The 141,626-nt window shown below is 52.2% G+C and overlaps 2 protein-coding genes and 3 pseudogenes across 6 annotated transcripts; 3 read left to right on the top strand and 2 right to left on the bottom strand.

The window, feature by feature from the left end:
- Window positions 1-34,750: 34,750 nt before the first annotated feature.
- Window positions 34,751-34,868, bottom strand: LOC118610912 (annotated as a pseudogene).
- Window positions 34,869-46,699: 11,831 nt separating this feature from the next.
- Window positions 46,700-62,267, bottom strand: XRCC2 (X-ray repair cross complementing 2). Its single transcript, XM_016163915.2, has 3 exons — window positions 62,115-62,267; window positions 54,160-54,241; window positions 46,700-47,706 (listed from the first exon to the last, which is right to left on the bottom strand). The coding sequence occupies exons 1-3, from the start codon at window positions 62,151-62,153 to the stop codon at window positions 46,985-46,987; spliced, it is 843 nt and encodes a 280-aa protein (XP_016019401.2). The 5' UTR covers window positions 62,154-62,267; the 3' UTR covers window positions 46,700-46,984.
- LOC118611191 lies at window positions 53,307-53,425 on the top strand (annotated as a pseudogene).
- A 4,578-nt stretch (window positions 62,268-66,845) lies between the features above and the next one.
- Window positions 66,846-66,963, top strand: LOC118611256 (annotated as a pseudogene).
- Window positions 66,964-82,572: 15,609 nt separating this feature from the next.
- On the top strand, window positions 82,573-125,329 carry ACTR3B (actin related protein 3B). 5 transcript variants are annotated; one of them, XM_016163945.2, is made up of 12 exons: window positions 82,573-82,686; window positions 93,104-93,159; window positions 99,521-99,645; window positions 100,165-100,275; window positions 105,341-105,436; window positions 106,206-106,313; window positions 109,240-109,383; window positions 110,069-110,242; window positions 111,601-111,693; window positions 123,270-123,395; window positions 124,222-124,305; window positions 124,853-125,329. In XM_016163945.2, exons 1-12 carry the CDS (start codon window positions 82,643-82,645, stop codon window positions 124,946-124,948), a joined length of 1,257 nt encoding a protein of 418 aa, XP_016019431.1. In that variant the 5' UTR covers window positions 82,573-82,642; the 3' UTR covers window positions 124,949-125,329. The 5 variants fall into 5 exon arrangements, with proteins under 5 accessions (XP_016019431.1, XP_016019435.1, XP_036086514.1 ...); XM_036230621.1 differs by lacking the exon at window positions 93,104-93,159 and adding an exon at window positions 82,979-83,085 and having other exon boundaries at window positions 82,595-82,686; XM_016163949.2 differs by lacking the exon at window positions 93,104-93,159 and having other exon boundaries at window positions 82,574-82,686.
- Window positions 125,330-141,626: the final 16,297 nt, after the last annotated feature.

Genomic DNA, 141,626 nt, shown 5'->3' with positions numbered 1-141,626 from the left:
GCGACCTGGCTCCAGACCCCGGGTCTTCGCCAGGGCTGCATGGCTGCTCTCACGGCTCTTCTCTCTGCCAACAGTGACGCGCCTGTCTCAACTGGGAGAAGCTGATCCGCTCAGACTCCGGAGGCCGGGGGTCCCCGGGGCTCCTCCCCACTCCCTCAGCTCTTGCCCCGCCCCTCCCCCCTCCACCGGCCCTGCTCACGACGGCGTGCGTGTACACACGTGTGATCTCTTGGTGCACGCCCACACCGGCTGGGTTCACTATGTCCTATGGTCCTCCCGGGGGACAGCACAGTGCCTGGCCTGTAGTGGACATGATACACGTGCCCTAGTCCTGTTTAATCAATAGTAATCAAAAGCATCTGAAAGATAAGCAGTCTCTAAAGCCGCAAACTCAACACATGTATCTACAGGTTCTTCGCTTCGACGACGGGCAACGGCTTAGTGTCACTGGTCTCTGGCTCAAACGGTTAGGAAGCGGTCACACATACAGGTAGCCCGAGCCTGCAAATGGCAAAGCCGGTGACACCCCCTTTCACTTCTGAATCGCGTCTGGAGCGCTTCCCGCCTCTGCTTGCTGTGGCCCTGTCACTCATGCAGGCGCCGGCACACCCCTCTGCATTTCAGTTGCTCCTCAAAACATCTCGTTCTCAAGGCTGGAGAACAGGGCGACTGGACGGCTGAAGGAACACTCGAGCCTCTGGTCTGTGTCGCGTCCCCGACGGGGCTGGGAGTCCCGAGCGCTCCTTTTCTAACTCGCCAGGATTATAACAGCCACGGCTTAGTCAGCCAGACACCGTGGGCATCATTTCGCAGGCACGGCCGTATTTTAGTCTTCGCAACATTCACGTGACACAAGGATTACAGCATTCCTACTGTGCAGGCTAGGAAATAAAGGCCAACATGACAGGCCCACAGTTTCACGTCTAATAAATGGCAGAGCCAGAATATAAACTCTCAACCATCTGGCTTACAGCATCTTCTCTCAACCATCACTCCGAACTTCTGACTTCCCCACACCATGATATTCTGGGAACTGGAAGGCATGGCCGGAACTTTAATCCAAATTATTAAAATTTTATTGTTAAATTTAGTAACTGAGAAAAGTAAATGAAGAAGTATTTTGGGGCATGAGGGCCAATTTTTTCCTCCTAAAATTACATCACCTGATCTCTTATTTACTTGGATTTGGCAACTGTGAAGGTAAGAAAATTGGAAGGAGGAGGTTAGAGCAAGTCCCTGAGGCCTTCTGTAGACCAGTTCAATACTCCAGTGACCAAACCAATGATCCCTCTTCAGTTTTTACCAGGCAGAGGCCAGAATTTTGTCAAGGATCATTCATCCCCCTCCAGCAAAACAAACCTCCCACCATTCCCTGGAGGATAAGTCCATTTCAGAAGGGAATAGATCTGAGTTCTTTTGAGCTTTCAAAGAACTTAAGGGGAACCGAAAAAAAAAAAGGCTTCCAGAGAATTCCAGTAAGAAATACTGAAGGGGAAATCCCTGGATAATCTGATCGTTACAGCGACTGTTCCGAAGTTAAAAACACAGACACCTGAACATTTCTGTCCTCGGAACGAATGACATTAAACATACACGCGCAGCACAGCTCCTGGCACCTCGGTTCCAGGTGGACCGCGGGGCCCGCGGGCGGCGTCGGTGCGGAGCGCGCACCGCCCGGGCCGGCTGCGACGCTGCTGCGGCAGCGGGCGCCGTGCTGGGCGGAGCAGTCGCAGGCGCCGTCGGGGCTGACTCAGTACGTGACCTTGGGCAACACGCGCGGCGCTCGATTCTCCAGGGCTCTCAGGCCCTTCAGCTGCAGGATCAGGGCTGAGACAGACGGCTTCCAAGAATTTCTTAGGAGAAAGCCTCTCTTAGCTGGGAAAGTCTCTAACACCAAGGGTGATATTTATTTGTTAAGTTTTTCATTCTCTAAATATTAACTGAATGATTAATTCCTTTAAGCACTTACTTATTAAGAGTGCCTACAGGCCACCAGGCACTCTGCTCCATGCTAGGGACAGATAAGTAAGGACAGAAGGACACAGTGTTTCCTCTGGAGGAGTTACGTGCTGGTGGGACCGAGCCCAGACCAAAGCCGGGCCGACTTCGGTGCACGCGGACCTTTGAGCGCATCTGACGGGGCGGGAAGGGGCCGCCGGTCCAAAACCACAGCTCTGAACTTTCCATTTGACATCCTCGCCCCCCCTTCACCCCTCGGCTTCAAGCTGTGCACCCCCCAGCGTGCGTTCTCCAGAAGGTCTATTTATTCACCTGACAGATTTGAGTTATTCAGTGCCTGGGTACCTGGCTAAGCATTGCCCTCACGAAAGTCTCCACTGACAGGTAAGTTGGAGACTTCTGGATTAAACAGAGAGGCTTCTTAACGCTGATTAATGTGTAATAAAACTCCTGCCCTGCAGAGCTTCTCGCCACGCCGACCTCACTTTGGGGGGAGAGCTCCCAGGAACAGCGCTGTGTGGGTCACGCTTTGGGTCAGAAGCCTGAAGGTCCCTCTTAAAATGTAAGCATGGGTGGGGGGGTCGGGAGGGGATAAAATAGAAAGCCATTCATGCGTGTGCTGTTCAACATCTTAATAGCATTAGAATATTATAGTTCCATCAAAATATTCGCCCCAGAAACTTGATTTAAGGTCATCTTTCTTGAGATGGCATCCATTTCAGGATAGAATTAGAATATTAGATGCGCAGAAGTTAATTTTTAAGGCCTTGGAAAAATGGGGCTGGAGCTTACCCTAAACGGTGTCCTCTGATTAATTAGAAAAAAGGCTGTTATTTCTGTGTTTCTGTCCCCAGTATGCTGGAAGAGAATGGGCCAAAATATACTAATTGGATGAAGTAGAAATTACAGGAATTTGGAAATGGAGCTGATGAAAAATGCAACCAGTGCTAATCAAAGGCTAATTATTCTGAAATGGCAAGATGGCCACCCGGGGCTGTGAGTGACAGGAAGACGGGCCAGCGGAAGGCGGCCGCGCGAGAAGGCCAGGCCGGGGTGCCCCTGGCTCAGGGGGGGCTCTTCCAGGAGATGGTTTTCTGGGAGTGTTTCTGATTAGTCGAAGGTTTGGGGTTTGTATCCCCTTGTTTACCAGCTGAAGGGCTGCCCCGGGGGCCTCAGGGCTCTGGGCCACAGCCAGCAAGGCAGTTAAGAGGATGGCAATTTACATTTGTATGGGACTCCCCGAGGACACAAGCTCAGAGGAGCTTGTTTGCTTTCTCCCTTCCTAACTATATTTCAATGTTAGATGATCAGATTAAAATGAGAGAAAAGAAATTCAGAGAAGGACCTTAACAATACTCATGTGACAGGGAGGAGGGCTGCTTGGCCAGGACTTCTGGGTGGCCCTGGGCGGGAAGCCTTTGTCACCAACTCTCCCCCAGCAGGCTCCCTTCCGACTCGGCCCCCTCTGCCTCTTACCAACCTCCTCACTTGTGGGTTCCAACCCATCCGCCCCATTTCTTATTAAGTAGGGACAGCCCTGCCAAAAGCTCTTTCCAAGACTGGACTTAAGGCAATCCGTTCCTGGAGAAGGTGTCCATTTTCAGGAGTTTTAAGGCCAGGGCGGGTGAGGTGGAACACGACCCCACCGAGAAGTCAGGACTGGGGCTCAGGAGCTCCCCCAGATTTACTCTCAGGCTATCCACCTACTCTAGGTAGGTTCAGAGAGCTACCGAGGGCCCCGGACTTCTGTCTGCTTTACACAGAATGTGGCTGTGTACATCTGCAGAAGATGTGACTTCGGCTGATCTGAGCATCTCTGCAAATAAAACACTTGGCCTGTTATTTGTGGCCTTATCCTGAAATCATCGGGTTTCGACAGTGGTAGGAAGGGAGCTCTGTGGAATACCAGGGAAAAACTTAGTCACAGAGCCAAGAGTTTGGGAAGATGCGGCCACATACAAGGGCTCCCCTCTTCCGTCGTGGGAACCCCGCGGCCTCGGGAGTCCCTGCGGGGAGGAGAAGGGAGATACTACATGGAGCCCACGTGCCCCACGGTCCGGCAACCGAGGAGCCGGGCATGGCAGACTGGAGCCCACGCTGAATTCTGGGCAAGCAAACCTCCAGCCACGAGGAGGTGCCGAGTCCTCTCCGCCCCAGGCCGCCCTGCGCGGATGCGCACGTTCCCAGGCCCGGGACGCTCCTTGTCAGATGCACCTCCACTGACTTCCCGGAAACGGTTACGCCTTGGAATAAGGAAAGCGGCCGTCCTCCACGCTGCCCTGCCCTGCACACAGTCCCTAGCCCCGCGAAGATTCTCCTCAGGTGAGGGGACAGACCCAGGAAGACCGCTAAGCACTGCTGAGTCGCTCGGGGTCCAGGCGTCCCTCCCCTAAAAAGAAAAAGGTCCCCGCCCGCACGTTTACAGTGACTTTCCTGACCAAAGCCTTCAGGAGACACCGATGTTACACTGACAGTGATAACATTTGGAGACAACAGTGTCATTTGAAAGACCTTCTTCCCTATTCTTAGCAAAACTCTCGAGTAAAGATGATATTATGAAAAATCCTAAAAAGGGCAGACGAGGTGAGAATCTTTGCAAAGCATACGGCACAGGCTCATCCTTCCGAACGTGCCCTTCCACGTCTGGTTCTTTAATGGGCGAACCCCAGCCAACCCGTACGGGGCGCCCTGCGTGCGCACGCTCGCTCATGTCTTACGACGGCCGAGTTACGTGTGGCCCCGCTCCTCAGACGCCAAACTGAGGTGCAGCTACTTGCTGGAGATCACAGAGCTAATGAGGGCGGCAGAGTGGAACCCGGTGGGCCCTGGCACCTCGCTGTGCTGCCCTCGTGAACGAGACGCAGCAGAAGAGACGCTGACCGGCGGCAGAGAGAAACGTCGCTGGCAGCTAGGGGCACGCAGAGCGAGCCACTGCAACTCATCTATTTTGAGCCTTAAATCTAAAAATATTAGTATTCACGAAGCCGCGGAGAGATAAGCCTTTTTAATGCTGTAACGTGCTGCTGTGGTTTGCAGTCTCTCCGAAGGACAGGCCAGCACCGGGCACCAAAAAAGGTACGTGTGTTTTGACTCAGAAGGGCCATTTATGAGCATTTGTCCCGAGGAATGCAGACCGCAGGCAAAGGCTTAGTCGCAAAGCGACTCAAAGCTCTGGCGGAGTCGTTGCCGGGGCGCAGAGAGGCCAGGAGACGGTCCCGCGGAGCAGGGCGCGTCACAGGGCGGCGGGCGGGGGACTGTGCCCAGGGCTCTTCCAAGCGTGGCGCCCCTGCCCCAGGTCTCGATGGGGGGATCGAGCACTGCTTTCTCCTTGGTGGTAACACGATCGTTTACGTGGGCACCGAGGAAGGCGCGTCGAGACGCACACCAAGCGGTAACTGACGACTCTCCCTTAGGTAACGGAGTGACGGTGATTGCGAGTCTCTCCTTTGAGTCTCTTGTATTTACATTTCTTTCTAAATTCAGCACGTAAAAGTTATTTCTAATTAAGAATAGTAGGCAAGAATAAGCAGAAAATTCCAAAATGCAGAGCCTCTAGGGACCTTCCCCTCCCCACCGAGGGCACCTCGCTGACAAGGTCCACAGGGGTTCGCCGGAAAACGATGGTTACAATTTTGTCTCGCCATTAAGACAAAACCCCATCAGAACGCAGCAATTTTCTCGTACAGGAGAGAGTCGGCAAGGGAATCGCAAGCAGAAATACTTTTTTATTTTCTTTAAATCTGTCCCTGGGTTTCATACCCGAATGTGGAATCCTCTGAGGAGAAAAGGGATGTCCAGTTTCTGTTACGGCGACCCCAGAGAGGCGAGGGCACTCAGGTGGAGGTTTGCCCCCGTCGCCCCTACACTGTCCAGCCTTCCGGTGAATAAAGGCGGCTGAGGCTGGAGTCCAGGCTCCGGGCTCCCATCTGACCAGTGGGGACACACGTGAGGGTCGGGCGGCCGGCCCGGACGGCAGCCCCCGCACACACCAAGGGCTGTGGGCAGCAGGACACAGGCTGGGCGAGCGCCACGACCCGCCGCGAGCCGCGCCTGCTCAGCCGGAGCAGACGGACGCGTTTCGCGGGGCCGGAAGGCTCCCCATGCGGAGCCCTGGTGGGGGGGGGTGAGGACCGCACCCGGCCCCCCTCCCTCGCTCAGCCCAGGCGGCCTCCCGCATCCCCCGGGTCTCAGCGGGGTGGGTGTGGCATGTGTGCGCGTGTGCGTGTACGTGTGTGTTTAAACTCCCAGTATGGAAATCTAATGGCCTCCTTCAAAGAAACGTGATCTTTTCACAAGGTGACGGTCACCACCATTTGGTTATCTTGGGGCAGGAGAGTCACATGCGCGGATCACACAGTCTTCTTGGCAGACTCCCTGAATGCTGCTCTTGGACCTGGGGCTTGGACCTTGCTGCCGAGCGCTGCCCCTCCCCTGGCCGTCACCGTCCCTCCTCCAGGCTCCCCGCCGCACGCACCGCACACATGCTCCTCAAACCAGGGACCCGGCCTCCCTCCCCCACGGTGCGACCTCCGCCGACCTCTGCCGCAGGAACCGGCCGTCCTGCCCGACGCCCGCCCTGCACTCACCCGACACCCGCCCTGCACTCACCGGACACAGCCCTGGCTCGGGCTTTCCTTGCATGTTTCATTCACCTACAAAACAGTTTTCTGAGGCCTCAGAAAACAAGGACAGTGCCGCCGGCTCACGCTCGGAGTGAGAGAGCCCGCCCTGCGTCAGGACGTGTGCTAGGGATGAGGCGGAACAGAGGAGAGACGTCCGGTAAACAGCCGAGTATGAGGAAGAAAAGCAATAACTGGTGACTGGCAGTGAGAGAGAAATCAAAGTCTGACAGCATCACAGTGACGGCCAAGTCACTGCGTGACTCCCACATGCTTGTCTCACTGGGGCAGGACGCCGCGCTGGGCTGCGTGCGTGGCACACAGGGCCCCAGACAAGGACAAGGCTGGCCGGCGCTGACGCGGGCCAGACGGCGATGCGGCTGACGGAGTTCAAGGTCGCAGAAGAGTAGAGGCCTTGGTGGCAAGGGTGGCGGAGCGTCAGTCTCGAACTGAGGAAGTGCCGAGAAGGCAGGCGGCACGTGGCGGAGGGTGGGGAGAGGGGCGTCAGGCGGGCCAGAGGTCGGCCACAGTCCCCACCCTGCCTGTTCCTTCCCCCTGAAACGCCCCTCCCACTGAATTAGACAGGACGGCCACCTCCTCCAGGAAGTCCCCCGTGACCACCTGATCTAAAATGGCCCGATCGCTTTCATTCCTCTACCAGGAGCTCGTCACCCCCTGTTATTTTCCGGCTCCTCCGTTAGTTTGTTCTCTGTGCCCCAACGAGGATGAAAGCTCACAGTGGGCACCAGGCCTGGGACTGCCGGGGACACGGTGCCCGGTGACTGAAGGGGCCCCTGCCCGCGCGCCGCCCTCCCGCTCGGCCCGCGTCCCCTCGTGGTGTGGCTGGTTATGCTGCCGGACCCTGCGGACCACACCCAGGCCGCACATTCGGATACGGACTGTATCGGTACCGACACGAAGCCCGAGCTTCCGCTGTGGACTCGTCACACACGCCTGTCACCACTCTGGAACACAGGCTCGGGGCCACCGGCTCGTCATGTTGTCGCTTCCAACACAGGCTGCTCGGCCTCGCTGCCCGACCTGCTCCCGCCGCGTCCTCAACACGGCGATGCGCCTGCTCCCCTCCCGTCTGCTCCCGGGAGCCCCCGCAGCACCCCGCACCGAGGACTGCTCCCTCTGTCCATCTGCAAGCCCTACTGTGCGGGACTCTCCGGGTCAACGAGCCGACAACTGTTTCGTGGGGGTAACTGCCATTTCCTCGACTGGCCCCCCAAGCACGAGGACGGCCCCGGCGCAGTGCCGGGCGTGACCCCAGGCCTGCGGCGCGGGGGGCGGTGGCAGGGGATGCTCCCGGGGCGCGGGCTGCCCATCCCCACCGGCCCCCCTCGCCCGGCAGCCCGCCCCTCACGGCTCGGCTCAGACGCGTGGGCCGGGCAGTGGGCCTCCGCTCTCTCAGCGCCCCAAGCCCACCTGTCCCCGCAGGGACGACTCGAACCTGGGGCGGGAATCCGCTTCTGCCCCCTCTGTGTGGCTCCCCATGCCAGGTGACCGCGAAACCCCAGTGTCCAAGTCGGACGCCTCCGAGCGTGAACGGGGGGCTCTTCCCAAGTCTGCCGGGTCCGGGGAGTGGGCCTGGCTCCCCAGGAAGGTGGGACGACTTGTCTCCCCGTCTGCAGCCGACGCCTCCCCCGCGTCCAGAGGGCCACGCATGCCGTGCGGAGCCTCATGTGGCCCCGCGCAGTGCCTGGTACAGGGACGGGCGGGCAGGTGACTCCTCGGAGCCTGCGGGGCCCCACAATTCTGCTGATAATTTGGGGACTGTGGCAGGCCCGCTCCCCCACAGTACTTGATTTGAGAGGCTTTAAGATCTGGAGCTACGACAGTCAACTTGGGAGCCTAAGGGCAGGCCCTTGCTTTTGGGGTGCTCCTTCTCGGGTCCCTGCCTCCATGCTGATAAAAGCTCAAGCCACGAGGAAAGGCCACAGGGAGGTGCTCCGGCCGATAGCCTCGGCTGGAGGGATGGCTGGCCCTTGACACTGGGTGGTCTCAAAGGGCCTCTAGAAGAGGCGTTTAATCGAGTTCTGAATGGACACGAAGTCCACCTCCTCGAAGGTCAGGGGCGCCGCCTCCCCGGCAGAGTGGTGAAGGGAAGTGCCAAGCGCGAAGCCCAGAAGTGTAGGCCAGTGCCCGGTCTGACTGAGCTCTGTAATCCGAGGTCTGAAGCTTAGATTTTACTCCGAGGTGGGCTAGAAGCCACCGGGATATTTTTTTTTGGCGGCGGATGGGGGGTGATCAACTTGGGTTTCTCCTTGGAAAGGCTAACCTGCCGCCTGCGGCCGGGGTCTGTGAGAAGGTCGGGGAGGGGCCGGGAGGGCTGCGGCTGCGGCTGCGTAGTCAGGAGGCACTTGCCCCAGAAGACAGGGCGCCGGAGACCGATCTGCAGTGCACCTTAGAAGCCGTACGAACAGGGCTTGTAGCGGGGCTGCCCGCGGGGAAGAGAGGAAGTGAGGGCTCATGGGTAACTGGGGAAGAACAGGGCAGGGAGGTGAGGAACGGGGAATCCCGCCTTCCGGTTCTGTGTGAGCTGTTCATTAGACAGCGACACGGGGCGCTCGGAGTCTGGGTCGGCAGTGCCACAGGAAAGGGTCGCTGGGCACCGGGGAGCAGCAGTGGAGGAGCTGGCCTTGGGCAGGGGCAGGGCTGGAGGAAGGAAGGACTGCACGGGAGCGGGGTCTTTGAAGGCAGAGGGAGGGGGACGGCTGGGAGAGACGAAGGTGCAAGGAGGGGCGGGGCCGCCCTCCCCGGGGGAGAGCGACATGCGGGGTGTGAGCCCCTTACCCTCCTCTATCAGCTCGCCGCCCGGTCCTCACTTCATCCCAGCGAAGGCGGCTCCCCCTCTCCCCCAGGGGGTTCCCTAGACCTCCGCTCAGTCTCAGGGACCTCGCTCCCTCTCTGCTCTCTCAGAGCTCCAAACTCCACCGTCCCATGAGCCTATTCACACATCCACATTTCTCCTTAGTTAGAAAGACCTCCTTGGATGTGTGTCAATTATAGCTCAATAAAACTGGAAGGAAAAACATCCTCCCGTGACCCCGCCTCCCACCCCCGGCCTGGCCCTAGTCCTTTGTCCCCTCACCGCCAAGCCTCTGGACAGTGTTCCTCCCACGCTTTCTCCGACTTCACCTTCAGTCTCCTACCTGAGCCACTGAAATCTGGTGTCACGAATGCACTGAAGGCCAAATGCGCGACGGCTCCTGGTGAGGCTGTGAGGCCTGCGGCTGCCTGGTGGAAGGCGGTGCTGTTCTCGCCTGCTGCTTTCAGTGTCTGACCCTTGGTGACCCCCGCCGAGACTCCCTGCTGCCTGCGGTCCCTCGGCCCCGCCTCCGGGTCCCCAGGCCCCTTCTGCCTCCACCTCCCCGGATCCCCAGCCCAAGCCGGTCTCCTGCGTCCTCTCCTCTCGTCATTAAGCGTGCTCCCCGGTGGATTGCCTCCGTCCTGAGGGCTGTGATTACTATTTGCGTACTAATGAAGTTATTTTAAAATCTCTTCTTAAAGGAAAACCAATTAGAAATCTTCGAAATCAAAAGAAAATTTTAAATTAAAAAGTAAGATAGGCTAAATAAAAGATTGGGCAGGGCTGAAGAGCAAATTAGTGACCTAGAAGATTTTACTGAAGTATTCTCCGAGACCACAGCATGTGATAAAAACAGATGGACGCTTTACGTGGAAGGTAAAAATCACGAAAGAAAGATACGGAAGTTCGAACAGTCCTGTAATAGGAATTGGAGGAGGAGAGAATGGAGAGGTGGAGATTAAAGAAATAAAGACCACAGACTGTCTCTGAACACACATTTTCATATCGAAGAACCCATTGAATTTTGAGAATAAAGACAAACAAAAAAACTCCACACTTAGACACCTTACAGTAGTTCAGAATAAACTGATGATCTTAAAGCTGTGAGAACGGATGAGTCTGACTGACACCTCACCAGCCGCCTGGCCTGGCCGGAGGCGAGGTGCTCAGAAAATCGTCTTTGGTCTGAGAGTTTTATTCTCAATCTCCCATCAATATTCTGAGTAAAACGAAGACTGTTTTTGGACCTGCCAGAGCTAAGATGCTTCACCACCTACACGCCCTCTCTGAAAGAACGAATGGATAGAGAACATTCTCCAAGGAGAGATAAACCTTGGAAGAGATCGTGGGTCGTAAAAAGTCGGTGTGTGCACAGAATGAGCGCGAGCGATGCTGTGGGATAAGCGTTGCGTGAGCCGCTCTGAGGTCGTGCAGTGCGAGGCGAGGCCCGGAGCAGCGAGCCGCCCACGCAGTCCGCGCCGCTACCCACTCGGGGGGCGCACGCGGCCCCCAGAGTCCAGCGCTGGGCCTGACACGAGCAAGCGCGCAGCAATCGCCGGCTGCGGGGATGAAGGGGCAGACCCCCCCGCCCCAGCGCCCCGGCAGGGGTCCTTGCCCACTGCCGGCCTTTCCGCCCGGGGAGGGCTCCCTCCCCCGTGACTCCACCGCTGTCACCGCAGCCCTGAGGGCGGCCACGGGCGGCCAGGGCGGGGTCTGCTGCCTCTTCTGGAGGCAAGTGTAGGTCGTCCTCCTTCCCAGGGCTTCTGGGAAAAATGCCTGTCTGGCAGCTCGGCCCTTAGGCCCGAGGCCAAGAGCCCCGGAACAAACGACCTGCTGCTTTGTGGGAGCAGAGGAGGACAGCCCCACGTCCAGAGGACGCACACCTCCTGTCCGCCCAGGGCCGGCCGGGACGCTCTTTCTCCATATTCCAGATCAGGTCGAGATTTTTTACTAAACAAACAGACCCCCCTCGCTTTTTGCCTCACGAAAAGAAAACGTGGTGACTCGAGTCCGCGGCGGCCCCTCCTCGGCTCACGCAGCTCCAGCTCCTGGCCCGAGCATCCAGAGAGACAGTCGCCGGGAAGCTGCGAAGGCCGCACTCACACGTCACCAATTTCCGATGGCCCGAAGCTCGTCCATGCGAGCCACAGACAAGAATTCGTCCCCTCCCCTTCTTCTAAGGTGGGGGGACGCAAGGCTAGGGCAGGGAGACTCCGCCGGGGAGACACGTTGGGACCTTTTGGGAATTGTGGAGCGAAGTCTCCAATATCCCAACTAATCTCTGAGATGACAACTGAATTTCCAAAACAGTTCAAAGCCAAGGCACGACGCGCGAGGACTGCCCCTGCCCCCTGCCCCGCGGGGCCGGGCGCGGGGACCGGGGCTGGCGCGGCGCGGGGCCCCTTCCGGCTCTCGGGCTGCGCGGCGCCCTCCGGCCCCGCGGCTGCTCGCGAACCCCCTTTCGGTGCATGAGCGACGCCCGCACGCACGCCCGCGAGGACCTCACAGGCTCGGCGGCCGCCGTCAAGCCCCGTTCCCGCCCCTAACCCAGCCCTGGCCCTCGCAGCGCCACGCCGGGGCTGGGCCACCTGTTGGCGAGCGTTGCCCGTTGCCGGCTCCGCGGAAGCGGCGTCCCCGCCTGCAAGGCGCGCGCGCGCCGCGGGGAGGACGCCCCGCGCACTGCCGACGCGCAGGTGCACACGGAGAGGACTTTCCGGTGTTGATCACCCCTGGGGGGACGGAAGCAGCCGCGCTGGAGGCCCCCGGAGGGCGACTTTAAGCCGGAGGAACCGCAGTCCCCGAAACCCGCGACGGGAAGCGGCTGGGAGTGTCTGAGGGGGGGGGGGGACGAGGTGCGGGGGCGAGGCCACGTCCGGACCTGTACCGAGCGAGGGCTCCGGGTTTCGCTCTGAGGGCGATGGCCCTGGACGGTTGTAAGGTCTTTGTAAGGTCGAGGGCACTGCGACCTGGTACGTTGGAGAGCTTCCCGTAGGTCGGCCAGTTAGGGACTCCATCACCACGCGCACGGAGGGGCCCGAGGCTCGCAGAGCTCAGCTCCGCGGACCGGGGCGGGAGGGAACGCGGCCGGCCAGGCCAGGTGCCCAAGGCCGGGTCCCACCGACCCTCCCGCCGCAGCTGTTCAGCTCTGCCCTCCAGGCGGCGCCCTGCAGCCTCCCACAGCCGACCGATGGCCGCTTCACTCCATCCCTCGGCGGCTTCCTGTGACCACAGCCCAGGCAATGCCTGGCATCTGGCAGCAACGACTTGAGAATGGCCCAAGAGGCCACCCGCTATTGCCGGGTTCCCTCTGACGAGCCCACAAGCAGCCTCGGCCCAGCCTTAGCATCCACTCAGTTGTGGGAACCAAGCGGAGGTCCCCAGGCCCAGGAGTCTCCTGTCCCGAGGACAGCACCTTCGGCTTATCCAGGGGCCTGGCAGACCTTCTCCAGGCATTGCTGACGAGATGAGGGCTCTCCCAACAAGTTTTAAAAACAAAAACTCAACGACCAAATGCAAGTATCAATCGCCTTGGGTGAATATTTACCCAGTAAACATTTCTACACTGTTTAGGTTTGTGACTGGCTAAGCAATTTATCAGCGGCCGGTGATTATCAGGGGCACAGCCTGGAGGGGACCGAGCCTGCCCCGGCCACTCCAAGTGCCTCGTCCACTCAGTGTCAGCAGCGGCCTCGGTGGGAACCAGCCTCCAGTCTCTCCCCTCCCCACCTAATCCATTCTACAGACCAAGGCGGCTCGAATTTCCCTAAGTGTTGCTTTAATCCCTTTGCTGCCTACTCAAAACATTCCCAGTCACCTGGAGGAGCAGGGTCATGTTCAAACTCCCCATGACACCCAGGCCCCGACACAGGCCCTCTGTTCCTGCAGAATGCCCCTCCTGCAGATGCGGAGGACGGCGCTCCTCTGGGGCGAACACTAGGAGAGGGGGACGCGATCTCTGAATGAACCCATGCAAAACGTGTGAACGTCTTCCACCTCCATTAAAGTGAAGCATTAGCGAAAGTGTTTAAATAAAGAGAACGCCATGACATCTTAAATTACTAACGGTGGCTAACGTACAATTAGATTCTCCTTACCATCTGTTGCTTGCTCAAAACTTTAGCGTCTCTTTCCAAGGAAATTTTAATGAAGGGCTTATGAAAACAAGAGCGTTCCCCCCATACGTGTATACCCCACTTTCCCTGCCTGAGGGGCCATGACCGTGAACTCGCGCGAAGTCTCTCTCCGGGTCAACAAAGGCGTGAGGGAGCCGGCTGACGCTCTCACATTCGCTGTTACGGCGCCGATGTTCTCAGTCACTGAACTGTCTTCCCACGATCTACTGATTCACCTCTGTGTTTACTAAAAATCGTCTTTTTATGAAGCTACAGAAAAATCATGTTGAAAATAAATGCTGGGGCATATTCCCCCCACTCCAGGGGCTGGCCAGCCGAGCCCAGGCCTCCCCTCAAAGCCACCCTGGTCCAGACAGTGGGGAGAGACAATCCCTGCCCCGCCTACTTGCCACCGGGATAAACCCCTTTCTGCCACCGCAGAGAACCCCGTAAACGTTTAATATCAGTCACAGTGACCTGAACCGGATTCTCAGCTCCTCCCGGCACCGCTCCCAAGCTGGGGGGAAAAAACAGGCTTATGCTCAGCTGCAATTTACTCAGCAGAGTGATTAATCAATTAATCATTCCACTCCCTGCGCTTTTCAAAGCGTTTCTGAGCGCTCACCACGGGCTTCCTGCTTTGTGGGAGAAGCTGGCGAGGAGCTGGCAGGGAAGGCCCGCGGGGACGTGAGCCTGGGAGAGGGGACAGAGGCGCGTGTACCAGCTCCCTGGTCCCCTCGCCGGGCCTGGGGGCCGGCTCGGGGCCCTGCCTCTCTCACCGCAAACACTGGCAAATCTGAGCAGTTCCGAGCTTGTCACCACGACCGACGCCCTGCCGGCCTCCAGCCCCACCCTGCTGCCCTCCATCCCGTGCGCCGCCGGGGCCAGTGCGTCTTTTTCCCATGAATCTCCTACACGGCCACCAGAGTGATAACGTCAAAGTGAGGACCTAGCTAAAGCTCTTCCTTAAGGTCCCTCTCTCTGCCTTAAGGAACGAGGACGCAGGTCCCCGCCCGCGAGTGAGACGTAACCAGGCGCTGCTGAACGCGGCTGGGCGAAGCCGCCACACCGAACAGGAAGGGCCGGCAAAGGCACCGGCGCCCTCCAGGAGGGCTGGACCGCCAGGGAGCGCCCTGACTCCACCCGCTCCGCCCACTGACTCCTCCCCGGGGGTCGCAGTTCTCTGCTTATTCTGGTGTCTTCTCCAGTCGCCATGGGGGTGGGGGGTGCTGTCCTTATATTTTAACTCCAGTGCAGGGAAGGGCCGGAATCAGGGCCAGCCCTGTGCACGAGAGGCTTGACTGAGGCTTGACTGAATGTGAGACGTGCAGGAACGTGCCTGTGGTTACAATGGCTTCTGCTTTGGCGAGCGCAAGGCAAACTCTACACCTGAGCATCAGGAAGAGAAGCAGAGGTGTCAGAGCAGCAGGTGGTCAAAGAGCCCAGCCCCTCCTCTGCATCTCACGGGCTTCACGGCGTCAGCGGCGTCAGGGCGAGAAGCCGCCGCTGACCTTCCACGTGCGTGCCACTCTCTGAAACAACGAGATGCTGCTGCATGCCCAGGCCAGGCTCTCTCCACGCGCCTCTGGAGTCGGGGCCCCCACCCCAACGCCTGCCAGGCATGTGTCTCCAACAAGCTCCCTTCAGACAAGGGTGGCGGCTGCCTTGGAGAGCGCCCTAGAATTTTGATTGGGATTGTGCTAACTCTTAACACTATCAAGTCTCTCAACCGATGAATAAATATATTTCTCTATTTATTTAGGTCGTCTTTATTTTCTCTCAGGAATGTTTTTCCGTGTACAGATCTTGCACATGTTTTATTAGATGTATCCATACGTGTTTCGTATGTTCTGATGCTATCGTAAACATTGTTACTTTTCAAATTTCAATTGTTTATTGTTTGCATGTAAAATACAAATGGATTTTTATATATTGATATTACATCCTACAATCTTGCTAAATTCTTCGTGGTTCTATTCACTTCCTTGTAGATCCCATTAAATTGTCTGCATTTGATGATGTCGTCTGTGAACAGACAGTTTCGGTTTTCCTTTTCTTCACTGCTTCACTCGTTCGTTCACCCCTTCATCTGGCGGGGGAGGGCTTGTCGCCCGGGCTGCGCTGTCCAGCTCACTGTCAGAGAGAAGCGACGAGAGTGGACATCCTTGCTTTGTTCCTGATCTGTCATCGTTAAGTACGATGTTACTTGTATGTTCTTCACAGGCGCCCTTTTTCAGGCTGAGGACGTTCTCTTCGATTTCTGATGCGGTGAGCGCTTTTACCATGAAGCGGCGTTGGATTCTGTCAGATGCTTCCTCTGCATCTATTGGGAGACTTTTTTCTTGAGTCTCTTAATATGGTGAATTACAGTGATCGATTCTCACATGTTAACTTGCATTCACGAGATAAGCCTCACTTGGTAATAATGTATTATTCTTGTTATATACTGGTATTATTTGATTAGTTAAAAATCTTTGTATCTATGTTCATGAGGAATATCGTTGATAGCTTTTATTCTGTAATATCTTTGTCTGGTTTTGGTCGCAGAGTAAAGCTGGCCTCATAGAATGAGGTAGAAAGTGTGCCTTCCTTTTCGATTCTCTTGATAGAGTTTGTGTAGAATTAATATTATTTATCCCTTTGATATTTGGTAATATTCAAATGTGAATTCTTACAAATGTAGAAAAAACTGTGAAACACCGAACTGGACCCAGATGACTATATTCTGTGTAGCTCATGCTTCCAGGCCATCTCAGCCTTTCTTTGTCTCTGAGCTGTTTTAAACTCTGTAAGTTGTTAAAAAAAACAGGCAAGAAAGCAAACGATTCTTGTCCACAAAAATGTAAGACACTCGTGTCTGGTGGAATGCGATTTATTATTGTGCTGTGGACAGACGTATTTTGCCTGGTCTATAAAGTCATCTTGGTCACTGCCCATTCTCTGAATTCTCTTTTAAATCAGTTGTAACATCTTACTGGTTTCCCCATTAGGTAATCAGTTAAGTAAAATCTTCGACATGTGTTTATTTTATACTTGTACAAGAATAATTTTACTTTTGAAATTATCCTTTAACACAGGAATGACAATTCAGGGTATAGGCTTTGTTTACAAAAATTATCAGGTTGGTTAGTTGCTAATGACATACAAGGTTATTTACTGTAAATGGTGAGAATGCTATTTAGGGAAAAATAATTTTAAGATGAAATAGGGAACTAGAATTTGTTTCCTCGTCTCTAATTTCTAAGGTCCTTCCCCGTGGTAGCTATCTAACTCTGACTGGGAGATTTCATGATAAACTCATCTCGATTTCCAGAGTTAGAGTTGGATTCATTGTCTGTGAAAATGGGATAGTGACATTTTCTGCACCCACCTCAGACAGCCCGATAACATAACAGGTTTGAAACGTTGAAAGCGCAACATGACCCTAGGGGCCATCACCTGCGCCTCCTGGAAAGGGGAGGTGACTATTCTACGCCTCGTCTCCTCATTTTGGTCAATAGTTTAAAATCTTTGTCGTCATCTAGGGAACCTGAATAAGCTGGTTTCGATTTAACTTTTTTTTCATTGAAGAGGAGTCATCATCTTAACGTTAATTTCATCGTGGGTTTTAAATAATCTAGAATGAGATTAAACTCTAAAACCAGGGACTCGCGACAGCTCACCTGTCTCTGGGGCTGCTGTGGGGACGGTGCTGGGTGGGGCCCATCTCATCTCTGCGCTGTCGTTTCCTGGAAAGGTTTCTAGACTTCTTCACGGTCACTGCTCCTTGTGAGTGAGCTTCCTGCACGGCCCTGCCACTCCCTCATCCGGGTTCATTCTCCCATCAGCTCTGCGGGAGTGGGGAGGCACGTGCCGCACGCGGCGGTGTGCAGGACTCAAGGTGCGTGGAGCACACGCCTTTCTCCAGTGTGCACAGACTGAACGGAGGTCTACTCTACATTCGTAGCAGCCGAGATTACGCCTTTATTCTCTTACCCTCTTTCGTTACCCTGACAATGAATTCGACTGAGTGATGTTAAGTTCTCTTTCGAGCTGAAGCTTCGAAGAGCACGTTGACGCGGGAGAAACACGGGAGTGTCTCGTGAGTTTCCACGCGTCCGTCTGTTCATCCGTCCACGCGCCCATCCATTTCCTCCACGCGCGTCTTCTGTGTGCAGGGCCCTGTGCGAGCCACCAAAACCGTGTACGATGCGGCCCTGCTTCCAAGGCGGGTATGGAAATCCTTCTCCCACCAGGCTGGGGCGCGCAGGGCTCTGGTGCAGGTGAGCACCTTCGAGGTCTTCACTAGCCAGTGCTAGAGGAACTGCTAATCGATTCATTACTTAACTAACAACGAGCAAACGGCATCCAGTGGGGAAGTGTGGCTTTGCGTCCACATGCTAACTACCAGCCCCTTTATGGAGCGGGTGAGCCCCTGCCGGGTCCCAGAGGAGCGGCACACAGACCCTGCAAGGAGGCCGTGATCCTTGGTGCAGCATGCCTGCCAGGTTTTCACCTAGTGAGATTAATTAGAACTTTCGGAAGTGCAGGTTAGAGCCATAAAATATTAACATTCTTGTCACTGGTGAGGTGAGTGTATTGAAATAGCCCGGGGCAGATCTGGGGTGCCAGGCTCTGACTGGCATTTGGAGGTGGAGTTTTCACCACCGGTCAGGTAAAGCCTCCTCAGAGGCCTGTTTGATGGGTCCGGAGGGCAAGCTGACCTTTGCCCTTTAACTGCCCGTGCCTCTGCTCACGATGCGACATCCCCCTCACCCCTGTGACGCTTCGCAGAAAACGCGGTGTTCTCTTGACGCATCCCTCAAACAGCCACAGCTGGAACCCGGCTTGCCATGGCCAGGAAAAGCCTGCCTCAGGTGCCAGACAGGCCCCCACCTTTACTGAGACCTGCGACTGCCTGGGGCGGGGGAGGGGCTTGTCTCCTGACACACACACACTAGGCTTCACCCTGACACGCCCCGCTGGTGGAGCAGGCTGTGTATGGGGATTCTGCTTCGCCGATGCGGATGGCAGTGGTGACATCTGGCTTCTGGGGGCAGCAGCGGAGGTGAGAACGCGTCCCCGATGTGGACATGGCATGGCACTGGAGGCGAGGCACACGCGGGCAAGCCCAGCGTCCAGCTTCGGTCCTCGGGGGAGGCCGGGCTGGGGGTGGCCTTGAGAGTCGCTTCAGGAAGCTCGGCCCCAGGTCCGTTCCCTGTCCCTTGCGACACACCTGCGAGCTACCTCCCGTCCTCTTCTGCTTAAACGAACCAGGGCAGATTCTGCTTTTGGTTATTAAACCCGTGACCCTGACGGCGCCGGTCCCAGGAGCGGCGGGAGGCAGCAGACCCCCGAGAAAGTGGGGCTGGACGGGCTGCTACCTGAAGACAGTGAGAAGGCGTTCGCGTGACAGGCTGGGGCCGTGGCAGCCCACGGCAGCAGAGGCAGGGCTCCGTTCGCTGGAGCAGCCACTGAGGGCAAGGCTTCGGGGGGTCGGGGGGCCACAGCCATGGGACAATAAGACAGAATGGGAAGGTGGAGTCCTGCGGGGCTGTACAACTGCTTTTAAACACACTAAAGGCAAAGAAGAAAGGACGTGAGCTGGGCCGCACCCTCTGGCTGACGGCATTCTCAAAGAACCGGGGGGCTGCTAACTATTCCGGGTGACCTCGGCACCTGAGGCGGAGAGCTGCCAGGCCTCTGTGGCCTCGACTCCCGGCCCATCGGCCACGACCTGCAGTGGGCCTGACACCGCTGTCACGTGGCGTCAGGACTCGCCCTGACGTGGGGCCGTGTGGATGACTCAGAGCGAGCTGAGCCCCTGCCCCGAGCGCCCCTTTCCAGAAGCCACCCCTCTCCTGGGCGTCACGGAGCTGGGAGGCACAGTAAGACACTCATGAGAGACACGCGAAGGAAGCCGGCTCCCTCGTGCTAAGCCTCCGGCCCCACCACGGCCTCAGCCAGCGCGTCCGCGCCCCAGCCCCCGGCTTGGTCTAAGTACTGGCAGCCGAGTCCTAAACCATGCGGTTGCCACTTCAGGCCCCTGCTGTGACTCTGGTTCTGTGGTGGTGACAAGACCTTGCAGCTTTAACCTCCCCCCTCCCCAGGCCCGCACATTCCAGTTAGGGCCACGGTCGTGGGGAAGCCGCACGGAGCGCCCACCGCCGGCAGCCGCCTGGCCACCTGGCCGGTTTCCCTTTGCATCTCCGCTGCACGTGGACATTCTTGATCTCCTGGACAAAATTCTGTTTGCTCCTCGTCCCCTGCGGCACAGTGGCCCACAGACACCTCTGGGCGATTTAGTTCTCTTCCCATGCGCGAGGGAGTTTGTCCCTGAGGAGTCTCTGAATGTTTGTGGGGACTTGCAGGAAGGTAAACGTGACTGCTTCGATACAAACACGAGGTCCTGGGAGCTGTGACCAGAAGCGTGACCGTGAACACTGCCCCGCGGGCCGGGAGGAGCTACGCAGGCCGAGGCTAGCACCCAGCTGGCGGCACCCAGCCACACGCTGCGGCCCCTGCAGCCCCCCACGACCCGGGTCAGGCCCTGCTCCTGAAGCCACCCTGAGGATGCTCCTTGGTCTTCAGCGCACGACCGAATGTTCACGCACGCTGAGTGTGTCTGACACAGGAAAGCACTTGGGAACAGCCTCAACGTCCCTGTCAGGAGAGCAGCAAACTTATCGTGGGACGTTTAGAGAAGGAGCCTCCGTGTCGGGATGACAGAGACTCGGGTAACTGTCAATAGCAAAACTACCTGAAAGACATTTAAGTCGGCTGCATAGTATCTGAGTATATGGATCAGTTATAACTTATTTATCCCATTTCTTATTTTTATAAGAAAGTTCTCTATTATAAATAAAGACTTGACGATCATTTTTAATATATAAATTTCTATAATTCAAAACCTCTCCTTGACACAGAGTCCTAGAAGGAGAATTTCTAGAACAAATGATGTGGATTTTAAGGACCCAGAAATGCATTTCCAAAGTGCTTTTCACAACGCTTGACTGACTTTCCTTCTGTGACAGTGCCTGAAAATTTAATTCCACTGACCCGACATTAATGATTATTTTTAATTGGCCAGAAAGGACGTTCGGTACTGTTTTTAGCTGCATTTATGGATTACCAGGTAGGCTGACTGATTTTGCTGATTTTTCAGAGTTACCCCGTACTTCCTGGGAATTGTGGTTACGGGTTGGGCCCATCTGGTGCCTCGGGACCGGAGACGTGGCGCTGCTTCCGCCACTTCTCGGAGGCGCGCGGACGGCGCCGGGCAGGCCTCGGGTCCCCTCGCCGAGGCGGTGGCGGCGGCGGCCCCGCTCCTCCGGGGGGGAAGGGGGGGCCCCCGGCCCGGCCGCGCTCGCCGGCCGCGCACCTGCTGCGCCCGGTCCTGCGCCCCCTTCGCCGCGCTCCTCGGGCGGACGCGCACCACGGCCGCAGTGACTTGGTTTTCACGCGGCCAGAGCCCCCCGAGCGCGTCCGCGGCGCCGGCGGTCCCTCGGGTCACGCGCCCTGCGGCGTCCTGGCCGGCCCCTTCCGTCCCACGGGGACAGCGGCGTCGCGCCGGGCCGCCCTCCTCCCGCCCCGCCTGCCCAGGCCCCGCTCGGCTTTGCGGGCGGCCCGGCTCCCTCGCAGCTCCTGTGTCCGCGCGCGCCCGCGGCACCTCCTCTCCCGAGCGCCCAGACCCGCCCCCCAAAACAGGAGCCAGAGGATGTCGCCGCCCAGGACGACACTGTCCGATGACTTCCGATCACGGCTACGTCAAACCCAAGCCCTCACCGCGGGCTCCCGCCGCCGCGCCCCTGCCGTGCCCGGAGCCTGCCCGCCCGCCTCCCGCCGGGGCCTCTGCCCTTGCCTCTGCCCCCCTCTCCTGAGAGAGTCCTCTCCCCACATGCCTGCAGCAGGGCTCTGCCGAAACGTCGCCTCCTCAGAGACGCCTCCCTCGGCACCGCGTCCAAAGCCGCAGCTTCGTGGGCACCTGTCACCTCCCTCCACTCTTCCTCCCAGCACTTGGCACCGCGGGACATCACTGCTTCACGCATCTGTCATGATCCGTGCGCCGCCCCCATCTCGTTCACTGTGGAACCCACACCGCCTAGGACGGCGCTGGCCACCGCCCGGGCGTAACAAGTCCCCTAGCAGTGGAATGCAGGAATTTTCCACGTTTACGTCTGAGTGAGTAGAGACCGTCAGCACTGGGGTGACCGAGGGGTCAGGTGGACAACGAGAGAATTTCGCCTCGAGGGACGGCCTGCAGAGACGGGGTGTCGCGGGCAGAGTGTGCCACAGGGCGCTGAGCAAGGCAACAGAGTCCACGCGAGTGGGGAGCAAGAGATCCAGCAGGAGACAGTCGACTGGAAGGACTTTAAAACCATGAGCTTCCTTTGTAGTTCTACATTTAGGCGCTGCCAGAGAAGCGGAATGGATCTGGAAGATCTGGGCCATTTCGGGGATGCTACTGCCACCGCGGCCATCGTTTTGCTCAAGAGAATTTGCTTTACAGTGGTTGTTCTGTTTCTTTACAAAACACAAGCTAAACCAGTACGGTCAGTAGAAAAACGAAATGAAGTAGAATTACTGAATTGAGGGGCAAGGGAATAAAGAAAATTGGACTGATGCAGCAAAACAGAAGGGAAGAAAGCAAAACTATAAAAAGATAACTAGAAAACATAAAAATATTAAAAATTAGGCCAGCCATATCAGGGATCATTAAAAACCCTAATAGAGTAAGTCCTATTATAATACAAAGAATCTCAGATTGCATTAAAAAAGTTATAAGCTTTTTACAACATGTACATCTAAATAGAAAACATGAAGGTATTAAAAATCAGACCGGCCATACCAAGGATCATTAAAAATTTAAATAGACTAAGTAAAAAATGAAACAGACTAAATTCTATTAAGATACAAAAATATTAGATTGCATTTTAAAAAGTTAAATGCTGTTTACAAGAAGTACATCCACAGGAGGGTTAAAAACGTAGGGATCGATAAAGACAAGGACGTAAAGAAGGCAGGACTTGTAACAGTCAGAGCAAAAAGCCCTAATGAGAATAAAACAGACGTTTATAACAATAAAAGATATTTAAGAGGACATAATAATGATGATTCTTTATGAAAGGAGCAATATAGCTTTGAAATCATATAGTAAAAACTGTTAGAAAACTAAAATTTGACAAGGTAACAACAAGTAAAATCTTTAAAAGATTAAATCTTCAATAGAATTAAAAGATCAAGTAAATTTTAAAATCGATTGTAACTTTGTATCAATAAATTTAAAAATATAAACATGATTGTCTTGAAATGTTTTTTAAGAATAACATGAATAAACCAATAAGTACAGAAAAAAATTGAAAATGTAGTCACAGACTTAACTCCCCAAAATACTCCAAGGCCGTTTCAAGGTTTGGGGTACACTGCATCAAATCTTCCAAATAGTTATAGATAGTATAATTTTTTTGTTATTCAAATGTTCCAGATGGTGGGAAAGGGCCAGAAAGAATTTCAAGTCCTTCTACAAGGCTAGCATAACCTTGATCACAAAATCAGGCAAAGACACAAAAAGAAAAATTAGAAACATAGAAGCAAAACACCAAATAAAGTATTAGCACACCAAACCCAGCAATCCATTAAACGCTTAGTATGCATGACGTCACAAAATTGTAGACTTTACTACCAATGCAATGTATGATATTAATATGGGAGAGCAGAAAAACAAAAGTATTTCGACAGAGGCGACCACCAGTCCTGAAAAACAATAACCTTGGAATGGACGAAGCGCCTTTACTTTGATAAAGAAGGCAATATGTTTCTGCTCAGTGAGATTCCGCAAATAAAACTCAAATCAATGTTTCCTGCTACTTAAAGAAACTCTAACCCCTAAGTCGACTCACAACAGATCAGCAGAGGTAAAAGGTAAATGGAGAAAGTGTGTTTTGTTGCTTGTTTGTTTTTTAGAAAGTTTTGCCCTAATTGCATGGGTCTCTGAATCCACTTGCACCTGAGTCTCCAGCGACCCCTGGACCTCCAGTTATGAGAGTTGGTGCGTTCTCTCTTTTCTTAATCTAATTTGGATGGGTTATCTGACCTGTTAGGGTCCAACGTCCTAAGCACATAAAGACTCCACCTACTATTTGAGGAAAAAGACAGACAAATCGGTAGCACCAGGGACGAAGCAGGCGATTCGAAGCTCGATAAACAGGAGTGGGGGCTCGCTGGGGAGCTCCGGAGTCTGGGGGCCTCTCCGCGGGCGGACCGCGGAGTGCTTCTACCTGCTCCTCTGGGGGTCTCCTCACTGCTACGAACCTCACAGGACGTGCAGCGTCCAGAGACAGCCTGAGTGTGCAGACTGTTTACCTTGGGCTCGCTTCGGCCTTGTTTAGTGCATCCCTTTTTTGGCTCTGTGAAATAATATTCCTCAAACATACAGTTAGACAAGAGAGGAATCATGAACGGCTCATTGTTTCTGGAATACTAAGGAACCAAAAACAGATCCCCCCACCCTGGCTTCTGTGAGCGCTGTAAAGGCAGGGCCCGAGGGTGCTGTGGGAGGCGCGCTGCTCCGTACCCGGCTCCTTCCAGCAACGCCCTCGCCGCCCTCCTCCGTGGCTTGCCTCAGAGCACGTAATGAAGCTGACAGCTCCTCGAGGCACAATCTTTCTTCCCCAGTGCATGGCTTCTTTGGAACAGAATCAATTATAGTTTTATTTCATTCTATCTCTACAAACTGGTTGTGGGGTGATGCTTCTTTGGTGTCGGAAAAAAAAAAAAGAAAGAAAAAAGAAAAAGAAAAGTCCCTGGATGAGAGATTACTGTAGAGCAGAGAGGAACGTCACCACTGAGTGTGTGGCGTAGGTTGGGACCTGTGAATTCAGTACAAAAATGTACTGAAAAACTATTCTATGCTCAGGGAAGGATTCCAAATGAGCAGAAACCACTCTCGCTCTCAAAAAGCTTTCGGTCTAGTCTGGGAGTGGCGATGGGGACAGGGGAGCAATGGTGGCCATCTCCGACCCACCGAGGGAGGGTGGGCTCAGGGATGACGCAGACTGAGGGGGCGCTGACGGAGCTTGCTCTGGAAGTGGAGGTGCCAAACGCATATTCTGGACGCCTGCTCATTTGAGACGGGACTGCGGAAGTTTAGGGTGAGTGCAGAACACCGATACCAGCCAGGATGTAACACAGGTTCGTTCTGTCTTTATAAACGTGATGCGCTAGGCTGGAAGTGATGCCAGTCCAGTAGCAGGGAATACCCACAATGCCCAGCTCTCGGGGCCCCTTGGAAGACTGCAATTCCAGGCACAGGGCAGAACAATGTCCAAGGCTGACAGAGACAAGCCAGAGCAGAGCAGAACGAGCTTGGGAAGGCGCCACTGATTGAATCTAGGATAATGTTAGCACTAAAAAAACCGGGAGTGCAATGGATTGAAGCGTATCAGAGATATAAAAATCCATGAGTTCCCGTAATACTTCAAATTCTTTTTCATGGTTACAATACGAAGTGGCTTAGAAAATCAACTCATTAATCCAATATAAAGAAAGAGAAAAAATCAAATCCTGCCTTTCCAGTCAAGAGGCGAAATTCTCTGTATCAGAATCATGGCTCATACATGTCGGAGGAATGAAAACATCAGAATGCCACCGTTTGTAACCCCTAAGGAAATAATCACTCTGGGCGATGATTATCAAAGTCTGAAATGTTAACGGCGAACTTTATAACGGATGGATCGGGTTGACAACATTTGAACTCACTAGTTAATTTTATCATCGCTAAAACTGGACATTTAGATATTTTGTGTCTCCTAACAAGCAAGGAAAAGTTCGCATGTATAAAGTTTTCTCGAAAAAAATCCCAAACCTAATCCTCACGAGGCTTCCGGGTTTTACCATGGGTTTACAGAGTATACGGGAGCTGGAGGAGCGGACGGAAGAACGCCAGGGGCACAGTGTCCGCCAGATTTAAATTCTGAGAGCAAATGATCGCAGCCGTCCAGTCACGACCACACGCCGTGTGCAGCCTTGACGGGGTCCTGATTCCAGCACACCCGAAGGGCACCTTTGAGCACTGCAGGGATGGGGATGTGCCTAAATACTGGGTGACACTAAGGAATTATTAGAGAGCTGTGGTTATGATTTAAAAATATCCTTAACTGTGTTCGAATAGCACCCTGAAGCAGTTCTAAGTGACCTGACACGGCTGGGAGCTGCTTTAAAATGCTCCAGTAAAAGGAAAGCAATATGGAGGTGGGGGACAGATCAAAAAGAACGACAGGATATAAAGGCCTAGATGATGGCTACACGGGTTCCTGTTACATCATTCTCCTAAGCTTGTGACTTTTTTGAGAATCTCCATAATAGAACTTAAAAAAAAAATCCTGCTTCCGTTTCTCCCCTGAGAAGCGCTTCCTGCTACAGAGCAGGCATGTGCGACACACTCTCCATCTCGAAGTGTCTCTGGAAGTCAAGCAACCCGAACCGCTCAGCAGACTTCTCCAAGGTAAAGACCAGCCATCTATCCCGACACTCACGCACCGAGGAGGACGTGGGCTTGGTCAAGCATCTTGTGGAGCCTGGGACTCGGAGGGTTAACAGACTGTCCCTGGCAGCCTAGCGGCCCCACAGCTGCCAGCAATTAGGCAAGCTGGCAGTCCCCTTAGGAAACTCCGGCTGCCTGATGAGGACTAATTGCCAGCCAGCATCTAGGTCCCCGGTCGATGGAAATGGAAATCCATTAGGGGAAGGCTGGGCCGGGAGGCGGCTCCTGGCGCGGACGCCGGTGCCCACACGGGCGGCGTGTTCACTGCGTCCAGCGAGCGCTGCGGACGCGCCCGGCGCGCCACTGCCCGCGGAGAGGCCACCACGGAACCGCGGCTTCCTCCCGCCCCACAGGAGCCTTCCTCTCTCCCTGATTTCGGTCCCTGACTGAAAGAGGGCCGTTTCCGCCAGGAACAGTGGATAGCAAACGGTGTGGCGTGGGGGTGCGTCGGGGACAGGGCCGCCTGGGAAGCCCCGCCAGGAAGCGTCCGGCCGCGTGGGGTCCGGCTGCGCGTCTGAGCTCGGGCGGCCAGTCGGTACTAGGTCGACTCTGCTCAGACACTCGCTGGTGGCCACTGAACAGACTTCAGGTCCTTGCCAGTCTGAAAGCGGTGACCTGACACCAGGGAGAACGGCCGGCTGCACAGAAGTGACTTCCGCCGACTGACTCGACGGCAGGTTCCGAGGACAGGCTGCACGGTGTCTGGTCCTGACCCTCACGAATCCTGCCGTCTGTGCAAGGTCAACGCCAAAACGACTACAGCAGGGCTACGTAACTGCTACGGGAACGGAAGACGGGAGATGTTCCCCTACCGCCACCACTGAATCACACTTTCCCTTCAACTGAACTATCTGTTAGGGCAAAACGCACGTACATACACGCATGCATACCTGCACGCGGAGTTTTGAGTTTTAACCTATCGGGAAATTCGACACGAGATTCAACAAGGATGTTATAACAAAGTATGGGTGCCTAGTTTGAGAAGATACATTCGCGAGCTCCCTTTCAATATGTCCTGCAAGCGGGACACAGGTCACGAAGAAAGCCCTCGCTTCGCGGGTGTCCAAGACCTGAGCCACCCTCCCCAGGCAAGACCATGGGGGTCGATGATTCGAGCTGCGACTCTTGCTCTGGAAGTAACATGCATCTTGCTAAGAGGGTATGAAAACCAGAGAGAGAAGAACCATCTATCATTTCGCAGCTTTGTGCGGAGGCAAATTCCTGCCCCTCTTGCACTCAAAGTGTCTGAGAGAGAGCAAAACGACCGTAGAGCGAAAAGAGCGAACAAAGGGTTACGACGCGTTCCTAACCTTCACCGCACAATCCAGAGAACCTTTTGAAGGCGCTTAAAAGAGTATTTGTTTGCTTTAAAATCAGGTTCATTACTCACGACCCATTTATTAAAGAAAACCAGGCATGAGCAACTTGTCGAAGCCACTGTGTATATAGGAAAGTCATAACTAAACTGCATTTCTTTGAAAATACTCTAAGATTCGGATCCTCCCGAAGCAGTAAGTACTGTGCTGTTGTTCCACTTAGACTTAAGATGACTTCCGAATGCCATAACCACACGACGGAGAAATCCCTCGGCGTCCCAGAAGGCCTTCTCTCAGGACAAGTGCTGCAGAAGGAGGCGGCGAAGACCCAGGAGGGGATGGCACGGACGGCGTGGCACGGTCATGTCCCTGGGGTGCCGGGGACCGACGCTTCGCCTTCGGAAGGCTGCGGGTCCGGGCAAACCCCTGCTGTTATTTGGCGTAGCTGCTGAGCTGGGACGATGTCATGGTGGAGCCCGAAGGTGACAGATGGATGTCAGGGACGCGGCTCAGGCAGCCATCGAGGGCTAGGACTTGTCGGTGACTGGCCAGTTTCCTTTTTTAAAAGTACTCTCTCTTTTGTCAGGGTGTTTCCATAAAATATCCCTATCATAGAGTAAGGAGACCGGTTTTACAAACTACAAAGGAAAGCGAATCTCATTATTCTACGCTCAGAACTCACTTTGTCACGTGACCCAAAGGCAGCTGAGCCTTTGCACTGGCTAGTAAGCGAGAAGAAGGAAAAGGAAGTGATCTGTCCGAGACCGCACGGTCTGCTAACTGCCGAGCTGGGCCTCCTAACTGCTCACCACCCAAACCTCGGTTTCTGGGAGCACCCTGGCGCCTGAACAAGAGCTTCAACCTTTTATGCCGTAACGGCCCTGCCTTATTTAGGCCTCGGCCACCCTAAGATGCACGCGGACTGAGGAGCCCTTGGAACAGGGTTCGTGATCGCACAGGGTGAAGCGGCTCCTCACACTGTCCCTGTCTGTGCTGGCTGACAGCTTACCCTCACGACTCGGTCAAGGGGTACTTAGCAAACGCCCATGAGCAAGGCACTGAGACCTGTGTTACGGAGGACACGTGCATTCTCTACACAGCCTTCACCCCCGGGGCTGGGACAGGCCTGCCACTGAAATGGGCAGTGATCCTGGGGGCATCCTGTTAGGCACTGACCCTCTGACGCATGAGACCCTTTTGGACTACAAGCAGCAGCCAGGAGAAAGCGGCGTGTCACTTAATAAAGGGGACCTCTGACCAAATGTGAAATGCATGTTGTCACGTGCAATTAGACTTGTTCTCCCGTCCTGCTCCTCCTCTGATGAATCGACTTTGAACACCAGCCTGACGTTCCGACAGCAGCGTCAGGGCTCTGCTGCGTAAACACAGCTTCGATCTCGAGCACAGTGCTGGGTGTGCGTGGCTGGGGAGCGCTCACGGAAGGCAGCGCGCATCAGTTCAAGCGCATCCAGAGGAGTAAGCTGTACCATCTACTGATGAATGTGACTGTCTTTTTATAAAGCCCGGCGACAGCACCTTTTCTACCTGTTGGCCAAGCGTGATCTGCTCTCCTGTGAACCAGCCAACAGCTACTGACCACTGAATGGCCACTGTGTAACGAACTCGGTGAAAAATATAAGTGTAGGAGACAAAACTGGTCCTCCGGTACTGACAGTCTAGACCAGGAGAAAAAGAGAGGCGTGTAAACACTACAGTGGAGAGAGTGTGACAAGAGTACACAGGTTGCTCCGGACCCCACGGGGCGCGGCGGGGTGAGCTGGACGCTGGACCACAGCCTACGAATCCACAGCTGTCCCGCGTGAGGCTCCTGCAGCCATATCCGCATAGTGCTTTCCCCCAAAGCAGCATCCTCTTAGGACTCACATCGGAGATCTGATTCTAAACTTGTTAGTCTAATCTTACTAGGTGTCAACTGTCTGGTAAAGGAAAGATCATTACTGGACAGCTCAGCTAATGCTGCAGGAAGCATTGTCTATTTATCTGGCAAAATGCTAACGTGTTAGCTTCATCTCCTTCTCCTCCCGGATTTTTCTCCCTCCCGCTTTGGCCGAGCAGGACCCTAGTTGAGAACAATAACGTGACACTGGGCGGCAACACCCCACTGTGTGCGCACTGCGCCCCCAGGCCACGCTCCTCACACACAGGCTTCGTGAACGTGGCTGGTGGACGGGTCACCCAGAGGAACAATGCCGGCAAGCTCTCTCGCCCGTCTTTCCTAGGTTACAGCAGAGAAGGTATCAGAATGAAAGAAGAAAGGAAAAAGCAGCAGGGATTTGGCCACCAGTTGGCTTAGTCTCATTAGTAGGAGTGATATGTTCTTTTGTTTACCCATCAACCTACCCTACGTGGGTGGCTCAAGTGAAAATAAAGGGCATCCGACACTATGGAAAAGACTAATTTTAAAAAGGTTAAAAACATGATCTCATACAAATGTAAAATGAACATGTGGCCAAAGACTGTATTCAGCTCATTAGTTAATGAGGGAAAAGGCAGAAGACTGGATTCAAATGAGAAATGGAGGAGCCAGGCATCTACAACCATTTAATAAAGGAAGGTAAGAACGAGATTACGAGGTTAAGTATAAAACCAGTCAGTGCCCCACAGGGCCATAATCCGCAGCCTCTGAGGTTACCTTTCTCACTGGGCGGGAATTAGCTGCCTAACTGAACAAGAACCTAAAAATTAACCTCTGCTCCTCCTGAGTTGTCCAGTAACCCAGTCAGTGGCGGGGCAGTCGCAGGCGCGAGCCAGGCAGAGGCTGGGAGAACACTCAGTAACCTCTCGTGTCCATTCCAAGTTTCGAATAATTTTTCTGACCTCAGAAGAAGCTCTCAAAAGGTAGTGGCAAAGGCCCAACATCATACCAGAATAGTTTGCGGGTCTTTATAATGCAGATGACACTGTACTAATTATAAACGAACGCTGTTAGAGCAGGTATTCATTCCCTAGTTTGAAGAAACGTGATTTGATTTGTACAGTGACAAGACTCAGAGAAATAGGGCACAAAATTGTCCCAGTGAACAGCAATGAGTGCAGAGGTCATGGCGACCTCAGTGACCTGGAGCGCAGCTGAGAGCCAAAGGGCATTCAAGTCCAATGTGGGATTTATTCTAACACTCTCGCTCACCTGGAGAATGCTGGGCACATAATCGCACCTCAGCAGCGAGATGCCATTGGAGAGGGATACGTCATCCACCAGCACCTGGGCCATTTCGTACATAGCGCTATAAACCTCTGAAGGCATCAGTGTCTTGTACAGCGAAGTCCTATAAATTACCTATGCTTAAGAAAACACGCAAATATGTAATTCACAAATACATTTATGAAAAGTACTTTCGAACCCAAAAGCGCTGCTATGTGAAGAGCTCACGAGTCCTCGAGCCCCCCGGCCGGGACGCCCGCTGCGTGCTGGACACCGCACATGGCCCTGAGCTGTGCCGACAGCAAGCAGGCGCTGTCCCTGCTTTCCCGAAGCGTGTAACACGGAGGGGGGCTATCGCTGCACGTGAAGTGGCAGGGCACAGGTGGGAGCTCACGGGAAAGGACCAGCGACGCAGACAGGAGTTCGAGCAAATCAGAGGCGGCTTCACGGAGTCGGGCCCTGAAGGACTCAGTGTTCACGTGACTGGAGAATTCTCTAAAAGCAATGACTGTGGATAAACGACGGGTTGCTACAGTATTTCTTCTCAAAATGACTCCACTTATGCAGGAAAAATACATGTGACACTACGAACAAAGACAAGTGACAAACCGAGACCTAAATACTAAGAAAAGCAACCTACGTCGTGGACAAGTCGCAAAAGGAAAACGGCGGTGAACATCCAAAATAACGTAATCCTGTAACAAGAAACGCAAAGGGAAACGAGATGCTATTTTGCACACAGCAGAACGACAAAAATTAAAGAGAGGAGGATGTTCGAGACGGACAAACGGATGATCCGGATCTCTCGTGTACAGTCACTAGGAATTTGCACTTGTATAACTGTTCCTTTATGTTTTATCATTTTTTTTTTAGGCGAGGCAACTCTTGGTTGGTCTCACAGATTGCAAGGACCTTGTCAGCTTACAGTCCCTTAGTTTTTTTTTTTTTACGCCTCCAGCACCTGGTGTTCCTACGTGGTCTCTCATCTAAGTACTAACCAGGCCCGACCCTGCTTAGCCTGTTCCTTTATTTTTATTTTATTTTGCCCCTCCTCCCTCCATAACCTTTTCTTTAGAAATGCATTTCCACAGTGAAGAATTTATCCTATGAAAATGTTTAGACCGTAGTGCAAAGATTATATCTATATGTCCTCAAAACACTTAAAATAATCCTTAAAAGGAAAAAACAAAGACAGAAATATCCAACAATCGAGGAATGCTTAGATAAATTATGGATCTGGGAAATACGTGGCGTTAAAAACTGTGATCAAAAAACATATAATGGTGTAAAAAATATCACAAAATATTAAGCGAGAAAGCAGCGCATTATGAAAGTCTGTCAGTTGGCACGATCCTGGTTTTGATTTAAATGTCAAAAGCATAAGAGGATCTGTGTTTTTCCGCTTTTTCCCAGACTGTACCTTTGGGTCTCAGGTCCCACATTTAACATTCGTCTAGTTCTAAGTCAACACATTTTTTTTCTTATGCGGAACTTTGTAATCAACTAGTGAAATATATGTATTTTAAGTATTATAACGCTTAAGAAAATGTGAAAGGATACATATGAATAAAGTTAATATAACTTTCAATTGTCTTCGTTTTGTAAAATGCCTGCAATAAATATGTATTACCTTAAAATCAGAATAGCAAACAAAAATTTACAAAAATGTAAAAAATAATCCTCCTTTAAGTAGCAATAACACTTCTAGGAATTTAGTTGGAAGAATTAATTATAGGTACACGGAAAAATGTTTGTATATGCACTGTCTTAGGCCACGTTCCCCAGAGGCGGAGATGACATGCTGATAACTTGTTAGGGGGTGGCGGGAGGGTGGGCAGGAGAGCATAGCCCGTGGGTGCTGGGGGCCCGTGGGTGCTGGGGGCCTGGGGGCCCATGGGCGCTGGGAGCCGGGGTCCCGTGGGCGCTGGGGTCCCGTGGGTGCTAGGAGCCTGGGGGCCTGTGGGGGCCGGGGGCCCGTGGGTGCTGGGGGCCTGGGGGCCCGTGGGTGCCGGGGGCCCGTGGGTGCCGGAGCCCCGTGGGTGCTGGGAGCCCGTGGGTGCCGGGGGCCCGTGGGTGCCGGGAGCCCGTGGGTGCCGGGGGCCCGTGGGTGCCGGGGGCCCGTGGGTGCTGGGGGCCTGCCGCACCACTGCGGCCAGCTGGCGTCACAGGCGTCCTCGGCGGGCTGGTGGGAAGCGCTGCGTGGAGGGGCAGCCCACCCAGGGGGAGGCAGAGAGTCACCCACAGGCCGGTTCCCCTCCTCCCCGAACCCTCGCCCGGCAGTCAGCCCGGGGCGTTAGGACACCGACATCCCCGGTTGTCACCGGCCTCTCCAGGCAGCTACTGGGGAAGCCAGCGGGCAGGCGCCCAGAGGGCCCGTCACGGCCCTTGGCGCGTGGGGCTCCTTGATCTGGAGGCTGAGGCGGCAGCCGTGCCTGGGTCCACAGCCACGGGAGAGCACGAGCCATTGCCGGTGCTGCTCTAGTGCAGAGGGCAGCGGCCGAGGGGAGACCGTGTGTGTGTGTGTGAGTGTATGTGCACGCGCGCGCGCGTGTGAGAGCTAGGCACGGCCATGTGGACCTCGGTTAGCTCGGGGTGTGACACAGCCCCTCGCACCGCTTACTCCCTCCCAGTCACATCCCCTTAAGCTGTCCGATCTCCTGTGAGGACAGGACGCCCTCACTTCACAGGAGGACATGAGAGCGTGACCCCGACGGGGAGGCCAGCGGCCAGCCGTCTCTGTGACGCGCACCAGGCGCAGCCTCTGCTGCTGCAGCTGGCTCCCGATTTTAGCCCGAATCGGTCTTACTTCCTCTCCCACCGCCTGTCCCAGATCGTCCTGTCTCAGCCGAGCATTCCGGCTGCTCTGGGCCGCTTGCCTGCTGGGGCCTGAGCTCGTCACTGCCCCTGCCCTCGCTGGGCCACGGCTGCTTCAAACGCTCACCTCCCTGTGACAGGCAGGCCTCACCAGAGAGCCTCACCTTACAAGAGAAAGCCCATCGCCTCGTTTTACTTGAGAAAGGCACACCTCTCGCCCATGCCAGATCTCATTTCGATACACTGCTCCTGGGTGGAATCTCCTGAGGACCTCCCTCCCCAACCCAACCCACCCCCTAACGCACACGCAAAGCGAGGTGGGGGCGGGAGTGGGGATGGATCTGAAACACGCGTGTCTGTGAGGGGTCCTTCAATCAAAGACGCGTAAACCCACAGCAAGAGCTCATGTTTCCCCTTTTTCATTAAGGGTGAGATATGTCCACTGGGTCAGTGGAGAAAAGACAGTTCTTTTAATGACCTCTCTACCATCTTTGATGACCTAGAAAAATGCATAACTTCTGCAGAATACCACTGAGTAAAGAGGCATCAGTTAAAAATGCTGAAGGCAGCAGAGGCTTACACTTTACCCGGGCAATAAACTGGCAAGGCTTGGTAACCTTATATGCCTACCTACCTACCCATCCATCCACCCACCGGGTGATGAACATATTCCAGATTCGTAAACATCATTCTGAGAAACGCCAGCCCACTGCACAGCGCATTTTCAGAGTTCTGAATGGTGGGAACAGACTTACTCAGCACGGTCATGTCGCTTGCCTTGGTGGCGAATTTTGCATGACCCCACGAGCGAGGCAGAATTCCCATGCTGACTTCCGGCAGATGAACTTCCCCACCTCAAAGGAAAGAAACAGACAGACACTCATGGTAAGTGAATGTCTTATGTTAACGTTGTAGTTTCACCAAGTTGAATTTTAAAGTCTGTATTTATTTTTAAACTGAGGCAAGACTTTTTTCTAATGCAACTGACTAATGCTGTTCATTTATTTAGTGCTACTATGCACTTATATATTTAAACTTGATTTTCAGACCTTAATAAGAAATCCATTTCCAACACATTTTACTTGTGTTACCCATTATTTATGAATTTCTGAAATATTTATATTTTGGTCAATCATGTTTTACCTTCATACTTAAAGCCTTAAGGTAACGGGAGAAAATAGTTACTAATTTAAATGTCTGTGCATACTTTTGTCGCAGACAGATGTGATCAGGCCAACACAGTCAGTAAAAATCTTTCAAATATAAAAAGAATATTAAATTAAAATTATGTAGAAGGGAATGGAAATACAAATTTAAAAAACTAGCAATAATATACTATACAAGCTTTACTTTTTAAAATCTATTTTTAATTTTAAAATTGTTGTCAAATATACGTAACATAAAATTTACCATCTTAATCTTTTTTTTTTTACACCTACAGCACCTGTCTTCCTAGGTGGTCTCCCATCCAAGTACTAACCAAGCCCGACCCTGCTTAGCTTCCGAGATCAGACAAGATCGGGCATGTTCGGGGTGGCGTGGCCGTAGATGTAATCATTTTTAAGTGTGCATTTTAGCAGTGTTAAGTACATTCACAATACTGTGCAACCAGCCTCTAGAAGTCATCTTGCCAAATTGGAACGCTGTCCCTGTTAAATAACTGCCCAGGGCCACCCTCCGGGCCCTGGCGGCCACACTTCTACTTCCTACTTGCATCATAAGTGGAATCAGATAGTATTAATATAAGCTTTACTTTCGTATTTAAAAAAATGGGTGGTATCTAACTGCTGTGATATGTACATTTGCATTGGATAAATTTAATAAATGTTTTATATTGAAATGTTAATATGTCAGAAAGCAAACCTTTTACCAGTATCTACACTTATGAATTACAGTTCTGACTGTTGATTCAAAAGACGTAAGGTGATATATAATTTTTAAATTTCCTTTAGGAAGTACATAGTTGGAAAAGAAGCCCAGCTGTCCTAATCTAGTCTTCTTGTTTTATACGTAAGAGATGAAATGATTTCCACGGTCACGGACCTAGCTGGCTGGAGTGGGTCAGAAAGCATCTCAGACTCCTGACACCTGAGCTCTCCTTCCAATCACAGATCTTGTTGTCCATACATTTTACATGTTTCAATTTCACACGTACAAGTCACTTATAATGTTATGTGTGACTATTCTTGTACAGTCGCGAATCCTTTGAAATAAACAAGAATGCCCTATATCTCTGGAGTGAGTTAAGTTCCTCAGTGAACTTACACGCACGGCCCCAGGTCTGGAGACGCAGTTAGTAAGATGAAGCGTCTCACCCTGTAGGGGCCGGCGCAGCGCTGAGGACTGACAGAGGCAGGGGGGGCCTCGGAGGTCATCCTGTCACAAGAATACAGAAGACTGAACTAAGGCGCAACGAACAAAACCGCCTCCAGGGAGCCCGCCGGAAATTCTGAACCATATTTGAAATGTAAAGACATGAATTATGTGACTCCCAATAAATATTTCCTAATCTTTTAAAAGAGATCCTTTAAGAAACTTCAAAATAAATTAATGGAATCTAATAATTTAAAGCTCAAGTGCTGTTATTTCTACAAGGTCTTGGATTATACGTTCATTTGTTCATTGGAAGAAAAATCACATTTTCATTTCTTATATTTTATTTATATTAGAGAGGGCACTTCAATATTAATTCAAATATCTATCCATTAAATGCAAAAATGTTAATGTAATATTAAAAATGAAATTTAAATGGAAGCAAGGGAATATCACATTAAGGTTCCCATGGCAACTCTCACTACACTTTTCAGCTTCTGAATTGTAATACGGTCATTTATTACAGGCTCATACGAAATACAATTTTGCAAATATTTGAAGATGTATAGGTTAATTCATGTCAATTCAAGACCAGTTGCAATGTAATGTAATACGCTGGGCTAAGAATACCCTAAATATTAACCATTATTCTTAATTTAGATATATCTACACAAAACAGATGCAAACTTCCTAAATTGAATGATTTGTTAGCACTCACACAAAGCATACCGTTTGCAGTTGCCATCATGGCTGAAATTGAACCTCGCGTTACTGACATACTAATGTAAGTACGGTCAAGTGCCTCTCTAGTCTGACAAGAGTTTGAAATTGCAGATTACAAATTTTGCCAGATGTAAATTCATTATCACGCAAGTCAAAGTCCAGGAATCAAATCATGCAAGAGATGAGATGCTTCTGCCCAACATCTTTGTCTCTGGCTCTGCGTTTTTCTACGAGCTTCGGCAGTATCTATTCATGCACTGAGAACTGGAAAAAGCAAACGTCCTGCAACCAAGCAGTATCTGTTTATTTATCTAAGGACTAAATAAAGTTGTATGTGTGAGAATTTAGAAGAAAACATAATCTAAATGTCCGACGGGGGTGGTGGAAGTGGACTAGGGTGTAGAGAGCTTTGGGAACGATTAGGTCAGTGTATTTGGATGTGGAAGGGTGCCCACAGCACATGAAGGACACAGAGCAAGTATGAAACAGTATGGACAGTAAGCGGAGGAAAAAAAGAACAAAGCAAAATGAAAAGACAAAACATCTGAAAAAAAAGTGTATATGTGTGTAGAGAACGGTCTAGAATGACATACTCCAAATTTTACCGGTAGAGACCTCTGAACGGTGGGATGAGGTCTTTAGTTTATTTTTCCCAACAAGTGGGGAAAGGCATACAAAAAGTATGGAATACCTGTTGTTACAGGTGCGAAGATATTTATATTCTCCCCCACTGAAAGCAGGGGCATAAATTGGTATAAACCTTCTTTTGATAACACGTGATAACATGAGAAAGTTGCAGCAAATCTAATTCTACGAATCTATTTAAAACTAAACATGGAAATTTGAAATCACTTAAATATCACGAATTAGTTAAATCATTACACATCTGTGAGGGAACACTCGACAGCCCTTAAATATCACATTGTAGGATATTTCTCTGGGAGATCCTGTTGCTGACGTCGGGTCAGGACACTGCTAGCTGCCGCGGAAGAGCCTGACTCAGCGCACACCGTAACATTTCTGGATCACCAGGGCCGTTGAACACGCCGTCCTGAAACCTGACGGAAGTGGGAACAGTACAAGCCCCTGAACACGAAGAACGGCGGAGGGGAAACAGCAGCAGCGCACCTTGCGAAGCTGAGAAGCTGGTGGAAGGGGCGGTCCGTGGACCAAGAAGAGCAGCTCGGCACCAGGCGGCCTGACCCGTGGGAACTCGGACAACGCTCGAGGGCTGGGCGCGTCTGGATGGCAGGGGGAGTGACAGAATTTATATGAGCAACAAGAACCCAGGCTCCCCAAGAAACCAAAGCTCGCTTGCAGTGTTGAGAGTCCAGTGTCCACACACCCAGAGAGCAAACGTTTACAAAATGTTGAGGCCAAAGCACCCTATTCATATGTTTGTGTGTGTTACGATTATTGTTACGTGAGTTATGAGGCATGTCAAAAATGAACCTTAATGAATTGCTTGGAACACTCCCAAATCTCATTCTGCTGCCCCCTTCCTCTTCTTTCTAATTTTAACAGGTTTAGGCTTGCTTGGTTTTGAACCTTATTTTAAAGAGAATCTCCACATAAAAAATAAGTGACTATGCATAGCAGCGTTATTCATCATAACGCCAAACTGGACACAAACCAAATGTCCATCAGCTGATGAATGCATTTTTAAGGGATATATTCCCGTAACTGAATACTATATGACAATAAAAAAGGAATAAAGTACTGACATGCTATAACATGGGAGAATCTTGAAAACATTATGCTAAATGACAGAAGCCAGTCACAGAGGACCACACATCGTATGATTCCATTTACATCGAATGTCCAAAAGAGGCAAATGCATAGAGACAGAAAGCAGGTTAGCGTTTGCTGGGAGCTGGGGCGCGGGGGTTACGGAGAGTGACTGCTAACGGTACACGCTTTCTTTTGGGGATGGAAATTTTCTGAAACAGTCACACAATTCTGAATATACAAAAACCTCAAGTGTGTATTTTCAGTGGGTGAATTTTATGGTATGTGAATTACATCTCAATAAAGCTATCAAAAAAGGTATCACGATGAATGTATTCTTCGACGATCTTTTAAGCAAACCCAACATTGTTTCCCAGACGCATCTCGCAGTAGTGCCTTCATCTTCGATGCTGTCGCGTGCTTCTCTGTATGAATATATGTTTCTCCACTCTTCGGTAACGGGTGTCGTAGTTGATTCCGGCTTTTGCTGTTACAAACAATGCTAACATGAATACATTCGTGCATCTCTCCTGATGTGTATAAGCGAGAATTTCTCAAGGATACACGCCAGCCGGGTTAAAGGTGCACGTGTGGTTGGCGGCATGAAGACCAAGCCAGCTCCCCACTGCTGTGCCACTGCGGCCCGCGCCCCGCCCCTCCGGGCTGAGGCAGAGTCCACCGTTACACGTCTCCTGCAGAACCCCTGGCATTGTCCCCCTCGAAGGCGCCGTCATCCAAGTCACTTTGACACCCTATTGAGATATGAATTTGTATGTCCGATTGCAGTGAGATTGAACCTCGTTGCAGGATGTCTCCCCACTCCCGTTTCTTCAGTGAAATGCCTCGAATGTTGTGCCCATCTCTGTAACCATTTTTACTTATTGATTTGTATGCACGAGATATACACATATAAAAACATATATGCATTATCTATATAATTTTTGAGTTTGTTTTGGATATTAAACATTTGTTCTCATGAACTGCAAATACAGTTTCCGTCTGCAACTTTTCACTGTTTACTGTATCTTTTGGTGAATAAAAATTCAAAATTTTAATGTTGTCAATTTTTCCCATTATGATTATTCCCTTTAGTGTGTGTGTAGTACTTCTCTACCCTAAAGTCACAAATACACTCTCACGTGCAGTCTTCTATAGTTTTTAATGTTTTGCTTTTACATTTATGTCTTGAACCAATGGAACGGATTTTTAAAATGCATATGTTAAGTAAAGCTAGGTACATTTTCTCCATCCGTACCGTGGTCCATCTTTGCTGCAATGATCGGAACGTCCATCCTTGCCACGATTCGCGCCCTTTGGCACGTACGAGGCTCCACACGTGCGGGTTTGTGCTGGGGCTCGGTCTGTCCTGCCGATCCTCCTTCCAGTTACACACAGCCTTCATGGCTTCAGGTACTTGGCTCTCCACACCACAGGGCGAGTCCCCGCCTCAGTTTGGGAACACAGGGCAGCCTTCGAGGCACACTGCTCGGGTCTCCCTTTGAGAGTGAATCTGCCACGGCGGGCGGAGCCACGAGGCAGCCTCCGGTTTCACTGCGCTTCGGCACCTGCTGTGGCATCTGAGTGGGGGCCGCGCTCTTGCCAGGCAGCGACCGGTGTGCGGGCGAGGCAGGGGTGCCGAGGCCTGGCCACCTCTGCCCCAGGGGGAACCCCCGGCCTCTGCGCTGGAGCCCTGCGGGTCAGGCTGCGCTCTTCTCCTAGCGTGCTGCCCGTCGGAGATGCTCCATGCCCGCCCCTCCTCCTCCCTCCGTCTTCACGTCGGCCCGCATCAGGCGGAAGGCTTTCCCCGACGAATCCCGCTCCCTCCCTCGCATCCGACACTTCTAACCACATTTTGGCATCACCTCCTGGAAGATCTGAGCTGCTACAAAGGTCTCGGCCACTCTTGGTTCCTTGCTGTACTAAATGTAAGACTCAGATTGTCAAGTTGCAACTTGAAGCAAAACAAAAATATATTTTTGGGATTTTTAACTTTTTCTGCATTGTCGATATCTTTTTTCCCCTTTAATCTAGTTTTTTTGGCAAATTACATTAATTGGTTTTCTAATGCTAAACCAACCCGTGCTCCCGAGACAAATCCAACTTGGCTATGATGTAGTATCCTGTTTAGGTTTTGTTGAATTGTTGACATTTTTGCACATATATCCCTCAGTAAAAATGGCTTATAATTTCCCTTCTTATAATGTCTCTACGCGATTTTAGCATCAAAGTGTTAGTAGCCTGATAAAATGAACTCTCATCCTCTTTTTCTATTCACTGAAAGAATTCACGTTAACTTTTTTCACTGTTTGATGGAACTCATTGGTGAAGCCATCACAGCCTGCAATTTTTTTAGGTCTTAAATTTCTGATTCGATTTCTTTAATAGGGTTGGCTATAGCTCAAGTGTTTACTTCATCATTATGGCAGACTACTAATCCCTACCAATTTCTTTAATAGTTACAGACTATCTAGGTTTTTTAAATGCCTTTTCTGCTGGTTTTAATAAACTCTAATTTTCTATTAATTTGCTCACTTACTAATTTTTCAAAAATTTGGGGCATAAAGCTATTCCTAAAATCTTTTAAAGATCAGTACAATTTGTAATGGTGTCTCCTTTTCCGTTTCTGGTATTGGTCATTCGTGCCTTTTTTTCCTCTTCGTTGATATAGCCAGGGGGTTATCAATTTTATTAGCCACTTCAAAGAACCAACAATTGGTTGTCTTGATCTTCTTTCATGTTTTCTATTTTATGCTTTTATTCTTAAATTCTTCTTTTTAAGGAGGGAGTTAAATTTACTCATTACCTTTAAGTAAATTCTTATTTAGCTCATTTTTTTTAGCCTTCTGTTTTATCTAATATAAGGGTTTAAGGATGTGAATTTCCCCTATGCATTGTTTTAACCATACTCAAATTTGCTATTTCGAGTTCAAAATATTTTCTAATTTCCATTGTGATATCTTTAATCCTGGTTTCGTTTTTAAGTTTTTCCTTCTGAAATACGTAGATTTTTTTTGTTTTTACTGATTTCTGGTTTAATTGTACTGTCACTGGAAAATTTACTCTGTGATTTCGATCCTTTGATACAGCTTTATGGCCCAGTTTACGGTGACTAAAAAATGCTGTAACCACGCTAGAAAATCATGTATTCCGCACTTGATGGGTGGAGTGGTGTTTGTTGATCGTGCTGTTCTATCTTCAGTATCCTTACCAATTTTGTTTACTTCTATAAACTACTCAGGCGTTAAATCTTCAGCCATGATTCTGAATTTATCTGAATTCTGCTTACACGTCTGTAAACTTTAGATCATCCTGGAGCACTGAAAGTTTTATCAAATGTTTCTGATCTTTACTGTTAGCAAAAATACCTCCGGCATCTTAATATCCTGTCTGATATTATTATACATATGCCAGCCTTCTCTTGATGTTTAATAGACCTTTTTTTCATTTTTTTATTTTAATTTTTCAATTAGAGTTGGCATTCGATATTTTTTATATTAATTTTTTTTCGTCTCCTTAATATCAAGTTTCCTGTATTATGTCTAGATGTCTCTTTAAAACAGCATCTTATCACGTCCTTTCAACTTGTCCTGCTGTATTATATTCCTTTTTCTCTTTAGATTTAAAAAACCATCTCATTTTCCTTTCATTCACTTTCAAGTTATACCCCTTGTTTCTATTCTTGAGAAGTTATTCTAGAAATCCTAAGAGGCAACCTCTTTATCGATGACTAAAGTTAACAGATACCTTTTCTTCTCCCAGACAACATAAGGACCTTAGAACAGCGGTCCCCAACCTTCCTGGCACCAGGGACCGGTGCTCCCACGAGAACCTAATGCCTGATGATCAGAGGCGGAGCTGAGGTGGTGATGCCGTCGCTGGGGAGCAGCTGCAGACACAGACGAAGCTTTGCTCACTCACCCACCGATCACCTCCTGCTGTGCGGCCTCGTTCCTAACAGGCCACGGACCGGTACTGGCTACAGCCAGGGGGTTGGGGGACCCCTGCAAAACACTCACTCCATTTACCTACATTCCCAACTCCTGTTGTTCTTCCCATGTATTCTAAATCTGTACGAGCTGTATTTGTGGACGTCTGTTTGGTGGGGTGGATCATTTGTTTCTGTAGCTTTTCACTCGGAAACTGGTCATTTTGTGAGTCAGGTTACCTTAGAATGTTATTTTGGACACTGCATTTGAAAATTCACTTTTAGAAATAATTTGAGGCCTAGGATGATACTGTCATCCTCCAGAGATCGTTCTGGTAGGGACATGGGGACACCACAAGTCTTTGAGATCACCTTACATAATACACCCGTCACTCAGAGTTCAGTCACCAATGTTTTGCCATTCTTGTTTCAGCTATATTTACCACTTCCAAAAAATTTTAAATATATTTTTTAAATGAGTTATTAAGGCTTGTGGTTTTCTGAGCCACCCACATAAGGAGAGGCCGAGCTACTATCTGTGCAAGGGCTGGTTTACTTCAGCTGCACCCTTAACACTAGGGTTACCACCATTCAGGGTCCTGGTGAAAGTGGAGTGTGGCTTACTAAGGTTCCCCAACAGTGACGCCAAGAAAAACATGCTTTCTGCTGCTACGCATGACACCTGGATTTCCTTTCTCTTCTGCATCTTGAGCTAGCAATTCTTCATTCACTGTTTAGCTCTTTGACACTTCAAATATTTGTATTTTATTCAGTTATTTTGTTTGTTTAAATTACATATCCTGTTATTACTGGAAGTCCCCCTAATTGACTGTGGGGAGAGTTCAAATTATTGATTCGAGTCTTGTAATGATTATAGTATTTTCATTTTTCTATTTCTTTAGATCATTTGGTAAGATATGTTCATTGTCTCAGTTTTCAAATTTATTGATATAAGGTTAACTTTTTTTTTTTCTCAAATCTGTTTCATTTATACTCATCTCCTCCTGGTCATTCTTAAAACTGTTTACTTGAGCTCTTTTTCTTCTTGATTATTGGTTTTTCTATTTCATTAATTTCTACTCTGTTTTTCTATGTCTTCTGAGTTTGTTTTTCTAACTTGTTATATGTTAGTACTTTCTAATTTCAAATATGATTTATTTAACCTACTGATTATTTAGAAATTTAAATTTTTTCTAAACTTGGAATCTTTTTAGTTATCCATTTTGTTGTTGCCTTTTGATCAAGGGAAATAATTTCCATGGTATTGATTCTTTGAAATTTGATGTTTTTTCATAGTACATGATCAATTTTCATAAATCTTCCTTTCATGTTTAAAAGAGTATGCATTCTTATTCCATATGCAGAGTTCTACACATGTAGATCATGTTTGTTCTGACTAGGTCTTTAACTGATTTTAACTACTTGGTCTCCCAAGTTTATTAAATATCTACCACAATGGTAACGTGGTCAATTGCTCTGTGTAGTTCTCTAAATTTGTGCTTTATATTTTTTGAATTTTCTTACTGAGGATGAATCGAACCTCTGATCATTGTGTGGCGATCTTCGTTCAAACAGAACATATTCCTATAAAGACCACTTACACTGCTACGGGAGCTTCTTTTGGGTATCTCTCTGGCATCTCTTGGCTCTCAAAATTTCTGTATCTTTGTTTTAGATGCATTTCTGTAAAAATCATATATTAGATTCTGAAAAATCTAATGACCCAAGATTTTTTGCAGAAGCTCAATCTATGTGCAATTGGAATTATCTCTACCATATTCAGTGCTTATTTGTCCTGTCCACTTTCTCTCCTGCATCTTCGTTTGTTCTTTATTTTTTTTCTTATTTCCCTTTTGCCCCCTTAACATACACTACTGGAACATGTATTGTTTCTTTTAAAGGCAAGTTCATTCTTAATCAAGTCTAAAGTTGGTCCCATCTTTACTCTTCTTCGGAATAATACAAGATCATTAGACTGATTATCATTTCAAGTATCAACCTTAAAACATTAGACGTATAGCTAATTGGTTATCTAGAATTTTTACTTTATATTGTTTTCCTCCAGCAAATTAGACATTATTGTTTTAATTATCAGTATTTCTTTAGATTTACTCAAATACTTACTATTTTGTTTCCTATTCTTACATTGCAGACGTTCTGGGATAATTTTCCTCTACCTTGAAGTATATCTTTTAGAAGATCCTTTAGTGAGGCACTTTTGGTGATAAATTCTCCATTTTTTTTCCATCAGAAAATGTCTTAATTTCACCCTCATTCTTAGATAATCCATACAGCAGAGGAGTCTGAATCAAAAATTTTGGAATGATATTAATAATACAGCATTTGAAGGTTAAAAGCTGAAAACTTTGTACATACAAAGAAGTGATAAGGTAAGCGCTACCTTAATTTCGTGTTGCATTTATCAAATGTGTCTGAAAACCTTTCACACGAATTTTTAACTAGATTCTCATAATTATCCTGAAAAGTTTAAAAGAAAAGCATTTTACGATACCCATTTTTTCTTTTTAATAGTCAAACAGGTTAAATTTCCTGAGATTTGTAATCGCTCTCATTATTCTTTTGGTTTAATCCAGGATCCCCGCTATCCGCTACCTACGTAACTTGTTAAGCCTGATTCCTTTCAGGAGTATTAAAAGTTCTATAGTGTTCAAGAAATCCCATTGGTATAATTTTTAGTTTAAATGAATTTTTTGTTAACCAGGATTCTTAATCCCTTCCAGCATGTCAGATAACAAATCTTTTTAAGATAACCAAGTCTGTGGTCTGACACATTAATATATAATTGATCATTTAAGTTAACATAAAAGTTCATTATTTTTTAATCATGTTCCAGAAGAATAAGTTATAAATCTGTGAATAACAGTCCATTAAATTAACACTTCGCTTCTATAGAGGAGAAATGAAAAATCCTGTCATATCCAAGGCTAAAATTGTGCTAAGAGTTGCAAAGTTTTCACATGTCTGTAACACACACACACACACATGGCAGAGCTTGATAGGAAAGGTAACTGAATTGTCGTATCTTTTCTTAACGGCTAAAAAAAGTACTCTAGAGTAGAACAAAAGACTTTCAATCTTAATGATCACACTCTCTTATCAGGGGAAAAAATAAGCGTATTCTCCCAAAATACAAATATTTACAAATTATGCATGACATGTATTGCACATAACAAAATATACATTGAAAAAGGATGAGCTATAGATAAATATCTACTATTTGAAATCATATTAGTGGCTAAACATGATTTACTGAAGGCGTGTAGGTGCGTGGATGTGACGTGATGTGATCCAGTGTAATTTAGCCTGATTACCAACTGGACTGCCATCATTTTTAAGTATCTCACAATGTGGTTGTAGAGCAAATGGTGGGCCTAGAAGGGCTGTCAGTCTGATGACTTTTTTAGTGCCTGCTGACAGTTTGGTGGCCCCTCACCCTGTAACAAAAAATAGTTCCTAGACAGGATTTGTCGTTCATTAGGGAGACAATCCCAGGAGGCCCCTAAGAGAGTGGGGAAGTCAGGGGGAAGGATGGAAGGCAATAAACAGTGTGTTAATGAACAGATTATTGCTTTTGGCAACTGGGAATCAATCCTACTGGGGCCACTCTGAGAAATAACTATGTGTCCTCTACTGAGGAATGAGAAAGCGCGAGTATTTACAACCCGACCCTGACCCTCGCCGGTTAAGGATGGCCCGTCCTGGCCCGCGTGCAGCCCAGCAGACTCGGGCATCCAGCGGACACCTTCAGAAGTCCTTGGGTTGGGTAAACGTCAGGTGAGCTACGGGAGGCAGAGGCGGCATCTGCTACCTGTCAATGCCCGTGCTATAAAGAGTATCTTCGACCTTGGTTTCTTTGCAGGATTCTTTTTAAGACCATAAAAGAATCTTTGCTGTGTAAGTAAATCCGGAGTTGACGGCTTTAACTAAACAGGTAACGTATACGTGAACACGTCCATGGGAACTCCACCGTCCACTCTTTCCACTTCCCCCCCGGACACCTCAAAGGCGTATGTGACCGAAGACAGCGTGGCACACAGACTGAACGAGTGCCGGGTCATCTGAACACCGAACGTTGACGTAACATTTTCGTGGACTCAAACGCATCAACAGAAGCTCTAACCCTGTCCTCCTGCACCCCAGCACAGCACCTCTGTGCCCCGTGGGCCGCGTGCTCCCCGTTCCGGCCCTCGCTGGGCCAGCGTACACCAAGCCTCGCCCAACTGTCGGCTGGAAACGGCTCACTTCAGAGAGTGTGTGGGCTACCCTAAATGGGTGAGAAAATGCCGGTAACACACTGCTCTAACAGAGTTTTAGCATCTACCAGTTAGCAAGGAGGTGGCAGAGATTTCAAAACACTGTTCAAAGAATTTCTTGAATGGGTATCTCATTTCCCTGTGTTTTGAAAATTATACAGAAACTCAACCGTAATGCAACTCCACCTTGGAATTCAGTGTAACTAACTCGGATTAAAATGCTCTGACTTTCCATAATTCTTGGTATGAAAGGCAAACGGGTTGGCTCCTTGTTTTCATCCCCTTTATAGAAACGACCGCTCTACAGAAACACTGTGCAAAGTCACAGCTTCCTAAAGGAGTTATGTACGAGAAACTGGAGATGCATTCAAACTTTCTTTAACCAATAAGTACTTCACTGAGTTACAGAAATGCGACGCGAAGTTATAAAACTCTATTTTATTTAGGCTGAAATATGTATATTATTTATTTAGTTTTAAAACAAGCTTATTATACAGTTTGTTAATGTCACTCTGATGAACCTTCGATGACCTAGGAACAGAATATTCTCAGGTTTTACTGTACTACTTCATAAGAAATCCATTTTGTGGAGAAATACTGGTTTGTCAATTCCCTTAGTTTAACATTTCGTAATCGAATCACTGTAGCCTAGTAAAGACTTTTTAAAGTGGCATAACGTCCTACCAGACTATTCCGATGCGTATCAACAAAACTGAACGCCGCTTTCTCCAATAATGAAAGAATGCTTTTTTAAACAGTTACTTTTCAAATGGCGTGAGACTAAAGAAAACTGGTTCCCGGGCCTCGAATCCTCCCTGGAGAAGAACATCCTGCGCTGCACAGCCTGCTGCCACGCCGCGCACAGGTAGGGCCGGAAGTCCGCGGCCGCGGCGGCGCCCGGCGGGCCGAAGGCGGAGGGAGGCCCGGCCGCCGCGGGCGACGTCTTCTGCATCAGACTCTGCGTCGTGGCGAAGAGAACCAAGCGATACTCACGCACGGCTTTCTCTAGGAACTGAGAACACTTCTTCAGAGTGGCCTCCTGCGCGCTCAGGCTTTCTCCCCCGTTGGCGCGGTCCACCCAGTAGAAGGCGGACAGGCTGTCCACGACCAGGACGCGCAGGGAGGGGTGGCTGCAGAACACGGTCTCCAGGGAGTAAAGCGTGAGGAGCACCTGGGTGCTGCTCCTGCAGCGCGCCAGGAACAGCCTTCCCAGGCAGTGTTCTACGCCTTCTTCGGAGCTTTGCGATAGTCTGTGCTCCAGAATTGTGACAAGCCGAAGCATATCAAAGTGGTAATCTGTATCGATAAATACGACTTCTCCTTCCAGCCCACCTTCTGACTTTGGAAGTATACATCGTGCTGTTAAATGATACAGCATTTCGGTTTTTCCTGTTCCTTCTGGACCATGAAATTCAAGAATCTCACCTGTGTAAAATTTTAAAATGTCAGTCAAAATGCATCAGCACAATAACACTAGGCTACAAAGCAAAAAGTCCGTAAAAGTGTTTAAAACCGTTTACTGGAATGTAAAAAAAAAATAACAACCTATTTGCCATAAGCAAATACAAATAAATAAGGAAATTAAGAGTCCTTAAATTTCACCTCTGAGAAAGAAATCAGCTACTAATTAGCATCGAGGACATTTGAAAAATCGAATGACAAGGTTGAACGGGACCTAAGCGAATCGCCTGGGATGGGCGTGCGTGCGCTCACACTCACACCTCGCACTCACGCCGGTGCTACGAGAGAGTTCAGACCGAAGCGCCACAGATCCAGGGCCTTTCGAAACTCTATTGATTACTGTGGTGCACACTCCTTCTGGCAACTGATCACCCAATGTCCATTCTCTCCTTTTTCCTAACATAAAGCCAACTGGGGAAGGCGACGTGCCCGACCTAAAATCTGTGTTTCTCCGTCTCCTTTGCAAAGAAGACTCAGCAGATATCCTAGCTGTGGACAGAGAGACACACAGATGTCCGGTGGGATTTCTAAGTTCTGCTTTCCTGCTGCAGGCGCCGCTGCTCTGCCACTCCCGTCTCTGGCGGTGAAGCAGCTACCCTGAAACGGGGAGGAATAAGGAGTAAGGTGGACCCTAAGGAGGGTGGGGAGGGGACAGGAGGAACCTGGGACTTGGATCCCAATATGGCGTCCAGGGCCAGCCATGCACAGCCTGCCTCGAGACTGCTCTCGACATGAGGAAAATGAGCCTCTGTCTGGTAAGCCGCCGGGCTGGGCTTCTGTGACAGGCACCGCTACACGCTTCCACGCTGCCTTCGCTTGCTCTTCGCTGTATGAACCTCTCCTGAAACCGTCCAGTCAGGATGACATCTGCATCTGAATTATTCTCCTGGCATGATAAATCATCAAAGTTGTCTACTCTGCATTTTGAAGATGCCAAATCTCTCTCTATATAGGTTCCGATTACTTTCATTCATCCAGGAAAGCACAAATTAAACACCCGGGGAAACAGTCTTGCCTCCAGAGCTGTTCAATATCCACTCTCAACAATGGCCTTCCGATTCTTGCTTAAACTACTGCCACTTAATTTATGGGCGAACTACATAACTGAAAACACCATGTTAGAAATGCAGATTCTTAGTTCCCAGACACATGACATAGTCTGAGAATCCAGTTACTTTCCTATTATTACTAATAAACCATCATGTGTTCGAACATTCACCAATAATACGTAAGAAATCTAGCAAGTTGCCATCCCACACCATGTTTAGGTAGTACAAAACTTCAGCTAGCTTCTGCTACATTGTCGCATACAATCTGCAATTCAAAATTTACATTAAAGAGATGCCCAAACCACCCCCTACCAAAAAAAATTCTAGCTTTAAGGAGTGAAACTATTTTCACATTAACAATTATTCGTAGGTGCTCTTATTAAAAGTTAACATAGTGACTAAAACTATTCAACGCAGACGTTCGGCTTTCTCTCTCCTACTGTATTACGGAGGAGCTAAGCTGCCCCCAGATGAGTCTTTTACTGGCTTATGTTATAGAAGGAGCATAAATTACATGTACTAGATGAAGAAACGCTGCCAGAATATTTATTAATGGTAGTGAAGGAAAGTTGAAAAGAGTTTGGCAAGATTAAGCTGAAGTGACTTGTAAGACACAATGGAGGGACCGCGCGGAAACACGGCTCCAAACGCTGCCTCTCCGCTCCCCAGAAAAGCAGGCAGAAGAGGCTGATCAGCGGCGGTCCCCCTTTCTACAGCACTTCACACACGAAAGGGGCTCCTCCACACCTCGCTGATCCTAACGACACAGACGCAGGAGAAGCAAACTTCACCATCTTCCACAGTCACACTCGTCCTGCTATGTAACTCTGACTTCTGACTTGGTTATGTCTCTTGTCAGCAGCCCTGAGGTTGGGACTTGAATGCCACATTCCTAGCACAAAACAGATATCTTTTGAATGCACTTCGTCAGATTACTTCTTAAGCACGTCTTGAGAGACAACTAGAGAATGAACAGCGAAGTCCTGACTTGGTGAGGGTTCGAGGCTTGTAGAGTTTTGAAAGGAAGCAGAGCTGGTGAGGAGTCACAGGTGGGAAGTTGCGGGGGCCTTTGGTTGGCAGAGTCCGGCAGGTGTGAATGCCCAGGAGCAAGGCCCAGGTCAAAGGACTGAAACAGGAGATGAAGCAAGAACAGGAACGAACTGTCCAGTGCTGCTCTAGCCCCCCACCTGCTGCCCATCCCCCCGAGTTGTGCTGACGCTTAGCTGCTGTCAGGCCTTCGGTGCCCCCGATTCAGAAAGCAAAGGCAGTGATTTAGAAGTTCTTCTCACATACATAATACATAAGCAACGTAAGGGTTTTTAATTCACAAAATTCATATAAATATGCTAACATGAATTTAGCTTTCAAAATGGTATGCTGAAATGTAGCTCTAGGAGTCACAAAATAAAAATGTCCCACAGCCACAAGAATTTAAGATTCAAGACAGTAATTAGAGGCTGGAGACAAAAAGCTGGGAGAAAGCTACACAGAAATAGAGAACAGAAACTTTTTGGTAGGTGGGAGTAAACTTAAAATTAAAAATGGAAGGCCAAAAACTCCGTTCTTGGGACAGCACTATAGTTAGGGAAGTCAGAGGAAACAAAAACTGAACAAAGAGTCAGAAGGGAAAACAACAGAGTCCAAAACGAGGTTTCAAGAAAATGAAATAGTACTAAATAGTACTGAAAGCAGCAGAAAAGCTCTCAAAATAAAAAATGGCAGCGGAGAGGGAGGAAACAGAGTTCTCGCTGAACTGGTCCTGGATAGTGACCTCGCGGCAGTAAAGGTGCAGTTTGCAAAAGCACATTTCACGTAAACGCTACTGTGTGAACCGAACCCCAGCAGACGAGACGGCGCCGCGGGGAGCAGGCGCTGCTCGGGGGCAGCAGCAAGGGCAGCAGCAAGGGCCGCCGGCTCCCGGGAGGTCGGGGAACGCGCGAGAATTAATTAAGGAAGAGCGCGATGGTTGGTGCGCGTTTAAAAAGCAAAAAAACATATATATATACATGTATTTCAATAGCAGATCCATGAGGCTGAAGACTTAAGTGAAGATCATTCAGGAAAAAAGTGCCACATCCTGAGGCGGAAGGGAGGGGAGTCCACAGGGAGGGAACACCGCGGCATTGGCGAGACGGCAACTGTGAGGTGCACCTGGGATTCTCAGAACAGGGGAAAAATGCAAGTTTGCCAAATGTTTTCTTGGAGAGCGGGGCGGTGCTCATAAATGCCCTTCTGCGTAACGAGGAGGGACTCTGCGCGCACCCTCCTGCGGGCTGACGAGGCCTGGAAAGCTCCACACGCTCAGAAACGGCTGCCGGACCACGTGGACTCCCGAGATCCTTGGTTCCGCACGAATGCACTGAGACCAAGTTTAAGGTGCAGGCCTCGGTTAAGAGGTTATCAGGTATATAAAACACTCTTCTCCTTTTACAGATTGATAGCAAAGCAGGTAAAAAAAAAAAATGTCATTTATAAAAACTGGGGAACCAAAATGTGCAAACTTGTAAATTACATATGAATACGATTATTAAGGTCCTTGAACTAGATATATTTAATAATTAATTGAAATCGGTTTCACTAGTTTTATAAAACTAATTTTGTAAGACCACAAAGTGTGTTCGAACACGTTCTATAGAGGGGACACAGTCATTTTAAGTGTATTTGAAGACACTAGCTCATGTTTCTATGAGCTGCTAAAAATAATACGCCCATGTACTGAGAATGACAACAAGTATTGAGTAGTAAAAAAAAAAACTCTCTACCATTTGGCACTTGATGAATTAAACTAATCAGAAAATCTGAATGGCTTAGTCTTGTTACTCTCACAAATGGAATGCTGTAAAGGTCTGGGTAGCAGATTGCCACAGTGAGTTTAAGACACTAAAGATCCTTCAAAATAGGGAAAAGAAAAAATAGCCAAAAATACATCATCTTGGTACCAACCAATTGTATAACAAACAGATTTGCAGATTATAATCATTACAGTACCAAAGGTAATACATTGCTATATGGTACCCAATAACTACTATCCAAAAAGCATTGAAAAATGTTTGACAACAGCCTCAGAGACGCCATGACCCCTAAATCTCATACTGCTTCTACCTGAGCTCCCCTACAATTCCTGATAAATCACTGCTGTTGATCAGTAATCTTTATAATCCCAGTCTTACATGCGCTATTGCTCCAGAGAGTATTCATTTAACTAGTTTTACAGCTCCAAGATCTACGAGTTTTAAGTAAACTTTGTTAGTGATTGAACAGATGAAGTTTTTAAAGTTTCTATAAATGTAACATTCACATGTATAAGCTATGCTGCAAACTCACATTTCAATATCAGTTTCGTAAGCTTCAACTTACTAATATCCTTTCTGATAGAACTGAAAGACAGTTGATCTTTTGTCTAACTTGTTTGATCACAAAATTTGTATTTTATTATTGATAGTTTGGAATTTCCTTTGCTAATAGATCTCCTCTATAAGAAATATTAAAGGGAATCCCTTAGGCTGAATGAAAGTACCGTGAACAGTAATTTGAATCCAACAAAGTTAATAAAGAATACAAGTAACTGTAACTAGATAAGTAAATAGAAAAGACAGTATAAATGTGTTTTATATTTGTAACTCTTTATGTTTTAAGAAATAAGTGCGTTAAGTAATAATTTCAATTATATCAATTAATAACTTTAAATGTTTATGGGCATAAATACATAAATATGTAATTTACAACAGCACAAAGGAAGAGGGAGGGAATGAAGACAACAGGAACAAAGTTTTTATAAAATACTAAAATTAAGATAGTATTAATCCAAACTAAATTGTCATAAATTACAATATTAATTGTAATCCTCAGGATGACTAATAGTAAGATTTTTTTTTAAAAAAAAGTCATGACAAGGAATTAAACTGGTATGCTAGAAAATAGCTATTAAACACAAAATAAAACAGTAAAGGAAGAACAGAGATGTAAGACATATAAAACAGTCATAAACCCTATCTTATTGGTAATTATCCGCTATAAATGGATTAAACAGTTCAAAAAAAAGAGAGCAGAGATTGGCAGAATGGAATAAAAAAACACGATCCAATGACAGGCTGTCTACGATGGGCACACTTTACATTCCAAGTTACAAACAGGTTGATAGGGAAAGGACAGAAAAAGATATACCATGCAAACATTACCAAAAGAAGGCTGCGCGGTTATGCCAGTAGATAAAATATACTTTTAGACAAAAATGGTTATTAGAGGCAAAGAAAGGCACACACATAAAATTTAGTATCTTAACCATTTTTAAGTGTACAGTTCAGTAGTGTTAAGTATATTCACATTACTGTGAAACAGATCTCTAGAACTTTTACACATATCTACAGAAAAACCTATACACAGAGAATCACAGTATTATTCATAACAGCCGAAAACTACAAACAACTCAAATGTCCATCAACTGATGAATGGATAAATAAAAGGTGGCATACCTACACAATAGAGTATTATTCAACAATAAAAAGGAATGAACTAGTCTATGGCCACACCACCCTGAACAAGCTCAATCCCTTCTGATCTCAGAAGCTAAGCAGGGTCTGGCCTGGTTAGTACTTGGATGGGAAACCACCTAAGAAGACCAGGTACTGCAGGCATAAAAAATAAAAAAAAAAAAGGGATTGTAAGCTGACTAGGTCCTTGCAATCTGCGAGGTCAATCAAGGGTTGCCTTGCCTAAAAAAAAAAAAAAAAAAAGGCAAACCTATGAAGTTAGAAAGTGGATTAGCAGTCGCCCAGGGCCGAGTGACGCCAGCAGGCTTGAGCGTCTTTGGGGTGATGAAGAGGCTCTGAAATCAATGGTGCGGACGGCTGCACAACTGTGTGAATCCTTAAAATCACTGAACTGTACACCTGAGTGTGAGTTACACCCCCGATAAAGCTGTTACATTAAAAAAGGGGAAAAGGAAAAAAACCAACCTGCGCATACCACCTTCTTTGCAAATTTGTCCCTCCCGCAGAAACTCTAATGAACGACTAGGTATGTATTTTCCCTACTCTAGAAATATTAACAGAACAAAGGTACCTAAGGACTTTCCTGCGACTCTCCGACTTCTAAAGGGTAACAAATATAACAAAATTCTCATAAATACTGTGTTGGGATAAAGAAGTCGATGTTGACTCTGAAGCTTTACCATGTGTAAGCCAACCGTGATCTCATCTGACATAGGTAAGGCAGGCCTGAGAGTGCCGCCAGGATCTGCCTCTCAGTTTTCATTTGACAGCGTTAACCTAAGTAGCCTCTTGCCAGGATATGTGAACATGCATGAAAAAACACTTGTTTTACACGTCTTAATTTATGACAATATATTTTGGTTTGAAATTGTTTTTACCATGCACAGGTGAATCTTCATCAGCAAACAGACATGGTTCTATTTCTTTCAAGGAACTTCTACCTTCAAGTCGGACAAGGAGCTTCAAAAGAAAAGAGAGAGAGAAGGAAAAGTCATTACTTAAAAAATATAAAACCCTAGAAATCTATACTTCTACAATTTTCTAAGTCTATAAAAAGGACTTTTCATAATTTTGAACATTTGGAAGAAATTATACAATAGGAAATATAACTTAGGAGAAGAGCTATATTCATGTATTCAGAAAATATTTTTTTGTTTCTATACCAAACACTGATAGCATAAAGAGAACTCCTGCCCTCAGAGGAAGTGGTAATGTAGTCTGGACTATAGGACCAAACAGCTAATTGCAAAGTATTTACCCTTCTTATGCATTATAATTATCTTTCACACTATACTTATACTTATTACACAGATATCAGCTTTTAATTTTTCTCTCCATTAAAGTGTCAGCTCATTATCTAGTGGGGGACAGGACGAAGGAAAGAGATGGAGAAAAACTTCCTTGTGGCGCTCCCCCCCGAACTGGTCAGGTAAATGGAGCACAGGCGGGCACACCAGGCAGACGGGACAGGAGCTAAGTCGCAGAGATCACACCACGTGCAGGTAAACTACAAGCAGCTTAGAACTGCTCGAGCCTGCTCTCCTCGGCTTTTCAACGAGGGCGAGGAGTCTCAAGCGACGCAGTGGGAAGCAGTCTAGAGAGTTCACAGCAGACAGCTAGGACTCCAGACCCAGACCCGCGGGTCGCTTCTCTGAGCCTAAGGTTTCTCACCCGTAAAGTAGGGATAACAAACAGGACCCCCCTGACGAGGCTGCTGAGGATTCACCGTGTGAAGAGTGCTTGGCTCTATGTAAGTGTGAGCTATCGCTACCAGGATTCCAAACAGAGCATCCTGGAGGCCAGTCGGGACCTGAGACTCAAACCAGATGTGGAGAGAAGGCTGGGGTCTGCGGCGGGAATCTGGAGGAGTGCCTGCACCCAGACTGAAGTCAGGGTGACGGCAAGCAGAATTCAGGTGACTGATTTAAATGTCAACGAGGGAAACGTAATCGAAGCTGATTCTCGAGTTTCTTAGGAATCGGCACAGATGGGACAACCCTTCTACCCAATAGAAAAAAGAGCACGTCACAGAGGGGAAGGAGAGCGGCCCACCCTTCGTGTATTTTCCAACTGAAGCCAAAGCTCAGAGAGATTTCCTAAGGCGACGAAAAGGCTCTACGCATTAATTTAGCAAACAGTTACTGCATTTCTATCGTGTACAAAGCACTATGGCAGGTAAAATGGAGACGACGAAGATGAAGATGGACATTAACCTGCCCACAGCCTGCGGTCTAGGTGCCAGGTGAGGCCTTACCAGGAAACAGGGCGAAGACTGCCAACGACACGAGGACGGGGGCGCGAGTGAGAGCGGGGAGTCTGCGGGCCTGCCCGGTCCAAACTGTTCTCACACACGCTAAGATACCGCCTGTCTTCCTCACTAAGTCGCCACCCGCACAGACGGTGTGACCGCGACGCTGGCTAACACTGCTGGCGCCCAGGACGACCAAGGAAGAGGCGCCCAACGCTGCTAGTACGCAGGGTTCGCAGGAGAGAAAACCCAACCTGAGCAAAAACAGTTACATACAAACGTCTTTGACAGGGCGGTAAAGGTATCTGCTCTTTGGAACAGCAACCCTCGAGTGCGTCTTAAAATACTCTTTGTGATGACTCGGGAAAACAAACTGGTAATAAAGAATTTAACCTTGACAAGAGGTCTGGCCTTTGCCCTAGGCTGCTGGGAGATGGTGTCTAAGCCTCTGGGACGATCCTGCCTGAGAAGTGTCCTTGTTTACTGGGGGCCTTGAGCCACCCTGGTAGTCTGATTGGGTGGGAGCTTTGGGTCGGCCGGAACTCTGGTGTCAGCTCTGGTACCAGAGGGGCTGGAGGCTGAGGTCTGTCTGGGCAGTTGACAGAGCCCTATAATGACTCTGGACATCGAAGTTCAGGTGCGCTTCCCTGGTGGGCACACTGTCACACACTGTCACACACGACTCCATGGGGAGATGACAACTAGAAGCCCGCATGTGGAATTCTTCCGGACTTCCTCCCATTCCACCTCTCCCCTGAGCTGACTTTTAACCCATGCCTTTCACTGCAGTAAACCATAACCGTGAAGAGAACCACTTTCATTGAGTTCTGAGCCCTTCTAACGAATTGTTAAACCTGAAGGTGGTCTTGGGGACCCCAAACTTGCAATTTGTGTTAGAGCAAGTGCGCTCTTGGGGCCCCGAACCCTGCAGTTGGCCTCTGAAGGAAAAGCAGGCTTCGGGCTTCCCCCGCCTCACGCAGGTAAAGCACTTTCGCTGCCAGCTGACAGGCAATGACTCTTCTCTGGGAAAAGCAACTGTGAGTCACTCGGATGCTTTTTTATGGAATACACTTTTATCATGTGAACTTTGGAAAACTTCTACCCACCACCGTGAGCTTCACAGCTTCCCAATACTTAAGATCCTTTTTGGCGAAGCCGCTGACGATTTTAACAAATGCGATTTGTTTAACAAAATGTGTCAGTACTTGAAAAATCTGCAGAACTTAGTGAACCAGTATTTCCAGATGGCCAGTACGTGATTACAGGTAAAAAGATTCACTCCACGTATAAGACAGATTCATGAGTTTTAATGTCTGAAAAATGCACATATATATTATGTTTTATATTGCAACTACCTTTAAGGAAAACCAGTACTTGTCAAATTTTGACCTAGTATCAAAGAATAATACCCATAACTATCTGAAAAGATCTTAAAACACTCCTTTTTTCCAACTGTGTATCTGTGAGAGGGCAGATATTCTTAACATGCTTCAACTGGATAACATATATATAGTAATAGATTGGATACAAAAGAGGAGAACCCACTTAACTTCTATTGAGCCAATATCAAAGAGATTTGCAAAGCTGTAAAACTGTCACTCCTCGCTACATTTTTTTTGTTGTTTATTTAGAAAAATAGAGCTATTTTTCATAAAAATTTTTATGGTATTATCAACAGGTTTATTATTGTTAATTGTACATGAATATAAATAAATTTATCAGTTTCACTGACAATGTAACTCACAGAAAGAAAAGCTCTATGTGTAATGCAGTCCAAGACCGAAAAGCATGAGAACCACTGAGCTAGAAGACTGACAGTCAGAAGACAGCTTAAAGACAAAAACTTTCATGGACAAGATGGAGCATATGAGAAAACGGAGTATGTTTTTTAAAGCACGTATAAAAGTGACCACCATTCTCATCGGGAGGATTAACTTGGGCAGTTACTGCGACTGGTCACTCTTCCTGCCGTGGCTCAGAATGCTTCAGAACCCTGCCCTGTGAGAACTCTTCGTGAGTCAGCGTTCAAGGAAACGCTATTTACCGACACGACTCCTGGAGTAAGCCGGTGCCTCTCCTCTGACCAAACTGGCCAACCTCACCTGCCAGCGTCGGACTTTCAACTGTCACTTAAAGATCAAATTTATTTTCAAAGGTGGACACTTCCCACCGAGACTATTTAAAACAACGTTTTACAATGCCAAAAGCAGCGTGCACAAAGGCAGTGCAAGTAACTCCCCAAACTTGGAAACAGATTTACCCTTAGAATTAACCCTACAGATGATGGATGATATTAACAATTTGTAGAAGTCACTTTATCACTTTATGAGACAAGATATCTTCCAAACATAAGCAGAAAATACCGCCAAAATCTGACACAAACCTGATCGTTACAGAAATTAAAATTAATGATGTCCACATTTGAGGAATGAGTTGAAAGAAGCAATTAGTCAATGTGGAGTTGCCTAAGGGCAGAGGAGAGTTTGTTAAGCGTCCAGAGTGAGTAGAACCCAGTAAGTTCTGCTGACAAGACAGCTTAACTCCTGCCCGGAAGGTGAATATATCTGGTGATCAGAGCATGGTGACGGCAGCCATTGAGACAATTCAGCTATTTCTCTTGATTCTCTAAGCAACCTTTCTGAGGCCAAATTTCCTAACTGGGAAAGAACACAGAGTGAACACAATAATTTCAGTCTATTTGGTAGATTTACGAACATTGCAAATTAATAGATTTGACATTTGGTTTGTAAATCAGTATCTGCTAAGTTTTATTATCATAACAATAGTGATCTAACAATTGCTACTATTTGTGCTTACTGTGGAAATAGCAATACATAATTTATATACATTCTCTTTTTTAATTGTTCTATTAGTTCTATTAGTTTCCGTTGTTTTTCAGATGAGAAAACTAGTAGATGCTGCAGCCAGGACTTAACTGAGATCTCTTGGTTCCCAAAGCCTAAAATGCTACTGTGCCACACAGCTTGAGTCAATTATCACCGAGTCTCAACAAATCTGAAGACAGGGACAAAACAGTTTCTGAACCCACCAAGCTGAAGATGAAACCCATCTGAGGTCCCGTCTAAGCATTTATCTGGCCTCTTTCAACCACCTCAGTTAGAGCCCCAAATGTTTTCACCGGCAGCATCACTACGGGGGCAAGTATGCGGTCTGCAAAAGGGACAGCACTCAGCTACACAGATATTCAACGGTAAACATTTCAGGCAGGCCAAGTGTGTTCCAGAGATGTAGCAGACACAGTTCCTGTCCTCGAAAAATGTGATGGGGGAGAGTCAGAGGGTTAAAAAGTACAATAAAGTTCTCTAAGTTGACATGTGAGCAAAAGCCAGAAGCGAGTGAGGAAGTGAGCCACGTGGATTTCTGAGGGGGCAGCGATCTAGGCGAAGAACAGGAGATGTGAAGGCTCAGAGGCTGAAGGAGAATGAGTGAGGGGGAAAGAGGTAGATGAGAAAGACAGGAGATGAGGCCAAAGGTCATGGGTGGGGCTGAGGGGCAAATCATGGAGAAATACAAATCATGCGTCATTATAGGAAATAAGGAGGATTCTGGATGCAGGAGCCTCTGGAAACCTTGGAGCATTAGCACCTGCCTGTTTTAAATGGGTCGCCTTGGACACCACATGGAAAACATGCTAAGGTGAGTAAACGTGAAAGCAGAGAAGCAGAGACCCACAAGGTCACGGCAGTGCAGTCGGTGATGGTGACCAGGAATGGCTGGACGGTAAAGGCAGTGAAAAGTGGTCAAACTCACAACAGACACTGGAAGTATGGCAGACAGAGTTTGCTAATGAACTCGATGTGGGTTGACAGGGGATACGGGAGGAAAAATTTCAGGAGTGACTTCAAGGTTTTTAGCTTGAGCGACTGGTAGAACAAAGTCACCATTTCAAGGCAGGGAACGCCTGAGAGGAAGAGCGCTGGGGAGGGGCTGCATGCGTGGGGGGTAAATCAAACTTCTTTGGGGCACATTAAAGTTTTTCTCACATTTTTGATTTTTGAAAAATTTTAAACCTACAGAAAATATTAAGACAGTACACCTGTATACTTTCAGCCAGATTCACCTATTGCTAACATTCTGCCAAATTTGCTTTAATGTTTTTCCTTTGCTGACCCACTTGCCCTCAAATACTTCAATACACTACATCTCTTTAGAAAAATGATTTTCTCCTGCACAAGTACATTACGATGATTACACTAATAACTGTAACATTGATACGTACAACATTCTTCTTTAACAATACTCTCTATTATATTTTCCCTGGACCTAACATTCTACCGTGATGAGCATGTTAAGTCTGAGATGCCCATTAGACATCCACGTGGCTGTGTCAGGAAGACAACAGGACACCGTGTCTGGAATCCAGAAGTAAGGTTGGATGCAGTGACAGGTGTTCTGAAGTGAGAAGTGAATTAATTCCTAGAGAAATATAGCTGGACTGGGTACCCATTTGAGGCTGATGACGTCCGTCAGCCTCATGATTTTCCCTAGTGGCATAGAGCTGGGTAGGTAGACACCGTGGAAGTAGACAGCAGGGTGTGGTTAAGGACGCAGGCTAGGGTGTGAAGAGACGAGGAAATACAGATGTCACTTATAAGGGAGAAATGGTCATTGTGGGGGCATTGATTCTCTTCGGGGTGAGAAGGAGAGCAAAGAGAGAAGGGGGGAGACAATCTAAAAGTCTCTCACACAAAACCAAGATGTTATTTAATAAATATCTGTCTTATTTAATATTTGCCTCTGGCAAAAAGGCCACGCTGTGCATTTGCTAAGGAAAGAAAACCAGTGGTTATTATCAGCAACTATTTATCAAGTATTTATATGCAGAGAATACAGTCTTTAGTGAAACAATGTAAATATAAGAACCCATCTCCTAGAGGTACAGCTAAAAGGGAACTGAGAAATCACAGTCTACCACGCTCCATTTGTGAAGGTGGAAGGCAAGGTCTAATACCCTGTCCAAAATCACAAACCTGGTCCATGGCAGACCCAAGACTAGAACCAAGGTTTCTGAACTTCCCGTCCAGAATTCTCCATCTCAGCCTCAAAAGTTATGACATTAGAAAATTTATGGAAGAAGGTACAAACGAATCACCTTGAGAAATAATTGTGGTGAGGAAGTTTCCTACTTCTGCCATAAACGTATACTACTTTAATAACTATCATAATTAAGTTAAAGGAAAAAAAAGCCGACAGTATGTTGTTGTGTGTGCCAACCAAAACTAGACACCTTCATTTTTAATCCATCAGTTATTTTTAAACTCAAGGCATATAACCAGTTTCGAGAAAACATAAAGTATACCACTATTTAACAACTATGTGCAAAGGAAGCCAATTACTGGATGATACCAAAATTCTGCCAAAGTCACTGTGCATCTTTTCTGTACTCTGAGGGATATAAATGTAAAAACACCATTGCTACTGTGCAAAAGCAAGGTAAAAGAAACAGATCATTTGATTGTAAATTGTATCCAAATGCTTGTCTTCTCTAAATAACAGGCTTATGTCACAAATTTTCTACTCTCTATCTGGCCTACCATAAATTGCATCTCTAGAATCTGTTAAAATATTCTTTGCGACTTTTTCTTGGAAGATCCTGTATGAAATGTCTTTTCCCTACTATTCACAAGATGTCAGAAAGAGTAGCTATTTTATATGGAGGTAATTCTAGTGAATTAAACCTTTTAAGCAGCTTATTTCAGTTTCTCGGGGTAGTTCTGACTTCCTCATCACAGTGCCTCCGGCTAGAGTCCATAAAAAAGACGGATGCACAGAGAAAGAAAAGAGCATCCGAACAATCCGGCACCAGCCATATACACTGCCCAGCACTTAAGGGGAAGAGGCTTGCTCGCTTGGTTTTGCTAACAAAAAGATTAAAGGGAAAACGCAGTGGCTGCCTAGCTCCCTGTCTGTTCTTCTCCCCTGCCCGCCACTGCAGTCCGACGCAACGTGAGCGGATCTCCGGGCAGAGGTGGCGGACAAAGGACACGATGCCACATGCTTCTTTCGGCGATGCGACCGCGCTGGGCTCCCATCTTCTGGGTCCGAGGCTTGTTCTGGCTGCAAAAGCCACCTGCGTTCAACGTGGTTGCAAACGACCGTTTGGACAAGCACGGTCGTAACTGGAAGCAGCTCTCACGCCAGCAGAGGTGCCGCTCCCAGGAGCAGGGGCTGGCGAGCTGGGGCCAGCAGGCCGCTTCGAAGGTCCGCAACGCCGAGGTCTCGCGGGCGCGCAGCCGGCGCCCTGGGCGGCGTGGAGGGCAGGGCGGCCCGGCGGGCTCGGCTCAGGGTGCCGCCCCGGCCCCCGCGCCCGCAGGACGGACGCTGCGCCGCCCGCCTCCGCCCAGGGCTCCGCGCCGACTCGCGCACGCCGGCCTCCCTCGCTGCCCGGTGCCGACCGGAGGGGACGCCTGCCGTGCCCGCGCAAGGGCCCGGCTCGCGCACCCCGCGCCACGGCGGCCACGGCGAGGCGACCGGCCCAGCCCCGGCCGCGGCCCCCGTCCCCGGGGACGCCCGCGCCGCCCCGGCCTCCCCAGGCCTCGCGGTCCCCGCCGCCCGCGCTCTCACCTGCGTCCCGGACTCGGCCCTGTGGAGCTCACTGCACATCGCCGCGGAGGCTCGGCGCACCGGGCACTCAACTTTCCCGCCACCGACGCGTCGGCCACAGGCGGCGCCCGCCCCGCCAGTCAGCCCCGCGAGTCAGCCAGTCAGGCGCGCGGCCCCGCGGGCCCGGATGCGAGCATGCGCGCTGCGCCCGCCCTCGGCCGGGGAGGCGGCGCGCAGGCGCAGCAGGGCGCGAGCCGCTCTTCGCCGCGGCGGTGGGCATGCGCAGTAGCGCGCGAGCCGCCCTCGGCCACGGAGGTGTCAGGCATGCGCAGTAGGGCGCAGGTCGCTCTCGCCACCAGTGGCAGCGGGCATGCGCAGTAGGGCGCGGGTCACCCTCTCTCGGGGGACCTAGCGACCGCAGGGGTCGATGTCTCTCCTCGTAAACTTCGTTTCGTTATTAGGTAAATCTAATAGCATGTACTTATTAGTATTTTTTTTACTATTAAAACATTTGCTGAGCAAACAGCTTTTTCGTCCATTCTTGGGTCAAAAGCCTCCAGCTGGCTGTGCGTGCGTTACGATTAATTCTGAAAAAGTACACTACATTTAAAATAATTTTCAAAATATACCGAGCCTGCATGTTTATCGAGTTCTTTTTGGAGGTAGAAGAATTGGATTACTGTCGGTTATCAAATGTTCGTTCAAGGGAGCTAGAAAGATATTAAATCGAAAAAAAAAAAAAGATAGATGGATATTGAGTATTTACTATATGCCTGACCTGTGCCAAGTTCTTGGCATAAAACAGAGGATAAGAAACTTGCCTGTATGGAGTTTATGACCTATTAAGTGATTTGCTGAAACGTGTGAATTTTTAAAAATTCACTTTCCAACGGCTGTGTTGTTGAACTGAGCAAAACTCTGAGGTTGGCGTTTTCCAGTCCTTTTTTCCTTATCCTTATACTTGCTGCTGTGAAATTAAGAAACAACAATTATAACAGTGATGATAGCTAACACTGGTAGTCTTTACTGTGTGCCAGGCACTATCCTAAAACCTTTATATATATTAACCCATTTAATCCTCACAGTCCTCGGTACTGTTATTATTCGTGTTTTGTGGATGAGGAAACCGAGGCACAGATTTGGCCCTCATTATTTTGTTGGCCAGATTGTAGGGCGTCAACACATTCATGGGAAATGCCATGAATACAGACCAGTCCTCAAAGACACTTGGCTGTGAAGGAGTGGGGGTAACAGTATCCAAAAATATATAGAGAGATGAGTCTTTTGAGAGGGTGAAGCCTGGGCGTATGTAAACACTGATACAGAAGTAGAGACTTAAAGGTTAAAGACCTTCTCTGAGGAGCAAGATACAATAAAGATGGAATGGAGGCCTGAGAGCAAAGAGGGTTGTAGGTACAAGAATCAGCTGCAGATAAGGGAGAACACATGGGCAGAGAGAAGGCATCAAGAATGGGTGCAGACGCAGGTTAATTTGAGGTTTGGGAGCTCAAAAATGTTCAAGAAGTTCTAGTCTGAGGGCTTGTGGTTTTTGTTTGTTGGTTGGTTTTCCTCTGAAGTAGAAAGCAAGGTGGTAGAAATCCAAGACTCGAGTTATAATTTCTCTTATGAAAGTTAAGGTGCTCTCCCGAATCAGGTACCTACATGAGCGGCACCCACTGTTCTTGGTCCGCTCTAGTACATGGAGCAGTAGGTTTCACAGAACTGAGGTATACACGATGGAGGATGGCAGTCATTTTTTTCACTAGGGTCATTTTCCTAGCACTCATGGTCTACAAATCTCATTTAATACTCAACATATATTAGTATTTTTTTCATTGCACAGAGCTTTTTTTCCTAACTTATAATCGTCTTGAATTCCAAGATGATTTTTCTGCACTCTCCATGGATCTTGATGTCAGATACACCTGGAATTTTAATCTGGTTCTGTCACTTACCACCAAGGTACATGTTACCACTCTGGACCTTTGTTGAGATAATGTACATGTTACCACTCTGGACCTTTGTTGAGATAATGTACTTAAAATAGTATGGCACCCAGCACCAAGTATAAATTCCCTTCCCACCTTCCTATGTTTCTTAGATGATCACTTAACCTAGTGCCAAAGATACAACGTATCTATCTCCTGTTCACCATGATGGCAGTGATTGCAACCAGATTAGGAGATGAGCCTGTCTGGCAGCTGTCCGAGGTGCTAAAACTTCTCTACAGAAAAGAGTATCACAAGAATAGGAGATGGAAAAAGCTATTTTTATTGCAACTCTTTTCGAGGAGGATACTGTATGTGGTTAGGAAGAAAAGATTCTTGGAAAGAGGGTGAAAGACATGAGAAAAGATGAGTTAACAGCAGGTTACCATGTGCAGGTTTAGTGAATTGTGATGGAAGGTAAGGTAAACGATTTGCTATTTTAAAAAAGTGAAAAAAAAAATTTTAATTCTACATGATGTCAAAGTAGTTTGTATAGTGAACAAAGCTAAGTCATGCTTACTGCCCATTGTAAAAGATCCGGGCTCCCTAAGATGAAGTTTCCTCTCCTGTAATGCAACCCACTCCACGTACAAAGCGTTACTTTGCCTTTTTACTGGGGTCTGGTAACCAGTGCCAGGAAATGCTCATATTCTGGCTGCTGCTATTGCTATGAGTGAAAAAGTCCTTTGTCTCTGACTGGGATTTCCACGTCTTCCATCAGCATCCATGAAATCGTGGTAGGCTAACTCATCGGCTTTCAGGAAGAGCGAAATCTCAGGCTCTTTACAGTGGGTTCTTGACAACCCACACTGAACAGTGTATAATAGGATAAATCGAAGGTTTTTAGTAAGAAAAGCAGTAGCTCAGAGAGGCATGAGTGTGGTTGCCACTAAGGCAGGCAGGAAGATGTATATCAAAATGATGGCAAAGTCCAGGCAAAATAGATGAGCGTGTCTCTCGTTCTGACCCGAAAACTTTCTGTGCCTTGTTAAACTTTCTTGATAGAGGTTTGGATCTAATTTTTAGGATTTGAGGAACTAGATATTTAGACCTGGTACTAGTAATGCCCATTGGGGATTCTAAGAGGCAAGGATTTAAACTGGTAGCATTGGCCATTAATATCAAAACAAACGGTTTTCTGGAATGAAAAAGGTTCATGCAAAAATATATATTGTTTGCTCATCTCTTCTTTAAAAAGACTTAAGGAACGGCATGTGCTTATGAAGTATTTCTTGGAGGTAATACTGAAGTTGCTTATTGTATAAATTAGAATATTTTTTGGTTGTAAGTCACAGAAAACCCTTTTGATTTAAATAATAAATGGAATGTATTGGGTCAGACAGCTGGAGGCCCGGAGGTGAGACCGGCTTCAAGTGTAGTTTCATAGAGCGGTTCAGTTAGGCCAATAACTACCTAGTTTCTCTTTCCTCTTGTCAGATTCTTATTCTCTCCCTTAGCCCTCGTGGGACTGTGTGTCCACACCGGAAACATCAACACCAGGGAATAAGGTTGGGCCGGTTAGCTGGAGCCCAAGCTACACGCTCTGCCTTCAGATGCAGGAGTAGAGATATGTTCCTTCAAAGGTTACAGGTGTGGACAGCAGTAAACGACAATGACAGTGACAAAACGAGAGTAGCTCGGAGGAGAAGCGGGAGCGGACACAGGGACGGCAGCCTCCAGCTCGTCATACCCGCCACAGCGAGGCCACCTCTACGAAGCCACGTCTCTAGGTCAACCTCCTCTGCCACTCCAGTCACTCCTGTACAAAGTGGATCTTCCCTTACATACGAGGAAATCAATATTTTACATTTACAACTGAGTGGCTGCTCTGAGCTAACGAGTTTCTTGGCCTTCACGCTGCCCGAGTGAAGATTACCTGTCAGCAGAATTAGTTTAGTCCATTAGGCGCACGCCTGTCTGCGTGGGCCATCCCACACAGCATGGTTCTGAAATTAGTTCTCGTGCTCTAGAGACATCTCTCCTCTTTCAAGAGAATGCAGGAGACACAAATTGCTGGCAGAAATGCAAACATGTACAGTCTTTTGGGAGGGAGTTCGGTGAAACTGAACAAAACTATATACATTTAGTAACTTTTGACACAGCATTCCTACTTAAGCGTAAAAGCCACACCTCCAATTCCGCTTTTAGGTGCGTAGCCGTGAAATCCATCTCAGTGGGTTTTGAATGTGGGGATTTGCCACCCCGCTCCGCCTGTGCGATGCCCAGGAAGGCCTCCCGCCTCCATCGGCCGGCAGCCTCCGTTTCTTTCTCCATGAGGTGAGGAATTTGGACATGATGGTGGCTGTCACGTATTGAAAGTCGTCTATGCTCCAGACCATAGCCTTATTGTTCTCTGTATAAGATTTCCACCACCCCCCAATCCCCCGCAGGTGTTTATTACACCCGCATCTTACAGGTGAGTGCTCCGAGGCACAGAGAGGTTTGGTAGCCCTGCAGCCCTCCAGCTGCTAGGAGCCCAGGTCCACCTGACCATGTAGCCTGGAGTCTCCCTAACACAATAAGTCGCTTCCAGAAGGTACAGCGATCTAAGGCCTTATATAACACTAGATCCTGCGACTCTTTCCTTTTTTAAATTAAATGTATTGGGGTGACATTGGTTAATAACATCATGTAAATTCCAGGTGGACATCTACGCGACACATCATCTGCACATTGCATGGTGTGCTCGTCACCCAGAGTCTAGACTTCCTCCGCCACCCCGTGCACTTGGCTCCCTCGCGATTCTTTTAAGAAGCAGGAAGAGGTCTACGGCCACGCCACCCCGAACACACCCAATCCCGTCTGATCTCGGATGCTAAGCAGGGTCGGGCTGGTTAATGCTTGAACGGGGGACCATCTAAGAAGACCTGGTGCTGTAGGCATTAAAAAAAAAAAAAAAAAGCAGGAAGCCGGAGGAACTGACGTATTCACTAAGGCGCTAATAATTCGTAGCCTAAATTTCATTCCCTTTTCTTGTGGGAATTAAACAATGACGACATGGGGATCAGTGTCCCTCGCCCTAAAGCCCTTCTCACCGCGGTCTCCTCTTCCTCATGTACTTCAGGGCTAGTTAATGGTACTTTCCTGTTCGAGGCCAGCGCTCTGCTCCCGCGAAGCCTGGCTCCTGTTTTATTTATTTGTTTATATTTCTGCAGTCCCATTTCTTACTCCCTTTGTCACCGCTGCACAGGCAATCACTCTAATGGGTTTTCTATTTATACCTGAGTCTGTAGGTTCCTGGTAAAGTAGGTGGTTTTGTTTTAAAGGTTTCTGTAATTGAAATCTGGACAAAGCATAGATTTCCGTTAATAAATATATATTAATATTGGTTTATCAAACGTAGCAAATATGCCACAGCAATGTAAGATGCTACTACGTGGTGAGACCGAGCGCCGGGTACATGGGACTCGGTACTATTTTGTCAGTGTTTCTGTCGATGTAAAATTATTCTAAAAAAAAAATAAAGCCTACTTAAAAATGCGAATGTACAAGGATGAGAAGTGCATGGATTAAAAAATGCTATTGAAGCTGGTGATTTAATGTATTTTATTACCTTATATATTAAAATAAAAATGAAAGATAAAGTGCGACAACTATATTTATGCTTCAGTAGAAAATCCTAATAACACGAAAGGACGAAAATAGTCCATATAAATCACAAGTTCCTTGTAATTTATAAATTTATTTTTAACTGCTGGTGGCGAAGCAATAGTCTCCTCCTTGTTTAAATAAAGTATAACTGAATTAGGAAGCTCATTTTTGCGCACTTTAGGCTCAAACGCATTTTGTTGCCTCTCGTCTGCCGAAACCTCCTGTCACACTGAAACATACAACTTTCCTTCATTTCTGATCTTAGCATTTGTCAAGGATAAATAATTGATGAGCACAGGAATTCTGGGAATATATTCAGCCTCCGCTCGGCACTAAACTGTTTCTAAATGTCCTCAGGCATCAGCCCAAAATGTACATCAAAAGGATGTCAGCTGGCACTGGGAAGCCAGGCGTCGAGGGCACAGATTCGAGTCGCGACAGGGAAGAGCCTCGCTGCTCGTCAGACAGCCCGCGCACCTTGCTGCCGCTTAGAAAGTCCTCAAGTGTCTCTCCAGTAAGGCCGTATCCTCTCTGCGGGTAGCATCTTCCTTTCCGGTTTCAACACAAGCTGAACTGTGATCCCACTTAAACGTGAGACTACCCTCTAGCCTATGCTGCCGCGCTGCTATCCGTAAGGGGCAGTGCTGTGCATTCTGGGATCTAGAACGTGTTCGTCTTGCACCATGGACGCCTCTGCCCCTTGGTTAATAACTGCCCATCCCCCCCCCACCCCGCAGCCTCCGGCCAGCCCCGCTCCACCTTCTGATTGGATGGGTTGGGCGATGTTAGACACCTTCTCCTCTAAGTGGATTCATGCAGTATTTGCCCTTCTGTGACTGGCTTATTTCACTCAGCATCATGTCCTCAAGGTTCATCCATGCTGTCACATACTCAGAATTTCCTTTTTTTTAAAGGCTGACTAATAGTGCAGTGTATAGACCACATTTCCTTGATCCGTTTGTCCACTGATGGACATGTAGGTTGTTTCCACATCCTGGCTGCTGTGGTTCATGCTGCAGTGAACAGGGCAGTGCTAATACCTTTTTGAGATCTCGATTTTAATTCTTGAGGATAAATACCCAGAAGCAGGATTGCTGGATCGGGTGGTAGTTGTCCTTTTAACATTTTGAGGATTCTCCGTACCGTTTTCCATGGTGACTTAGCACTATTTTGCATTTCTGCCAACAGAATATGAGTTCCCACATCCTCACACCTGTCTTTTGTTTTTGTGATGATAGCTGTACTAAGAGGTATGAAGTGATGTCTCATTGTGGTTTTGATTTGCATTTCCCTGACAATCAGGGACGCTGAGCATCTTTTTATGTACCTATTGTGCATGTGTATGTCTTCTTCGGAGAAATGTCTATTCAAGTCTTTAGCCCATTTTTTAAAGCCTTATCACAATTGGTCGTGGCAATGATTTCTTGGATATGACACCAAAGGCAGAGACATCAAAAGAAAAAAATATCAGCGAGATTACGTCAAACTAAAAATCTCTTGCATGGCAAAGGAAACAGTAAAGTGAAAAGTCAGCCTATGGAATGGCAGAAAATATTTGCAAACCACATATCAGGAAAGGGTAAGTTTCTAACATATGTAAGTAACTCCTGTAACTCGAAAGCAAAAAACTCCAATAACCCAATTAAAACAGGATAATTTTTACAACTGGAATTTCTGTACACTTTGGGGATTGACAGATGCCATGGGAGAACGGCAGACCTAAGGCTGGATGCCCCTCCTTGGGCTTAGTTCTCATCTGGACCTCAGCTCTGTAAAACTTACTTACCTGTGTCGTGAGTTCCTGTGGTGCCTTCGAACGAACTCTTATATGTTGTGCAGCTTTTCCAAACGTTCTCCGTGTAAGGGCCATTCTCCACTACCTAGACTGTCATTTTCAGAAGATGTCTAATTCAACCCTTATTAAAATTTTACTCTTACCAGATAAGCTAGCAGTAAGAAAAAAAATAGATATGCATATTTTTTAATGCTATTTTCTGTTTCTCTACTCACTGGTGAAGATATTAAAGAACTTCCTTGATAACTGGGAAGCAAGGCAGACGGCCAAAGAAGATAAAGGAAAAGATCCGATTAATTGACAAACTGTTCAGTTAACCCTGAACAATTTAGAAAAAAGAAACATTTCCCAATTTAAGTTGAACAGATATTCTCTTTAAAAAAAAATTTTTTTTTTTGGTATTCTCCTTTGTAAGAGGCAATCCCATTTTCAGCATTCATGTATTGTTTCCTGAAGCAAATTTCTTCTTATGCAAAGCATAAAGAATCAGGTATTTCATCAAGGTTTTTACTTCCCCAATGACCTGGGCTCATACATCCCGTGTGTCGCTCCAAGGGTGTAGGCAGCACCAGGCGGAAGGTGCGAGCAAGGCAGGTGACCTCATAAAAAAGATTATCGCCAATCAGGGATCAATATTAAATACATCGGTCAAAGCCCGGGCCAGAGCCATAAATCAGAGTGGATACAAGCCGAGGAGGCAAGATGGCATGGGCGGTCAGCGGGCCGTGGTGCCTGGGCTCGGGTCAGCAGACTGGCCTAGGGCAGGGGTCCTGGGAGGATCCGGTGAGACACTGTGTCCAGGACAGTCTGCTTTAATTCCCTTCTTGTATTGAGCCAGCCTCGTTCAAAGAGGGCCTTCCTGGAGATACGAGGAGAAGTTCCCGCGTTTCTGTGGCAGAAAGGGAAGCCCCATGTCCCGCCTCCCCTGACAGGCAGTCACGGCCTCCAGAAACAAAGCCCAGGCCGCACTTCCCCGGGGTCGATCCAGTTTCCCTCCTGGGTAGACAAGACCTCAGCACAAGAATAAGGGGTGTTGATTAGATCTGCCTCCGGGCTTATTCGAAATTAAAGGAGGGATTAAATATACAAGCCGAGAAGCATAAGGGGAAAATGAAGACAGGGTTTCGGGCTTCCCTCGGCCTCTGATAACCACTGCCAGTTCTGGGTTGTGCTTCTCAGAGGCCGATTGATGGATGCCCCTTCTCTCAGAGAACCTGGAAGGAAGCGGGGTACATCAGCCCCCCCCCCCCACTTTCCCTCCCTGGCTCTCCCGTCTCATCTACCTTCACCTAACTTATTCATAACATCTCTAAAGTAAAAGGGAACTTAGGGTGAGACCACGACGAGCCAGGTCTTACCCAAAGCAGGAATGCCTGAATTTTCCAGCTTCCCTGTCAACTGGTTGACAAGAGCGCTTAAGCGCCATCAATGTCGGAAAAAGTGTTAGGGTGTCCCTCTCTCCTCCACTTCGTCATGCACTCAGACACACGCGGAGCAAAAGCAACAGGGCGACTCCATCCTGCCCCCCATCCACCCGCGGTGGCAACCACTGTGGAGTCTCTACACGGCGTCATTCGGACGGACGGCGCATGCGCACCGTCCTAAAAACGCAAACGACAGCCTAATGCTATGTCGAGTTTCGTTTTGACCGTTCCAACTGACCGAGGGGCATGCCTAAAACGCAACCGGAATTTCCGTGGGTTGCGAATGATTAAGGAGGCCCTGTGTTCGCTTCTAGAACTTCACAGAATGAGTCAAACTCTTCTGTGCAACGATGGCTCCTGCCGGGGTTTCCAGACGGCTCTGGTCTCTGACTCGTCTTCCCTAACCCTCCGTCTCCCCCATCGCCCGTCCCTTTACCGCGCAATTCATTTCTGGCCACAACGGATTGAGTTCCTTCATTCCTCTCGTGGCATTGTCGGATTAAAATGGTCATACCTACGTCTCGTCAACGAAAAAACATTATGAGTCATGAGCGTGCTTGGAGTTGAATAAATCACTTTAGGTGAAAGGTTGGTTCTTGCTCTAAGAGCATTATTACGACATTATGTAGCATATATTACACTGTCATATAGCCCTGGGTTACAGGATGTAACCTTCTGAACTTCACTTGCATACATTAGATAATCAGACACTCATGTAATTTCTTTCTTTTTTTTTTTTTTTGCAGCTGTTGAACTTTAAAAATCAAGATAACTTAAAGAAATGTATAGCTTCTATCTCCTAAACAGGAAAAAAAACTTAAATACATTTTCCTGTTGAGTATGTTTATAGATACTATCAAGTTTACTTACTGAAATGGAAATACATGGATTAAACTGAAAGGCAATTTAAATCCCCAGCGATATAAAATCTCTATTAACTGGAAATGAGTTAACTATAATCATTATTAGGCCACTACAGGATCTGCATTCATGAAGGAATTTGCACTTGACAGAAAGATCGAAACACACGAATGCGGGAGATAGTTAATGTTGAGAGGACTTCCCCAAACTTTAAAAATGTACAAGACTGCACAACACTGGCCGTGAGTCGGAAGACCCTGGGTCGCGTCCCAGATGCGCCCCGTGAGTTTTTGATCGGGGTGGGCTGCGGCACCCACACTGTGCCATTGAGTTCATCACCGTCATCCACAGCTAGTACTCAGTGAGCATTTCCTGCACATGGGCCACCGTCCCAAGCACCTCCGTGGACCATCTGTGTCATCCACACTTCAGGGACACGGTCGTACTCATCATGAACCCCTGGTGACAGGCCAGCCGCCCGGGGTCTCGGCCAGAGTGAGGGAGCTGGGGTTCACATGCAGACAGCCCGAGCCCCCCCCCCCTCCCGCCCCGGCTCAGCCGGATGTGGGCTGTAACTTTTAAAAAGTGCTTTCTTGCTCGTGTTCCCTGCATTCTGTTCTTCAGATCTTCCCACGAGACGCTTGCTCAGCCGGTTCTTCTCCAGATGCCCCTAGCGGCTCCGGTCTGCACGTGTCCAACCCCGTTTTCTACCCTGTCCTAACCTGTCCTCTGTGCTTCTGACAACGCGCCCCCCGTCGTCTTTCCCCAGGGTCTCCCAGAGGTCGGTCTCCCACTCACAGCCCCTCAGCCTGAGGCGTGCTTTTCCCGCTTCTGGTCATTTCCTCGGGCCGAAAGACCTCTGTCAGGTGCCACCTTTTGTGGAGCGAGGTCATCGCAGTCCCAGGGGACCTCTCCCTGCGTCATCTGCAGATGCTACAGCAGGGACCGCCCAGTTCCCGTCATCCCCTGAAATACGCCGCGCGGTGTAGTTATCTGTGCCCAGGAAGCATCGTCGCCTTTGACCCCCTGTCCGAGGAGAAGGCTGACCACTGCAGAGCTGCAGCCCATGCCCGGCCTGGGAGCTCGGGGGTCCCGAGCACGCGAGGGTGGAAGTGGGGTCCGCGCCCCCGCAAGGCCGCTTCAAGCTCTGGGGAGTGGCCGGGAACGCAGACTGGGGCTCGCTGCTCTCAGCTTCCCGGTACTTTGTTTTGGCAGCAAAGGGAAGCTGTTAAGCCTCGGGCCATTGGCATCAAGGAGGAAACTTCCCTCTAGTCAGAGCCGGTGCCTGGGGCTTTCTTTAGTCAGAGGCTTCATGGCACTGCACCTTTACCTGGGGCGGGGGGGGGGGAAACACTGACCCCCGACCCTCCTCGAACTGCTGCGAAGTGCGCAGTTAAGGGGGTCCCTGCGCCTCCTCGCAGTGAAGGTTCAAATCCATCAGCGAGGGGATCTGCACGAGGAAGAAAACCGCTGCTCAAAGTGTGTCTGCAGGCGGCCAACACTGCCTCCTGGTGTCCACTGCGGGTACTGCCAGAGAGTGTGAGGACGCCAGGCCCCGTGGGCTGGCGACCCCGGCCGCGGAGTGGGCCTGCGCATTCGCTGGTGGCGTAGGCCTTCTGGATGTACAAGTTTAATCACATAACGATCCCAAACAAGGAACGTTTTTCGTGACCACGGTTCAGACCGAGTCTACACACTCGTGAGACCCCAGGAGCTGGGCCCGGACATCCCCCCTCTAAAAAGGCACGCGCCTTCCTCATTTTTTTCAAGTGTTATGGGAACCCCCAAACCACTTCTGAGGACCACATCAGGCTCTCAGCCACCAGTCTGCACTGAAAGGATTCTAAGGGGGAGAAAAGAGACTTCGTCTTGGAGTTTCTTTGGTCCCCGGGAGGCGGCCGGAACTGGGCCGCGGAGCCTGCAGACAAACTCAGGCCGCCCGGTTTCCCAGGGTGTGCAGACCGCGGCATGAGGGTGGCGCCGTGGGCTCGTAGCCAGGTCACCCTCACAGGTGCAGCACCTGTACAAATGGGGCCCATGCGTGGTTCAACGCTGCCGACACCGTCCTGAAATTCTTAATACTCTCTGAACCAGGCTCCCCACATTGTCGCTCTGTGCTGGGGGCCCGAAAGTCACGTCGCTGGCTTTGCATTTAATAGAATTCGCTACATTTGCCTCTTTTCTCCCCGTTTCCTATGTGTGCTGCCCGTTCTTAGTGCCATCCTAGGCCCCAAATCTTGCCCAGGGAAAGAGCAGAGGCTCGGCCGTGGTGGCCTGGACCCATCTTTTGTCTCCCAGCTCAGCATCTGAGGCGAGGGTATGTATGTGCCTGTTTTTTTGACCTGCACCTGCTGTGGTCACCCCACAGCCTGGACAGTCAGGCGCAAGCATCTTCGTGGTTGACCGTCTTTTACCGGATCCCGTCTGGCAGCCATGTTTGTCCTCGCTCCCCAGCTCTATCTTTCAACATCAGGAACCCCCGTTGGCAAACCCAGGTGCCAGGCACAAAGGCGCCTGGGGCCGAGTGCTGTGTGGCCTAGGGAATTATTCAGATACATCTTCTTAACGTAGGGAGGAGGCAAGAGAACTCAACTGTTAACTACGTCAAGGACATCAGACATCGCACTGTGCTGCTCAGCCCGGCGGCCAGGCCCGGGGGCACTTGCAGAACAAAGGAAGGTTCCTGCAGGGATGGCTAACACGGCATCCCCCACTCCTGCTAAGGCGAAACAGGAAAACGGTCGTGAAGTGGCCTCCTGCACACAATATGGCTCACCCCCTACGGCTAAAACCGCGGGAACCTCCGGAATGAAGGCCGGGAGCGCCGGCAGGCCCTTTGCCTTCGCGGTCTTGCTTTTTCATGGACGTACTCCTCCCCTTCCCCTTCCTCACCCTATGTCCATATCGAAGAAAACGGGTAAACAAAGTCTTTAAACTGTTAACTCACAGGGACTAAAGAGTGATGTATAAACTGAATTCTCCCGGGGTCCCTCTCAGCGCCTCTACTCCGTCTCTCTCTAGTCTCTGTCCCTCTGAGTCCCGCCTAGTCCCTGTCACTCTCTGCCTCCGAGAGGAGCCCACACTCTGTCTGTGTCACCCCTTCTCCAATAAACTTCCCTTCGGACTCTAACTCCGGCGTGCGTGTGGAATCCTGTCCACACTCTCCGCCAAAGGACCCTCTTCTCTGCCAGTGCGAGGCTTGGTGTCTCCCGCTCGGGGAAATTTGCCCTGTTCTGCATCGTCTGATCACGCTTTCCTTGTACCCTTCGTCACACCTGGCAGGTTTCTGCTCCTCTCCGCGGCTGTCTACTTACCTACCAGCCACGCTGCCTCCCTCCCTACCTGCCTGTCTGCCATCCCAGCTTCTTCTTACCTACAAGCCTATAAAACCACACCCTGAATGCCGACTCCGTCCCGGACATCATAGGCTCTATACCTATATGTCATCGGGGAGGGGAAATTACCCTTCAGGTTCTTCTGGCTGGACTAATGATCAAATGAACACGACACGGGGTCGATCAGGTCAATTACCTCCTTAAAGGAGCAGGAGGAGGAGTCGGTCTTAAGTCTACGTGAGGAACTTTTTTTTTAAGTGGACTGATGATCCTAGGAGATAGAAGAAATAAGACATAAGAAGAGAAGGAACGAGGGAAAAAGGGAAGGAGAAAAAGGACGAGGAGGGAAGATTTCTGTTAAGGGACATCTAATCGCAACTGGACAAATCCGAAGAGAAATACATTAGTTTTACTAAATGCATGGGAGTTAAGCACAAAAAAAAACAAAAAAAAACAAACAAACAAAAAAAACTTTTAACTTTCACGGCTGAGAGTCTTTTTGTAAGTAAGGTTTTGTTGAACCAAAAACGGCTAGCCAGAAGACTGCCCCTGGGCCCTGGAGCCTAAACCACCAGCAGCACAGCCAGGTAAAGTCACTAAGACCGTCCAGAGCTCTCCCAAGCATCTTTTATATATACATCGAGGGGGCAAAGTGGGGGGGGGAGGGCGGTAGTCTGGAAGAATCCACCCGAGCTCTAGCCGAAGGGGTGGGAGAAGGCCAAGCCGGGCCAGCTCTGGGGGCACAAGGGAATGTCCCCCCTCTCCCTCCCCAACCCCCGCCCCGGGGCGGAGCTGTGGGCAGCAGCCCCAAGGCCCCCGTGTGAACAGACAGCGGGCGGTTCCTGGAGTTGCTGATGCCCAGCTGAAATAATCTGTGAAAATCGCCACCGGGAAATTAATCTGAAATTCCAGCAAGCAAAACAGGAAAGTGAGAAGTCTCGGCAGCTCGCCCACACCCACGAACAGACTAATAGTTCTCTTTCTCTCACTCTCTGGCCACTGTAATTTAAATTAGAACATCTCGGGTTTGTTTTGTTTGTTTTTTAATCATGGGCATCAATACTTTTCTAATTTACGACCTCTTCTTTTTACAGAAAACATCCGGATTTTGACGTCTCACCCTAGAGAACAGCTAGAATTTCCATGGTGGGGGTAGTTGAAAACTTAAGAACTATGAAATCAAAGAGACCAAAGCATTTCTGTCCCACAGCCACGGCGAAGCGCACCCCGAGGAAGAAGCCCCGACCCCGCCGTCCCATTGTGTCAAGTCCACGCTCTTACCCGGACCCCCCAGTTGCTCCTGAATTCACGATGTCGTCGATGTCGTCGTAGGGCTTTCTGAGGCAGCCTGGCCTGCTGGCGAGCAATCCTCGATTATGCGACGGTTTGCTGAGCATTTATGTTGTGTTCTGGGCTCTTACAGGCGGCGGTGTGATGACCAAGATACGGCCACGCCTGTTGACTCCCCCTGCCTGGGCACTTCCCCTAGAAAGGGGGCTTCGGTTTCAGTGAAGGAATCTCTGCGCTTCAGGGGGGCACGGGGCGGGGACTGCGGACTCTTTCAGAGAGAAAGGCAAATTGTAACAGAACTCGAACAATTTGTAGGCGAATTTGTAGGGTACACATGAAATGATGATAGAGAAATGAGTAACAATATGTCAGCATGGTAACTAAGGGCTGGAGGATTTTGGAGGTTTATATTTAGGTTTATCGGTTTTTATTTCTACTTTCTTGTTAGGATATAACACACAGTCGGTACCCACAGTTCGATAAACTTTTCCCTGTGTGTACAGCGGAACGAGAGCGTCCTGATGGCACGTGAAAGTGTCCTCGCGTCCCTTCCCGCCCCCACCCCACCTCACCAGGAGCCAGACGCTCTGCGTCTGGACCTGTGGCCGCAGTCGCACCTGTGGCCTGTGGCCGGCGTCCTGCCCGCTCCGACTCCGCACAGAAGGGGAGGCAGACAGTGCGCACTCTCCGCGGTTGGCCACGTCACTGTGTGCAGCAGGGGCGTGCGCTTTCTCACTGCTGTGTAGTATTCTGCGGAATGCCCACGCCATTGCTCGGGACTGAGTCGGGGACCGTCTCTGTGTGTGTGTGTGTGTGTGTGGGACGCTGCCAGCCGGCGACAGGACGTGTGGGTTACGGGTAACTGAGGCGCTCGTGTGCTTCAAGCCAAAGGCCGGGACACGCAATCTGACCAGAACAAATACACGCACGGGGACCGAATACTTGAAGCTGGGACGTGCGCCAAAGATACGGCAGCGGGAAGAGCCTCAGAGAGCTGGGACGAGGAAGCTCACGCTGCGGCAGGCAAGTCCCGACATGTGTCTGTCCGTGGGTCATGGACGGAGGCGAAGCTGAACCACAGCCCCGAGGCTGACCACGCCCTTTCCAAGCCCTGTGCAGCGGCAGCTGTCAGTCTGCGGCCTCCAGCAGGGAGCGGAGTCTCCCCTCTGCTCCACCGGCTGCCTGGCCAGCTGCAAGCGCCCCCAAGGGACCCTGCCCACCCTGCCCCCGACCCGAGGTCACGGCTTCGCCACGCACAGAGCCGTCCACGCGGAAATGGCGCTCGCCTTGTCTTCCTCCGCCTCGCTGGGAAACCACCCACCCGGCCCCTGAGAACGTTTGTTTCTGTTTCCACCACTGAAACGTCCTTCTCTATCCCTGTGGCCACCGTGACTCCACTGGAACTGCCTCGAGGTGCCCGAAGCAACCTCTTCACCCCCAGGTTCCCCCTCCCACGCCCTCAGGCCACATACGCATGCTTCTCTCCCGAAAAAATCTGGGTGTTTCTGGCCTAGAGTGAAGTACCAACGCCAGAGAAAGTGCACGGAAGGTTTTCCCCAGTTTGGCTTCAAGCTTTTCTTTCTAACTTCACCTCGGCCAGTGCATCCTGCATCGGCTAACGCTGGGCTACGAGTCGTTTCCTGAAACGAGCCCCGTGCCTCTGCAAACGCTGTCGTCCTGTCCCGGCTTTTCATTATTTTCTCTTTTAACATTTCCCCATCTGTGGAGCCTGGCCCTGTCCTCCTGGTCGGGATGAGCAGCTCTCTGCTCGGTGCTCACGGCAACTGCCTCGTCCTATCTGAGCATGTCCTCAGGCCGACTCCTGAGCACACCCTCTCCTGCACGCTCTGACAGGTGTTCACCTGTACAGCCCGGTCACTGGGCCCGCTGCCAGGCACTCCGTCATAAGACCTGCCATCCACACCCAGGCACCTGGGCTTCCAAGTCTGCACCTCCCGTCACGACAGGTGACTTAGCTCGGAATGGCAAAATCTTTAGCACCGTGATAACTGTCTTTGGTTGCAAAGAAGGGTTGGTAGAAAGACATGAGTGATTAAATACAGCTCATCTCCACTCACGGGAAAACGCCTCAAATCTTAAGCAATAGTGAGGAGGATAGGCCTGTTTCGACCCCTTTTAAAATTCTTTCATTATAATCCAAACGCCCAGATAGAGCTGTGCGATCACGGCCACACACACCTGAGGTTAAGAGAATCACGAGGCGGAGGAAGGCACCTGCTGAGCGACATTGAGACTTCCCATGTGACAGTGCCTGGGATTTCCATAAGCTAACTATAAAATGCGGGAAAACTCTTCCTTCCAGATAAGGAAACTAAAGCTCAGAGATGTTAAGTAACTCGTGTAGAAATAGTTCTGAAAGACCGCAAAATTTGGGCTCTTTCCATATGCCAATAAATAAGTACGATTAATCTTATACATTTTTATTGGTATAAACTAATAGGATTAAAAACGTCTGGATGGAGAATACCATCTGATTTTTACCTGAACTGACGGCTACTTGTTATCAGTCACAATGACCAGGGGTACCACGACTGCATGTTTTTCTGCACACTACTCCTGCTTAGAACGGTCCTGCATCGTGATAAGTAAGCAAGTACAAGAAACAGTGACATAAGACATCAAAACGTTATCGTTTTGTTTCCCATTTTCAGGTACACATTGTTGCAATCAGAACTTCATCCGGATGAGAAGACAAACCCAGCAGGCGTGGGTTCCCCATCCCACCCCCCCTTCCACTGGTCATTGTTCCTTCGCTCCACCCCATTTACTAAGACCTTCCTCCGTTTCCCTGCACACCTTCTCCTGCCCAGAAGTCAATGTCCGGTGGAAATACTTCGAAGTGGCATGGTCTCGAGTCATTCATTCTGTTATAAATACGTAAGAGTTCCTGCTGTGCTGCTTCTAAAAAGTGTTCTAGAATGAACATCGTTAAGGAAAGGAGAGGCCCCCAGGAAGCCAACCCCTCCAAAACCTGTTGCTTGTGAGATCGCACCGTGGCAGGAAGCATTTGGACCTGGCTCTTGGCAGGACGCTCTGTCCAGATTGCTTGGCATCCAATCACACTGCTCAGCAGTTTCATGCCCGTTGGCAAAAGAATTAGATTTTTATTGGCTACTACTCAGTCTCTAGAACATATAGCGACTGCCTGACGGGGGCTCGTGGGCATTTGTTACTGGCAATAGAAAACAGTCAAGGCGAAGAGCTCGAAATTTTCAAAGTGCATTTGAAATTCTTGAAGGGCCAGGTTAGCCCAGGCTCCTGGCTCTGCCACACACCTTGCACCAACGCTCACCAGATGATGGTTTTGCAACATGTTAGCATCTTCCTTTTTCCTCGGGAGGGCTTAAAGAAGGTGCTCAGAACGAAATTAAAAATGTAATATATCCTAATTTGAAAAGCATGAGCCTCGGTTTTCTTATTTGACAAAGAGAGGTATTTATTAACATCTACCTCAAGGGATTGTTAAGAAGATCGAATGTGTCGATGGACGGAAATGCTTTGCAAACTAAGCTGTTACTGTAACTCGCTTCTCGGTAAGAACTGGACCGAAAATAGTCATAAATAAAACCACGACGCAGCTTGGCAGGATAGAAGACCGTTTAAAATGCCCATCTCCAGATCCCATCTCTCGCTTCTGATCATGGACGCAGAGTCAGCGAAGGAGTCCGATTATGGGCGTAAAGACGCCCTCACCCGATTTTGGCGGAAGGAATAAATGAAGTGGCCTGGAGTCAGAACTGGAAGGACGAGTGAGCTTTGAACAGTCCCGAAGGATGGAAAGGGTGGCGTAGGTGAAGAATAATGTTCTAGACGGAGGAGCCCGCCCGGAGACCCGGCAACGCAGAGGGGCGGGCATGTGGGCTGCCGTGCCCGAACGTGTCTAGGGCGTAATGTGAGAGGAGAGTTGAAAGGTAACTCGGGAACGGGTCATAGAGGACCTCGAATGTCATAAGAAGGGTTGACGACAAATTCCGTAAGAACAGGAAGTCGCTGAAGGTTGGGGGGGGTGGGGAAGGGGACGGACATGATGCATCAACTTCCTGTGTTTTGCATGACGCATCTCAGAGAAGCGTCCTGGTCAGGCAAAAGCATGGAGACGGGGCGGCTACTGGGAGGCTGTTGAGCAGCTCGGTGGAGGGACAGTAGGATGAAAAGCAGGGCTGTGGACGCAGGGGGAGCGGTGGGAACACGGTCGGATCGACGGACGCCTCTTTCCTTTGCAGTCCTGTGGTTTGGGACCCATTCCCGACTGGCACAGTCAGCAGGCTCTGGCTGATGCCTGCAGCTGGGACCATTTCCCCCCACTATTGCCAAGACCTCCGGGAGGTCCATTGAGTGCAGTGACAGGCCCTTCCTCTTACAGGAGAATGCCAACTACTTTCAAAGGAACGGGGCACTAATTTTTTGGACTCCTTTCTCTATCGGCATCCTCATGGCAACGGAGAACACACAGATCGCTCCTGCCTACGGCTCTGCGATTTAAGATTCACAGAGCTACTGGGTGGGCCGTTTTTGGAGACAGCCTTTAGTTTTTATGTTCTTTTCCCTTCCTGGCCCAGTACACCTAGTTATATGCAGGAAAATACAATCGCATTGTCCCAGAGCTCACTGACTAAATCCCATGAGATTGGCAATCTCTAAGCCCCGATTACTTTTTAAAGGCGTCTTCGTGTGCATAAACACGTCTCGTTACCAGCATCAAAAGGTGTTTATTAAAAGTCTGTTTGAAATAGGTGCTGGATCGGGCAGAGCTAAGGATAGTAGTTGTGAAATGGCCACCCGTCCCTCCAAGAAGAGATGCTGAATTCTGCACAGAAAGTGTCCTGTTTCCAAGTGTCTCTCTGTTGGGAGTGGGTGGAATAGAAGGTCGCTATTGGGTAGAATCACAAAGAAATGCTGCTTCTTGCTAAAGACAGCCAACTGAAACGTCTCTCTCATTACGAGTAGAGAGAATTCCGCAAACTATATTGGAGGCAGCAGACCTCCTTAGCTATATGACTACTAGAGACTGTACTTGAAGTGCTGCTTACAGAACGTGAGGTTTATTCCTCTCTGGGTTTTTTTTCTAGACACAGTCGAAAGTGATGCCATCCACCTCTGATTTACAGGACTTTGCGATCTAAGAACACTGTGTTGCAATATACAGAAAAAAAACAGAACACTAACGGAAGTGATACATAATATTCACTTTTATTTGCTTCCATGATTAAAAAAAGCAGGCAGAAAAAAGCGAATAAAAGCAAGCGTTATGTGTAACTGAGAGGTTTAAAGGTTGCCTGGAGATTGTTCTGTGATGCCTCCTCGAGTGGCTATGAGATGCCAGGTAGCGCCCAATGAACTGAAGATGTAAAAATAGACATGACAGCGTCACTCTTAGCTTTAGACTTCCTGCTGTACACGGCCTGACTCTACTCCTGGTGACCGGGGTTGCGGAAACGTGACCGTTATGTTGCCCCCGAATCAGAGCCCAGGCTGGAGGATGGAGGAGTAGCTCTGGGAGCACTGAGGAGCATGACAGTCTCGTGCAACCGAGGGAGAGCTTCACAGAGGCGGCAACACTCTGGTGGGGTCAATAGGATGACTTGTTTGAAGGACAATTCCAAGCAGAGGCTCGAAGAGTGAAAGGGAGTAGAATGAGTGAGAAAAGACGGTTTAATTAGGAAAACGATGAGTGAAGCAGACAGTATTTGTTGTCATTCCCTTTCTTGCCGCTCAAACCCAATTCTAGCCAGATACTGGCAGCCACGTGCTTCTGAGGACACGAGCCCTAACCTAGCGGTTCCTATAGTCCGCCGAGGTGACAGATTACAAATACATATAAAAAATCTGCTTCACGCGTTGTGAATGAAAGCAATAGATTGTTGAGGCAGAGAGCAAGGTGCGGCGGGGGACAACGTCCCCGACAAGGCGACATTCGAGCCCAGACTTCCAGGATGAGACAGAGCCAGGTCTCGCAAACCGGGTCACGTTCGCGGTAAGTCAGTTAACAGTTTCTTCAGCGGCCAGGCCGGGCGTGTGGGCAACGAGACCGCACCGCCAGCACTAAAGATGGCGGCCGAGGGCGGGGCGGGGCCGCGCGCCGTGATTGGCTGCCGGGGCGGCGGCGCGTGGGCGGGGCCGAGCATCCGGGCTTCCGCGGCGGCGGCGGCGGCGGCGCTGCGCAGCCTGCCGGGAGCCGGAGGCGAGCGGACGGCGGCGGGGCCGGCGGGGCCGCCCGCGTGGGCCGAGCGGCGCGCTGCGGAGCATGGCGGGCTCCCTGCCTCCCTGCGTGGTGGACTGCGGCACCGGGTAAGAGCCGCCGCGCCCCTGCCCCGCGGCGCGCCCCCTCGCGCCCGGAGGCCGCGCGGTCACGCACCTCGACCCGGGCCGTCGGGGCAGCAGCGCGCCCGGCTCGCCTCGCCTCCCGCCCCTGCGCCCGGGCGCCGCGCGCGGACCCCGCGCCGCCTCCCCGGAGCGCCAGCCTTCGGGCGCGTGGCCGCAGACCCTCTCCCGGGGCTCGCCTCCCGCCCGCCCGCCCGCCCATCGGCGCCGCTACCTCCTCACGCCCCTAAACCGGCCCTTTCTGGGTCCCCGAGCGCAGGTCCTCTCTCCTTGCTGCTGCTGCTGCTTGACCGCCTAACTTGGACGGAGGTTACATCCACCTACCGACTTGACACCTTTTCTGCAGCCCGCCCGGTCCCTCCCCAGGTTCGCATGGCTCGCTTGGGCCAAGCTCTTGCTTCTGTTTGTGTAGATTTGCCTGTTAGCTTAAACAAAAAATGTAAAAAAAACCCCCACACCTCCATTTTGAAAAACAAAGTCTAAATTTGGGAATGCCTATTCGTGGTATATTTTCCCCCTCTTTACTTTTTGACTGTCGTTGCCACTTTAGGTGTTAACATATGCAAAACAGGTCTTTGAAATATGTCCTGTGCTCCCAGCAGCCCAAGCCTAGCTGGTTGGCCAGCGCGTACTGAATCCGTCCACCTGGTAGTTTGGAAATTCAGGGTTGCCCGCTTGCATTGTAGATGAAGTACTTAATAAGCGTGGGAGTAAATTTAGCCTCTTAAAGATTTTTCAAGACGAAATTTTAATCTTTTTTTCTTTTGTCACAAAAGATTCCATGGCATGTTCACCTTAGCCTCGATTCTTTTCCACAGAGAAGCACTCTTGGTTTGGTTTCCTTGACAACCTTGTGGGGGTGTCTTTAATTTGCTGCAGTCCATCTCCTCCTGATCCTTTTTTTTCTTCTTTTGCTGCTGAAGCCACAGTAGTGGTGAAAAAAAAAAAAAAAAAAAAACTGCCTCTTTGCATGTACCAGGAGTATGTGGCTCTTTATTTTAGAAGTCATTTTGCAGCTCAAAACACAAGCCCACATCAGTACTGGTATTAACCCCCCTATTTCCAAGTCATCAGCTCCCTGTGCTTCTCTCCTCTCGCAGTCTGGTGTTCACACCACACCCACCCCAGGTCTGGTTGCGTCAAGAGTGAAGGAAACAGGAAAAAGTATTTTTCATTTATACTTTTACCTTTGTATTTTCGGTCTTGTCAAACTATGGAAATACAAGGCATTTCTTGGTAGTAGCAATAAAATAATGCCCACAGAGTTGGTCACCTCTAATTTTAGTAGCTGGGGACCTGTCTCATCATTGTTGCTGTAAACACCTACGTCGTGCTCAGATTGGACCTTATGAGGTTGGTGATAAATGTAACTTGGCTCTTTTGGGTGGATAACTTCAGTATATCATTGCTTTAGGCCCCAAAGTCATGGCATTGTCTTCAGGCTGTCACAGGCTTTGGTGTCGACTTAGTGGCAGAGAATTTTCCCAGTGGGTCTTATATGGACATATGCTGTCATGGAAATGACCTGTCAGCCATGAATTCCCTGTGTCCAGTGTATGGCTAGAAGGAACAGCCTGGAAGAGCCTAAAGTTACTTAAAGCATGTTAGTAGTTCTTATATTTCCCAGAGAGCTAAAATGGTTTTTGGATTGACTTTTACCTCAAAATAGAACATAAAGGGGTCAAATGGACATAAAAATAAACAGGACCAAGGAATAGAATGGGCCCGGAGAGTCACCCTAAGGTGTAGGCCAGCCGCTGCTGGAGTCTTCTGTCTGACAAAATTAGAGGAGTCATTGTCAGTTACGTAATTCCTGTCATCGGGGAAGACGAGAAGCACCTATTTCTCAGGTGAAAGAGCTTTTCTTAGTTCTAAATTCTAAAAGGAAAATTCACACCGAACCATCCATAGTGGACACTAATGACTCAGTAGACAGTGTACTAACTAGTATTTTTAATAGCAAATAAATTTCACGCTGGTAGCCTAGCATCCTCTAGCAAACTCCGAGGCCAGCTCCGAGCACAGGTGTGCTGGGGCCAGGGTTGTAGGACCAAGGGATCTGCTTGCTCCAAAGGTCAAGCTTCGTTTGTTGAATTACGAGGCAGCATAGTTTTCAGCAAATATCCACAAATGCTAGTCTCTGTTCTCGTAACCAAACTTTTTTAATGAATACTTTTGTATTTTTTATACTTATTTAAAAAAAAAATTTCTCATCTTCTGAAAAGCCAAAAAACTATATTCTTTATGTAGTTTCACCAGCTATTAACATTCTCTATATCTGTGTTATTATTTTTCTTAACAGTTTGGGTATAGGGAGCAGGTGTCATGTGGTTTTATACCAAAATACCTCAGTGTACACTTTCTGAGAGTAAGGGACCCCTTGTATAATCACAGTCTGATGATCAAAACCAGAAAACGGAACGCTGTGCCGTAGCGTTAGCCCATAGGCGACCTGGATTCCTGTGCCTGGGTTCTCCCCGCCCCTCCCTCATCCAGCACTGTACGCTGGCTGTCATGTCCCCCCCCCCCATTTTTATATTATATGGTTTTAAAAAATTGTTTCATCTTTTCATTTAAATCTCTCATCCACTTGGAGTTTATCTTGGGATAGGGTATGAGGAATGGACCTAGTTAGAGCCAATTCTGCCTTTTTTTTCCTCTTGGCTGTCCCTTTTATCTCAATATCACTATGAAAAACAAGAAAATCAAAGCAGTGCTTGAATTTGCTGCCTTTATTGTGTACTAAATTTGTCTGTGCACTTGTGTTTATTTCTGGCTTTTGTTTTGTGTGCATTAACCTGTCCGTGCATGCAGCAGTACCACAGTTTTAATTACTAAGGCTTTAGGATGATTTAATATCTGATGGGGTTGGTCTTCCCTGCCCATCCTCTTTTTTATTTTTTTTTTAAAAGAGTTTTCCCACCTATTTGAGCTTGTCATTCCTCCAAATGAACTTTATAATCTACTTCCCTAGTTCCAAGGGCAGAGTCGCCTGATGGCACTTTTATTCGGATTGTATTACATTTATAAGTTGATGAGGACCGTTAGTCTCCCCATCAAAGAAACGTTCTGTCTTTCCCTTTGTTCAAGTCTATTTTGTGCCTTAGAGTACTATGTCTATCTCAGGCAGATTTCTTGGGACATTTACACCTAGGCCCATGATTTTCTTTTCCATTGTCATAAATGGTGTCTTCTTTTTCATTATATTTTTTGTTTTTCTTGAATATATTAAGTCTATTTTTGTGTTAATTTTATAACCTGCTACTTTACAAAATACCCTTACTGTTTGTATGAATTTTTTCCTTTATCTTTAAGGTTTTCCAGACACAAAATTTTGTCATTGGCAAACAAAGATAATGTTTTACCCCTCCTTTCTATTGCTAGGGTTCTAATTGCCTTTTTTGGGGAGGGGAGGGAACATACTGAATTTGCCATTACCTCCAAAATAATGTTGAATAGTAGTGGAGTTAGCGGGCATTATTTTGTGCCTTTCCATAGTGAGATAGCTTCTGGTGTTTCTAAAAGGCGCTGGGCTGCTCCCCGTGTGGATACATCCATACACATATGTATGCAGATATATTCATGTATGCACGTGCACGTGCATGTGCACATAGCAGGCGAAGAAGGTAGCCATCGGTTTCTGTTTTTCGGAATGTCAAGACTTGAGTGGGTGCTGCATGTTGTCAGATGTCCTCATCATAAATGGAACGTGTGTTTTTTTCCTTAGCCAGTTCACACGATGCGTCACGTTACTGGATTTCCTAGTAGCGAACCACTCTTGCAGTCTGGCATGATCCCCACTCGATCGCGCTGGATTGTGTTTTGACGTGTAGATTATGTCAATATTTTATTTAGATGTTTGTATCAATCTCAGCGTGTGTGTGTCCTCTTCCTGGAGCTCCTGTTATTCACGTGTTGAATTTTGGGGCTGTTTCTCTGATTTTCTTATCTTTTCTCTCTCGTTTTCCATCGTTTTGTCTTTTTTCTTCTAGGGTTTTCCTCACTTTACCTTCTGGCTCTTCTCTTTAGTCTTTTTCATTTTCACTCTAAATTTTTAATTTCCAAGTGATCTTTTTGTTTTCTAAATGTTCTTTTTGAATAGTATCTTGTTCTTGTTTCTTTGATGTACTATCTTCTCATAAAATAGCGATGATCGTGGGGTGTGAGTGTGTGTGTGGTCGTGGGCTTTCTCCCTACAGTTTGTTTCCTCCGACTTGATTTTCTGATGTGTTTTCATCTCTGTACTTTCATGGTAGAGGCTTTCCTCACATGTCAGTCATTTCTGGATGCCCGTTTATGATTAAAAGTCAGAAAATTAAAGCGCTATTGGATGGAGCCTCTGAATGTGTCGATTTGGCCTATTGATTTAGAGCTTCACCGAGGGTCATAGAGGCCGGTGTTTGTTGGGGAATCTTCTGGTATCAGGGTCTTTAGATTTTGGAGCATGCCGGGGTCAGGGAGGAGGAGATGCCCAGCAGTGTGGGGCGGGGAGTCTCAGCCGGGCCCTGAGTTTCGCGCCCTTCGATCCCAGCTCCACGCGCCCCGGGTAGCGGCCGAGCCCGTGCGGGTCCCAGCGCGTGAGGCTGGTTCTCAGCCGCCGCCGCCGCTCTCCCCCTCGCGCTGAGTCTCCGCTCCCCGGGGCCGGTTTTGCTGTCGCCCCTTCTTCTTTTCTCCATATTGTTTTGGTTTAACATATTTTTTTAAAAGTCATTTTTCTTTGGTCTTACTGGGGCTTCGGGACAGAGTGAAATTAGATGTTTAGTCTGCCATTTTAACCTGGAAGTCAGAGTTCACTTGATAATGCTTGAAATTATATTTATCAAACATAGAGCAAAAAAAAACGCTGCCCGTAGAAGGAGAAATGGACAAATATATTAGGTAATGTAAAATTTGCAGATCAAATAGACAGAAGGATATTGGACTTAGATGGAATAACAAATTGAATGTACATATTGAACTCTGTGTCTTACGAACGGAGACTGGCTTTCCTATTCAGCAACCCAGGGGACGTTTGAAGATCGTGATCACATGTTAATTTGCATCGTACAGTGTGAGAAGCTTGTAGTCTTTAGAAATCTCATCAGGATCTGGGGACGATTTCAGTCTTATCAGAACCGTATCAGAACCATATTCGCAGGCGCGGTCACTCTGTTTAACTGCGATAATCTTGAGAGGGAGGAGAGCTGTTCCGGTTGAAGTTTGGGGTTTGGGACTGGGCCTCAGAAGGGTCTCGGGCACAAGGACGCCCCTGGAGCGATCCCTGGAAATGCACTGTCCTAACGCGCCACGTTCCCACTTTCTAACATGTTAGTTGCACGTACGTTGTCACCTTCTGTTCTAGACAAATGCTTGTAGGAGGAATTTCAGCTACATCAGCATGTCGAGTCGGCCGGAGGCAGAGTAATTCCGACTGGAAAGTTCTGCTGTGGAAAGGTAGTGGCATTCAACAGGGAGAGTGGGAAGCCTTGCACGAGAACCGTTTAAAATGTTTGGGTCAAATAAGGACCGGCCTGCTGTACTTGCCTAAAGTTGCATTGCTGATGCTACGTTTTGAGCCAGCGTAGTAAGATGCTCTCTCCCTTCAGAAAATATATGCTGTTCGTAGCTACTTTCAAACTGTATTATACATCTGTAGATGGCAGCAATATAAATCTGCATTTTCGATGGTCGTGTAGCATTTTATTGAATGGTTATATTTAATATACCTTCTCTTGATGGCATTGTTTCCAGTCTTTGCTATTGTCTCGGTATCATGCTGTAAGGAACATTTTTTTGTGCGTATCTTTGCGTACGTGGAAAAGTGCCTCTGTGGGGTAAATTCCTAGAATCGTGCTATTTGGACCGTAGGGCACATGCATCCGGAATTTTGACAGATAGGGTGAAACTTCTCTTTATAATGACTCTTCAACCTTTACTACACACATGTATAATTTACCATCATCTCCTTCAGTATTGGCCCAGATTTTGAATGGTTTTGCGTTAAATTTATAGGTGAATTTAGTGATATTTGACGTTTCTTTTAAAACCGTTGACCCTTCCTGTGCGAGTATGACATATTGCAGTTCATTGGCTCGTGTGTGGAGAGTTCCTCACGCACATCATGCAGACTGCCGTTAAGGGCGCTGTCATTCCATGTCGTCGTGGGTGCCGAGCGAGTGGGGTCTTTTCATCCGGCGGGTAGTCTTACTTGTCGTTTAGGTATGAACGTTGTTGGGTTTTGTCTCTTTAGTAACTGGCCATCTTCCTGAATTCCTGTTGCTTTTAGTTTTTCACTTAAATTTCCTTAGATATTCTAGGTGTATAATTATGATTTAGAAATAAATTTTTGTTCTCCTCCCTACTGTTATTCCATTTATTTAGTTCGTGACTTGTGTTATCTACTTCTTCCAAAACAGTATTAAAGGAGAGTAATGATGGTAGGTCTCCTTGGCTTAATTCTGACTTTAATAGGGATGATTCTAGTTTTTCACTCTTTTGGTTTGAGAGACCATCCCCTCCCTGCCCCCCACTGTCAATCATCTCCTAAGGATTAAATGTTTCTGTTTGGGGTCTCTTTTTTCCCCCCAATACGAGATTGAGCCTAGGTTCTTTTTTTTTTTTAACAACATTTTAATTACATAAATATATTGACTCGAAAAGTGTGTACGACATTTTTCGTAGACCACCTAAGCACAGTTTTCTAAATAAGACAGAATTGGTACAGCCGAGTCCTTCCTTCTGGACTCTGACTGGTACCGAAGTCCAGCAGCGTAGGCGCATTCTGTCTGGTGCCGTGCCAGGGGGCAGGTGATTTTGTTGGAGCGCGAGCACGGGGGTGGGGAGTGAAGGCAGGCCCCACGCGGTGTAGTGTGGTCCGCGCTTCCTAAGCCGGTCGGCCTTCAGGACCATGGGGAGGAGGACCGGAGGTGTTTGCAGTACAGATGCTCAGGCACCTCCTCTGTGCTTCTGGGACAGACCCTGGAATCTGGAGTTCCGAAGCTTCCCACATGATCTAATCAGCTTGGCTCCTTTTCCGGAAGCCCAGCCAGGTGATCTTAAAGGCGCCTGGGGATAAGTGTTAGGCCATGCTGCAACAAAAAACTCAACTTGGAATCGTGGTTCTAATAGGCAAACATTGTGTGAAACATTGTGAGTACCTGCCCCTCCCCCCTCCCCCCCACCCCTGCCCCCAGCCCCAGTCCTCATAGTGCGCCTGCTACATGGTTTCCAGCCAGCAAACTGCTTGTAATAAAATAAAGATGCTTCTTTGTTTCCATAAACGCGTCCTGAACACTCTCCGTATTGTCCTGAACACTCTCCGTATTTAAGAGTTGTGTTTTTCTTGCTGCTTCTGCTTTCTGTTCTTTTTGTAACTGAGCTGTTTCAGTGTAAGGTCATCTCCAGTGGGCATGCGGTCCAGCCTTGGGTTGTCCCAGCAGAGGCGCCTAGGGCCACACTCATTAGGTCACAGGTGCAGCGTTCTACCGAGTAGGTTCTCACTGAAGTTTGAGACGGCCTGTGTTGACAAAGATTTTATTAAATAATGTTTCTTTAAAAAAAAAAATTTGTTTAAATGTTCATTATGTTGTGATTATTCAAAGAAAAAAACTTCAAGGGCATTCGATGCTATTTAAGGAACAGCACAGGAAGATTCAGAGAGATTATCACAAAGTGATCTGAATGGTTGGTGCTTTCACTGATGTTTTTAGTGGTTTTAGTTTTACTAGGTTGGTAAGCGAAGATTGGCTAGTGAGTTATTAATACATGAGAACATTAATATGTCATAATGTTAATTTGCCTCAGTCCTGAAAATCATCGTTTGCTAATGTCACCGCTGCCAGGGTGCCCGTGGGGCACTGACAGGGGCCGGCTCGACGGCCGTCTGCGGGACGCCGGCCCTCACGCAGCCGCGGCCGAGTGGCACGATCGCTGTCCCGCTGCATCGCGGAGCTGCGGCCTCGAAGTGCTCTGGTCCGTTTGCGCTCTGACCTTTGCTGCCACGGGCCGTCGTTTACGATTCCAGGGCACAGAACTTCGGGATGCAGATGAGACAGTTCCTGAAGGACACCTGGAGTCTGCTTGGTTCACTGCCACCTCTGACAAGTTAGCGCGTCTGTGGGGTAGAGCGGTGTACAGCAGAAAGACCAGATGACGTGACTAGGGACACGGATGCACGGTCAAACAACGCCCGGGTTCTAAGTGAGATATTTCAGACACGCAGGAAAATACTGGTAAAAGCAGTAACGAAGACGTAGATAACGCTATTCTATGTGTACCTCGCTAACCGTATGAGATCGTCATGACCCTCATTCTACAGATGGAGACACTGAGGTACAGACAGGTACAGCAACTTACCTACAGTTACACGTTTAGCAAGCGACAGAGCTGGCGTCGGAAGCCAGGCAGCCTGGTGCCGGAGCGCGTGGTCTTCACCAGGACCGTGCACTGCTGCCTTTCAGAAACTCGGAAAGTCACCCAACAGAATGGCAGTTCGTGCCCGGTTTTAATAAATGTCGGCATTTGACTATATTTTTTCCAGTGTTTTTCTTTTTTAAAATAACCCTGTTGCACAAAAATAAGCGTGTCCTCGTCTGTGATCGAGCGTGTTAGACAGTGGCCGTGGTCTTTTCTGGTCCCATCAGATGCCCCTCAGCGTGCCCCCTTCCAAACCCCGGAGCTCCCCTGCAGCCCGGCCGCTGGAGAGCGCGCGCTCGGCAGGGGTGCGCGGCGCGTGCCCTGTGGGCCGCGCACTGTGCCGGGCTGCAGAGGCCGGCAAGAAAAGGAACTCCGTTCTGCTCACCGTGCAACTGAGAATGCTAACAGCGTGGGAAGGCGGACTTATTTAAGTGCTAGATGCATGTATTTTGGGGGCCTGTTAAAAACACAGACTTAAGATGCAATGACTTCAGTAATTTCTGGCCTGCTTCTTGGACCCTGTAGGCTTCTTTAGCCTTGGGTCAGTAATTCAGTTTATCTATATTTATTGTCTGGAATATACTGCAGAAAGATGGCCGAGTTGGGGGTGATCTGGAATTTTTAAAGTTCAGTTTTTGTTGCCCTTATTCTAGAAAGCCCCTGGGCCCTGGCTTGGTTGGATCCCTCCCTGTGGGTCTGCTGAGCCGTGGAGCGGGAACTCGAGGGCACACTTGCACTTGGGGATTGTGGACTTGGGGAGGCCCTCAGGTAGGAGTCGCCTTGTGGAAACTCCCCGTGGCCTGGTGGGTCTCCGAGCCTGGCCCGGCCCAGGCCCTTGGGGCACCAAGACCTCTGGTCCCTGGAGACGGAGCAGCAAGCTGTGATTTAAGTGGAGCCGACTTACTTTTTGTGTCTTCCCAAATCCTGTTCATTCATTATTTGTTCAAAAGTTGTAAACTTAACGTATAGCAAATTACATTTAAAATTATACAGTTTACTTATTAGGATTTGGACCACATCAGAACACTCAGTATCAAGCTTCTTGAGAGAATTTGTAGTCTAGAGTGGACTGGTAGAGTGGGCCGGTCAGGTGACGTCCGGCAGCGCGGTGTCCTCGTCACTGCGCGCGGCGCTCGGTGTCCAGGCCTCGCTCTTCCTCCCAGCAGCCGCATCCAGAGGCGGCAGCTCATGCGACTCCTCATTCCCAGCAGATGGTTCTGGGGAGTGGTCCCGCCCCCACACCTCTTTTTTTTTTTTTTTTTTAATTTTAAAAGATTAACAAATGATTTTGGAACAGATAGTATTTTGGCGTTCATTTCAGTCAAGACTTTTGGAATCTGTCATCAGAGGCTCTTGACAGAAAGTGGGCTCGTCCTGCACTGAGCCGCACAGACGGCCTCCGTCAGAGCCGCGGGGGGCGGCCGCCGCTTCCAGACACCTGCCGTGACGCTCTACGGAGAGTATGTAATCGTTTTCTAGCCCTGCTCCCCGAAAGTTCAAGACGTTCGGGCAGTATGCGCTTCCGAGAGCCAGCTCTGGAAGCGGCGCCCGCGGGTTGGGGTTCGGGGTCCCCCTGCTCACTGGCTGTGTGGCCTTGCGCAGCATCTCAGTGCCTCGGTGTCCTCACTGGCGAAGGAGGGGTGACATTTACTTTCTTCACAGGGTTTTCATAAGGATTAAGAGTGTAGAAGCCCTTTTACAGTTATTAGAGATACACAAATGTGGTTTATGTGTTCCTGTATGGGTACGAGAATTTTCCCCATAGAAAGAAGCATGATACTTTACATTTTGGTAACTACTTGCTTATCTGAAATTAGTGTTTGATTCTCAGTCATCACAAGTTTTTTTTTTTTTTTTTTTAAATTTCAAGGGAATATTTTGAGGCTTCCTACTTTAGGACTTGGAGAGCATATCATAAAAGACGTTAGTTAGTGAGCTCTGGAGGAGAGTATTGCTGTCTAAACCTCTGTTGATGACTTTGTGCTTTTAGGTACACCAAGCTTGGCTACGCAGGCAACACTGAGCCACAGTTCATTATCCCCTCATGTAAGTAAAGCTCCGCCCTCGGGCTCGTGAGGGTTGTGTTCTCAAACTGTCCGAAGCGTCCTACTTCTGTCTGCCAAGCTGTAGTCTCTCACTGCCATCTTCTTTTAGAAGATCGTGCCGGGTCCTGGGAGGGTCATTTGTTTTGACACCTGGCTCCTGAATACTGCTATTGGCTGTAGCTGTGACCTGAAATTGCCACCCCCCTCCTCCCAATTTTCATGTGCTTTGATTCTCTGTTGCAGCCTTTGTCACTGTCACTGGAGTTTCGCTAGGGTGGTTAGTAGGGGCCTTTCATTCACTCATAAGTGTCCGAGCTATTTAGAGGAAGCATATCTGATTCCATAAGGTTAATTCGTAGTTTTTAAGTAAGTACAGGTTTAGTAGCAGCTTTGCGGCCTGAACGTCCAGTGTGCTTACCAGGTCCTCTATTGAAAGACTTTTTTTTTTTGGTATGAGAGGCCTGATGACTTTATTGTTTCCGGAAGTCTTCTGTTTTTGTTTAAATTTCGTCAGTAGAGGATGATAAGCTATAAAGAAGCAGCGTCCTCACATTTGGGCAGGAGAGCGTCCTGCCCCGCCTTTATTTCCCACAGGGGTCTCCAGGGCGAGGTCGGTTGTTCACTGGGTGGAATTCTTCTCTGGAACCGTTAAACTCTGGGTTATTATTTGGAGACGGTTTGCCAACGAGCAGGTACACCAGTTAGAGCGAAGCGAAACTGCCCGGTCAGCGTCGCTCTGCCGAGGTAAGCGGTGGTCTTCGGGATCGCTGTCTTGGGGCCGGCGACGTGGTGATGTCACCAGCTCTCGTGGCCGGTACGGGCCGCGGGCCACTCAGGACAGCTGGAGGGTGTTTGAGTCGGGGGGTGAGGGACTTGCTGGGAGCACGTGCGTTCAGATCCCGGGACGCGTGCCCGGGGCCCTGCGAGCGTTAGCGCCTCCCACACCGCTTCCTTGCCGGCCGGACACCGGCTTACGGCTTGGATTGTCCAGGTCCGAGGACCCTGACACCACCGACGGTGTGTCCTCGACAGGCCGCGGTTGGTCTGCTGCGTCCTCGTTCTAAACCCAGGACTCGGTTATTGGTCTGCCAGGGCCGCCACAGCCAGCCGCCACAGACTAGACGTCTGAACAGAGATGTGTCCCGGAATGGAGTTCAGGATCGAGGTGGCAGCAGGATTGGTTTCGGGGGGCTGCTCCTCGGCCTGCATGCGGCCCCTTCTTACTGTGTCCTCACCTGGCCTTTCTCTGTCTGTGGCCGAGACGCGCATCTCCGGTGTCTCTCCCTCTTCTCGTACGGACACCATTCCCGTTGGATGAAGCCCCCCTCGTGACCGCATCTAACCTTCCTGGCTCCTCGGCAGCCTTGTCTTCACGTGCGGGCACGTGGGGCGCGGGCTCAGACCCATGCGTTTCGAGGGAACACGGTTCAGCCCAGAAGGCTTGGCGTTCTGTCGGGGACGTCCGTCGCTTGTGAGTTTTATTATTGTGATGTCCCAGCACGTGATCATTCCATGCCGAATCGATAAGCTGGACCTCCTGACTTCCCAGCGCACGCTGGCTTTGAACCTCGTCCAGTGCAGCAAGGCCGTGAGGCTGACCTTGCACCCTGCGCTTTAGCGCTTTGGCATTTCAACTGCCAGAGGGTCCAGCTGTCTGCGCCGTGTGCCTTGTCATTAGTAGGGCGGGAACCGAAGTCTCTTACCAGCGGGTTTCTCTCACTGTCAGAAGGCACGGCAGCCCTCAGGCCTGGCCCGTCGGAACCTTTGCAGGGCAGAAGCCAGAAAGATGATGAGAAACAAACTTGAACACGGTTTCGCCTTGTAAATACCTAAAGACGGACCGCCTCCTTCCCTCCTTCCGCCCTTCCCCGCCCCGCGCTCCCCCGTCTGGCCGGCTCTCACCGTGCCCAGTCTGTGCGTGAGTCTGTGTTACAGGTACCAGGAAACGGTAAGCACGTGTGTCATCGTTTGTGCGTTTAAACATTTCCAAAACGTACCGTGCGGTGAATAATTTCTGCACTGTTCTTTTGAAACACGTCTCAATGCTATGTTTTGTTAAGATTTACCAGTGTTATGGTGTACAGATCAAGACCAGCGTTCCTACATGTGCGTCTCCAACAATTTTTTTTCATTTCGGCATTTTCCCATCGTCTGTTATACAAATGGTGCAGGAAGTACCTCCCTCCCGCGCGCCAGCTTCCCGGGAGAAAATGCTGAGCAAGGGCAGGGCGTCCTCGCCCAGGGCGCCGCTCTCCAGCACGTCGGGGCGCCCGGTCCCCCCGTGGCAGCGAGTGGGCACGCCTGTGTCCGCAGGTCCGGACTCAGCTGCCGCCGTGGGACTTACATTCCTGCCGGCCCGACGGGTGTGAAAAGACGCCTCGTCGTGGGTTTGCCTCGCGCTCCTTGCTCAGGCGCCTCTCCGTGCCTCTTCACCTCTTTGCTGCGTTTCTGCTGCACTCCGGGTCTTTTTATGGAGTTACTCTTTGCACGCTCTGAATACGAATTCGTTACCTGTGTCGTCTCCAACATCTTTTTAAAATAATTTCTTTTTACCTTGAAGTTAATTTTTTTATATAGTCGGCTTTGTCAGTCTTCTTCTATAGATTGTTGCTATTTTTTAAAAATGCGTATCTACTCCAAAGGCGTAAGACTTTCTATGTAAGTGTACTTTTTAAATATGGCGTGAGAGAGAAAGGTGTGTTTTCCAGGTGGGAGGCCGGCTGTCCCAGCCCCGGCCCTGGGGGCCCGCGAGGGGGTCGGACACGCCTCTTCAGCGGGAGGGCGGCGCCCCGCGTGCGGGGGTGGGGGGGGGCGGCCCTGCGCTCCTGTGTGTCTCAGTCCTGCGTTTGCCATCTCCATCTCCGCCCGCACCATCGTAAATACTGTTGCTTTAGCGTGTGGCTTGATCCTCCTCCTTCCTTTCTCAGAACGCCCTTACTTTTATACATTTCGGAATCGGTGTAAAACGCCTGTGAAAAATTATAATGGGGTTTTGATTAGAGACACATTAAATTTGTAGGTTATTTTGGGAAAAATTTGACATCTTTATGAATTGAATGTTCCTATTCATGAATATGGTATATGTTTTATTGTTCATTCCTGTCTCATGTTTTTCAGTAATGTTTTATAATACTCTTCAAAAAGCTCATAACACTTCTGCTAGATTTATTTTTAGGTACCTTTATGTTTTTTTGTTGCTGTTGTGATTTTTTTTTTTTGAATTAACTATTCTAATTTGCTGCTGCCAGCATATGGGAGAAATGCTGCTGAGTTTTTAAGTTGTTTTGAATCCAGCAACATCTCTGACCTGTCCGATCCGATCTACTAGCCTGCAAATTTTTTTAGCTTTCTATGCAGAGTATCGTATTAACTGCCAATAATAGTTCTTTGTCTCTTCCAATCCTACTACTACATGTTTTTCTTGGTCTTACTGTTCTGGATAGAACCCCTACCACAGTGACTAGGACGGGAGGTAGCAGGTGCCTTTGTCTTTCTGACTTTGGGGATGCTGGCTTAGCATCTTGCTGGTGGTTGCTGTGGGTCCGTGTGGAAACACCTTTTGAATGACTACAGTGGCCTTCCATCCCTAGTTTACTAGGAGCTTTTTTGTTTTTATTTTTTATTAGATCATGAATGGATATTGACATTTCAGATTTTGTGTATCTGTTGAGACGATCATATGAGTTTGGACATTTAAGGTCCTAATATGATGAATTTTGTTGATTATTTTCAAATATTGAACAGCCCTTTATTTCATTCTTGAGATAAACCCTTCCTGGTTATGAAATACCAAGTAGTACATGCCGAATTGTATTTGCAAACATTAATTTTGGAGTTTAGGAATTTCTTTGTAAATATTTATTTTTCACGTCAATGTTCAAATGTGAGATTGGTCTATAATTTTTCTTGTTTTCGTCTGGTTCATATGTCAAAATTATACTGGCTTTATAAAACAAGTTCGTTAGCTTTCTTTTTATATTCTCTTGAACAGTTTATATGTTAGGAATTTTTCCTTGAGGATTTAGTAAAATATATGATATTCACTTGGGAAATACACTATATATATATATTTTTAAATTACCATTGTCAACTGCTGTAGCAGGAGTTCTTTAGCTACAGAACTTGCATCTAAATCGTTAGATGCACTTTTCCTCACAGATGCTCTCCCTGATAATCTTTCTTACATCTGCCCTCCGTCGAGTGGTTAGCATTTGGGAAATGGTCCGTCTCTTCTGGCGACACACATTCTATACCCATTTTTTCTTTAATCTGCAGAACATTTACATTGTTATTTATTTAAAGTTTAATCTTGTTTGTTTCGATTCATCATCACAGATAATTGAGGCGTTTTATTTTTAAATTTGTTTAAGTCACTCGCAAACTGTTTTGTGTTTGAAATACCTTATTCTGAAATAATCATGGCTTCCCAGGAAGTTGCTGCACCGCACGTGGTCACGTAGAGCACAGCGTCAGAGCCGGGGAGCCCCGTCGGCGCAGTGTCCGCAGTCAGAGTTCATTTGGTTCCGGCGTAGATTCCTCTAACCACCTCTGCAGTCGAGATGCAGAAGTATGTCATCGCCACAAAGGTGTCTCCCGTGCCACTTCTTTATAATTACATTTACTCCCCTCCCCCGTTCCTGCCCCTTTCCAGCACCATAGTCGTGTTCCGATAATGCTGTGTGAGCGGAATCATGCAGCATGTGCCGTGTGAGACGGGTTTCCCCTCGGCGCGCTGTGGCCCGTGTGGACAGACCGCTCCTGTGTACTGCGAGTAGTAGTGCAGCTTATGGACGTGTCACAGTTGGCTGAAACCTTCGTCTGTCGAGGGGCATCTTGGTTATTTCCGGCTTCTAGCTGTTGCGGGTAAAGCTGTTGCGAGCTCTCGGAACAGGTTTTTGTGTGCACGTCAGTTTTCATTTCTCGGGGGAGTAACCGCAGCAGGTGCCGGAGTGCGCGGCAGGTCGGCGCTTCGGGTTTTTCGGAAACCGCGGGAGCATTTCCCTTTTTCCGTGGCGGCGGTGGCTTTTGGTTCCTGTGCGTCGCGTCCAAGGTGCTCTGCGTGGATGGCAGGTGCGCGGAGAGGTGCGCGCGCCATTTCCCGGTGCCGTGGTGCTGGGTGGTCCTCCGTGGCGCTCTGTGGTCCTCTGTGGCACTTGGTGGTGCTCCATGGTCCTCCGTGGCGCTCCGTGGTCCTCCGTGGCGCTCAGTGGCGCCCCGTGGTCCTCCGTGGTCCTCCGTGGCGCTCCGTGGCGCTCCGTGGTCCTCCGTGGTCCTCCGTGGCGCCCCGTGGTCCTCCGTGGTCCTCCGTGGCGCTCCGTGGCGCGGGGACGCCGCGCGCTTGCTACCAGTCGGAGCGCCGAAGCGGCGGTTCCACTGTCTGTTTCCGTCCTTGTCCCCTACATCTTCGCGTCCTGCGAGCGCTTCTCGTTTTCCCCGTGGACGCCTGCGCCGGGGCTCCGCGGTGCGCTGTGGGGCGCCGCGGACGCCTTGCTGAGAAGCAGGTTCACTTCACTCTTACAGCTGTGTCGCTGTTCTCCATCTGTCATAAGCCGGGGACTTCAGCTGATCTGCTTTTGAAAATTATTATGCATGATCAGTTATTTGTTATAAAATAAAGTTGACGAAGGTGAGTTTAGGGGAATTCAGACTGTGACGGGTTAGGAATTTAAATGGAAAATCAAATCTGCAAATTTTTTGCATTTTATTAGACGATAAATTTTGGAGTGAAGTTTTATGTAATTATTTACTAAGTATATTCCTAGATATCAAGGTTAATAAACACTTATTAAAATAATGTATCAGAAAACAATATTTTTACATAATACAGTTGTTTACTGTTTATTCCAACAGATATTAGCCAGCAGCCTCCTAGTTTTTCATGGGAAGTCAGTTTTTTTTTCTGTAACAGGACTGAAAATACATTTTACATTTCCCTGGTGCAGTTTTATTAAAGTGGCTAAAGAGTGTCCAGGCATTATTTTTTAGTTAACTCTCCTTCTGTACTGTATTTTTAATTGTGTCTCCCTCTGTGTTGTATTTTAAAATTGGGGACCCGTTGGTATGCACCCCGAGAGCATTTCGTGTGCTGTCTTGTGGAATTTTTCTCAGATGGAACAGAAGTTACTGTGCAGCTTCTGTCAGTACTGAAAGCAGATGAGCCACGTTTCTCGTGCTGTACGAAGACGGTGCTCAGTACGGCTGGCCTCTGTACTATTTCATATGCCCATCAATAAGCATCTTTTTCGTGAGCGCTCTCGACCCCAGACACAGCCGTGACGCTGGAAGTTTACTTGTGTTGTCTTTTCTTGGCCATTCGAATGAGCGTGGCCGGTGATGGCGGACCCCGCGCTTTCTTTTGGAAGGTATTGCCATCAGAGAGTCGGCCAAGGTCGTCGACCGAGCCCAGCGGAGAGTGCTCAGGGGCGTCGACGACCTGGACTTCTTCATCGGGGACGAGGCTGTGGATAAGCCCACCTATGCCACCAAGGTGGGCTCGGGGGACTCGCGTCCCGGCGAGTGGCTGGGAGGGGGTGGCGGGAGGCGGAGGGCTCGTCGCTGGGAAGCGGGGGCCGCGGGCGCTTTCCTCGCGGGGGCAAGAGGCCTGTTGCCGCCGCTGGAAGTGGTGCTTTCGCGGTGGGGGGTCCCGTGAAGTCACCGAGCCCAGGGCGCAGGGCGGTGTGCCCGGCAGGTGTGGGGAGCCGCCCGCGGGTTCACTGGACACGAGCTGAGCCCCAACCTGAGTCAGCCGCGGCTCCGGCCGCTGGCGCCGTGCTGGGTCAGCCGCCGTCGCCATCGGTCGCCGGGCCTCGGCCTCTGTGCTGAGAACTGGGCCGAGCAGAGCGGAAGCCGCGCTCCGACTCTGTCGCGGGCGCCCCCTCTCTGCTGTTAGCACCCCCGACCCTCCTGCAGCGCAGCCCCCCGCCCCCGTCTCGCAGCCCCCGTGGGCCCGGCCTGGGTCCCCCTGGCCGCCTGCACCTGCTGACGCGTCTGCTTTCTCTTGCCTCAGTGGCCAATACGACATGGGATCATCGAGGACTGGGACCTCATGGAGCGGTTCATGGAGCAGGTGATCTTTAAGTATCTCCGAGCGGAGCCTGAGGATCACTATTTCCTGATGGTGAGTGGCAGTCCGGGAGGAGCGCATCCCTGTGAATTCCTCACTGCTGGGACTTTACGCTCCGGGCGCGCTCCTCTGGGCGCTTTGCATTCCTGCCGCAGCCGTTCGTGTGACCAGGTGCTCTTGGGGCAGAGGGCAGGAGGCTCGGCAAAGATGTCCCACACCGGAAGGGGCTGGTGTCTAGGGAGGCCGCCTCGTGCGTTCTGGGCCGCGTCACGGAAGCTGGACCGCAGGCCAGCGCCGGCCTGGGCGCCAGCACGGCGTCTCGCGTTGGTTCCCTCGGGCCCCGGGTGGCCGCCAGGGCTCTGTCACCTCCGGGTGTATTTGCATTCGGAGGGAGAAGCGCGAAGATTCCCGGAAACCTCCCCAGCAGATTCGCCCGGTGCCCGTGCCTGACCCGGTCTCTGGTCAGCGGAGCTGCCGGCAGGTCGAGTGGTGACTCTCCCCCAGGGGCTGGGCAGGGGCCATCGATCACCTGGCCTGGAGGGTCAGACCCTAAACTGGCCTCCAGCAGCAAGGGCACGCGGGGAGTGCAGGGAGGCACAGGTTTGGGCAGGAACCTGGCCCTGGGCTTCCACGCCCCTGAGATCACTGGTGACAGTGGATTTGCTTACTAGCACAGGAAGCAGATCGAGAGGTTATTTTGCCTGGGTGTTGGTCTTACCGAGGTAAACGAGCTGAGTTGCGGGCCCTGGTTATGCTGCGTAACCCCGTGCAGACAGAGTGGGCATCGCAGAGGGCGAGAAGGACTGTGTCTCGGTTGTGGAATCTGCTCTGATCGTTCTGCCCTTTACGATGTGTTTTCTTCTATCAGACGCTCTTTTTAAGTTAGAATTAATTCCGTGGACAAAACGCTTGCTTTGTAGAGAACAACTGCCTGTAACATAAGCTGTGTATTAAAACCTACACAAGTTAGTTCTGGATTTTTTCCACACAAACACACTGTAAAACGGTCCCCGCCACATCCAGTTGCGTAATTCTTTCTAATGCTAAATGTGGAGTGTTCTTTAAAATTATCTGGAGTAAATATGTTACCTACAAGGCTATGGCAACGCTGGTATCTGTATGTTTAATGTCTAGTAAAGCAAGTCCTTGACAGCGCTCCGGTCTTTTTTTCTGCCTGTGTCTTCGCAAGCAGGAAGCGCCAAGTACGAGGACCGTGCCTCACAGAGCGCTGTGTGTGTTTTCTCCTGTGCGTCGACAGTGGTTTATGTAAAATAATGGAGCCGGGAAACCGACAGTGTGTCTGAGTGGCTTTGCCTTTGTAGCCAAAACAAGTCGCAGATGCCCACCTGTCACACTTGGCGTTCTTCCTTCCCCAGCACACAGAGCTACCTGTCGGACAGGATCTTGGGAGCGGGCTCCGTACCCAGCCACGTCCTTCTGTCTGCTCCGCCGACTGTGCCGCGAGCTCGCTCTCCTGCTCCACTTGGAGGGACGCCAGCTCTCGGGCCTGTGGAGCCAGCGCGCACCGCCGGGACGCAGCCCACAGGAAACCTTCCTGAAATCTCTTTTCCTGATTTAGCTGGCATACGGAGTCTGGAAGATACAACCTCTTGCCAGGAAGGAATTGGAAGTGTTTGGTGTGAATATGGAAAAGCTGAAGTCCGTTTGCCAAAAATGAGTATCTGCAAGGAATGTTAAAAAATAATCGAGTTTATTAAAGCAAAGATAAGAAAATGTTGTTTCATATACCGTGCTTTGACTTCCACAAGCCGTCCATTCTGCGGTGTGAGGATGTGATGGAGAAAGGCCTTCCGGGTTTATGTCCTTAGTCATCACGCACTGGAAAGGGCGGAGGAGGGGCGCAGGTGGGGTCCACAGCCGGAGATGTCGCTGGACCGCACACAGACGGGGCTCCTCGTGCAGAGCCTGCAAGTCGTGGATTCTAGGCCCCTCAGTGGCCTGCAGTGTTCTGTCTGGCCGCTGCGACCGGACATCTGGACATGCGGGGTGCACGTGGCGAGCTCGTTACGGCTCATGGTTTTCGAGAAGTTTCAGAGACTTGGCGCACGCTGGTTGTGAGGACCGAGCAGGAGGGCAGGTGGGACCCCACGCTTCTCCAGGACGCACTGCCCAGAGGACAGAGTTGGTGATTTAGGAGTTCCCTTCTTCAGTGGAAATCGAGTTATGACTTCAAGAGCGATTTGTTAACTTTTTGAGTGTAAATCAAGCAAGAAAGAGCAAACAGCACATGTTGCTCAAGGAGGCCCAGAAACTAGGACCTTCGATGTCCAGGAGCAAGAAAGAGGGACGTCCCAGCCCCAGGGGCGGGGGGAGAGCCAGAGGGAGAGGGGGGACGAGGACGAACGCCCCTCCCTTCGTCGTTTGGTTCCCTTCGGGTCCTCGGTGGATTGGGTGACCCGTTCACCTCGGCGAGGGCACAGCTCTGTTCTCAGTCTGCTCAGTGCTCATCTCTCCGGAATAGCCTCCCAGACTCATCGGAAGCAGTGTTTGCCAGTAAGGTGGCCGCCCCTGGGCGCGCAGCACGAGCCTTCGTGATGGCGCCGTCCCCGGTCGCGGACGGTCGGGGCCCGCGCTGTCCGGCCCGGCGGCCTCCCGCCAGCTCCTGGCCCGCGTGCTTCCCAGCGTCCAGCGCGCGGTCGCCCCTCCCTGTTCTCCCTTCCGTGAGGACTTACGTGTTAAGAAGGTTCCTTTACTGTAGTTACAGAGGGGGTGGGGCGGGGCCACATTAGGTACAAGTGTTCAGTTTGCTATCTTTATCCCGAAACGTGGATCAGTTTTTATGGCTTATTCATCGCTGAATCAATACCAGATGATATTTTACCATCGTTATGAATAAAAATGTTTACGCAGCTTGCATTTATGTGATCTTTTAATCATATGCTTTAGTATTAAAAAAAAGTAGAACTCGATACCTCCAATTTAGAGCCTGTTATAAATAATGGTTTGGGAAACTTTTGTTTAAATTGGTCTCCTAAAGGAACAATTACTGGTGGTAAACATAGAAGAAATGGAGGGTTGAGGAAGAAATGGATTTATGATTATGGTTCTCAGGCCCATCGGGATATGCTCTTAATAATGCTGAATCCGACGCAAGCGCCAGAACTTAATTATATTATAAACGCTCCTTAAAGGGAAGTGTGTAGGTTTTAATGTAAATCCTTCGCAGATGGTGAATTGGGTGGTTGCACGTAACAGAAGTGTAAAAACAGAACTTTACCCTAGTTAGGGGTTTATTGTTCTTAAGTAAACGTAGAGTCAGGAGGCCAGTGCGGACGTGGCCGCTCCCGGCGGCATCGGGGGTCTGCGCCCTGCTGCCGTCAGCACAGGCTTCCGCCTCACGGTGCCCCGTGGCCACACGTCGGCGCCCGCAGCTCCGGTCTGCATCCGTGTGCCGCCGGGAGGGAGATGGTTCCGTTTATGACATTTACATCCTGGTCTGTGACCATGATTCCCAGAAAAGAAAAATCTTTTATCTTCCATCTTAAATGGATTAATCGCTCACTGTAATTCTTTGGCTATATTTTCTGCATTCTTATTTGGCTAAAATTTATCTTCTAATTGCTAATTCATGCAGGGTTCATGGAAACCAAATTCTCCAAGTTCTTCTATGTTTAGATGGACTTTGTTTTTGCAACATACTTGATTGACAGTGAGGCGGGATGTAGACGTCTTGGGTCCCGCCCTCTGGCTTTAATGTGAGTCTGGCCCGTGCGGCCGGTGTTGGCCGGTGTCAGAGGCAGGGAGCTGGTGGCGGTGCGGGCTCCTCCCGCCTCGCAGTGTCTCAGGCCGCGCATGCACCGCCGCGCAGCACCGCGGGCTGGTGGCCCGAGCAGCAGGCGAGCGTTCTGGGCTCTGGAGGCCTCGGGTCTGAGGTGGAGGTGCGGACGGGGTCGGGGTCCGCAGAGGCCTCTCTCCTCGCCGTGCCCCGCCCCCTGCGGCGGCCATCCCGCTCTCAGACCGCGCGAGCACGCGTGTGGCCTCCTCCCTGCGCCGACGGCGGGCCTGCTGGCCACGCCCGCCCTGGAGACCTTGGGCGGTCGCTGGCCGCTTGACGCCGATCTCTGCACGCACTCACCTTGGGGCTGGGGTCCAGCAAGGAGTTCTTGGGGGCGTAGTTCAGTCCACAACGAAGGTCGTGTGCACTTTTCCTGGAAAAGGCCCGCAGGGTTTTTACTTATTCTTTTTTTTTCTTTTGCAGCTTTAAACGTGTGCGGTATAGCCATGCTTACTGACACGGAAACATTCACAGCATATTGCTGAGTGACAGAACGCAGGTTTATTTACTCTTTTTATCTTTCTTGAATCCTGTCCTTGCCTCCTATCAGATAATGGTTATTGTCATTAAATAGATCATTGAATTTTTTGAAATGTCCATGAGTTTTAGCTGCTTCGTTTTTATATTTTCCTAGGTCTTTTGAGTCTTTTGTCTGCCGTTGGTTTTTCCCAGTACTTTCCTCTCTTCCTCTCTTTTTCTTTTATTTTTTTTCCGGTATGGTCTTGGGCAGTCTCTTTGAGCTCTTTCCTCTTCTCTGAATGAGGGGAGTTCTTCCTGGGCCGGCCGGGTGCGTGAGCGCAGGCCGGGGTGGCGGGGGCAGTGTCTGGGGGCAGCTGCTTCCGCCCTGGGCTTCTCTGCCCTGCAGCTGATGGCGAGGACGGTCGACCTTGTCTTCCGTGCTCTCGCGGCAGGCAGGGTTTGCGGAAGCTTCTTGCTCCACGCAAGGGCTGGGCGGTCGCCTTCGCTCCTCTTTGGCGACTCTGTCGTCTCCCCGGGGTCTGAGGCCACGGTGCTCTCTTGGCGCCCTGACTCGCCTGGGTCGAGTTTCTGTTGCCCCTGGCAACTTGCTGCAGGTCTGAGTCAGTTTCAGGTGTTCAAGTGTATTTTGTCGAAGATGGAGTTTCCCCTTCCATAACTGGTTCTGGGTGTTTAGGGAGGTCTCTACCATCTTACAGCTTCTGAGACCCTCAGCTCTGGGTGCATTCTGTAAAATTAGGGCGCTGTGCAGAGGCCCGATTAACGTGCTCTCCGGGTCACTTTTCATGGTCCTGATGGAATCACACGAAGCTCGGGCGAACGCTGATGTAGTGACTTTTCTTCCAGACAGAACCTCCACTGAATACGCCGGAAAACAGAGAGTATCTTGCAGAAATTATGTTCGAGTCATTTAACGTGCCCGGGCTCTACATCGCAGTCCAGGTAAAATCGGCTGCTGGCGCGGGTCCCGGACGCCGTAGCTGTCTGACGGGGAAGGAAGGGTCTGAAGGCTTGCAGGTGTGGGTCGCGCTGTGTGTGCTTCCTCTTCCGGTCCCTCAGAATACACGCGTGCATGCGTGTGCGCGCGCGCGCACACACACACACACACCCCCCAGCCCACTCATCTCGACCAGGCTCTCCAAGCTCAGTGCTCTGCGGTGGGGCCATCCCGTGCATTGTCGGATGTTCAGCAGCATCTCTGGTTTCTACCCACCGGAAAAAGCACCACCGCCAGCCTCCCCTCTCCCAAGTGTGACAGTAAAAATGGCATCAGACATTTCCCAGTATCCCCTTGGGGGCAAAATTGCCCATGGTTGAGAAACAGTGTCCTAGTGCTGCCAGCGTAGAGTTTCTGGGTGTGCGGCCTTGTAATCCGTCTTAAAAACTCAAGTGAGCTCATTGCAGCCCGACCGTGGCCCCACACTGGGAACCAGTGGATTAGAAATCAGTCTTCTCATCCCGTAGTAAGGTCCCTGTCTCACTGGCTTGTCTTTGCAAAAAATTGATTTATTTTATTGGAAACTGGACTCCTCCAGGCTAAGAATTTTCATGTCGTCCAACTTGGGTTGGAGTTTTGGGGGAGAAGATGAAGAAGGGAAGGCGCCACTCAGACTTGCTGAGCGAGAAGCGCCTTACCGGCTGAGCCTGAGGATGGGCTGCAGAACGCGGCGGGGCCGCCCCCCGGCTCATGGTGTCCGTGTCTCTCGTCCAGGCGGTGCTGGCCTTGGCCGCGTCGTGGACGTCGCGGCAAGTCGGCGAGCGCACGTTGACAGGGACCGTCATCGACAGCGGGGACGGGGTCACCCACGCGATCCCAGTGGTAAGCAGACTGTTCACCGCGTCATTCTGTAGGGCCCGTGGTTCGAGGTAAGGGAAGAAATGACAGGAAAAAGCCCTTCTGGAAAGTGGCACTTTTAAAGTCATAGCTGTGCATCGAAGAGGTAATGACTTTTTAAACTAGGTATGTGAAAAAAAAAGCAGCCCAGCACCTGGGGGGGTTTGAATTCGCAGGGGCGGCGTCTGCAGCTGGAAGGGCAGCAGTCGAGTGGGGTCTCCCGGGCTCTCCCTCTCCTGGCTCAGGCCCTGCGTGGTGGGGGCAGCCTCACTCAGGACGTTCGAGTCACAGGAGTGGTGCATGCCCACCCGAAGGGCTAGCTCCGTGTCCCGACGAGATGCGGATGGCTTTAACCAGCTCCTGCTTTAGAGAAAACGCTTCTGGTTTTTAGAAATTTATTTTAAGGGCCAAGAAGGAGAGATTGATTATATATTTTGACTTGCAGAGTGCTCTGCAATGATGTCACTATTTGGTTTTAAATTTCAAAATATTAGAGAAGTGATTCCTAGTTTGGGCTTTAAGAGGCATCTGATTCCTTCCCTCCCTCCCTCCCTCTCTCCCTTCCTTGTCTCTTTCTCCTTCCCTCTCTCTCTCATGAATTGTTTAAAATTGGTGTTTTGAAAATAACTCGAACCGTCCACCGTGGGCGTGCAGTGGACGGTGTGGGCCTCACTCTGTCCCCAGCTCCCCCCAAGGCTGCTCTCTTGCTGGTTACGTACACATATGACGAGCCCTTTTCTGCAGATACAGGGCCCAGGTATGTATAGCTTTTTAAAATGCAAACTAGGGTTTTTTAAAACAGTTTGTTTCCTTAAACTGAAGAGAGAGTCACTGTTTCAGGAAGCCAGAGGGACGCTCTAATCCGTAAAGGTCGGCGTCTCTGCAGGGGAGGATTAGCGGCTGGTGTGTCACCAGGGAGGGAGGAAAAAGCCGGGCGCCTCCAGCCGCCGCCTGGGCCCCCGCCTGGGCGCCCTTGGCACGGGGACAGGAGGGCCGGCCGGGTGGAAGGCGCCCTGCACGGCGTGCTCGTGCTGGGAGCTCCTTCGCGCCCGTCCCGAGCACGCACCCGTTTGTGGAGCACTGAGACTGGTCAGTGCCACCCGACGCATCTCGCCGACTGGAAATCCCGGCGTCTGTGTTCTCCCTGAGGTCACGCCACCAAGGCCGTGTGCAGACGGGGGTCCGGGGGGCGGCTGTGGGCTCTGCTTCCTTCTGTCCTGGCCAGTGGAGAAGGGTGAACAAATTTCACGTGGGTCCGCAGAGGACGCTGTTTTAAAATTTTTGTTTGTATCTTAGTTCAGTTTTTTTCTGATTATAAAAATGACATTTGTACAAAGTTTGGATAAAACAGAGAAATGTGAAGAAGAAAATACAATGACTCATAAACTCACCCAGAAACGCACATCATGTTTTGGTTGTACTGCCTTCCAAGCTCGTCCCTGAGGCGCACACGTGTTCACACTTTAAGCAAAACTGGAACATCCCATGTCTGATTCTGCATTCTAATTGTATAGCATAATCCTGAAGTTATATTTTGCGTGATGATAAATCCCTGATTTTTTTTCGTATGGTTAACTATTCTGTGAAACAATGTTTAGTCAGTGCATAATAGCCCATCGCGTGGGTATAGCGTAATTCACTGATTTATTTTACTCTCGGGCCTGCAGGTGGTTTTCATGTTTTTAGTGCTGCGGTGAAGCTGATACTTATTTAACGCTGGTTAAATTAACTTTAGAAATGTTGAATGTGATGCATAGAGTGTGATCATTGCGAGTAGCTTGTTAGAGGGCTAGTGCTCTCATGACTGTAAGTTGGTCTTTACTGTCTCAATTCGCGCATGTCTTTTATGGCCGACTTAGTATTTTACAAATAGCTCGGACCCTGTGGGAAGGGCCGATCTGCCCTCCCTCCCAGAAGCTGGGTGCAGCGGCAGGAAATGTGAGAGGGACCCGGCAGCCCGTCCTGGAGATTCACGACAGTAGCTGGTGGTCGCGACCATGAGAATGGATCCAGCTGTAGGAGGCGGCCAGCGGTCCGCGCCGCGCCCCTGTCCCACGCGGGCCGTGACGTGGGACCCGGAGTCTCTTCTTTACTGGCCGGAACTGGCAGGGCGTTGCCCACCCGACCGTCGGTGCCCGTAGAGCAGGCTGGGCGTGTGCCCACGCCCGTGGCCGGCCACACTCGCGGATGCTGACGAGGGGCCAGGGCCGAGCTGTGGCGCGTGAGCTCCTGGCCCCTTTCGTGGCCCCGCAAACGCGCTTCAGTGGCTCGGGATCCGACCTCCCGCCCACACCGGGCTCCGAGGGCGGAGAGTCCAGGCCTGTCCCTTGTCCCTTACGCGTGCAGCTCTCAGGACAGCAGACGCCGCGTGCTGCCCCGGTCGTGGGTGGTCAGCTCTGTCCTGAGGCCCGCAGCTGTTCCCCCCGTGCTGGACGGAGGGCAGGGTGAGAGACGCTCCCATAGTCGCCACGGTCCCCCGGCCGGCAAGTGCGGCTTTGAGTCCAGGTCTGGCCGAGTCCTGCGAACTGCACCGAATGGCTACTTTTTTTTTTTTCCAACGCCGACAGCGCCCGGCAGTCATAGGTGGCCTCCCATCCAAGTCCTAACCAGGCCCGACCCAGATGGCTGCTTTTTAAATAGAAGAGGGTTTGATTCACGCGTGGTCTAACAGTTCGCAGACAGGGCCCGTTGCTTTCCGGTGAGGCATGAAGGGGACCGCGTCCCCCGCTGCAGCCGGGAGCGAGCGGGCTCGTTCTCGCCACCTTCCTGCGGGAGGCGCCGTTCCGGGTCGCAGCGGAGCAGTCGCAGCGGGTCGTCTTAGGCGGGGCGGGTTCCCCGAGTGCTGCTCTTCACGCCTGGGGGCCGTGCCACCCCCGGGCCCCTCACCGGCCCCCCGCCCCTGTGTCTGCAGGCGGAAGGCTACGTCATCGGCAGCTGCATCAAGCACATCCCGATCGCGGGCAGAGACATCACGTACTTCATCCAGCAGCTGCTGAGGGACCGGGAGGTGGGCGTCCCTCCCGAGCAGTCCCTGGAGACCGCAAAGGCCGTTAAGGTAAAAGCCGACGGGAAGGGGCCGGGCAGGCTGGTCGCGGTGCCCGGGCGAGCACGTCAGCAAGCCCCGTCCTCCCCGCGTGTGGTTTTTCCTTTTTCCGTGGCTCCTGCCACTTCGTAACGTGCCACGTCACCTGCATGTTTACCGTGGACTCTCACCGGAGCGCAGGAGCCAGCGGGCGGGGATCTGAGCGGGTTTCGTTCACCGCGGAGCCGGTGCGGTCAGACCGCGCGGGGCTCGGGACCAGCAATCGGCGGCGTGGTGTCCAGACACGGTCTCCTGCGTTCAGGGTTGGGCTGCAGAGCAGGTCTGCTGGCCCCGAGGCGGGCGGCAGTGAGTACCAGGGGCGGAGCGAGGAGAGAGGAGATGGAGACAAGGTGCTTAGTAGACGCCTTGAAGCATTTCAGATAACGTGGCAGCAAATTTGAAACAATGAGCCTGCGATTAGTGGCTGAGTTGGAAAGAGAGCAGATTTACGTGTCCAAAACCGCAGTGCGGTTGGGCCTGTCTTTCATGAAAGACGGCAGGATGCGGGGCCTGGCAGCCTGTCCGCGCGGGGGCCGAGGCGGGGGGCAGGGCTCATGGCGGGCCGTGCCTAATGCTTGGTGCTGCTGGGCCTTTGTCAGGGGGGCGAGGCTCGGGCCGTTTGTTAATGCCTGGCGTCTGTGTGTGTGTGTGTGTGCAGGAGAAATACTGTTACATCTGCCCCGACATAGTCAAGGAGTTTGCCAAGTATGACGTGGATCCCCGGAAGTGGATCAAACAGTACACGGGGGTCAACGCAGTCAACCAGAAGAAGTTCGTCATAGACATCGGCTACGAGCGGTTCCTGGGACCTGAGATCTTCTTCCACCCAGAGGTGAGAGTGCGTCGGGATGCGGCGTGCGTGGAGCGATACTGCCCCCCGGTGTGCGTTCGGGCCACTCTCGGGCGGTCACTGAGCGCGTGGGCCGCCTCGGAGTGTGCACGGGCACCGATAGGTGCAGTCCCCGGTGCGGTTCGTCTGCGCGATCGGTCGTGTCTGCTCACCTCTCCCAGACTCGCTTACCTGTGGGTAGTTAGCAACCGACGGCGCCATGAGCGGGGAGGGAGGCAATGGGCCGTGACTCCGCCCTCAGGGGCCAGGCGCACGCGGCTTCTCTGCGAAAGCGGGGTGACGCACGTTCCGTCCTTAGCGACGCCCTCCCTGACCCCGGCGTGTGGGGCGTGGCCCTCGGTCCTGCTGTCCCCCGAGCCGCCCTCTAGTGAGAGTGTCCGTCTGAGGACGAGCCTTTCCCTGAGGACGAGCCTTCCCGAAACACAGCTGTCGGCATTTTGACTGGCAGTCACAAACGGCAGTTCCTTGCTAGAAGCAGTAATCAAGAGGCAACAGTCTCAGGTTTAAATGCAAATTATTTATAGCTTGGTATATTTTCCTGCCTGGTTCAGTTTATATTCAGTAGGTGGGTTGCAAAACACTGCCTATTTTTAGATGTGCGTATAACTACTTCATACAGGGAAATGGCACAAAATGCGTGTTAACGTAACATAGAATACGCCCATTCACACGCGCCTTTGACATTGATTTGAAATAGACATAAAGCTGACCACATCCAGTGAGCGGCTGGAAGTCACCGTCCTTCTCTCTTGACGTGCTGTACATTAATGTTTCTCTTGATTTTAAAAACATATTTCAGGGAAATATAATTGACTCCTTTATTCTTCCGCTCATTGGCTCAGAGAATCGAACCCAAGTCCGTTTCCTCGGTAACGGGAAGGGCAGCACGTCGATGGTTCCGTTTTAAAGCCACCGTGCAGTGACCTCGCATTGGCCGTGGTGGTTTTTGAACACCCGGCCAGCAGCATCTGTGGCGCTGGCGCCCGCGAGTGACGTGCTCACCGCGTGGCCACGGCGCTGCCCGCTCCGCGTCGCCCGCTTTTTCCGGGCCCCGTCAGCGCGGTGCCCCGCGCGCTTGTCACAGGGCCGCTCGGCCTTCGGTACTGTCCGGTGTTTCCCTCCCACTAAGCCCGCACTTCTCGTCTCCTCCCTCGAGAGGACGCGTCGTCATCGGTCGCTGCACGCACGTCGCCACACGCGATTCACGTGACACATTGTTCATTCCCACGTGACGTTTTTGAAGGGATAGCGCATTCTAGACTTGTTGGTTACTCTAGAAAAAGTTCTTGTTTTGTCTCTGAGAGAAACGCGGTGTTTCTTTTCCGTTCACTGCAATCTAGTTCGCCAACCCGGATTTCATGGAGTCCATCTCGGACGTCGTGGACGAGGTGATTCAGAACTGCCCCATCGACGTGCGTCGCCCGCTGTACAAGGTACGCGCCGCCCAGGCGAGCGCCGCGGCCCCCGGCCCCCGGCACGGGGCTCGTGGAGGCCCACGCCATGGCAGGGCATTCTCCCTGGAGTGGGGGCGGCTCGAAGGTTTGGGACTAGGACTCAGCTAACTAGGAGTACTTCAGTATTGCTATCTGACAAGCTGTGGTTTGAATCAGACAGTCTTAACTGCACGTATTGACCGAGAGGTAAAGGTGGTTCTTCCTCCCATGCTTTCCTGAACTCCGCTGGTCTCGTGCGGTGCACGTTGATAGGGTCAGTTAGAGCCTGAAAAGAAGTTAGAGCTTGAAACAAATAGAAAACGCTCGTGGAGTAGTCTTTCTAAAATTCTTTGATGGCAGGGAACTTTCACACTTGAAACGAGGAACAGCCGGTTTGTGTAATTACGGGGAGAGGGCTGTGTTCCTGACAGGCAGAGGCTGACTTAGCCTCCTTTGGCTGTCCTCCGTGGAGCGGTCACCCCGCCAGCCCCGGCCCCCTCCCGGACTCACGCCTGGGCGGCCGCGTTGTCAACAGAGGGCGAACCAGGCTCAGTGAGAGGCCTCGTTCCATCTGTATGATGGACCACTGCGCGGCCGTAACAGAAGTGAGACAGATCAGTGTAAACTCAACTGAAAAGATGTGGGCAGACTGGGCCGTTACTGTCGAGTAACAGGACGTCATCAAACTTACAGCGTCATTGCATTTTATGCAACATGTAGTGTGTGTGTACATATGAGAAGGTTTCACATGATATGCACTAAACTTAAAGTACTTTTGGGGGTTGGAGATGGAGAACTTTTACATTCTATTTTTTGGGTTTTAAAATAGTTTAACGTTTTCTAGTTAAACGTGCCAAGTGCGGCGGGGGAGAGTGTGGGCCTGGGAACGCGGAGCCGTGTGCTGAGGCTGCTGAGGCAGGGCCGCTCCGATCTCAGGTGGGGGCCCGAAGCCGCGCACACAGCCCCTGCTTACCGCATGGTCCCTTAAGCTAGCGCTCTGCCCCCGGTCACCCCGGCTGAACGTCACACTGCTGCAAAGTGGTCACATCCCAGTGGCATTCGTGGCGCTGCCTAGAATCTTTAGGTGGCGCGAGGTGCTTGTCAGTTTAAAAGGTCGCTTCAAAGTGGCTCTTACAGTGGCTGTTTGGGGAGTAGCAGGGAGGGGTGACCGTCCCCTGCTACCCTGTGTCTGGAGGGGCCGTCTCGGGCACTTAGGAAGTTGGGGAAAATGATTGACTTTCTAAGTGTAATATTTTTAAATGATAGGAAATTTAAAATTTGCTTTTTTGCGTGGTTACATGCTCTCCAGGTGTTTTATTATTGTCGTTCAAAAACAATCTTGAGCTTCTCCAATTCTGATCAGATTTTATTTGAACAAACCATGCTATCCGTAGACTTTTAAAAGCTCACTTATTAACCTATTTCTCGTTTAGAAAAAAAGTGCAGTTTGCTGCTAGCGTTAATTTAATTTTCCATAAACACGCTCTTTGAGGCCGAAGTAAATCTGACTGGTGTTCATTGTGAAAATAAAATATAACAGCTGTCCTTGGAGTTGTTTCTAAACAGAACTTGTCTCACATCGCGATGGAACAGAAATGTGCACGATGACCAGATTGGTCAGATGATCTTCAGCGATGGCTGTTTGAGGACGATGTTCACGTCACGCGTAGGAGGGCTGTGTTTTCTAGGATTTCACGTTTTCAGCGATGGAGAATTACTATATTTCGTAAATGGAAAAACCAGTGCCGAAAACAGAATGCGATAAATAGAGTGACGTCGTTTGCTCCCAGAGACCATCGCTGCGAAAACGACAGGAAGAGCGAGGTGTTCCGCGGCAGGCCTCGGGGCGAGCGCGGCTGTGATCCGCGAGTTATCGTGGGGTGCGCGCCGGGGCTGCAGGTGCCGCTGGCGAGTGTTCTGGGGCGAACAGGTGCAGTTTATGTAGGGAGTGTTCGCGCGCGTGCAGACTGGGCCGCACTCCTTCCTCACAGGTCCCAGAGGGCGGTGGCCCGCGGTGCCCGCCGGCCAGGGCCGCGTCGGCTGAGGCCACTGGTGCAGGGCCTGCCCTCGGCCGCGGTCCCCGTGCCCGCCCCAGGCCTGGCGGCCGCTCGGCAGACCCGTGAGGAGGTGGGAGCACGGCCGAGAAGGGGCGGCGCGTCTGCGAGCCCTGCTCGGTGGCCCTGCGGGAGCGCAGATGCTGGTCCCCGGCCCCGTCACCACGCGCTGTCCCCGAGGTCCCCGCGGCCTCCTCACGCGGGCAGCCGTGGTGGCCGAAGCGGCCGAGCGGAACCCGGAGGCCAGCGGAAGGAGTTCCGAGCCGCTCCTCGGTGCTGAGCGTCCGCCGCTCCTGGAGGGAGCCGTGTTGTCGTGGTCCCCCCTGCCTCCCGCCACACCTGCTCCTAGAGGCGTCTGGACCCTGGGCCAGGACCCCGCGTTTCCCAGACGCAGTCGGGTGACCGCTAGTGGACTTCCTTGTGCAGGAGCCAGTAGCAGGAGGTCACCTGTCCCCACCGAAAGCATCGGACACCTTCCTGGTCGTGAGGGGCCACCTCACTCCGGGTAACGGTAACGGACGAGAGCATGGAGAAGACAGAAGAATGGGAATAAAAGGTGGCTTGGAAAATTTAGAATCTTTAAAAAAGCACAACAGTTGTTTAAGATGGAAGTGGCCGTGACCTAATTTTTATTTCGATCTGGCCTTGGTTGAAAAAGGTGCTCACCAGCCTCCCTTCTTGTTCAGCCTCTGAGCGGGGTGCAGGCGGGGGCCTGGAGGGACTCATGGGGTGCAGGCGGGGGCCTGGAGGGGACTCGTGGGGTGCAGGCGGGGGCCTGGAGTGGACTCGTGGGGTGCAGGCGGGGGCCTGGAGGGGACTGTGCAGAGGCACATCTCGTAGGCCTGTGCCATTCCAGAAGGCCCTGTCATGACCAGGAGCAGCTCGTTTTGAGCCCGGCTGCCCGTGGGCATCGCCCCAGGGACTGAACGCACAGGCGTTGGGGTTCCTCCCCCGGAAGTTCCAGGCCTGGCATCTGGATTTTAAAAGCTTCCTGGATGATTCTGCTGTGCAGTTAAATCAAGAACCACCGAGCAGCTGGTTTCACTGGGCTGCGTTTCCTGAGTCTCGCGCTTCGCTCGAGGCACAGCCGGCGTTCAGTCACTTTGTGGTGCAGCTGGATGCCTTCATTCCCGAATCCTATTTGCCCCTGTGCCTTCCAAATGCAGGACCCTACTGTTAAATTAGAGGATTTAAGTAAGTAGGAGAGGTGGCTCTTGTCTTCGAGAGCTTGTAAAAAGATAAAAATACCAAAATAATTGTAATGGGAACCACTACAAGCTAAATGTCATTAAAGTGAATCATGCAAATTATGGTAATTGCGAGAAGAAGGGGCAGATTGCGTTTAATTCGAGGGGCTCTGGAGAGGCTTTGGGCAGGTGGCATTTGAGCTGAGTCTGAGGGCTTGGCCTGCAGGGGTGGCCGGGACACCAGTGGGGGCAGGGGCGGGGGGGGGCTTAACGAGCACAGGTAGACGTGGGAGCGAGGGCAGGAGTTTCAGGGACCAGGCTGGGGCAGAGCCCGGCCTGGCGGCGAAGGCCGAGGGGGGCACCGAGGAGGGCCGGGGCCAGCAGTGAGAGAGTTTTAAGCCCTCTTTAGCAGTGGGCTGGGAGTTGTTCAGAATTCTCCTTCACTATGTTTGCCAAGCAGATGTACATACATTTTGATGAAGTTCGAGGAATGACTCTTCTGTAACAATATTGCCTGAATCGGGTATGTATGTTCTAATTGGGCGTATGTATTATAATTTTTAAAAACTGCTCAGATCCAACTAAACTCACAGCTGGAAAGGGCAGGCAGCCTGTCTGCTGAGTCCCGCTGGGTGAGCGGACAGGCATAGAGGCCCTCCGAGCTGCCCGAAGGAGCTGGGGCTTAAATAAAACCGAGTCTAGAACCTTAGAGAAAAACTAGTTCCGAAGATCGTTCAGCAAATATTTGTTAAGCCGTTCAGCATGGAGTTCAAAATCTTACGAGGCCGTGTCGACCTGTGCTTTACCGACAGTGGAGGAAGCCTTGGGGTGTCTCCTTCCCTCGGAACCGACGTTTGCTGAACGGCGTTTCAGTGCTTTCTGTGTGCCGAGTTCTGCTGGGAGCCGTTTCCGTGACTCTGGTGCTGCGATTATCCGCCTCGTGTTTTCCTTTTCTGGAATTAAGGGGGTTTAGAATATTAAAAGCTCATCATTTGTGATATCTCGTTTAAAGACTGGCTTAGAATGTTTACCTACTCTTCCACGTGGAAATCGATTAAGCCGCTCGGCTAAACATCCGTATTTCCGAGGTATAGAATGCTTGAGCATTGTTGTTTTACTTGAAATGAGATGGAAAGAATACAGTTGTTGTTAATTTCACATATTTCTCTCTTTCCGGTTTTTGTCCCCCCCCCCCACTCTGAAAGTGCGACAAACATAGGAATAATAAACCAAAGCAAGCGGCGTCTCAGCCACGTTTAAACCGCCGGTGCCACCGTCACCTCGGTCGAAAGTAGCTAAGTTCAGGCAGCATTTTAACGCTCGAGGAACACTAGTTGGGACACCAGGGTCGTTTGCACGCGAGCGAGCTCGTCGGGAAGGCAGCAAGGGGCGTGCCGGGCAGAGCCGGCCTCCCCTTCCCCGCTCCCCCGGGGCCACCTGCTGGCCGTCCACCTGCCGAGGCAGACTCAGCCGCGTCCCCTTTCCCAGAGTAAACCGGCATGTGCGTCCCTAGCAGCCACACCTGTCCTGAGGCCGAGGGCCGCGGTTCGTCCTGGAATTTGTTTCTGGTGTGTCTGAGCACAGGGCTAACGCGCTGGCTGTCACGGTAGGGGCCGGGAGGCTGCGAGCAAGGTCACGTCCGTCTCCTTTCTTTTCTCTGCGTAAAAGAACTTTTCCTCTGACATTCGATTGCGGTGAAGACGTTTTTCCTTGGTTAGTTATTACGACCCTTGAGTTTTGGTTTTCTGTTGCAGCGTGCGCCCTGCCGGAGGCACGAACGCGTCCACGCCCTTTGCCTCGGAGCAGCTTGACTCACTCACCTATTGGTGGTGCGTGAACATTTAGTTAACCCCGTGCAGACTGTAGACTTAGTAACCCCCGGAGCAACCGTAGAAGTCGCAGCATTTCCTGTCATTCCTGCTGCTTTGGATGTGGCGTTTGTCCGGACGCCGTCTGGGTTCGCTGTAGTGGGAGATGTTACCGTTAAAAGCAGAAGGCCTGTCAGGGCGAGAGGCAACATGCATGTCTCTGAGATCAGAGAGTCGCCCTTCAGGAAGCGCCGGGTCAGGCAGGAGCCCAATAGCTTTGGGGAAACAGAGGCAGGGGGTGTTGGCGAGAAAGGGGAGGGGACGATGACATCCAGAGAGGGAAGGCATTTTCCCCATGTTGGTCATTTTTATTGCTGAGAGCATATTTTTCAGTGTATGCACACACACGTGTGTGTGTGTGTGTATGTGTGTACACACACGCATATATACAAATTACCTTCACAATATTGGGAATCGATGAATAAGGCAAATTCATACAACTATGTTTAGAAGACTTGCCTGCACTATTTTTCTGAGCAATTAATTATGCGTAGTTCATGGAGTCACTTTTTTTTTGTCTTTTTAAAAAATTTTTTATAACATTTTGTTTTTTTACGTTCCCCTCCCCCTGCCCCCTCGCACCTGGTAACCACTAGCCCCTTGTCCAGGTCCCCGAGTCTCTGTTTATTTGTCCTGTTCATTCGTTGCTTTTAGGTTTATATCGCACAGATAAGCGACATCATGTGGTTTTCAAAATAATTCGCTTCGTACGATTATTTCACGGTCCATCCAGGTTCTCGCAAGTGGCAGGGCCGCGTCTCCTTGTGGCTGAGTCGTGCCGCGCTGGGCACACGTACCACAGCTTTCGCCAGTCCCCTCGCGTAGGATGCTCCGGCCACCGAGGGAAGGCGTTGCTGTCGGCGCAGAAAAGGCAGCAGGGATGCCGATTCCAGGCGCGTCTCAGCGTCCAGCCTCGCAGTCACGCCTGCTTCCCGTCGTCCGCGGACACAGTTCTTGGGGGCAGCGTTGCCGCGGGCCGAGTCCAGGGGCTGCTTGCCCCGCCGTCGCCTCCCGAAGGTCGGAGGCGGCAGGCGTGTGAGGCCGCGGCTCTGCGGTCCGTCGCCCAGCCCGGCGGCTTCGTGTGCGCCGCTTCCGACCGAGGTGCTTCCTGGGACGCACCGTGACAGTCATCAGAGGGCAACACCGACGAGTGAGGAGAAGCCGCGTGGGCTCTTCGTTGTCAGGCGACCTATCCGGGGTCCCTCGCTCCTGGTCCGGCCTGCGCCACGTCGGGGGAAAGTGGGTTTCTAGGTGCCTTCGGCTGCGTTCGAGCAGAGGACGGCTCGACCGCCACGTTGCTCTGGGGGCCGACGTCTTCTGCAGCTTCCGGAGCGTCCTCACCTGCAGGCTCAGAGGCCTTTGCGCATCTTAAAATGTCGAGCCACACTTCGAACCGTGCACAACGAAATTTTAACACAGGGAACTTTTTCCTGTAACAGACACAGTGCTGAGCGCGGTTCGAAGAACGGGCCCGGGCCCGGCTCTGCGGCAGCGCCCGGGAGCCGGGGCTGTCGCAGAGCCGTGCGGCGTCGGCGGGCGCTGCGTGTGGAGCCCGGAGGGAGTAACAGCAGCAGATCCCGCCTCGTTCCCCGAGGATGCGGCCAGGAGGAGTTCCGTCGTCCGATGCGACTCGGGCCAGGGGAGGCCCTTCCGGCATGGCCGCTCCCGCCAAAGGGAGCGTGTTCCTGCAGAACGGGCGCCGTCCCCGGCATCGAATGTCCTCGACTGTGTGCGTGGCTGGTCAGACATTCTGACCCTTGAACAGGTTTAAAGGTGGCGCCCGATGCCGGGTTGTCTTCCCAGTCAGAACCTAAGGGGAAAAGGAAACCAGAATGGTGTGGTGAGCGCGCGGCCTCAGGCGATTTCCGAGATAGAAAGGAACCCAGAAGGAGAAAAGGAAGGGCAAGGCCCCAGCCGGCCCGGAATCTCGGGTCAGGTGTGCCCAGCAGGTATCGCCTGGCTCACCTCCTAGAAATCTCACGTTTTTAAATCCTCTGTTGGCTGAGCAGCCAGTTAGGTGCGAGAGCTTTCTTTAAAATGGGAACATGAATCCAAGAATTAACAGCTTTACACTTGGTCACACGGATTACTTAAGAGTACCTGAAATTTCAGGAGGGGTCAGGGAGGAAGGGAGAGATAAATGTTTTAATTTTGCTTACGAAGGTATGATTTACCAAATTGCTGTAGGTGATACGTAGTTTAGGGGAAAGAAATTTCCGAGATTAAAGGGCTTTTACCTCAGGTACCTGTTTTTATAGGTTTTTCCCTTTTTGTTTCAACCGTTATAAATTAAGTCAGTTTTTAACTTTTATGGTTCATACTTCTTATGTCCTATCAAAGAAACTTTTTCCTCCATCACAGTTTTGAAGATTAAAAAACATTTTCATCTGTAAGTTCTGTTGTTTTAGCCCTTACGTTAAATCTGTGACCCGTTTTGAGTTAAATCATGTACATGAAGTAAAGCAGTAGGAAAGGTTCATTTTTCCCTCCCCCGTGGGTATCAGTCACTCCGGCATCATTTGTTGAAGACGGCTCTTCCTCCCCCATCGAAGTACTGTGACATCTTTGTCTGAAATCATTTGACCACATACACATAGCATGGTTTTTATTGTGAAAAATGAATTTTACATTTTATGCCTTTGAAGGCAACTCAGGGTCCTGCAGTATGATAATGCAGATTCATTTTCATACTCTGGTGAATTATTTTTTAATTAAAAAACCCATCACAGAGATATGAAAAGTAATTAAAATAAACGACCCTGGGCGGGATCCGGGACTGGAGGGGAAAATGCTGTGAAGTAACTAATAGATCAGGTGACAAGGTTGGAGCCGGCGTGATAGACGGGGAAAGTTGTGTTAATGTAAGTTTATGAAGTTGACAGTTGTGTGGTGGTCACATAAGGGGATGTCTCTGTTTAATAGATACACACCGAAGAATTTAGCAGTGAAGCGGGTGACGTATATGATTTTAACTCTCAAATGAGTCCCAAAAAAGGTGTGTGCGTGTGTATGTGTGTGTGTGCATTTACATGTGTGTGTATGTGTACGCACATGTGTAAGCACATGTGCACGTGCGTATGTGTGCACAGGTGCATGTGTATGTGTGTGCACAGAAGAGAATCAATGAGTTTGCCACGATAATCCAAACGTTAATAATGCAGATGTTAGAAGTCGGGAAATCTGAGCGAAGGGCACACCGCTTTTGCTGCCTTGAAATTATAACCCAATAAAAGCCTTTTCCTGTTCATAAAAAAACCAACACCCATTGCATCAACTCGTGGGCTTAATATTTGCGTTTTCCAAGAAGTGGAATTTAGATGTATTAAAATAGCCGTTAACAGTGATTGTGTGTGTGTGTGTGTGAAGCCAGGTTACAGGGCTTACGCTCGTTCGAGACGTGAGTAGACATTTACTTGGGCAGCGAATGGCCGTTCCGTGTGTGGTCGGTTTCTTTCCGTCTGAGCGGTTCTCGGCGGAGGCCGCGTGAGGCCCCGTCGCTCCTGTGCTCGCCTCCTTGCGTTTGCCCTTTGGCTTTCCCGCCTGGCGAGGCTTGGCCCCGCTCAGGGACCCGTCGTGGTCCCCGGACAAACCGGCGTTGTCTGGCGCCAGCCACCTGGCTGGGCGGATGCGCAGCTGGGCAGCTGGCCGTCAGCCCCGCCCGCTGCCTCGGTCAGTGTGGGCGGCGCGGGTCTCCGCGGAGCGCTGGACCTCCGTGCCCGGTCGCTGCCCTCCTCGGGGCCCTCGCACGGCCGGGACGTCGTCGTCCTTGCTGGCGGGCGTGGGGCAGACTTCGTCCTCTGGGTCAGCTCGTCGGAACGGGGAGAGGACGCGATCGTCCTGGGGACGGGGCAGGGGCTTCGAAACGCCTTTGACGCCCCGGCCCCGCTCAGAAGCCGGAGGGATGGAGCCGTGCCGCGGCCGCTGGCGCTTCAGCGGTGAGCCGAAGGGCCGTGAGCCAGACTTTCCAGACGTGTTCTGACGAGGTCACGTGCGCTGTGCGTTCTGCCCGCGTCTGAACTCCAGCCCTGGCCTGTTCGGCGTGTTCTCTTGCCGGGCTCCGCGGCGACCCTCCTCACCGAGTTCGAGGGGCGCGGCGTCTGCGTCGAGGGGACGGGTCGCCCTTAACTCCAGGCAGCACCATGGGGATGCGCGAGCCTGGCCGTGCTTTACCAAGTCCTGTGTGTGTTGGGTCTGTTTGCTGCCACAACGAAACCCACAGCAAAAAGCCTGTCACCCGCCAGGGGCAGGCGATTGGTTCTCGGGCAGAAACGGGACAGAATCGGGGGTGGGGAGCACCCCAGCGTCTCAGCGGACTCGGCTCGGGGACGTGTGCGTCTCTGGTCCCGCGTGAGGCTCCGACACTCCCGGACACGCCGTTCGGCCCGCGCTCGCCTCCCCTCGCTGCCCTCCCCTGCCTCTCGCCCCGAGCCCGCGACATGGCTCCCTGAGTCCTCTGCCTCCCCCGGGGTCCTCCCCGTGGCCAGGGCTGTCGGGGGTCAGGCCAGCGGCCTCGCCCGCGTCTGCGCCCTCGCGCCGCAGAGCGGTGGGCACACCGTGTCCAGAAACGTGCGCGGGCCATGCAGGCGGCGCGGCTGCTCGGGGCTCCCGCTGGCTCACGCTCGCCTCGCAGGGACGCGGCCCCGCCGCCCTCACCCGCGTCCCGCATGCGCGTCCGGAACCAGGGCTGAGCCCGAGCTCCGCGGTTCTGTGACCGCAGCCGGGGCCGATGGCCCCTGACGCCGACGGGGACCACACAGCTGTTCCCGAGACATTTCTGCACTAGGTGGCAGTGTGCGACCGTGCTTAGCCGTGACATCGGTCCGGGACAGGATGCTGCTTGGAATATCTTCGGTTTGCAATTCGTCAGTGAGCGGTGGGTGCCCGTGGGCTCTGTGTGGGGCGGGGTCAGTCGGAGGTCGCCCCTCAAGGCAAAGCCACGCCCACAGCCTCAGGGAGCTCACGGGTTTGCGCGCGTTGGGACCCGCGGCGGGCCGGCCACACGTGATCCTGGTGGCGGGAGCTTCGCCGGGCGCCTTGCCGCGTGGGTTTATTCTTAGACGTTCTCCATGAGGAGGGCCTACCCCTCGAGGGGCCGCAGGCCGCACAGTGTCGTTCCGTCCCCGTGGAGGGCTGGGGGCAGAGGGGACGGCCCGCACCGGTCTGGGGCAAGGCTCCGGGCCACCCCCGCGTCCCTCCCACCAAGTGGCCCGTGGAAGGCCGAGCTCAGGGCCGCCCCTCATCCCGGCCCGGAGGCCACGTCCCTCAGGAGTAGGTGACACGTAAAAACCGTGAGTTCGCTCTGGTGGCCGCCTGCTGATGGCTTCTCCTGGCTTGTCCCCGCCGAGGCATTGACACTTTCTGCCCCCGACAGTTCTCTTCAGCCCGGCCACTGAGAGCTTGTTCGCGCCGACCAGCGGTCAGCCGACAGGGCACGGAGAGGGGTGCTCTCCACAGACGCCGGGGGCGGCATCCCGGGGCTCCCCCCGGGCTTGGCTCTGCCTGTGTGACGCCGGGTCTGAGCGGGTGCCGGGAGCCCGCGGGGGAGGATGTGCCCCCCTTGCCCTGGGCACGCAGGGCCGGGAGGGCTCGTCCGCCTCCTGCAGCCTGTATGCCCGGGGGCCTGGAGGTGCGTGTCCCCACGGGTCCCCCAGACTCGGCGAGGGTCTGCAGACAGCTGGTCTGGGAGGAGACCCGACAGGGTCGCCGCGGGGTCACCGAGGGGTCAGGGAGAGCGGGCTCAGGGCTGCCGTGAAGCGGGCTGGCTCCATGAGGGCCACTCCGTTTTCTTTCCTTCCACGCAGTTTTCTCGAATGACGCTCTCTGTAAGAGAGTTAAGTCAGGACACCTTAAATTCATTCTCGTTGTCCTAACTGAGATGATGTAGCCTGAAAGAATACAGCTTTTATTTCCATCAAAATCCGGTAAGAGACTCACTGGAGTCGCCCCCTGCATCCCTCTCCCACACGAGGCTTCTGCCCTGGCCGCCTGGCAGGACCCGAGGGTGGCGGAGGGGCCTGGGCGGCAAGGACGCCCCCCGGAGACCTCCTCCTGGCAGCCTCGCTCGCCCCTCGGCCAGCGCCGCCCTCCGACAGGCTCGGCTGGTGGCTGGGAGACTCGCTTTTCCTCCGCGATTATTAAGGCAGAACATACCCAGCGTTAACCTGGCCTGAGGGCTTTGTCGTAACGAGTCGGTTTGCCGATTTATGCTGTTGGCCTTGGCCTCCCGGTCCCCGCGAGGCCCCTGCGGGGCTCAGGGGAGACCGTGGGGCAGTCGCTTTGCGATTCACTCGGTTGTAACTGGGGAATAGTACGAGAGGAGGACCCGGCGGCAAAGGGAGGAAGTGCGGCGTGCGCTTTGCCTCGGTGGCCGTCTCGGTGCCGAGCCGCGTCCCTCACACGGCGCCCGGGCCGCGGGGCCGGCGCGGGCCGACTCACCAGGGGACACCCCTCTGCCTTGTGTCTTTCAGAACGTCGTTCTTTCGGGAGGCTCCACGATGTTCAGGGACTTCGGGCGTCGACTCCAGAGAGACTTGAAGAGGGTGGTGGACGCCCGGCTGCGACTCAGCGAGGAGCTCAGCGGCGGCCGCATAAAGGTGGGGGCCGGGGCGGGGCGCGCGGGGCTCCCCGGCCTGAAGGGCGTGGTCGGGGGCTCGCGGCCCGGCCCGTTCCACGCGCGTCGGTGACGCGGACGGAGCCGCAGTGCAGCAGCACCCCACGCCCCCCCGGCCCCCCCGGCTCCCCCAACCCCCCCAGCCCCGCCAGCTGCGGTTTCTGTCGTGCCGAGAGGGGCCAGGCGTGGGGCGCGGTGACCGGAGTCCGGCACCTTCTCCCGGCGCGGCTCCCCACGTCCTCATCAGACCAGATACCTGGCGTTTGTGGGCACGTGCAGCACGTCCCTCCGAGCCGGCGGCTCCTCGCCCGCTGCTGGCCTCGCGTGGGCTTCCGAGGGGAGTGACCGTTGCTGCAGGGCGAGGCGGGTGGCCGTGTCCTCGGCGGCGGAGTCACGCGGCTGCGGAGCGTAGCGTTGGGGCACTCAGTGTTGTGCGGAATTACCTCGACAGCGCCAGACACTGGGTTGCTTGGTGAAAAGCAGGTCGACGGGCGCGTTGCCGGGTGCAGCCCGTGCTGGAATGCCTTCAGTGCCAGGGGAGGCGGGGCCCCTCTCCCCGGCGTGGGGCGCCCTCTGCGCCACCGTGGCTGGGCACAGGGTGGCGGCAGGAGCCACCGAGAGCCTGCTCCGATCAGAGGCGGCGTGTGGCCCACGTCCCCACAGCAGGACCCGGGCGGGGCCCGCGCCGTCCAGGCGGGAGGGGCCCCCCCACGCTGGTCGGTGCTCGGGTGGGATGGGCCCGCCCCCCCCGCAACCCGGCCGCCGGCGGCAGGTGCACCCCGTGCCCTCAGCGCCCCTCTGCTTTGCAGCCGAAGCCGGTGGAGGTGCAGGTGATCACGCACCACATGCAGCGCTACGCCGTGTGGTTCGGGGGCTCCATGCTCGCCTCGACCGTAAGTGCCCCCCGCTCCCGCGTGTCGTGAGCGTGTGAACGCGGTCGCGTGAAGCGCTGTGCGTTCTGCTCACGTGTGGCTCTGGACAGGGGCACGTCTAATTCCATGAGGGATGAAAAGTAGAATCGTTTAAGTCGCCCAGCGGATTGGCAAGTATCCGTGCTAATTTGGGGTCACGGATAATGTGGATCAGTGAAACCCAGAAGGAGCCTAAAACACCTTGCCTTCATCATTAATTCTAGTGACTTTCCCAAGTAGTTACTGCCTTTTCTCCTCAAATTTATGGCTAGATAACAAATTGCTAATTTAGGGCGATCGCATAGTTGGTCCTAAACAGAAGCTGAATAGATTTTCAAAAAAGTGAAATAAAGCCTCGTTTCGTAGTCCAGGCCCTTGACGGGGCTGGCACGGCCGGACGGCGGGGGGCTGGACGCGGCCGGGGCTGGCAGGGGGGTTTCTCGTCGCGGGGGACGGGGGGACGGGGGAGGGGGCCGGCTCCTCTTCCCGCCTGGAGCGTTGACGTGCCTCTCCCGCTTGTCGCCCCCAGCCGGAGTTCTTCCAGGTGTGTCACACCAAGAAGGACTACGAGGAGTACGGCCCCAGCATCTGCCGCCACAACCCCGTCTTCGGGGTCATGTCCTAGCGTCCGCCTGGCGGCCCCGATCCAGCGGCGTGGCGTGGTGAGCGCATGCCCTTCCGACCCCGGAGGAGACCCCGGCTCGCGTGCCCAGCGGCGCCTGGTGTGGGGTCGGGGGCGGGTGTCGCCGGGGCGTGAGGCACCACCACAGCCCGTTCAGGAAAAGCCGTCCGCGCCCGCCGCCCGGGCCCCTCCCGCTCCCCAGCCCCGGGCTTCGAGTGGACGAGCACCATTCCGAAGGGCGGGGACTGCGACTGTAGAAATTGCTGGAAGAGAAACGCAGAGCACGGTGCAGAACAGACCCCCCCACCCCCGGGGAGACTGGGCGGGCAGCCGCTTTCCTCCTGCCCGTTTCTGTAAATAAAGCGCTGTGAACTTGAAATACAAGTCGATGTTTGTATTTCCTGTCGTTTTGTATCCGATGGTGTTTGGTGCCCCCGCTGGCCCTGAGCACGAGCAGGTGTTGGGGTCACCGGGCGCTGTGGTAAACGTTTCCCGTTTTCATCGGGCGTGTGCCGGCAGGTTTGGAGGCACAAGCAGCGTGAACGGCGACTTTGCTGCCCCGCGGGGTCCGGGAATGGCCGCACCGTGTGGGGTGGCTCAGTGTCCCGGCACGGAGCAGTGTCGCGCGAACCCTCGGGAGCTTTCGCGGAAGGCGCCCGTTTGCCGTCGGTGAGTGCTGGGGAGACGTGACCTTGCGCCTTGCGTGGCTAAAGTAAGAGCGGCCGCCTCCTCACCACGCTTGCCCTCGTGCGTGGCGGGCCTGTTTTCCTCCTTCGCGCCTACGCTTTTAGAGAGTGCCGAGATTTGTTTCACGCCGGAGGAGGAGTTGATGGTCAACACCAGGTTCCTGGAGGGAACTCTCCTAGGGCGTCGTGGCCCGCCGTCCTCCGGCCTCGGACCAGCTGCGGGCGGGGCGTGCCGTGCCCGCGGTTTCCAGGTCCCTTCCCAGGCTCACACCGTGACCAGAAGCCCTCAGAAAATCCCGATGTTTGCTGAGTGGGCCGCCGGCTTGAAAGGTGATTTGCCGAATGAAGTGGTTTAGTTTTATTCCGTTTTCCACGATACTTAACGTTACTTTTTAAACCGGTGCTCATGGCGTTTCTCCAAGGCGTGAAGGGTGTTTTGCCCTCTGAGCACCGGCCTCGCCCGGGAAGCCTGGGTTTCATCGCGCAGGCCGAGGAGCAGGCGGGGCCCCCCGGCCGGCTGCCCGCGGGGCGAGGTGGCATCTGGGCTTCCCACGCGGTCCCTGCCGCTCTCCGAGTCTCAGCACCCCTGGGGCCTCGGCCCCCGCTGGACGGTCTCCGTCCTCGGTCCAACGGCGCAGTGTCTCCGCGCCCGCTCTGGGCTTCGCCGCTCCTCGGGGTCGCCGGGCCGTCGGGCTCCCCGCGGTCCTGCCGCCTCGTTCCACACCTCCTTCCCTTCGCGCCCTGGCCGCGCCCGCCCGAGGGTGCTTTGCCGCGTGCACCTCTGTGCTCCGTGCGCCCCCCCTTCTTTTTTCCGCTGGGCCCGGTGCCCGGTCAGCGGGTGCGTTCTCCCCACAGCCCAGAACGATGCCGGCCGCGGGCCTCGGAGGCAGCCTGCTCGCTCTCCGATCCGGGCGGCTCCTCTGGTCTCCCGGGGCCACACGTCCAGTTTTACCCGCACCGGTTAAGGGAGAACGAGTGTCACCTGCTCCCAGACCACAGGACTGGTGAAGCTTCCCTCGTCCTCGTTTGGGGCAAGGGTATCTTCGTGATTGAACTTACGTTTGCCAAGCTACAGGAGCTCGATCAGAGCGTTTGGTTTGGAACAAAGCTGGCCACTGGGCCTGCAGGCCGAGACCTCCTGGGAGGGGGCTCACCACAGGCCGAGTTCAGCTGTGGCCTGCGCCCTGCCTGAGGCCACCTGTCGTGAGCCACCCAGCAGTCCGTAGATGGCCGCCACCCACGCTGGGCTTGGAGGTGCCTCCAGAGGCCAAGCCGTGAACCGGGCCTGGCTGCCGCTCGTGCCGGGCTCAGGGCTGCTCAGCACGAGGCGTGGGGCGCGCCGCGGCCGGATCCTGCTGGTTTGGGGCTTGTGAGCCCGGAGAGGCCGCAGGAAAGTCCGCAGCGCGAGCCCGGACAGGCCGCTCGTGGGGAAAAGCCCCTGGAAATGGCGTGGGCGGCCCCGTGGGGAGGGGCGTGGCCAAGGAAGTCACCCGGATGGGGCGACCTGTGTCAGCAGCGTTGCCGGGACTCGGAGCCGGCGGGGAGGGCTCGACAAAGGGACAGCGCCCTCCGCCAGCGCGTCCGTGTGGGGGAAGCCGCCCCGAAGCCCTCGCCCGAAGCCCTCGCCCGAAGCCGGACACCCCGGTTCCTCCCTGGCGCCCCTTGAGCGGCGGCCCCGGTGCCCAGAGCGAGCGAGTCCGTCAGCGGTGAGTCCCGCGCGGCCCTCAGGAGGACAGTGTGACTCCCTCAGCCCCCGTCTCGCTCGGCCACGGTCCCCGCTGGTTTTCACAGCCACCGCCATGGGGACGTCTCTCCCCGGCCCTGGAGCCCCCGCTCCTCAGCGGGGCCCCCAACAGCTGCCACTTCCCTCCCTTTTCTTGGCCGCCGCTAGCGGCGGGGACCCGCCCGGTCCGCCGCTCCGCGCCTCCTGCCGGTCTCTAGGTGGCCTTCTCTGTGTGTCCCCTGTTGTCGGACTGCTGTGCCGCTGGACCTCGGCGGCCCCCAGCAGTGGCCGTTGTCGGCCCAGGGTGGCGGCGACGCGGCCGTGACGGGAGGCCACACGGCCCGCGGCTCCGCCATCTTGCCCAGAGGCCCCGGGGCTCCGTTCAGTGGTTTAGTCGTCCCGGCCGGTGTCACAGATGCAGACATGCACCCGGCTTCGTGGTAAGACGATTCCAGGGTTAAGTTACAAGCCAATCCGGCGCCCGGCACGTGTTTACCGGGGTTTTCTCTCTGACGAGAGTGATGGCGAGCTCGGCGCTGCCCTTCACGACGCCCCTGAGGGCGCGCCGCCCGGGCCTGCACGGGGTCTCCGCCCGGGCTGCCCAGGGCTTCGGCTTCCGCTTCATTGATTTTCTAGCCAAGACTAAATGGAAGAACACGGGGCTTGGGATTCTGTTCCTACACGCGTAGAAGGTACGGGAAGAAAACACAGTGGGAGAAATCGAAGATGCCGGGGCGGGGGGGGGGGCAGATAGCGCCTTGACCGAGGCCCTCGATGGGGTGAGAGGTGGTGCGGCCCGGGCCACCGGGGGCGGAAGGAGCGGCAGAAAGCACCTGCTCGCGGGGGCGGATTCACGAGGCGGGGGCCTCTCTGGGCTCGAGCTTCCTGTCCTCACGAGGGGAGGGGGAAGGAGGCGGGGAGTCGCCTTCTCGGGGGCAGCTGTGGCCACAGGGTGGGTGTCCTAGGGCCTCTCTGTCATTGAAGTCTGCGAAGTCCGGGCAGGGCGGGGAGTAAAGGGAGAGGAGAGAGTGGGGGGAAGGGAGGGCGCGAGGCCCGGAGGCCCTGGGCTTCCAGGCCGGGAGGCCGGGGGCCGTGGAGAGGGTGCTAGTGTTCACGATCTCGCAGGGACAGCGCGTCTCAGTGGGGAGGTCGTCGTGTGGCGGTCGCATTCATCGGCAGCTGAGGAGTGCAGGGAGTTTTGAGACAGGGGTATTGGATCTACTGCCTGGTTGGGAGCTGCCGTCATCTGGGTGGGCACGGGGCCTTGGCCGTGAGAGCCGCAAGTCCCGAGTCGGGGTGCGGAGGGGCCGTGATCTGAGCCTTGACCATGTGCGCCACGTGCTGGCCCCGCGCAGCTTTATTTAATCTTAAACGCGGCTCTTAGAAGTCAGTATTGCTGTTACCCCATTTTCCAGATAGGAAACTGCGGCCGCAAGAAATTCAGTAACGGCGAGGAAGCTGTGTGTCCGTAACCATTTCTCCAGAAGTAGGTGGGGTGCAGCTGCCGAGTGTTAGAGTGGGGGGTGGCCAAACCCACGGACGCGAGTCGTGGGGCGACTTCATAAGATACTGGAGTAGAGTTTGGAGACGACAGCGGGGAGAGGGAGCCCCCCACCCCACACCCCCCGTCCTAATCCCTCGGTATGGCATGGCTTCTAGGAAGCTGCTGATATTGGATGTTTCAATGTCGAAATAGTTTCCTTTTTGTTCAGAATGCTTTGCTGGTATGTTTTGTTTTGTGCATCAACTTTATACGGCAGATAAGGTAAAAGAGAGTTTCTGGTCTGAGCACTTAGAGCCGCAGTGGGCCCGTGGAAAATGTTCGACCGATTTTAGCCATTATTATTCTGTCATAAAGCGCTCGTTGTCTCCTGAGAGCCTTGCTCATCAAAACTGCATAAAGACGAGTGTCGGTGGGGAGCAGAGAATCTTAGGTTTATGGACTAAATTAGTCTGTGGGACTAATTTTAGTAAGGAAATATTTTTAAGCAGATATTGGCCCATAGCTGTCGAACGTAAACCCCGCGAGGCCCTTTCTTATTACGTAGCTGATGGCACAGAGTCGCTTTGATCACCCGTGCAGTCGAAGCCCCCTGCCGCCTGCACCGCCCCCGTCTCCCCGCCTGGATGCGCCGTGGCACGTCCTCTGTGACCCACGTGGGGACGTCTTCCGTTCTGGTCGTGCCCGCCCCACAGACGTGCTGCAGCTGAGCACACCGGGATCTCGAACATCCGTCTTGGAATCATCGCCGTGTGATTTTGGGGGCGGGAGGGTGGCAGCCTCCCGAAGGGGTTCCCCGCGCTGAGAGCTGCCTCACCTGGGCCCACGCCGCCAGCGCCGCCTCTGCAGGAAGCCTGCTTCGCCCTGCCCCACCGGTCAGCCTCTCCCTGCGTGATCGCACCCAGCATCTCCCCCCATACACACGGGGGCCCTCAGAGGCAGGGGTCTGACCTTTGCTGTGCCTGGCACATGGCGGGCACCCAGTCAGCACTGAGCTCAGTTCCTGTCCGCACGGAGACTCCACGCCTGCTTCCCTCAGGCCGCGTGCGCCCTACGCTGAGAAGCGTCGCGTGTTTGGGGAACCACCGGCGAAAACTGGATTTCGAGTGTTCGGGATGTTCACTGTCGTCCCCTCGAGCCTTTTAAGGATGGAACCTGGCCCTGGCGTCGTGGCCGTCTGCCGGCGGACCGCCTAGACAGCCCGGCGGGAGGGGCCCCCCGCAGGACCCGCGCGGGCCGCAGGGTGCTCTGCGGAGGGGTGGCCGCTCCGCCCTCCAGCCCGGCTGGCGCGAACGGTGAGCGCTCGCGTGACTGCCAGCCGTCCTGTGATTCATTCGTTCTTTCTGCTCCCTACCTCCTGTCTCATCTGTAGAAATTACAGCCGTGCCAAACAAGCCCGTAAGGCTAATCAAGTGCCCGCGTATTTAAAACCACAGGAGAGCCCCGTGAGGAATATTTATCTGTTAAATAATGCTTTACTTAATTGGAGAATATTTCATGACGGTTCCTTTAAGAGCAGCCGTCAGGCTCGCGAAATAGAAATGTTATTGATTGGCAAAATAATTATGTGGGGCTCTGATCTGCAATTACATCAGTTTTACTCGTTCAGATGGAAATAAATCTTTTTTTTTTTTTTTTTTTTTTTAAGAGAGGAAAGAAACCGCCTTGATGTTGGTATCCTGGAAGGATTTTTCTAATGTTGAAAAAACTAGCTCTTTCTACCCTCTGTAATGTCGCGGGGTCAGCAGCCAGGAAGTAGCCGTTCACGCCCTGCAGGTCGACGGCTCGGCTTCACCCTTTTCGTTTTTGGCCTGGGGTGCTTCGGATTATTTCTCGTGGCGTGTGGGTATTAACGGTATTTGCCGCCGAGGATTTCGAAAAAAGTGTAATTGACGCAACGGTTGTTAAAAAATGAATCATCACACACCTGAGGATTTTCGACGCGAATTTAGAGGCGGTGGCCTTGGCTGGCTTTTCAGCACGAAGGCGTCCGATCAGCTGTAGTAACTGATCAAAGCCACGTGCGCCCCCGTGCGCCCCAGTGCGCGCGGGACCCTGCGTGGGGGAAACGAGGCCGCGGGCAGCAGTGTCTGCGAGCTGCAGGGACGAAGCCGGGCAGCGCGGACGCTGGGCTTTGTCCTGCCGTCGCTCGGCCGGACCCGGGCTCCGTGGCGTGTGCAGGTGACCGAGGCGTGTGGTCCGCGGGATTCTGTGGTTTGTTTCCTCTGCGCGGCCCGAGCAGCTCCGGCGACGTCTGCGGCACCTGTGTGTCCCCTCGGGCACAGGCCACCGCGTGCGAAGGCCCCCGTGGGCCAACTCTCGCCCCTTGGCTTCTGGCGGACGGTCCGTTCGTTCCGGCTTCTCACACGGTCCACGCACGCCGCGTATCAACCTCCGCCTTTTCTTTCACGGCCTCCCCGGCTTCCCCGCTCCCCGCCGCGGGGAGGACGGCCTCGTGGCTTTAGCGACGGCCAGCGGATGCAGGTGGCCCTCGCGGGACTGCCTCCGATCGCACCGCGGGATTCCCCAAGGCTTCTGAACCCCGGGCGTAAGCATCGGCGTCGCTGAGTCCGCGCTCTCTTAGGACGCGGTGCCCTGGAGGGCGTGTTGGGCGGGCGGCGTGAGCCAGGCCCCGAGGGTGGTGCGACGGCCTCGGCAGGTTGGTGGACGCGTCACTCTGTGACACAGGCAAGGTGCGTGTTCCCTGCAATGGCTCCTCTGACGCGCCCCTGTGGCCGGGCCGTGGTGCCCAGCCACTGGGTCACACGCTAGTCTAGATCTTTCCGTACCATCAGTTACAGCTACAGTCAGTTGACTTTAGGTGGAGAAGATGAACCTCCATCACGTGGTGGGCCTCGCCCAATCAGGTGAAGACTTTAAGAGCAAAAACTGAGAGTTCCTGAGGAAAAAGGGGTTCTGCCTCAAGATGGTAACGTGGAAGTCCTGCCCGGCCCCCCGCCTGCCAGCCGTCCCCACAGATGTCACACTCCAGACGGCAGCGTCAGCTCCGGCCTGAGTTTCCAGCCAGCCGATCCCTCGAGCTTCATTCAGACTCGCCGATCCCTGTGATCACGTGAGCCTTGACACGAACCCCGCCCCCGCCCCCCACCCCCGTGGGACACAGTGTCTTCTGTTGGGTCTGTTTCCCTGGGCTGACGGCCCTGTCTGAGCCTCGGCCGGGCGTTCTAGGTGACCGTCCAGCCCAGACGCGGCCTCAGGATCATCTAGAAGAGTCCGTAACAGGCACTTAAGATGGCACTTAGTGACATTTCAGTGAAACAAAACGATTGCTCTCATTTTAAGTTTAAATTTTTCGAGTTAATTTTTCAGCGACCGCGTGCAGGCCTGGGGCACCAACAGGCCACATGGAGCATTGAGGCCACAGGAGGCGCTCGGGCCGCAGGGTAGGGGCAGAGCCGGCTGCGATCCCGGCCGCAGCCCCGCTGGCCGCAGGTCACAGAGACAGGGCTGGCTCCCTGTGCCCGGGACCCCGGCCTCGGACGGCATCGGGTTGAGTCAGGGACCGGAGGAGGCAGGCGGGTCCCACAGGCGCCCGGGTGCGCGGGTTCGGGTGGCAGACGCGTCCACCCGGCCGGCGTTTTAAATGCGCATGTCCACCTGGCCAGGTGGATACCTGACAGTGGCCGGAACGAGAGCGGGCAAGGGAAGCTCTCTGAGGTCAGCGGCGCGTGTGCATGTGCGTGCGTGTGTGCGAGTGTGTGTGTGCATGCGTGTGCGCCGCGTGCTGGCGTGTGCGGGCTGCGATTGAATTACAGGCGGTGCCGTTACGGAATGAGGAAGAGGGAACCGCTCCTGGCCCAGGGCCGAGGAGGGACGGGCCGGTGGGGTGGGGCCGGCGGGGGGCCCGGTTCGCTCTCTCGTTGAATCCACATCGTCGCCTCCAAACCAGCTCGGTCGGTCCGCACAGAGAAAGCGGGGTCCCGCCCCCTCTCACGCCACTTAGCAGGACAAAGCCAGCTGGTTAGCCCCTGCCGGGAGCGAGCGCCTTCCTGGGGTGCGCCCCATGCTCCCTCCGCCCGACCCTCGGCCGCGGGTCCGCAGCCGCCTGTCCCCGAGGCGGCCGCCAGAGGGCGCCGCAGCACCGCGCACCGGCCAGGGTCCTGGCTGCAGGTGGCCCCAGCGGTGTGTGGCTGGAAAGGGCTGAGCTCCTTGCGGGTTCTCAGAGGTCAGTCTCGAGCTGAAACCTGCTGGGACCGAGGCCCGATGACCTGCATTGACCCTCCCGGGGCGTTTTAGAGGCCGTCACTGCGCGGAGCAGAAATGGACCCAATGGGACTTGCGGTTTTCCCTTCGGAGTGAACGTGCTTGTAAAACCCGCTGGGACCCTTGGGGACAAGAATCCCGAGGCGGGTGCAGAGCCTGGGTCCGGGGGCCTCCGCAGGTGGTGCGGCCAGCAGGGGAGGTGGCGCCCCCTCCCCCAGGAGGGCCGGAGCCCGGCTCAGGGCTGCCATTTCTCACGCGCGCCTCCGACCAGTCGGCCCGCCCGGCCGCCCGCCCGTGAGAAGGGGGCGCACAGGGCCGCACGCCGCCGGCAGACGTGAGCCGAGCGGGAAGCCGGGCCGGCCCGGGAGCGTGCAGGCCACGCCCGCGTGACGAGGGGCGGCCCACGTGGGCTGTGTGCGCTGGGAATGAGCCTCGGGCCCCCCCTGTGACGCCCCCCGCCCCGTAGAAGTCGAGGCTTCTCCAATGTTCTGCCAGAAACCACGGATGAAACTCCGGGAACCGGCGGCGTCCTGCCGCGAGACCCCCGTCCGCCCGTGCCGCTGCTCTCCCCGTGAGGCGCGTCAGGAGTGACGTGAGGGTCACCCGGGGTCTGTCCGGCCGTTGTCGCCGGCTTCAGTGGTGGTTCCGTTCGGCGGCGTGTCCCGGGGATGCTCGGCAAGCAGCTTCAGGGACAGCCCTTGCCCCGGAGCCACCACCCTGCGCTCGTTGTTTACGTCCCTGAGACGGGCCCCCGGTTCCCCGAGGCGCCACTGCTCCATCCGCTGGCACTCGGGGGGAGGATGGGGAGAGGGTCACGGGGCAGCAGAGGAGATGGGGGAGCAGGGAACGGGGGGCTCTATCCGATTGGACGATGGAGCAGGTGTCGGCGGCTCCTTGTGGGCACGGGAGGGGGTGGAGAAGGTGTCGGTGGTTCATCCTGGGGACAGGGACAATGGAGGACATTTCCGTGGCTCCCTGTGGGAGGTGTCGCGAAGGCGTCGTGGCTGTTAGTGGCCAGGTGACCTGTCCCAGGCAGCTGAGCGAGGCCGTCAGGCGGGCAGAGAGCAGGGCGGGGGAGGCAGGCCCTGGGCGAGCAGGGCCCCCTCCTGGGGGCGACATGGGCGGGGTTGGGGGGCCCGTGGTGGCGTGCCTTGCCCAGGGCCTGGGGCCAGTGCTGGTGGCCAGACGCAGACCGCGCTGCCCTCAGCTCTGGGGTGGCCGCGGGGGCCGGTGAGCCTCGCGCGGGGCCCGGGCTGCTGCGTCCCGGGAGGTCCGCTCCGCCTGCTCCCATCTCCCGTGACGGCAAGGTTCGTGGCAAAGAGAAAGCCCGCTGCCGCCCCTTCTTGCCGATTTTCTGACCTGGTCAGGCACAGTCTCCGAGAAGCCAGGCCCACCCTGCAGCTCTGGAGACTAAAGCCCGGGACCAAAGGCCCAGGAGGGCCTTGGCGGGGGCCGGGCGCCCCGGGGAGGGGGCCTCACCCCCAGCATCGCTCCCACCCAGGGGCCAGCTCCGCGCCCGGCTCCAGGCGATTCCGCCGCTTGCCCGGGGGTGGGGGGGCGGGGCGGCCACTACCACCGGGTCGCGGCCTTTCTGCCGGGCGCCCGAGCCGCGCAGAACCAGATGGCCCGTCGCTCCCGGGAGCGAATGCGCCGAGCTCCCTTTTCACGGCACGTGTGTAGCTGGCCTGCGGGAAGGCCTGGACCCGTGCTCTGCGGTGCTTCGGGAGGCGGCAGGAGAAGCCGCTCGGTTTCCACGGAGGTGACTTCGCTCGCGTGACATCGGGCGGGCCGGAGTCCGAGGTCCCTCACGGCAAGTCGGGGGGGCGGGTCCTGCTGTCCGCGGCGGACGCCCCTCACGGAGCCCGGAGCACGGCGGCGTCTTCCCTAACGAGCGTGTTCCGACACCCGCAACGTCCTGTAAGGGACACTTTAGGGAGCCTCGAGGGGCGGGCAGGAGGGGCAAGGCCCTGACGACGGATCCTGCCGCGCTGTCGGTCAGGCGCGGGGCGCGTGCGTCCGACCGGGAGGGGACACGTGGTCCCCCCGGCAGAGGGCACGTCCCCTGCGGCCATAGCACGCGTAGCTCAGACGCGAACGGCCTTCGCGCAAGCAGCAGGCGGGGGCGTTTTTGAGGCGACTCGGGGCTCACGTTCCCATCAGCGCCGCTTCTTAGCAAATCAAACCCAAATTGAGCAGGAGAAAGGGGACAATAAAGATAACAGAAATCGAAGGAAGAGGCGGCGGCCGAACAACAGACAAAATCAATGTCACCCGAAGCTGGTTCTTGAAGGTGAAGCGAGTTGATAAATCTCTAGCCAGACTGACTGGGAGATCGCGAGATAAGGCCCAAACCCCCAGTGCTGAGAGCGAGGACGAACCCCCGCCAGGTTCGACTCCCATCCACAGGGTAAGAGACTATGATGAGCCATTTGTGCCAGAAAATTTCACGGTGTAGATAAAACGGGTGGATTTCTTGGAAGACAAACTATCGAGACTTAGGGAGGAGGAGCTACGGTGACAATCCCGGCATCTATGAAAAAATCGAGTTCATAATCAAGACCTTTCACATCAAGGAACTTACAGCCTCATCGGTGACTCTGAGGAAGGCGTAGTATCAATTCTCCGTGAACTTTCAGAGCCGCAGAAGAGAAAAATCCTTCCCACTCCAGAGACAACACAAGACAACATGAAACCGCAGGCCTGGATCCGGGGGTCGTGGGATCGGGTGGAGGCCGGGGGCCGTGGGATCGGGTGGAGGCCGGGGGTCGTGGGATCGGGTGGAGGCCGGGGGCCGTGGGATCGGCTGGAGGCTGGGGGGTCGTGGGATCGGTTGGAGGCCGGGGGTCGTGGGATCGGGTGGAGGCCGCGGGTCGTGGGATCGGGTGGAGGCCGGGGGGTCGTGGGATCGGGTGGAGGCCGGGGGGTCGTGGGATCGGGTGGAGGCCGAGGGTCGTGGGATCGGTTGGAGGCCGGGGGTCGTGGGATCGGGTGGAGGCCGCGGGTCGTGGGATCGGGTGGAGGCCGGGGGCTGTGGGATCGGGTGGAGGCCGGGGGGTCGTGGGATCGGGTGGAGGCCGGGGGTCGTGGGATCGGGTGGAGGCCGGGGGTCGTGGGATCGGGTGGAGGCCGGGGGTCGTGGGATCGGGTGGAGGCCGGGGGCCGTGGGATCGGGTGGAGGCTGGGGGGTCGCAGGAGGCAGCCCCGGGGCGATGGCGGTCCTTCACAGTTAACGTGAGCGAACAGGCCCCGGAGACAGGACCGTCACGAAGATCGTGTGCTGTCTCCTGGCCACACGTGTTATCGCGTGACGGCTCCGTGTACAGATCTGAGTGCACGTGAAGGGTCCAGAGAAACTGAGAGACAGCTTCCAGCCCCGCCCTAAGGCCCGGCCCTGCGTCAGCCCTCGGGTGAGGTGGGGGAGGTCCCGCACGGCTAGCGGAGACCAGGTCTCTCTCCTCCACGTGTGAACGGTCACCACACAGCAGGGGGCCGTCCTGGGGGCCGCGTGAGGGTCGCGTGGCTGAGTGAGCAGTGGCCCTCGGGACACCAGGTTGACCACAGCTCCGGTCAAGGCTGCTGTGGCGGGAGACTCAGTGAAGGCCCTGGAATTTTTAATTAGGAGCGTTTTCAGGAAAAATAGCCTCAAGCTCGAAAATAGGCAAAAAACGTGGTTTCGAGACCCTTGACTGTCAGCACTTTCTTTAGTGAGCCCACTTGCTGGTCATCTCACGCTTCGGCGAACGTAACTGTGCCTGAGTGACAGTGGAGGGCGACCCGGACGTTTGCAAACCCCGTACCTTGCAGAGAACCGGTGAAGCGTCCTGAGTTTTCCCCGACGTGTGGCAAGGGTAACTGCGCAGGTCGTGGCTTTGCGGGCCTCCGGGATAGTGACCAGCTTTTCTTCTTAACGCGGCGCAGCAATCGTGGTTCAGCATTTTCCTCTTCACACCGTTTTCACGTCCTCGTTCAACCGGCTCTTTGATTCTGCAGGGTGTTTTAAATCTCATCGGCGGATTGCATTAAACGTGGACACAGGCTCACGACCCGCTGGCGTGAGCCGGGCGAGAAGGGGGTGCGCCCCCCCGGAGCCCTGCTCTCTCCGCAGGCCCCTGGCTTGGCTTAGTCGGCACGGCGTTCAGGAGAGGCTTTGCGGACGGACGGTGCCGGCGATCCCACGGGAGGAGGAGTGGCCCCGCCCCTTCCCCTCGCCCCCCCCCCGTGCCCCCCTCGCCCCCCTTCCCCCCCCCCCGCTTCCCCCCTCCTCTCCCTCCTCTCTCCGTCACCGCCCTCTCCCGTCAGTCACGGTGGCCTGAATACGGGGTCCTCCTCACCGCGCGGGGCGGCGGGGGTGTTTCCAGCCCCGGGCAGTCGGCGGTACAGGCGGGGAGTCGTCTCTGGTTTCTGGAAGCACAGTAAAGGGCGACGTCCACCTTCTCACCGGTCCGCCGTGTCCTCGTGTGCAGCCCCCGGCGGGGGAGGGTGGCACAGGTCGGTGTCCTTCGCGGTTCCCGCCGATCGGGCCCGAACACGAGCCGGGCGGTGCGGGGAGAGTCATAGGACCAAGGGAAGTGCGCGCGGGCTCTCTGCGGTTCCGTCCGAATCCGGTGCTCGATCCTAATTGGCAAGGCACATTTTTTATCATTAACTAGCCCATTATGATATAACGGGGCGATAAACACTGATAAAAGTGTCCCCAGGGATTCATTCCTTTCGGAATCGTGGCTATTCGATTATAGGATGATTCGGCTTTTAATTTATGCCACACTCGATGCGTCTCTGTTAAGCGGGGACCCTCCCAGTGCCACGAGCGGCAGCCCCAGTGGGAGGCAGCGGCAGATGGGGGCCCTGGGGAGCAGCTGCCATGTGGGCCCCCGCCCCCCAAGTTCTGTGGCCTGCGGGGCAACCCGGGGTGAGCCTCGCGGCTGCTCAGGGCTCACGGGGGCCGGGGGCAGGGGTGCCGAGTGCTCCTGCACCGCCGCTAACCTCTCTCTGTCCACGCATCCCGGACACATAATGCCTAGGGCACCCCGTCATCGAAGAGATCACCGTATGAGCCTACTGCGTGCCAGGCACACACGGATGCTGTTTAAGGGACATGTCGAAAGAAAGAAGTAACCGCGAAACAATCTAAAAGGAAAGAGGGTCAGGGAGAGGACGGGCACCCCCAGTAGTGTGGGGGTTGCCAGATCCCTGGGTTCTGCCGCTAAACTCCGCCTGGCTGCTGGCTGCTGGCGGGCCGGCCCTCGCTTACGCCTCCAGTGACCACGTTTCTGCAGACAGCGAAGACCGAGCTCACAGGCGGAGCTCCGTACTGATCAAACGTACAGCGAGGCGAACCAAACGTGCAATTAATTATACACGCCACGATTATAGTGCCACTCGGTAATCAGGCGCGAAGGAACAGCCGCTCGTCAGCGACGGCGGTTAGTTCTATGTGGCGCAGACCACCCGGGCGTTTCTGGAGCCGGTCGGGGCGCCTGGGTGTGCGCGAGCGCCGGTGGGAGGAGGTGGAGCAGGCGCAAAAGGCGTGTCTGGAGAGGCCGCGGGAGACGGAATAAACGGAGGGGAAACTCGTGGCCCCTGCGGACAGACAGACGCGAGGGCTCGGAGCCGAGTCTTCCCACGAAGCGCGTGCTTCTTAAGTGGTCATCTTTACTGCTCCTCGTGGAAACTCTTTGCCGTTCACAGCCCCCCGTGCGTGGCAGCCAGAGCACCTTGCCCCGCCTCTCGGGGACGAAGCAGAGAGTTCGGATTTGCCCGGCGTCCCACAGAGTGGCAGGAGCTGTGGTCACAGCACAGCCCTTCCCGGCTGGGTTTCCCTGCCCCGGACCGGCGCTGCTGGCAGGAGCCACTGAGGCCAGGCCGTGGCACCCAGTGATGTAATCGCACACCATGCAGGGGCTGCTGTGACCGTATCGCTGGATGCGGTTAACCTCTGAAACTGGTCAATGTCAAGTGGGGGGTTTACGTCGCATTGCGGGGCCCAAGGAGTGGGGGGGCCTTGTCCAACCGGCTGGAGGCCTGCCTTGCTTTTCTGGGGCCCCCACGACAAACACCGCCGTCTGGGTATCAAACAATGAATCTGTTCGCATGGTTCTGGAGGCTGGGAAGTCCAAGGTCAAGGTGCAGGCTGACTCTGTGTCCGGAGGGTCACCTTATGAGCACTTTCTGAGGGTCGAAATGGCCCCTCCCAGGGGCGTGAGCTGCCGTTGATGGATAGCACCCTTTCCCATAACGTAAGCCATTTCGACGTGAAGAGCGTGCCCGTCCAGGGCCCGTAAGACGCGGTCGTCGGCCGTCAGCCTTTGACGAAGCTACATGTTATCGTTACCAGCGAGGAGCGGCTCCTTTGTCCACCGCAACTCAGGGGTAACTCAGGGGGCGTGCCAGGTGCTGAAAGTCCTAACGCCTCATTTTCATGACAAAGGATGCAACACGAGCCCCCAGGGGCCGCTGCGAATCTCTCTGTCCCCGAGTGCGATCGCCCCGGAGGGGACGGGCGCCCAGCAGGCGGCTCTGGCCTTTCAGCAGAGAGACCACGGAGTGGTCTTCCCAGGAACATTATGGGACCGTGGAAACGCGGAGGGAGGGCGGCCCCTGGTGACCAGCGCCCCAGGCCGCCCGGGTTCAGCGTCCTCGATTTACGGCCGCCGTAGACCCAGAGGCAGGACACGGGGGATCCCCGCGTGGGGCGGGGGCGCACAGGCGTGCCGGGCCTCCCCTTAGGATGGTTAGGACTCGGGCATGGCGGGTTACGCGGGAGGCCTGGATCCACCTGCCTCGTCCGGCCGGCACCGAGGGCAGACAGGTTCCCTCGGACGACCGTCACCCCCGTGTTCCTCGGGCGGTGTGGAATTGTGCCGAATCACCCCAAGAGGACCAGGGGCGGCCCGAGCCTGGGGCAGGGACAGGAGGAGGCTCGCGGCGAGCCAGGTGGCTCTCTGGCTGAAATGACACTGTGTCCCCCGCCCCCCGCCCCGACCCCCTTCAGAACGTCATTTGGATTAGCCAGTTACATGCCGAAAGATCACAGTGAATTCCACGAAGAAACACTTGGATGGAAATAATTGTCGGTAGAGTCATTTTATTAGTATTCCTAAAGACCTCCGACGAGGAATAATGATGGCAAATCATTAATCTATATTTTCAGCTGCTTTAAAAATTATATCTGTTCCACAATGTGTTTCACAATTTTATGGCCATTACGCAGCGCCCTTTGGGGGTAGTGTCGTAGAAGACGTTCCATAAATTTGGTCTGCGTTTCATTTCACAGCGATAATCTGGCATTTTAAGAAGTGTCACCTCTTTCGGGGGGAGGTGCCGGGGCAGGGAACGGAGCAGGTTTGGGGGTGGGGCAGCCCCTTCGTTTCGGGGTGCACCAGGTGAGGCATCAGCCGTGATCGGTGTTCTTCGGAGGGGTTTACCCCACGATCCCTTAGCTTCCTGTTAAAACCCACTGAATGCAAACAAATCTAACTGCACCAAGAGCCACGACAAAGCGCACTCTGGGGTCCCCTTCATGGGACAGTTTACAGCGGGGGTCGCCCCGGCCTCATCGCAGGGGGCCCCGAGGCCCGCCATTCCCCGAGTCCAGCCTAGACTGTGGAGGGCCCCGCCCAGCTCTGTTTCCATGGTGACCGTGATGCTGGGCCAACCTCTCCGGACGTTTGAAAACCCGGGTCCGGAACTCGCAGGGCCCTCACGAAGGGGAGGTGAGCGGCCCCGACTCTTGGGATCGTTGCGTTTTTTTTTTCCACTCACCTGGGCAATATTTCGAGGTCAGAAAACCCAAAAGGCGAGCGCGAGGGGTACTGAGGTCAGCTGCGGCATGCGGCTCTGAACGCACGGCCGTGACCGCTGCCCGGAGTCCCCGGGAGCGAAGGAGGCCCCTGGACTCGGCACGGCCCCCCGAGATCTGGGCCGCCTCGCGCAGTCTGAGACTGACAGACGGCGAGGTAAAGGACACGGGACGGGGAGGGATCGTGGGAGGAGGGGTCTGTTTCCGGAAGCTTCGGGGGGGCGGGGGGGCCGCCCTCCGCTCGCCATCGGGGGCGGCAGCGACCCGGGGCGCCCGCGTCCTCAGAGCTGCCTGCTCGTCCGGCTCGGTGCGCCCGTCGCTCATTCGGAAGGACCGTGGACGGGGAGGCAGGGCCCGCGGCGTCTCGCGCCGGTCGGCACTCCGGTCCTGAGCCCCCGTCCGCCCCGGGAACCAGCGGTTTTCTGCCGCGCTCACCGCACGCCCGTCCTCGTCAGCGGTTTCGATCGGCGCGAGGAGGCCGGATGGAAACCACTTAAGGCTGCCGGCGGTGGTGGGAGGTTACGCGGCTCTCCGTCCAGGCCCAGGATCCCTGCCCGACGCGGCTGCACACGCCTGAACCACGTTCCCCGCCGCACACGCCTGCGCACGCCTGCACCGCGTTCCTCCTCGCACACGCCTGCACACGCCTGCACACGCCTGCGCCGCGTCCCCCGCCACACACGCCTGCGCACGCCTGCGCCGCGTTCCTCCTCGCACACGCCTGCGCACGCCTGCACCGCGTTCCTCCT

The sequence above is a fragment of the Rousettus aegyptiacus genome, unplaced genomic scaffold, assembly GCF_014176215.1.
Source record: "Rousettus aegyptiacus isolate mRouAeg1 unplaced genomic scaffold, mRouAeg1.p scaffold_m13_p_13, whole genome shotgun sequence".
Lineage (NCBI taxonomy): Eukaryota > Metazoa > Chordata > Mammalia > Chiroptera > Pteropodidae > Rousettus > Rousettus aegyptiacus.
This window is presented reverse-complemented; position numbering and strand designations above follow the sequence as displayed.

Coding starts and splice junctions, on each gene's coding strand:
- XRCC2 (XM_016163915.2), bottom strand. CDS start 62,153: ATGTGCAGTGAGCTCCACAGGGCCGAGTCCGGGACGCAG. Junction 54,242..62,114: donor GGGCCGAGTCCGGGACGCAG/GTGAGAGCGCGG, acceptor TTTCTTTTGAAG/CTCCTTGTCCGACTTGAAGG. Junction 47,707..54,159: donor TGAAGATTCACCTGTGCATG/GTAAAAACAATT, acceptor AATTTTACACAG/GTGAGATTCTTGAATTTCAT.
- ACTR3B (XM_016163945.2), top strand. CDS start 82,643: ATGGCGGGCTCCCTGCCTCCCTGCGTGGTGGACTGCGGCACCGG. Junction 99,646..100,164: donor AGCCCACCTATGCCACCAAG/GTGGGCTCGGGG, acceptor CTCTTGCCTCAG/TGGCCAATACGACATGGGAT. Junction 110,243..111,600: donor AGATCTTCTTCCACCCAGAG/GTGAGAGTGCGT, acceptor ACTGCAATCTAG/TTCGCCAACCCGGATTTCAT.